The sequence below is a fragment of the Hypanus sabinus genome, chromosome 25 (genome assembly GCF_030144855.1).
Source record: "Hypanus sabinus isolate sHypSab1 chromosome 25, sHypSab1.hap1, whole genome shotgun sequence".
NCBI lineage: Eukaryota > Metazoa > Chordata > Chondrichthyes > Myliobatiformes > Dasyatidae > Hypanus > Hypanus sabinus.
Genome location: NC_082730.1, coordinates 30,285,185 through 30,429,363, shown reverse-complemented (window position 1 = coordinate 30,429,363; position 144,179 = coordinate 30,285,185).

Below are 144,179 nucleotides of genomic sequence, written 5' to 3'. Positions count from 1 at the left end.
ATAAGAAATAGAAGCATCGAGCCTGCTCTGCCATTCAATAAGATCGTGGGTGATCTGAACATTGGTTCATCTCCACCTATCTGCCTTTTCCACATAACCCTTAATTCTCCTACCATGCAGTAATCTATCTAACCTTGTCTTAAATATATTTACTGAAGTAGCTTCCACTGCTTCATTGGGCAGAGAATTCCACAGATTCACTACTCTTGGGGAAAAGCAGTTCCTCCTCATCTCCATCTTAAATTTATTCCCCCGAGTCTTGAGGCTACGTTTCTTAGTTCTAGTCTCATCCACCAGTGGAAACAACTTTCCTGCCTCTATCCTATCTATTCCTTTCATAATTTTATATGTTTCTATAAGATCTCCTCTCATTCTTTGAAGAGAGATTTAGTAAGGATGGCTTACAGTTTTTGGAATTTATAAGAATAAGAGGCCAACTTGTGCAAGGATGCAGGTACAATGCTCTCTGAAAGTATCAACAGGTAGACAGGATGGTGAAGAAGGCATACTTGCTTTCAACTGACAGAATTCTGAGTGCAGGAATTGGAAGGACATGTTACAGCTATACAAGTACCGTGTACAGTTCTACTCACCTTGCAATTGGAAAGATGTTGTTAAACTGAAGATGGTAATAAAGAAGATTGTTGAGAGATTGGTGTTTGGACCTAAGAGCTGGGGTTATAAGGAGAAGCTGGATAGACTGTGTCTTTATGCCCCGGAGTGTAAGACACTGAGTGGTGACCTTAAAGAGGTTGATAAAGTCATGAGGGGCAGAGATGATAGTGAATAGTCAAAGTCTTCTCTCCAGGGTAGAGGAGTCTGGACTTTGAGGACATGGGTTTAAAGTGAGAAAGAGAAAATTTAAAATGGATCTGAGGGGAAACAATTTCATAAGGAGTGGTGATTAAGTGGAAAAAGCTGGCAAAGGAAGTAGTAGAGACAGGTGTAATTATGACATTAAAGGACATTCAGACAGGTACATGGATAAGGAAGTTTTAAAGGCATATGAGCCAAGCTCAGTTAAACAGAACTAGATCAATTCAGCAAGTTTCAGCAAGTTGGTAAGCATGAATGAGTTGAGCCAGACAGCCTCTTTCCAAGCTGTATTATCTTTGGCCTATAGCTCTTTCTCACTGAGACATAGAAGATCCTGTAGTAACCTGGAATGAAAGAAAGCTGAAATGCTATTTCCATGAGCCACAATTCTGGCGATAGGGGCACGTTGTTACGGTCAGGTGTCAACAAATTAGAATTGAGAAGAAGAGAAATAACTTTACTTCAAGTTTAAGTTCATAGTCATCCAACTATATACAGTACATGAATGAAAATGAAACACCATTCCTCTGGGGCTAAGGTACTAAATACAGTATATACAGTCACACTCAGCTCACAGTCACCAATAGCACATACGGTCCCAGAAATATTATTAGCTCAAGTCTCTGATTGACGTGGCCTGAAGATCGATGGTGCGTGAGAAGCCATGTTTCTGCAAGAACAAATCTGCAGCAGTTCCTCATTTTGTATTGGGTCAGCTGCAGACAAAGAGAATCTGACCTGTTTTCCAGGGAGCAAGCACTGGAGAGCAGCACTCAGAGTAAAGCCAGCCTGCAGGGTCCATCCCACAACCCAGCACAGATGCCATATGTCTGATCTCTCCCATACTGTCCCTCACACCTCCTCCCCGGGGTGGCTGCAACAGGCGAAGTCACATCACGGGGGCCTGGTCTGCGCTACAACCACAATGCCATGCAACTCACCTGCTGTCAGTCATAAGGGAATTGAAAGATCTGGAATTCCCTATCTAAAGGAATCATGCATGTTCAATCATGAAGTGTATTCAAAGCTGAGACTGATAAATGTTTCAGAAATCAGAGAATCAGCTGGACTTGAAACATTGAGCCAACCGCAATTTTATTAAATGGTAGAGGAAGCTCAAGGATGTAGAACCCTGTTTGTTTTGTTCTGAAATGCATTTGTTGCTATCGAGTGTGGGAGAAGCTAAGATAAAGTATCTTTTCTGATCACCTACTCTAACCATAAACCCTCTGTCCTAATCATATATTTTAAAATTTCAATCTGCAGATTCCACCTGTACTGGGATGGGTTAGTGTCTTTACTGCCTCGGCTGCTGGTGCAGTGACATCAGCACCGGACTCTGGAGCGAAGGTTCCCTGAGTTTGAATCCAGTCGGGCCGCTCCCAGACACGCTTTCCACCCGTGCCAAGTTGAGGGTCGAGCTCGCAACTCAGCCTTCTGAAAAAACAAATACTGCGCTGTGAGAAGCACGCGGGGGACCACTCACAGAATCTTTCCTCCAAGGCAACCACTGGAAAAAATAATTGGTCGCCAAGGCTCTGGCAGAATATGGCACACACAAAAAAAGTTTTGGCTTCTGAACAGAGGAAAGGATGTATATAACATAAACACATACTCCTTACTATTCTACAATTAATTCATATAAATGCAGCATTAGTTGGAACTGTCTAGCACTCGTAATCTTCCACAAACAAACAGTACTGCCATCTGCTTTATTTACATTACCAACTAAGAAGAATGTGCTGAGAAAGATATGCAGACTTACTGAAAATTTACAAATTAAACCATTGCAAGGTGAAGAGGTATTTCCAAAGTTAATAGAGGAGATGAAAGCTTTTGTTTATGATTTGATCAGATAATACCTGCCTTCTATAAGTATGTAATATACAAAGTAGATCAGAGTTGATCTTAACTAAAGACCATTATATAGTTGTGGCATGATTGGGAATGGATATTGTGTCAGACCATATTGCCCAGTCCTTCCACTGGGTATCAATCATAATGGTTCCACATCTCTCCGTTTATCCAAGTTGCCTGCCTCGGTCTGCTCTCACCCTGGGGTGTAGCAGTATTATCCAGGCAGTGAAGTTTGGAGTGATTCACCCAGAACAGCTGAACCTCCCCCCCACAAAATTTGTCAATAGCCAGAAAAACAGGAGTCAAAACATTACCGGCTTCTGAATGCTCTCATTGATTTTTAAAATTGTTCAAGTATCTCTGAAGTCAGAGATAACAAAGTATTATTAAGACTACCATAAAAAGATATAAACTAATTAGAGCCTTAGAATACAGCACAGAAACAGGCCCTTCAGCCCACCTAGTCCATGGAGAACCATTTAAATGGCCTATTCCCATTGATTTGTACAGGGACTACAACCTTCCATACCCTCACCATCCAAGTACCTATCCAAACTTCTCTTAAAAGCTGAAATCGAGCTTGCAAGCACCACTTGCGTCGGCAGCTCATTGCGCACTCTCACAACTCTCCGAGTGAAGAGGTTTCTCCTCATGTTCTTCTTAAACCTTTCACTTTCTATTCAACCAGTGACCTCTAGTTGTGGTCCCTCCCAGCCTGAGTGGAAAGGCCTGCTTGCATTCAACCTATCTGTACCCCTCATAATCTTGTATACATCACTCAAATCTCCCTCACTCTTCCATGTTCCAAGGAACAAAGCCTTAACCTATTCAATCTTTCCTTACAACTCATTTACTTCAATCCTGGCACCATCCTTGTACATTTTCTCTATATCTAAAATATGTGTGAATAATTTGAAAGAGTTTTACTGGTGCAAGATCATTTTACTGGAATTGGAATTGGAGTTCCAAAAATTTACATTTATTAATTAGCAAAAAAAGTTATTTATAAAATTATCAAAAGGCTTTAAAATAACTTCTATGCATTTTAAGCAGGTGTACAATCTCCACTGCAATCATAACTGAGGATTCCCAGCAGTCTGAGCTGCCGCAATTGATTTCATATTGAGACCGCTAAAAATGAATTGACAGACTTCGCCCTCTAAGTTAAGCAGTAAGTGTTATAACTCATCTCCTTCTACCCTAGGCCATGAACTTATCAATCACCCCCGATGAGTTATCAACTTCAAACTTTCTCATAATCACTCAAAGAGTTGAACTGCATGTGCATGTAAAGAGAACTGTATAACTAATCTCCTTCTACCTTAGGCCACAAACTTATCAATCACCCCTGCTGTGGACACTTTCTGGAGGTCCAAGATCCATTTGCTCCACGACCACTGGACAAAGTGTGTAAATGTAGGTGGGAACTATATTGAAAAATAAATGTGCTAGGCTTTCTAAAATTGACTCCTCCTATCTTAGGCCATGAACATATCAATCACTCCTCATATATCCACATTACCTATCCAAGTAAGCTTAGGACTTGCTTCACTTACGTCCTGTCATTGTAGTGAATCAGTCCTTCATTGGAAAGCAAGATCGAAACTGGAACTGAGATGTAGAACTGACTGAGTGATGCACTGAAGTATCATCCTTTAGATGTCTTTGGACCAAAGTCCAGCGACTGCCCTTTCAGGTGTAATATTAATATGTGATTTGCAAAGTAAGTGATGTCTCCCTGGTGTCCGTCATTTGGCTTACAAAGGTCAGAGCAGGTTATCTGATCATTATGAGACTGCTACTTCCGTGACCCTACTATGTGCAAATTGGCTGCCAGGTTTTGTGTTTTACAGCAAAATTTTTCACAAGTAGAAAGTAGTTAATTGGCTGCAAATTGCTTTGGGGCCTCCAATGGTTGTGAAGGCGCTTTTTAAATGGAAGTTTTTTTTTGCTTTATAGTCTCAATCAGTCTATGAAATTTCTCCATGGGATGGCTTGCTCTTATACTTTTGATATCGTGCCAGTATCTCTAAAGAAACTTGAACTTGCATCATTCTGGGTTTTGTACATTGAACATTTATTTTTTGGTATCAACTTGATGATACATTGTAAGTGGAGAAAGAAATGCACAGTTGATTTTCAGAGTTATGGAGCATAGAAATGAACCCATTGTTCCATCACATCTATGCTGATCTTTAACCTCTTGAGACTAATCCCACTTTTCATCAATAGATTTATATTCTTCCATTCCTTGCCTTTTTAAGAACTTGTTTAAATTTTTGGTAAATATAGTGATTGTATCTAATTCCCCCATCTCCTCTGGCAAGAAGTTCCAAATATCAAATCTTGTGTAAATTAAAAATTCCCTCAAATCTCTTTTAAAACTCCTCCTGACTGAAGCCTATGTCTTATTGATATTGATACTCTTGTTTCTGACTATTCATTTATCTACGGTATCTCCCTTTTAATTTTGTAAATTTCTATCAGCTTTCTTCACTCCAAGGAAAGCAAGCCCAGCCGATCCAGTCTCTGTCTTTGCTAGCCCCTCCCCCACCCCTAAACCTTTCCAATCCAGCCAACATCCTGAGGAATATTCTCGACATTTTCCTTGTGCAATCACACCCATCCTCTAGTGAGGTGACCACAGCCATGCAAAATAAACATAAAATCCCAATTTTTATGTTTTTTTGCTCCAAGTTGTGAAGGCAAGCATGCTATATGCATTCGTTACCACTCATTTATCTGCATTGGCACTTACAGGAAATAATAGACTTGAACCACAGGTATCACTATTCAAAAACATTGCTTAGCATTCTACCATTTGCTATATATTGTATGTTCCACCTCTACCTGACTTGCCAAAACACGTCAACTCGCACATGTCAAGATTAAATTTTATCTGCTAACATTCTATCCAACTTTCCATCTAATCTATATTTTCCTCTAGCCTTAAACAAGCTTCTTTGTTATCCACATCACAACCAATTTTCATGCTATCTGCAAACTTACACCCTCTGTACATTCACATCCAAGTCAAAGTGTATAATGAACAATAGGAGTCTTGGTATCGATTCCTCAAGCACACCACTAGTAACAGAGTTCCAATCAGGAAAGTAACCTTCAACCACCTCCTTCTGGTTGCTGTCACAATATTCTTTTTGGATCCAATTAGCCAATTTGCCTCGATCCCATGAACCTTAATCTTCCATGTGGGATCTTACCAAATAGCTTTCTAAGCTCCATGAAGACCACATCCACTGCCCTGCCTTTGTCCATCTTTCAAGTTATCTACTCAAAAAAAATCTCAATCAAATTTGAAACTTAATAAAAATGTAAAGGCAGATATCTTTTTTTACTGTCATTTAACTTTCACCAGCATGAATTCATACACATAGAAATTGTACAGTGCCTTTTTCATTAACTGAAACCAATATAATACTCTTGTGAAAGTCACATAAAGAGCAAGAACTATGGATGTGTTGTTGGGTTTCTCTGTGTAATGCAGCATTTTTCACTTGTTTGCTGGTCTCCCCTGTTGATATACTGCTAATTCTCATACCCTACAGAGTCCACCAAGTGGAATTCTTTTCAGTCTGCAATTAAAGCGACATCCTTTCAACTGGCAGTGAATGTTGTCACTGAATGTATGGGCACTGAAATATGGAAAGAGGGAGTGAGACAATGTTCCTGCAGAAATATGTTTTAGGAAATCTGAACATTCTCACTAGTGAATCTAGACTGGTGAAGTCAAATATTTGATAGCAGCAGATCACTTTGTTGATCGCACTTGGAGAATATTGCACCAGGAATAAGAAGGTTCTTCTGAGAAATCAGGAGATCAATTTCCCAATGGACACTAAGTCAAGCATTTAACGTTATTGCTGCTATGGTCCACAGTGAAGAGCACACATCAGAAAGGTATTTCATTGTACAAAGCCTGGTCAGCAGAGTGATAACATTATGTGCCTAGTGTACCACTACATTTCTAAACAGTGATCCCACATTCAGAATCTGAATCAGGTTTAATATCATTGGCAAATGTAAAATTTGTTGTTTCGTTATTTTACAACAGCGGCGCTTTACAATACATAATAATTTCTAAATAAGCTATAAATTACAATAGAAAATAAAAATTAAAAAGTAAATTAGGTAAATAGTGCAAATAAAGAGAGAAAAATTGTGAATTAGTGTTGATGGGTTCATTGTCCATTCAGAAATCTGATAGCAGAGGGGAAGAAGCTGTTCTTGAAACATGGAGTGTATCTTCACATTCCTATACCTCCTCCTTGATGGCAGCAATGAGAAGAGGGCTCGTCCTGGGTGATGGAGGTCCTTCGTGGCAGATGCTGCCTTCTTGAGGCATTGCCATTTTAAAGTGTCCTTGATGCTGGCGAGGCTAATGACCTTGATGGATCTGGCTGAGTTAACAAATTTCTGCAGCTTTTTTCAATCCTGTGCAGTGGCCCTTGGATGCTAGATGGTGATGCAGCCAGATAGAATGCTCTCCACTGTGCATCTATAGAAGTTTGCACACAGAGGCCCAGGTTTTGGAGCTTGTTGAGCAGAACTGAAGGTATAATTGTGTTAAACACTGAGCTGTAATCTAAAAAACAGCAGTCTGACATTAGTATTACTATTGTCTAAGTGATCCAAGGCTGAGTGGAGAGCCAGTGAGATTGCATCAGGTCCTTTCTTTGGCAGGATTTGATTCTAGCCACGAGCAACTTCTCAAAGCACGTCATCACAGTAGATGTGAGTGCAACTGGGCACTTGTCATTGAATCAGCTTCTGCCGCTCTCCTTGGACACTGGTATGATTGTTGCCCTTTCGAACCTCCAACTGCAGCAGTGAGAGATCAAAGACATCCTTGAACAGTCCCACCGGTTGGTTGGCACAAATTTTCAGTGTCCTACCAGGGACATCATCAGGGCCTGATTCCTTGCGAGGGTTCACCCTCTTGAAAGATGTTCTGACGTCAGTTACTCCAAGACAGAAATCACAGGGTCACCAGACGCTGCAGGGATTCGCACTGGTCTAGTTTTATTCTCCCTTTCAAAGCATGCATAAAGGATGTTGAGTTCATCTGGGAGTAAAGAATCACAGCTATTCATGATGTTAGATTTCACTTTGTAGGAAGTAATAGCTTGTCAACCCTGCCAGAGCTAATGTGCATCTGATTCTGTCTCTTAATCAGAATTGTTTTCACTCTTAAAATAGCCTTCTATAGGTTGTACCTTGACTTTTCATATATATCTGAAACACTGGTCTTGAATGGCACAGATCTATCCCTCAATAAACTATGAATCCCCATGTTCATCCATTGCTTTTGGTTTGGGTACGTCTGGAACATTCTCGAAGGCACATGCCCACATAGGCTTTGAAGAAATCAGTGACAATTGTCGCGTATTCTTTCAGATTCAAAGATGAATCCCTGATTATTGTCCAGTCCACTGACCCAAAGCAGTCCTGTAAGTGCTCCTATGCCTCCCTTGACCATACCTCCTTAGTCCATACCACTGGTGCAGTCTGCTCATGCGTGGGAGTAGACATACAGCCAGGGATTGGACTTTCCGAAGTGTGGGCATGTGATAGCACAGTAAGCTTTCTTGATGGTCATGTAACAGAGGTCAAGTGCATTGTCCACTCTGGTTCCACAGGTGAGATGTTGGTTCATCTTATCAGCAGCTGTCATGGCATTGGATGATGTGATTATCTCTACAGTTCATCATTTGGATAGTGATATTATCAGCATTTACTAGTATGTGGACAAAGGAGTTACTATGTGGTCTTGTACATATCTATTTGACAAAACAGGTTATTATGGCAAGGCTAGACCTTATCCATTTTGTCAAGGGAAAGAGAGGCTAGACTTGACCTTCCCTGTTCCTTCCTTGCAGACCATGTCCCACCAAAGAGTAGAGACACTTTCCACCCCGGTCATTGAAGTTAGCCAGGAGGATCAGGAGGAGAATTTCTCAAACTTGCAGAAGTCCTCAACCAAAGTTTCAAGGTTAAGAGCATCAGTACTGATGATCACATTGCTTCTGTTTACGAGTGAGTCAGAATCAAAAGGCATTCATCAAATGCACAGGATGAAACACTGGACTAGCTCATTCCATGAAGACAGCATTCCTCGTTTGCTTTACCTCTCCAGAAGAGGGTATACCCATTGCCTTTTTTAGTCATTCCCCTGCCTATTGTATCACATTCTGAATGACGATGTACACATTAAAGCTTCTGAGTTCTGAGCTATGATATAAACTACAGCATCCACTTAATTTTGTGACATTTGCTTATTAAATACTGTTATTTTTAGACCCCATTGCATTTACAGCTGAGGCTTACTGTAAAATTCAGACTATAACCTCCTCCTGACCCATTAATGCAGGCAAGGGACACAAGATTTACAGTTCAAGATGAATTAAATCAGTCTGGCATTCTCAATTTACACTGAGTGCCTCTCAGCCAGACTGGAAACATTTAGAACAGTGCACTGTCTGCATTTTTAATGCGTATCCCAGCTGGTAAAGGCAGACTTGTAATGACAGTAAAAGATGTGCCATCGTTGCAAGCTCAATTTAAATTTAACAGCCCCATTTAATTGTAACAAAAAATGTAAAACCTCTTAAAGATGGAGCCACCGGTTTTACTTGTGATCAATAATTGAATTCACACACAATTAAGGCAAAATAAAACATCCATCAATAGAAAATGTTCTCTGCAATACCTGAGAAATCTCTGGTTTGTAATATAGCAGTAATATGTTGAGGTAATTTCAATCACATGCTCAACAGGAGGAGTCTAAAATTCTAAGTCTGGCTCACTCGAAAACCCCTATTACCAGTACCTGCAGAACCACGAGCACAATGAAATTAATTATAAGAGCATAAGGCATAGGAACAGAATTAGGCAATACGGACTATCGAGTCATTTCCACCATCCCATCTTGGCTGATTTATTACCCCTTTCAACTCCATTCTCCTGCCCTCTCCCTGTAACCTTTGATGCCCTCACTAATCAGGAATCTATCAACCTCCTCTGGAAATAAGTCTAACGACTTAACCCACACAGCCATCTGTGGCAATGAATTCCACAGATTCACCACCCTCAGTCTAAAGAAATTCCTCTTCATCTCCGTTCTAAAGGGACACACTGTTATCCTGAGATTGTACCTTTTGGTCCTAGGCTCCTCCTCTGTAGAAAACATCCCCTTCATGCCCACTCTACCTAAGCTTTTTAATGTTCGATAGGTTTCAATGAGATTGCCCATCATTCTTCTAAACTCCAGCGAGTATAGACTGAGACCCATCAAATACTCCTCATACATAAACCCTTTCATTCCCAGGATCATTTTTTATGAACCTCCTCCAGACTCTCTCTTATGTCAGCACATCCTTTCTTAGACAAGGAGTCTAAAACTGCTCACAATACTCCAAGTCCAGACTAACCAATGCCTTATAAAGCCTTAGATTCTGTTATATGAGCAATGGAACTGGTCAGTTTGACGAAGCTTTCAAATGAGTAAAATTTGATTGGGACCCTTCTGTATTTAGGATAAAAAAGAATACTAACATAATCTCTAATTTTCAAATTGGAGATGGAAGTTCAACACAGTGCGTATAGGGAGTATCCTAACACAGTTTGAATCTGTTCTATTTGATTGGGCATTCCACTAAATACCTCAAGGTGCACCTGGGAAGCATGTAAATAAAGTGTAATAAGGGCCCTTCACAGATTGATTCTCTGGTGAATTTGCAAAGTTCCACTGAGCCAATGGCTATCTGACCATAAGATCTACTAACTAATGACTTCACTCAGCTGCTATTATTGAAGGTCACCCCTTCATGCTAATTGGTTGCTGATCTCTCCTGTTAGGTTAACATCTAGGGGTTTTTTGTGCAAATTATGGTAATACACAACAGTAAAACATTTTTTAGTCTGTGTTGGTATGTTCATTGGCTGAGAGAGTCAGGGATGATCAAATACACAGAAGCTGGGAAAACTGAAAAGACCCACCAGGCAGATGGTTTCATTAATGTTTTCATAAAACACTTCCTTGTTTCCTCATCCTGACTGAGGATTAATATATCATGTATCAATGCTTCACAGAGGAGTGGGGCACAGACACTGACTATAGCCACTGACTGGAGATCTAGACCAGATCATTCCTGTCAAGGTCACTATGGTACACAGGATATATCCAATTCGGAATAAGTTACAACAATATTATTGTCTGATTCATCATATACTATTATTTCAATGAGCCTCACCCCAGGATGAATCATATGGAAGAGGCTTATAAAGCCATGAGACACCCTGACAGCTTGAAGAAGCTATTTCCTTCAGTGGGTGGTCTGTCTCTAAGGGTTATGAATTTAAGGTAATAAGTGAGTTCCAATTACCTCATTAAAGGACGGACATGGAGGTTTTGGAAAGGATTCACCAGGATGCTGCCTTATGGAGTATTAGCTACAAGGAGAGGTTGGACAATTGTGATTGTTTTCATTGGAGCATCAGAAGCTGAATGGAAACCTGATAAAAGCATATAAAATTATGAGAGGAAGAGCTAATACACATAGTCAGACTGTTTTTCACAGGATAGGAATGTCAACCACTATAGAGCAGTGGTTCCCAACCTTTTTTCATGTCATGAATGATTACCATTAAGCAAGGTGTGTGTGGAACCCAGTATGGGAACCCTTGCTGTAGTGCATAACTCAAAGGTAATACAAGGAACAGTTATAGGAGATGGGTTTGGTTAATTTTATACACAGAGAGTGATAGCTGCCTGCAAAATGCTGTCAGGATGGTGGTAGATGCAGATACGACAGTGGTATTTAACAGGCATTTAGATAAACACATAAATATGCAGTGATACGGATCATGTGCAGGCAGAAAAGTCTGATTTAATTTGGCACAATGGTTGGCATGGATATGATGGGCTGAATATTCATGTTCATGTGCTGTACTCTTCTGTGTTCTATTAGGGGGCAGTTGAAGGAAACTAGGCATGGGTTAGCAGATTATTTATGAGTTATGATCAAGTGTCATTTGATAGCCTTGTTAGCAACTTCTTCCAGGTCTTTGATGATGTTTGGGAGTCTGGGTGTGGGTTACTTTCCATGAGCAGAAAATATTCAACTTTGGCAGGTAGATATTAGTGTTGTGGCAGTACTGGAATAACTTGCATAGAAGCACAGACGTTCTGAAGCAGGCCATTCAGTTTTGCACTAGGATGCTGTCGTGGCCTTTGCTACATCTCTATTGAAATCAGGTGGTGTGAATTAAATCGGTTTCGTTTGCCATTCTGGAGGACATGGGAAGGCAGAGAAAGATCACAAACACAGCATTTGTGGCTCAAGAAGTTAACAGATGCTTTAGCTGTGTTCTGAGCTTCACATTTACTGATGATGCGAGTGTACCTATCATCTCCTATTCCCTTTGCTTAATTGTCCGTCACTACTCATCTCTAGATGTGGCAGAGGTTCAATCTGAAAAGTAGGCTGTGGAATGTTTGGATGTGTACATAGCACGTATCCTTCTCTTAAAAACTCCTAGACAATGTGTTAGATTATTATGGTCATATTTTGTTTATTTTGTTTTAAATTTCCCAGCTGCCTTAAGGAAACTTGAAATCCTGAGTTTTCAAATTCCTCAAAAACAGTTACTTTCCCCAAGCAATAAGTCTGATCAACACCAACCCACCTCACCATGTCCCACTACTTTATCATTTCCTGTCAGTCGCCTTCTGCAGACACTCCTGGACCTGGTTTTACTTTATGGAACTATCAATCCATGTATATAAGCTATCGAATGTTTATTGTGCTTTTTTAATTCTTGTGGTCTTATTCTGTTTTTGTTTTACAATTATTTTGTTCTTTTTTTACACTTCTGCATTGGAAATTACTTTAAATAATCTTGAATCTTGAATCTTCTATTTCCCTTTAAATATGATACTGCTATGAACTATGACAGGAAGGTTGGGAAAAAGTCTAATAATTCCCTTTAAGATTGTTCTGTTTACTGTGTTCAGCAAATCACATGTATCAAAAAAAGGGAAACATATTTGAGGATGGCTGTTTAAATTTCTCTTTGTTTAAAAAAAAATACAATCTTCATTACTGACTTGCATTTAACATTGCTTTTTGCCATTCAAGTGACCAAAAGCAAAATAATGATAAAGAAAATCTGAAATAATGACAGAAAATGCTGAATTACTCTCTGCAGTTAGCATCTTAAGAGTGAAATCTTGTTTATGTGTCATTTTGAATTAGTTTTAACTAGCAATGAAAATAGTTAAAGCTGAACTAATCAATTGAAACTTGGAAATATGTATCAGTGTCAAAAGGGAATCTGATGGACATATGAAAAGGAATAATTTCAGGGTTATAAAGAAAGGGAGAAGGAATAGATTTGACAGAATATTCCTCCAGGCGTGAGCATAGACTGATGAAGCAATTGGTCTGTTTTTCTGATTCAGCAATGCTTTTATTAGTTTTATTTGTTGCATGTACATCAAAACATACAGGGAAGTTGATGGAACATACACCAGTCCTCATCGAGGGAATCCGAAGTGGAAAGGGTAAGCACTTTCAAGTTCTTAGCTGTCAATGTCTTTGAATATCTATCCTGGGCCCAGTGACAAAGAAAGCAGAATAGGTGCCATATTTCATTTGGAGTTTGCGGGTAATTGGTATATCACCAAAGACACTTGCAAATTTCTTCTTTCCCTCTACCATCAGATATCTGAATCAACAATGAACCCATGAACACTACTTCTCTTTTTGCACAACTTATTTAATTTAATTCATTTTTAATACATACTTATAGTAATTTATAGTTTTTATTGTTATGTATTGCACTGCACTGCTGCTGCAAAACAACAAATTTCACAACATCTACCAATGTACTAAATCTGATTCTGAATCTGAAATGGGTTTTTGCATCAAACCAGTGAGGATTGTGTCTGCAAAAGTCACCACACTATTCTATGATTTTTATAAACTTTCATAATATTTTAATTGAACATTGGTTTTAAAAATGAAGCTGTTCTTAACATTTTTTTTCTTTGTAGAATTAATTATTTATATTGGTGATGTTGCATATTGCCTACCATTATTTATATTGGTAGTGTCCAATTTTGAGCAGTTATTTTTGCCAGAGTTTAATTGCTTAATCAGAACAGCCAGCAATCACATTAGATTTCTGACTGACCAGTTTAATACACTGGCAAACATACAAACCTTAAGATAATTTGAGAGGTCATTTAATGTAAGTAAGGCATGTCGCATTCGGAATTATTTCCAGGTAGCGGACGATTTCCTTCCACACCACTCTGATGTATTGGGAAATCACGTACTAGGCAAGTTGTAACAAGTTACAGCCATTATCTTCTGCCGGGTGAGCTTTTCTAAGAGATCTTAATGGGAGCCGGCTGGATTCGAACTTGGGACCTCTCGCCCCGAAGTCCAGTACTGAGGCCACTACAACACCAGCCAGCCTAATTTAATGTAACTTACACATAAATAACATTCCTTCACAAATAATGTTTAAAATGAAGCACAAGAACATGAAAATGAAAAGAGAGTTATATAGATTAAACGTATTACCACCATTTTAAATTCTATTCCATATATAAATTTTAAAGTTAATCTGTTAAGATTAATCTTATTCATAATTAGTATGACATATCGTATGGATTTTGAATTCAACGACCAGAAAACTAACTCTGTCTGAACTTTTCAGTATCATGGCCCCACTCAGAATACAAAAAGATTCAGTCTGATTTAAACTCAAATCAGGAAAAGTACATATAAGATTTAAAGTGAAAAACATACTGTCTAACCTTTTGAAGAATGAATTTCAGGAGACTTTCAGTTCCATCTATTAAATGGTAAAACTACTTTGAATGTAGTTCACTATTAACTAATTATTCAGTTAATGGGCAATTAGGAATGGACAAAATAATTGCGACAATGAAAAGGATGTTTTCCATCTGTCAGGACGTAAATGAAGTTATGTTGATATTTCAAGAACATCTCTTGATAAGATCTGATTTAGTAAATAGAGCTTTCCATATATAAGAAAATGAGCAAGATAACTACAGATTATGAGAAAAAACCTTGCTTTGAAAGAGTAAAACTTAAAATAATAAACCTAAACATTGAAGAGTTTTTCAATTTTTGGACCTATATCAAAAAGGTGGGCAAAGATATAAGTAAACAAGATATGGAACACAAGACCATAACAAAGTTAATATTACGTGATACAGCCAGGCTGCTAGATCGGATTCTAAAACAACACACAAAAAAGCTGGAGGAACTCAACAGGTCAGGAGGTCAGGCCGCATCTCTGGAAATGAACAAACAGTCGACATTTTGGACCAAGACCCTTCATCAGGACAGGACTGGATAGGAATGGAGAAGATTCCAGAAGAAAAAGGTGGTGGGGGGGGGGGGAAGGGAAGGAAGGCAATCTAGAAGGTGATAGATGAAGCCAGGTGAGTGGAAAAGATAAAGGACCCGAGAAGAAGGAATCTGATGGGCGAGGAGAGTGGACCATGGGAGAAAGGGAAGAAGGAGAGATACCAGGGGCTGGTGATAAACAGGTGAGGAAAAGAGGGAAGAGGCCAGAGTGGGGAATAAAAGAGAGAAGGGGGAGGGGAAAAGTTTTTAAAAAAAGAAGAAAAAAATTACCAGAAGGAGAAATTAATATTCATGCCATTAGGTTGGAGGCTATCCAAACAGAATACAAAGAGTTGCTCCTCCACCCCAAGAGTGGCCTCATTGTGGCAAAAGAGGAAGCTATGGACCAACTTGTCAGAATGGGAATAGGGATAGGAACATTTCTGTCCTTCTGAAGGGTTTTGGCTTGAAACATCGATTGTACTTTTTTCTATAGATGCTGCCTGGCCTGCTGAGTTCCTCCAGCACTTTGTGTGTGTTACTCAGATTTCCAGCATCTTCAGATTTTCTCTTGAATAGGAATTAAATAGTTGGCCAACAGGAAATCTGGATTTTGGAAGATGGAGCGGAGTTGTTCGACAAAGCAGTCCCTCAACTTACATTGGGTCTCATCAGTATGGAGGAGGTCATATCCGGAGCGCCGAATACCAGAGATGATCTCAACAGATTCATTGGTGAAGTGTTGCCTCACCTGGAAGGACTGTTTGGGGCCCTGAATGGAGTTGAGGGAGGAGCTGAATGGGTAGGTATAGCATGTGTCAGGAGGGAGATTAGAGGAGAGGAATGAATGGACAAGGGAATCAGGGAATCACAGAGGGAGTGATCCCTGTAGAGAGTGGAGAATGGGGGGAGTGAAGGTGTTTTTTGGAGGTAGGATCCCATTGAAGATAGCGGAAGCTGCAAAAAATGATGTAATGGATGGGGAGGCTCATGGGTTGGTCACTGGGGACAAGAGGAACTCTATCCCTGTATAGACAGCAGGAAAATGTGATGAGCATGGGTGTTAAGGAAATGGAAGAGGCACTGGTGAGGGCAGCATCAATGGTATTCGAAGGGAAGGCCTGTTCTTTGAAAAAGAAGGGCATCTCTGATAGAAACATAGAAACATAGAAAATAGGTGCAGGAGTAGGCCATTCGGCCCTTCGAGCCTGCACTACCATTCGGTATGATCATGGCTGATCATCCAACTCAGAACCCTGTACCTGCTTTCTCTCCATACCCCCCGATCCCTTTAGCCACAAGGGCCATATCTAACTTCCTCTTAAATATAGCCAATGAACCGGCCTCAACTGTTTCCTATGGCGGAGAATTCCACAGATTCACCACTCTCTGTGTGAAGTAGTTTTTCCTCATCTCGGTCCTAAAAGGCTTCCCCTTTATCCTTAAACTGTGTCCCCTCGTTCTGGACTTCCCCAGCATCGGAAACAATCTTCCTGCATCTAACCTGTCCAATCCCTTTAGAATTTTATATGTTTCAATAAGGTCCCCCCTCAATCTTCTAAATTCCAGTGAGTATAAGCCTAGTCCAGAGGTCGGCAACCTGTGGCTCCAGAGCCACATGCGGCTCTTTGATCTCTGTGATGCGGCTCCCCGTGGTTTGTTAGCTTTTGAAATGTAATTCGAAATTTGAAGATTATGGTGATCTTGTACTTTGCGGAGACACCGTTTCCTGGCACATCCGAACAATTAGCCACCGTTCCGACTAAGGGAGATAGCTTACGGGGGTTTGTGAGTACGTGTCTTTTGGAGCATCCGCGCCCATGGGGACGGGTTGAGGGAGGCTTTAAAGCAAGGCTGTTCGAATAAAGTTACCTTTGACTGCAGTCTTTATTTTAGCGCTGCGTGTAGCGCTACATCGCTACAACGTGTTTTTTATCGCTATTAATATACATCACAACTGCCAATGCCTGACACCCGCCAGTGCGCGCTTTCTTTTAATTCTTCGATCCAAGGTAGGCTACCTATGTAGTAACCTTCAACCCAACGTCTTTTTTTCGGAGTTCAAAATGTTTTTGTTGCATGCAGAAATGTAATTTCGTTTTCTCTGCAGGAGTTCATCAATTTCAAAAATGCAACACATTATAGTTTGTTTATACATAGCATAAAGGCAAAAAAAACCCGTTGTATGCAGTGTTATTTCGTTTTGTGGCTCCCAGTGTTTTCTTTTCTGTGGGAAATGGGTCCATATTGGCTCTTTTAGTGGTAAACGTTGCCGACCCCTGGCCTAGTCGATCCAGTCTTTCTTCATATGAAAGTCCTGCCATCCCAGGAATCAATCTAATGAACCTTCTCTGTATTCCCTCTATGGCAAGAATGTCTTTCCTCAGATTAGGAGACCAAAACTGCACACAATATTCTAGGTGTGGTCTCACAAAGGCCTTGTACAACTGCAGTAGAACCTCCCTGCTCCTGTACTCAAATCCTTTTGCTATGAATGCCAACATACCATTTGCCTTTTTCACCGCTTGCTGTACCTGCATGCCTACCTTCAATGACTGGTGTACAATGACACCCAGGTCTCATTGCATCTCCCCTTTTCCTAATCGGCCACCGTTCAGATAATCATCTGTTTTCCTGTTCTTGCAACCAAAGTGGATAACTTCACATTTATCCACATTAAATTGCATCTGTCATGAATTTGCCCACTCACCTAACCTAACCAAGTCACCCTGCATCCTCTTAGCATCCTCCTCACAGCTAATACTGCTGCTTAGCTTCGTGTCATCTGCAAACTTGGAGATGCTGCATTTAATTCCCTCATCTAAATCATTAATATATATTGTAAACAACTGGGGTCCTAGCACTGAGCCTTGTGGAACCCCACTAATCACTGCCTGCCATTCTGAAAAGGTCTTGTTTACTCCCAATCTTTGCTTCCTGTCTGCCAACCAATACTCTATCCACATCAATACCATACCCCCCAACACCGTGTGCTTTACGTTTGCACACTAATCTCCTGTGTGCGACCTTGTCAAAAGCCCTTTGAAAATCCTTTTCTTTCCTGTCTATCCCTCCTGAATATTGAATATCCCTGGATGTTGAGCTCCCATCCTTGGTCACCCTGGAGCCATGTCCCTGTGACCCCAACTATATCATATTCATTAATAACTATCTGTACATTCAATTCATCCACCTTGTTACAATTGCTCCTCGCATTGATTCACAAAGCCTTCAGGCCTGTTTTTACAACACTCTTAGCCCTTATACAATTATGTTGAAAAGTGGCTCTTTTTGCTTTTTGCACTGGATTTGCCTGCCTGTCACTTTTACTTTTCACCGTACTACTTATTAATTCTACCCTCATTTTACACCCCTCTGTCTCTCTGCACTTGTTCCCATCCCCCTGCCACATTAGTTTAAAGCCTCCTGAACAGCATTAGCAAACACTCCCCCTAGGACATTGGTTCCAGTCCAGCCCAGGTGCAGACCGTCCTGTTTATACCGGTCCCACCTCCCCCAGAACTGGTTCCAATGCCCCAGAAATTTGAATCCCTCCCTCTTGCACCATTTTTCAAGCCATGTATTCAACTGAAATATCCTCCTATTTCTACTCTGACTAGCATGTGGCACTGGTAGTAATCCAGAGATTATTACCTTTGTGGTCCTACTTTTTAGTTTATCTCCTAACTCCCTAAATTCACTTTGTAGGACCTCATCCAGTTTTTTTACCTATATCGTTGGTACCTATGTGCACCATGACCACTGGCTGTTCACCCTGCCATTCCAGAATGTCCTGCAACCGCTCAGAGATATCCTTGACCCTTGCACCAGGGAGGCAACATACCATCCTGGAGTATCGTTTGTGGCCACAGAAATGCCTATCTATTCCCCTTACAATTGAATCCCCTATCACTATAGCTCTCCCACTCCTTTTCCTTCCCTCCGCAGAGCCACCCATGGTGCAATGAACTTGGCTGTTGCTGCCTTCCCCTAATGAGACATCTCCCCCAACAGTATCCAAAACATTATATCTGCTTAGGAGTGAGATGACCTCAGGGGACTCCTGCACTACCTGTCTACTGCTATGCTGTCTAGTGGCCACCCCTTCCCTTTCTGCCTGTGTAGCCTTTACCTGCGGTGTGGCCAATTCATTGAACGTGCTATTCATGACTTTCTCAGCATCGCGGATGCTCCAGTATGAATCCAATCACAGCTCCAGACGCTCAATGCGGTCTGCCAGAAGCTGCAGTTGGACACACTTCCTGCACACATAGTCGTCAGGGACACTGGAAGTATCCCTGATTTCCCACATGCTGCAGGATGAACAAACCACAGGGCTGATCTCAGCTGCCATGACCTACCCAATACTTGCCTCAACTTTTGAAACTTTCTCCTTTGAAAGTTCCTTTCAAAGGAAACATCACTTGGAGTGATGTCCTGGAAAGGAAAGTTTCATTCTGGGACAGATGCGGTGAAGATAAAGGAACTGAGAAAAAAGAATAGCATTTTTATAGGAGACAGGTTGGGAGGAGGTATAGTCAAGATAGCCATGGGAATCAGCAGGTTTGTAAAAGATGTCGGTAGACAGGTTGCCTCCAGAAGTGTTGACAGAGAAACTGAGAAAGGGACGATAGGTGTCAGAAATGGAGCAAGTGAAGTTGGAGGCAAAGTTGATGGAACTGACGACCTTAGCATGGCTTCATGAAGCAACACCAAAGGAGTCATCAATGCAGTGCAGAAGAAGTTGGGAAGATTACCAGGGATGGCTTGGAACATGAACTGTTCCATGTCCTCGACTGTTCCACAGATTTGAAAACAGCCCCAAATTGCACAATGATTTAACATTTTGAATGTTTTATTTTTGTCAGACAAGGAGCATTATCAGGTAGGCAGCAAACAATTCAGAGGCAAATAATGGCAAAAAAACTATGTTAAATCTGTAAATAAAAGGTGATTTATTTTTCTGTGTCCTTTCTTTAATTTTAGGTATCTTGTAGAAAGGTTATTCTAGTACTGGACTTCCTCCCTTCCTTCCTTTTTGAATAGTTCATGCGTTTGTGTACCATTTAGAAAACAATTTATAATATGATGTACCTTATCATGTTTATAATATAATACAATTTTTGTCTCAATACATTGACTGGCTCACCAGCTGTTGCTCAAGGGACCGAGATTTGATCTAGATCTCTGGTGTTGTCTGTATGACGTCTGCACGAGCACCCTATCACCATGTAGGTTTTACACTTATTCCAATTTGCTCTCCTATTTGAAGGACGTACTGGTAGATGGATTGTCGATTGTAAGTTACTCCAGATATAATTGACAAAAACAATGAAAGGGAATGAGCAAGAGAATGAGATACAGGGTTACAAGAATATAAAGAATGTTGATTTAGGAACTGATGGGATTGCTCAGATGGGAGTTGGCATGGTTCTGTCAGGCCAAACAAACTCCTGTGCTATAATAAGTAACTTATTCACAGTTTAAACATTGGTACACAGTTTTGGAATGACGCAGTTGGTGGTGAACAGTGGGAGCATTTGGAATAACTAATTTCTGTTGTTATTCCACCATAGGCAGTCTCAAGCCCGGTTGCCAAAGGAGGTGGGTTGAGCATGGGGCCTGCAACCCCATCATGTTAAAAAACATCCAGTGTGCTGTTGTGCAAAATTACCCTGCTAATGAAGGGGTCAGAGGAGAATGACTAGTTCCAGCTGATAGGAAGGTGACAGTGACTTAAATAAGCAGGTGTTACAACAGCAGTGTGCAGAAGAATGTACAACACATCAAACCTTGAAGTGGGTGGGCTACAGCAGCAGATCACAAAATTACACTTAGCCACTTTATTAGATACAGGAGGTACTTAATAAAGTGGCGGCTGAGTGTACTTGTCTTGGTTGCCTCTCTATCATATATCTCAGTGGTCAATTTTAGAGATGAAGTGCTGAAAACATGGGTGTGGCTCATCACTTAGAGAATAAATTTAATTTAGTGCGGTGGGAGAAAATAACAATATTTCATAGAGGAACATTAATCAGAGTAACTGCAATAGATATTTGAGGTCATTTACTCAAGTGAGATGCTTCAGGTCATTATCTCATCAATGATCCTCCACACCCAGCATAAATTCATGAGATGCATGTTTATTCAAAGAGGTTCTGCATAGAATCCCAAAACCATTTAAAAATTTTCATCTCCAAGATTTTTCAAGACACTTTCATTCCAATGAATTACTTTTGAAGTGTAAGTATTTCTGTTCTCTCTCTTGCTGATCTGTCAGATTCTTATCAAGTTTGATAATTTGCCTTCAACTCCACACAATTTATTTAAGATATTAAAGTGAGGTGCTTAACCAAACACTTTCTGGGTCCATATGAAAAAAAAAATCAATGACATACGAAATAAGAATAGAACAAGCTGGAAAATCGCAGCAGGTTGGACAGCATCTGTGTAAAAAAAAAGAAACTGATATTGTTTCAGGTCGGAGATCTATAGATATTTCTCTGTCTACCACTTTGATCATCTTCTTCAAACAGAGTTAATCAGACCCAACAGGTATAATATCACATTTTTTATGAATTATGAGCCAAGATCCGAAAATCAACACAACAAATCTTTTTGACCTCCTCACTTCCAATGAACATGAAGCGCCAGTGAATTAAAGGACTTATGAGAAGCTGTAGATGCCGGAATCTGGAGCAGCAATCTGCTGAAAGAACTCGGCTGATCAAGCAGCGTCTGTGGGAGGAAAGGAGCTGTCAACATTTCAGGATGAAACCCTGCATCAGGAATCAACCGAGGCAGTGTGTTGATCCAAAATGTCAACTATTCCTTTTTTCCCAATGACTCGCTGAGTTCATTCAGCAGGTTACTTGTTCTCACCACAAATTAATACTTGAGTGTATTAAAAATATCTAAAATGCAAATGAAATTGAGGTAACATTTTATTTGTGGTCCATTTGTTCAGGTGCCTCATAATGGAAGTCCTCCTGTATTCTGGAGGATAATTATATATCATAAATCTCATGCCAGGTTGGAAAATTGCTGCCTTTTCCTGCTAGTTCTTTCAAAAACAATGTTCACAGCTATAGACGTTATCTTGTCGACAACCTGAAGTGGTAATCCTATATTTTGTGTACCAATCAGTAACAAAAATATCAGCAGATCAGAATGAAGACAGTTCCTGTTCCGGGAAAACTTAAATTAGGAAGATGAGATAAAGGCATGGAAATGTTGTCACACAGGTCAGAGGAAGAAGTCTAAGTTAAAAATAAAGCCAATAAGATGTGAATAAATAAAATCATTATCCCATTCCCTGTGACAACATCACACTGTCCAATTTTCATGAAAGGACTAGCTCAGGAAAATAATTTTACAACTTCCCTCTGGTAGCTCCTGCAAGCCCATAGCAGGCAGTGAGATGGAGATGGGAGTGGGTGTATCGATGGCTGCAGACGAGTTCATTCAGTACATTTTCCTATCTTACTGTTTCTATTTACTTTCCTCTTTCACCTGCAGTTAAATCTTTACGGAAGTGCACTAACATCCGCTTCCTGTTGACCAGTTGTTCTTCCTTCATCCTGACAGATGTTTTCTGGATGTTTTTTCCTCTCAGACTTTCCCTCTCACCAAACGGAGAGGCAAACAAAAATGTGTTAAAATAGAACATGACACAGCCTGGTTTCAGTGTTCGCTCAAGAGACGAGGACTCCTGCCCCACAGCTAATAGTGTTCAGCTGTGTAATTGAATCATATCAAAACCTTAAGTAAAATATATAACTTTAAGATCTGAATTTGTAATCCATGCAAGTGTTTAAGATTAGTTCCAGTTTCTGAAATCAAACATTCCTTGCCCACATGTATAATTCCCTGATCGTTTCAGCAATTGAAAATTGAAAGGATTTTCATGCTGAGAGTTACTTCAGTTTTCAAGCTGTAGTGTGACCCAGAGGAAACTCCTTACCAAAACTGCCACTGAGATTGTCCATGAGAATTACTATTAAAGATCTGAAATTGTAATTCTATGTTTTGTACTTTGGATCTCCAGGATTGATACTAAAAATGGATTGAGGATGGTTGCTTAACCTGGTTTCTATTAGTGATGTGTTAATATGTTTTATCAGAATGATTAAGTACCCATAGTCTGAAAAAATGGAAATAAAAATTGAAAATTTGTTAATAAAAAGCCACCGTGAGCATTTAAGATCAAAGATAAGTTGGCTAATTGGATCCAAAATAAACTTGGTAATAGGAGGGAAAGTGTGATATTTTGTGAGCAAAGCTGTTCTCCTTGCTGTTTGTTTCACACATAAACTACTTGGATGAGAACATATGAGGGTGTGCTTGCCAATAACATAAAAATTAGTGGTGCTGTTAATAGTGAGGAATGTGCTGTTAAGCTAGAGGATATTATTGTTGAGTCAGTAAAATGGCCAGAACATTGGCAAATTGAACTCAATTTCACTATCGTTATGTCTTATCATGTGATGTGAGCGATCATGGTCTATCCACGATCATGACCATGATTATTTTTGGCATGTTTTTCTCCAGAAGTGGTTTGCCATTACTGCTTAAAGACAGTGTCTTTACAGACGGGTGATCCCAGCCAGTATCAATACTCTTCAGAGATTGTCTGCCTGGTGTTGGTGGCTCCATAACCAGGACATGATGTTCACCAGCTGCTCATACGACCATCTATCACCCGCTTACATGGCCCCATGTGACCCTGAACAGGAAGGCTAAGCTGGTGCTGCACTTTGCCTAAGGATGACCTGCAGACTAGTGGAGGGAAGGAGAGGTTTACATTATTTGGTAGAGACATATCTCCACCCCACCACTGACGTATTTTAGGAATTCCAAAAGGCTAGGGTATATCCAATGAATGGTAGCAACCCTTGTAACATTGAAGAACACAGAGATCTTACTGTACACATTCAAGGATCCCTTGAACTAATGTGGTAAAGAAGGCACATGGGATCCTTGCCTTCATTATCCAGGGCTTACACTATGGTTGGTTAGGTGGCAGCACAAATTTAGAAAAGATTAGATGGACCCAGCTGAAGCTGGCAAAGTTAGGTGACATTGATAGTGTAGATAATAGAACAATTTTTTTTTCCTATAACCTGGATGTCTAAAACCAAAAGCCAATGGTTAAAGGTAAGGTGTAGGAGGCTTAAAAGTGATCAGCGTAAGTCTTTACCCAGAAGTTGTTTGGGTTCTGGAATTCATAGACCCAGATCTCGAGTTGGAGAGTAAAGGTTGGAGGCTGACACTGCAGCCCTGTCCAAACAAATGCTTGTATTTCCCACACATGGAAGACTATGGTCTGAATGTTGGTAAATGGGAAGAATATGGATGTATACTTCATGCTTGGCGTGATATGATGGGCCCAAAGTGCTTTTAATTGACTTCTTTACACTGTGCTGTTTTGCGTTAACTGATAAACTTTGAGATTATAATTTACAGCTACAACAAAAATGATATTTGAATCATTTGTAAATATAATGCAAATTCTTTCTTTTAGTTTCACGCTTTTATCATAGTGGGCATACACTACATGGAAGTTGAGGCATTGATTGATATTTTTATTACATGACACATGGTGAGTTAAGACAATGTTTAACAAAATAAATTTTAAAAGCTTGGGAATAATTGATTGCAAGACTAAGTGCTCCAGACATCATCTCTACACATTAGTCATGATGTAACTATTCATTCTCGGCGAGGTATGCTTCTATTATACTTTAGCATCACATTTATATAGTTGACACTGTAAATAGAGACCTGTGAATTTATGATGGTAATATTTGGCAATGTTACATCAGGTAATGTATTGAAGATAGGGTAATGTTTATGACTTGCACAAAGCAGACTATCACACATCAGAAGTTCAACAAGTACACTCAGTTAGGAAATAGAAACTGCAGCAGATTCTCTTAATAAATGCATGGTGAATTTCTCTGAGAGCAAAAGAAATATAAGTTATGTCATGAAATCAGTCTGAGGCATTTATATCAATATGTTTGCCACTTGTAAATCACTGAGGGACAATGTTCCCTCTTATTTGTAATGACCAGTGTGCACAAAAATCTTATGCTGTGTAATTTTTGCCCAGTTACAACAGGTTGTGTGCACTGAATTGTTAAGTAGAAGTAAACCCAAAGCTATTCTACGGATAATAAACTACCGAGTCCAGTTTCTTGTTTATTGAGCTTTCAGTGTAGCAGTTTCTGCTGTTTCATTAAGCCATTCAGCTTTAAATAAATTAGCAGTTCTTCTGCGCTTCACACGCTTTGCTTCTTCGGAATTGGACATAGTGAATCAATAACTTGCAATAAAAGCAGTACAAGTAAGCCAGTTCTAAAATCTGTAGACAAATCATTGCAAACTCCACCGTCCGCGTCAGGAACCGGAAGAGGAAATGTGATTGTGTACGATCATGAAATACACTTAACATGCCAACGAGGTAGAGGGTGACCACATTTGGCGCACAGTTTAAAATTCTTTGTGCGCTCACACATGCACATCTTAGAGAGAACATTGCTGAGGAATTACATTTTCTCCATCCAGGATGGATATAGCACTATTATTATATCTTAAAAATGATGTTTCATGATGAATTATAGATTGAATCTAAAATTGAGTATGTTGAAAGAATTATATGAATATCTGCAAGATGTTACATTTGATGATAAATTTGAAAAGCAATTGAGTAGGATCTTCTTAAGTGTTTTCAAATCAGGATTGAAGATTTAAGAAGTCAAGGAACATTAATGCAACTGTATAAAGAAATTCTTGAAACTATGTTCAGCAAATGGCTTTTCACAGAAGACATCAAATTTCAAGTTTGGTTGAAGGATGCTTGATATTATTCAACTTCATTGGTTCCATCAGTGCTCTGCAGAGTATTAACAATAAAGGACAATAGGATCAAAGCAATGGCCAAGTCAAACTCATTTCCTTCAAGCACAATAAAGAGAGGGCCGTTGATAAGCTTTGTATAGTTCTTTGAAGTGTACTGCGTAGGTTAATCAAAATGGCTTCTTTGTTAAAAGTAAAACTGCTTCTTTGTTATGCTAACTGGTGAGGGAGTGTTTTCTTGCAGATGCATTCTCGAAACTTCTTGCAGCTTGTTTAGGTTAAAGTTGCAGATAATAGGGATTGTATTCATTTGCTAACCGATTGGGTTGGATGTTATTTTCTCTTGTGGGTCTGGAAGCTGGGATTTTGCGGTCTTTTTGGGAAGTCAGGGAGAAGATGACGAAGAAGTTGAACGCTCGGTTGATCATGGAGGTAGGAGGAGAGTGAAGAGGAGTTCAATGGTTGAGCTCCAACCATGTGCACTAAATTGACTGAACTCTGATAAGTTTTGGCGTCTTTATTTTCTTTTCCTTCATATATACTGTATAACTGTTGTTTTTAATCATTTAGTTCCAGTAAGATTTATAAAGTGTATTCTGTAACCATACCTGGTGTGAGCTTGATACTGTGTGTGCAACATTGCATTAACGTGTATTCCACAGCATCTAAGCATACGAGAGGCGGGGTTTGGTGGGTGGCTGGAATTTTCCCCCAGACGCATACCAGCCCGTCACGTAAGCGTTACAGAAGTCTGTAGGATATAAGTCTGTAAGTTTCTCTGTCATTACCATTAGGATTCATTTTTATCAAGTAGTGGTAAATTATGGATGGCAGGTTTGAGCTATGTCCCCACCAAAGGAGGTGTAAGGCACTTCTTCCCTCCTCTAGCCTGCGGGTCACTGCTGGGCAAGGTATAGCACTTGCTTCGCTTCTCACCACCCCCGATCATGGTCACATGAAGCCATGGGAGTAGGTGGTGGGTGGTTGTATAAGCAGTTGGTGTATATCATAAGTCTTGGTAGTCCTGGTTGCATATCACAAACCATTGCTGCCAGCTAGACAATCTCTGAAGAGTATTGGTAATAGCTAGGGCCACCCATCGCATAAAGATACTACCCAGAAGAAGGCAATAGCAAACCATGTCTGCAGAAAAATTTACCAGGAATAATCATGGTCATGGATAGATCATGAACTCATATTTCATACAACAGAATACATAATAATGATGAGTGGTAAACTGTTATTCTTCAGGTGTAGACCTGAGTTCTCTGAAGGAAAGGATATCATTTTGTTTTACTTAATAGCAGTCAATTAGGTAGGCAACTTTTAATTTCTACCATTTCACAAAAGGGGGAATTTTTAAAAATCAATCTAGTAATGACTGATGTTTAAAGCAAATTTATAGTACCATTTAAAAAATAGATTAATCCACTTTTTCTTAGCAATTCCTGAGAACGAAGCAAGAGTAACAGAGATTATTTGTAAAAATCTGATGGATCTGTGTGAAGAGTTTTATATATTCTTCCTTAATTTTAATAGCACTACTATTTTGAGATATTTGCTAAATTCAAAACCAGATCGTCTACACAATGCAAAATATAATCTCTTTTTCAAAACACATACTATACAAGTATACTGAGGAAAAACACAAGATTCTGTAGATACTGGAAGTGTAAACTAATACACACACAAAATGCTGGAGGAACTCAACAGGTCAGTCCGCATCTATGGAGAGGAATAACCAATCATCATTTTGGGCCAAGACTATTCTTCGAGTATACAGAGGGTCAGATCTAAAATCAAATAATTATATTCAGGTTGGGAGGAAGTTGGGCACAGCTAGGAATATTCAATAAATAGCAGTTAAGGTAATTTAAGGAGAGATTCTGTATTAATATTCTGACATTCTTTTCAGTATCTTCCCTTACCCAACTAGATCAACAATCTTAAGTAGTTATCTTTCAGCTATGACATTTAATTAACAGTCTGAACGTGGAAGAACAGAAATTCATCCCCTATTTTATGTTCAGTTTGATTAACAAAATGCTGTTCATATTACCATTCTGATTGCCTGCAATAGTCAAGCAGGCTGAATTTTCACATCCTTCCAGGCCTTCTGTAGATATCCATGCAATGACAGGGCACCAATTAGGCAAACTCACGATGCATAAATATCTGACATGGTAACTTGTATGACCCTTTTATTTAATCATGATGTTGTGAGGTTATGATACCAAGTAGTACTGCATTTCCATTTCAGTGTCACTGGGAATACTTATTTCTCAGGACTCCAACCAATTCTAAAATATTGAGGTTTCCCATTTAAGGAAAGACACAATCCATCTGCTACTGAATTGTGTTTATTTAGGTGAATTATTTCTTTTGTCTTCTTGTCCTAATTCATTTCACTGAATATTAAATATAGTGAGTGGGGTGCTACAACTCATTTAACTATAATCTTGATACCTGAACATTAATTTCATAGACTAGTTCGAGTGGGTGGCTAGAGTGGAATCTAAGCATTCAGAATCTATTCAGAAACATAATATCAAAATGAAATTTAAGTAGTACCTAAGTTAACAAAACGCCACCCAATACATGTCTGATAGGTAATACAGATTGGGAATATATTAAGCAAACTGGTTGAGTACTCCAGTGAAGTCTTCACCACACCTCAACACCAGCTACAGCGGGTCTCTGCACTAAGATGTGGAGAGTCAGTAGAAATCCAATATAGATGCACATAATTGGCTTTTGTTCTTAAATGGATTTGCAAATCCTTAATCTGGGATAGAAGACAATGGGACTATAGCTGACATATTGTCTTAAAGCCAATTGTGGCAGAACAATTGTTAATATTGTGAAGAGAGCAGCACTGTCACACTCTACAATGTCAACGAAACACTTAAGGTAATTGATAGGAAAAGAAGTTTCTGAGATCAGTTACGAAGATCAGGTTTCTGTCCTAAGATTCAACAGATCTATGAAACAGATCAATCAATTACACTCTACATAACTGTTATCTGCACCCAGGATACTCTGGGAATATGTTAGTCTGTCCAGACAGAACCTAGGAGTTTTCTCAATGGAGAGCAATCTTGGGTGTATTGGAGAGGGTGCGGTAGAGATTCACCAGGATGTTGGGTGGGATCAAGCATTCCAGCAATGAGGAGAAGCTGGATAGGCTGGGTTTATGTTCCCTGGTCATCTGATTGAAGAAAGCAAAACTGAGAAGAAAATAATAACATTTCCCCTTGCAAGAAATGTCTAAGACTAAATAGTTTAATGTGAGGAGTAAAAGATTTAGAGGAGATCTGAGAGATGAATGTTCATACACAAACAGTGACTGGAATCTGGGACATTCCGTGTGAGTAGTTAGTTGAGGCAGATACTCTCATAAATTGAAGAATTATATCAAGAAGCATTTGAATTACCAAAGCATACATGGTCAAGGGCCAAGTGTTGAGAAATGGGATTCGTTTGGATAGATGCTTAAGGTCATCTGTCTTCATTGTGCTTGCACAGTCTCCCTGTAACTGCGTGGAATTCCTCTGAATGCTCTGGTTTCCTTCCATATCTCAGAGACTTGCAAGTTGATAGATTCACTGGCCACTGTGAATTAACCTTACAGTGTAGATTGAGAAAGGGGATCATGGGAGGGCGGAAGTTGATGGGAATGTAGGGAGAAAAAAATGGGTTTTTGTAGTATTAATGTAAGTTGAGTGATTGATAGCTGACATAGGTTCAGTGAGCTGAAAAAATCTGTTTCTGTCCTGTGTGAATCGATCACTCTCTCTGATTCTGAATCTATGAATGCCTGCCGCTCTGTGGCATAGTGTTAGGGTTAATTGCCTTGTCTATTACACCAATATTTAATCTTAATGCAATAAAATGATGTGATGTGAGCCCAAATCACCACAATCTTTCAACACTCCATAAGTGAAGTTAATGAATATCTTGGCACATCTGCTTAGAATATATAACAGAGAGCAAATTTTAACGCAAAATATATGCACACTGATCCTCTGCCATTTATTGAAAATGGCAGATCCAAAAGAAAAACAAGTTTCAGTTACCAAGTTAATAATGGAAATAGAATTATTGAAACTGTATTGGCTCATGTGACAGGAATTTCATAGATTTAGTCTGTGATATTATCACAGGAACAGTCACTGCTCTGTGCCTCCTGTTTTGGTTAGATCTGTGGGATCTCAACTTTGGGAACCAAAGAAGAAATCCCTAAATTCATAGGGAGTTTCAAATCAGCTGCATGACTCATGTGTAAGACCACAAAATAAAATTCAGAGTTGGAAAGGGTTGAATGGTTTTAAAATAAGTCGGGACGTGCAGATACATTTTATTGCTCTTTGCTATAAATTGATGATGTCACTGTGTAAAAGTAAGCAGAAGGAGATAAACACTCAGAGAGTTCTGACTGCTTGCAAATCCCTTCCTCAAATGGCAATGGAGGCAGACTGAATATTTTAACTATGAAGTAGATAATTTTCTGATGGGCAAGGAGGTAAAAAGTTACCAGGAAGAAGATAGGAATCCAGAAGTCAAGTCATAATCAGAAAAGCTTTTATCTTATTGGATTTCAGAACAGACTCAAGAGATCCCAGGCACTACTTATATGGAAATTGGTGTATAAACCAATCACATCTCTACCAATCATCAATGAATAATAATAATAATAATCCCTTTTATCCTCACCGTGTTCCTTAGCAACTCCCCTCAAGTTCTACCAGACATAATTTGGAGTCTCCAATTAACTTACTAATGTCTTTGCAATGTGGGAGGAAACAGGTGCATCTGGATGAAATCTGCAGGGAAATGTGCAGACTCCATACAGACAGCATCAGAGGTCAGGATCGAACCTGGGTCAGTGAGGCAGTCACTCTGACTGTCATTGTGCCAGCCTCCTGCTGCTAATTTATATTATCCTAAGCAAGACACTGCTAATGGGACTCAAAGGGAACAAGTTCAAATTCAAGTGTATTGTCATCTGATTACATATACAACAAACTGAAACAACATTCCTCTGGGCCACAGAGCACCCACAAAACATATAACAAACAAAGCACATAAACCAAAGTATTACCATAAGTAAGTCAATAAAATATAATTCAAAATGTGTGTAGTAAAGTGCAGCACATGTAAACAGCCCACTGGGCAGTAAACAGCTCACTGTCCTAACGACGAGATCTTGGTGGTGGCAGTTCATTCATTAGTCTCACAGCCTGAGGGAAGAAGCTGTTACCCAGACTGGCAGTCCTAGTCCAGATGCTCCTGAACCTCCTTCATGATGTCAGTGGGTCAAAGAGATTGGTGGATGAGTGGTAGGGATCCTCAACAATGCCCCTGGCCCTTTGGCTGCAATGTTTCTGGTACATGTCACAAATAGGGAGGAAAGAGAGACACCAGTGATGCTCTCAACAATTTTAACTATCCTCTGTAGGGCCTCCCATTCTGATACCTTACAGCTTCCGTACCACACAATGAATCAGCCAGACAGGACATTCTCAATGGTGCTCCTGTAGGAACGAGGGCAGAGAGCCTAGCACACCTTAATTTCTTCAGAAAGTGTAGATGCCTCTGTGCCTTTTTGACTAGCGACCAACAACATGCAGCTTCAGGTTAGATTGACCATAATGTGCACACCAAGGAACTTTGTGCCGTTTGCTCTCTCCACAGCAGAGCCGTTGATGTGCAATGGAGAGTGGTGACCTGTGCCTTCCTTGTCCACAATAATCTCTTTTGTCTTGTCCACAATGAGAGTCAGTTTAGTGTTCTCACCTCTTCAGCCTCACTCTGTATGTTGCTGATGAGACTACCCACTTAGTATCAAAATCACCAGCATTTGTCGTGAAGTTGGTTAACTTAGCAGCAGCAGAACAATGCAATACATTAATAATATAGAAAAAACAATGAATAAGTAAATCAACTATAATGTATATATATGTATATTAAATAGTTAAATTAAAAATAGCTCAAAAACAGAAAATAATAATAATAGTGTTCATGGGTTCAACGTCCATTTTGGAATCATATGGCAGAGAGGAAGAAGCTGTTCCTGAATCACTGAGTGTGTGCCTTCAGGCTTCTGTACCTCCTCCCTGACAGTGAGAATGAAAAAATGGAACGTCCTGGGTGATAGGGGACCTTAATAATGGACGCTGCCTTTCTGAGACATCACTCCTTGAAGATGTTTTGGATACTATGGAGGTTAGTACCCAAGATGGAGCTGACTAAATGTACAATTCTCTGCAGTTTATTTTGATTCTGTGCAGTGGCCTGGCACTACTCATAGCAGACAATGCTGCAACCTGTCAGAATACTCTCCATGGCACATCTGCAGAAGTTTTTGAGTGACTTATGTGGCAACCCAAATTTCCTAGTGAAGTATCGCAGCTGTGTGCCCTTCTTTGCAGTTACATCAAAATGTTTGGACCAGGTTAGATCCCCAGAGATCTTGACACCCAGGAATTTGAAATAGTTCACTCTCTCCACTCTGATTCCTCTTTAAGGGTTGGTTCATGTTCCTTCGTTCTATCCTTTCTAAAGTGCACAATCAGCTCTTTGGTTATACTGACATTGAGTGCAAGGTTGCTGCTGTGATACCATTCAACTGGTTGGTATATCTCACTCCTGTATGTCCTCTCTTTTCCATTTGAGATTCTGCCGACGATGGGTGTATCATCAGGAAATTTATAGATGGCATTTGAGCTATGCCTAGCCACACAGTCATAGCTATAGAGAATAATGCAGTGGGCTGAGCACAAATCCCAGAGGTGTGACAGTATTGATTGTCAGTGAGGAGATACTAATATCAATCTGCACAGATTGTGGTCTTCTGGTTAGGAGGCAGAGGATCCAGTTGCAGAGGGAGGTACAGAGGCCCAGGTTCTGCAGCATGTCAAACAGGACTGTGGGAATGATGGTGTTAAACCTGAACTATAGTCAATGAACAGCATGCTGACTGATGTTTGTACTAACTACATTCTGAAGACAGTTGGAAGAGCCATTGATATTGCATCTGCCGTAGACCTATTGTGACAATAGGCACTGTAGTATCATCAGCGAACTTGATGATGTGATTTGAGCTGAATCTGGCAGTGCAGTTGTGGGTCAGCAGCATGAACAGCAGTGGACTGAGCACTTAACCCTGTGGGACACCAGTGCTCAGACGATGGTGCTTGAGATGTTGCTGCCAACTTGGAATGACTGGGGTCTTTCTGTCAAGAAATCCAAGACCTAGTTAGAGACAGGGGTTTTGAGTCAGAACAAGAACGGTTTACCCACCAGCCTCTGAGGGATGATCATATTAAACACCAAACTGCAGTCCCTGAACAGAATGCTTGCCTATGAAGCATTGTTTTTAGACGGGACAGGTCTGAGTGCTGGGCCGAAGCTATGGCATCATCAGTGCTCCGGTTTGAGCAGTATGTGAACTGGAAAAGGACTAATGTAGCTGTAAAATGGTATTTTATATGATCCACAAATCTAGTAAGTTTATCTTTACTCTTTTATTGAGATACAGCGGAGGAGTACACCCTATCCTCGTTATATGCGGGGGATACGTTCCTTGCAGTCAACGCACAGTATGAAAACGCATAATGTGAATAATTATTTAAATGGAGAAAATAGGGATGCGTTCCAGAGGGCTTCCTAAATATGCTTTATCTGTAATTTATTCACATTTTCATACCAATACGACACAAAAGGCAACATTTGTATTATATTTCATCAATTTAAGGTAACATTCAATGTAATAAATCATAGAAAGTTAACATACTAGGGTGTACAGTACTCACCAACAGTGGCAGGTGTGTTCACTCCGGGAGATGAGTGGTTGTTGTGGTGTCGGGCAGCTTTACATTGATTAGGCTGATGATTGTGGTCATCAGGATCATCAAGCACAGCAAGGGGTGAAGGAAGACTCAGAGATCTCTCAGTACTCCCGGCAGCAGGAGATGACACCGGTTTGAAGAAAGTGGTGAGGGTTGTTTGCTTGGCAGCATTTTGTTTTTCAGCATAAATTTGCTTGTAGGGAAGAAGGGTTGATGGCAGGGAACAACAGAAATGCCGACTCCATTCTAAACTTGGGTCCATGTCCATCGCCATTTGCGCCAACTGTACCGACTTCCACCATTCCCTCACTGTTAGTAAACTCCCGGGATCTTCCAAATAGTCTGTTGCTTGCAGCATCTGAGAAATAGTTCACTTGAATGTAGATTACACCTTGGTCGAGTGGCTGAATCAGCGATGTTGGGTTAGGCAGCAGGAAACTCACTGTTAAGTTAAGACGAATGCTATCCAAATGTTTAGGATGGGCTTACTGTAGGTAAAAACTCAAAAGTTTAAGAGCGCAAGATCGCACATCCACACCTTGCCAAAACCGATGGGAGACTGGAGGGAGTGAGACAGTGAGGCGCGCGCACCTGACTTGAATTGGCAGGAAAGCAGTGCTCCTCGCATAACTGTGAGTTTTGGACGCATATAAGGAGACATAGGTAGAAATAGGTTCCTCGCCTAACTATGAATCCGCATTGGCTAAAGACGCATATAACGAGGACAGGGTATATGTCCTTCCAGGCCTTTGACCCGCATCACCCAGTATCCCCCAATTTAACCCTAGCCTAACAAGGGTCAATTTACCATGACCAATTACCCTACCAAACGGTACATCATTAGACAGTGAGAGAAAACTGGAGCACCCAAAGGAAACCCAGGTGGTCACGGGGAGAATGCACAACTCATTCCAGGCAATCATGGGAATTGAACCCCAGTTGTGCTAACTACTATAGAAACATAGAAAACCTACAGCACAATACAGGCCCTTCAGCCCACAAAGCTGTGCTTAACATGTCCTTACCTTAGAAATTACCTAGGGTTACCCATCGCCCTCTACTTTTCTGAGCTCCAAGTACCTGTCCAAGAGTCTCTTAAAAGACTCTATCGTATCCACCTCCACCACTGTCACCAGAAGCCGATGAGTGCTTTTTCTCCTCTACAGTAACTACATATATTTTGTTAAATTCATTTCCATGATCTGATTACATTATTAAATATATATTTGCTAAATTTACTTCCATTGAATTTGTGAATATGCTGGCTGACAGGCCAATATTATTTCCAAAACTTTTATTTTAGCAAGCTGAGCATTCAGGTTATATTAATCTTATTGCTGTGAATGAATTACAGAATGCAAAATCATTACTGTGGAATGCTAACTAATATTGATTTCTAAATTCCATGATTTGGATCATTGTCAGCAATTGTTCATTTATTGAAAGGAAGTAAATCATAAAACTAACAAAGAAAAAATAATAATAGTAAATTTCCATCAATAAGAAGCTGTTGTGACTCAGTTTGTGACTGCCTGTCTGTTCAAGGGACAAACATTGAAGGACAATATAAGGGTTTCCTTTTTGGAGGCTCCGTTTGTCATTATTTCAAATGAAACAAATAAATTGGTTTGTTAAGTTATACATACTTTAAATACCTTAAAGAAATCCTGTTACTCGGAGTTGATCTTGCTGTTTTCCTGGCGTGCAGGCCAACAATCATCCGAAAGTGGGTTACGAGTAAATTTTCTCAGTTGCTGCATGTGCCATTTAACTGACAGATTGACCCAAGGAGCCATATTAATGAATAGATCACATGTAAAATGCTTTCGGCAGGGTCTAGCAAAGAGTTCAGTCAGTATCTCATGATTTATGCTTCTGGAGACACGCTAAATGTTAAACACAATCTAAATGTTTCCGCTGCTTCAATGGAATTTCCAGCTCTTTTAAATGTTAGTCTTTTTCCTAGAAACTATATGATTCTGCTTGATTTTATTCCAAGGCCATGTAAGAATGTAATCTTACAGTACTTTGCACACAACCAATGTTCCCTCTAATGTTTTTTACAGCTGCATGGACTTTTCATTGCTTTGAGAAAGACATTTTTACACGGCCTGGAAATTGTGTGGCTCCCTAATAAAACACATAAAAGAAAATTCCAGCAGCGCACCAACAGAGGCTATGTGCATGGGAGCACTTCAGGTACTGCATGGGTGCATGACCGTACAGCATGATTGGATAGTGCACAAAATAAACCTTGGATCGAATGATTACACAATTTATTCTGAATTTTCTTTAAAGGAACTTTTTTCAGATTTTAAGTTTTCTCAAAATGCTCAAAAGGACAAGGGGTAATCTGAAATTGAATTTCAGATTATCAAGTGTCCAAGGCTTGGTAGACTAATTGGACTTTACTTGCCCACCAATTTCATATGTTTATAAATTAATGAAGGTTATTAATAAGGTAATAAATTTCTGCCAAGCCTATTTCCATACCAGCCAATTCCTTTCAACAGCTACAGGAAGGGAATGGAGCCAATGCACCTGGGACCCAGTCTGGTTTGCAATCAGATATAATAGCTTGTGATTCCTGGAAAACCTACGGGAAGCTTGGATATTGAGTCATATAAATGGACAATCTCATTTTAAAAGTTATCCTGCAAACACTGAATTTCATTTTCACCTTCTAGCGTGTTGCTTTTCTAATGGCTGAACTGAATGAGTATTTAAGAGTGAAAATTTAAAAGACGTACCATAACTAAATCAGTCACTCAGATTAACATGCAAAGAAATTACGATTTTAAAAGATTAACAATCTGTCTAAACACTTACCCAAAACATCTGCATGCTAATAAATCACCTTGCCAGTGAACTTCATTTTCACTATTTTATTACATTAGCCATGAATATTAAATGAGGTTTTAAAGTTCTTAGATCAAATGCCAAGGTCTGGCTGATGAGGGATTTGGTTTGTAAATTTTCAGTTTCATGCCTTTATGTTTCTTTTTGGCATATATTTTCTTCACCTTGCACCCTGGGTTCAATTCCCCCTCCTCCTTCTCTTTCTTCCTCCTCGTCAGTCCATTTTCTCTCTCTCTCTCCCTCTTTTTCTCTCTCTGTCTCTATCCTTCTTTCTAATCCCCTGTAAGTCATACAAGGTAGAATACCACAGTCTCGGAATTTCACCCTAAACAGGCCCCAGTATCCATGCATTCTTCCTTTGATGTAAGTTTTCATGCACCAGAATGTGTAGCTCACATGTGTGATAATTCAGAAATACTGTGTGAGTGGAATATTTTTCTATGCATTTTTCTTCCTTCTGCACAATTTAATGATATAAGATTTGTTGGTCATTGTCCAGGGTAGATGAACGTTTGTTTAACAGCTGGTGAGTTCTCAGTTTTGAGGCATGATACAATTATTCTGTTGTGTTGAAAGTTCAATTTGTAAATACAAAAAAAAATAGACTCACTCAAGTGAACTTCTATTCCATAATAAATATACATTCTCACTTGTGGAATGAAGTCTTATGCCCATGAACTTCCCTGTCTGAATTTTAATACCAATTGTAAGAGATGTAACATATTGTATTTTTTACAGTCAGCTTGTGCAGGCAAATCTGATGAGAGAAATAACAAGGAAGAGAGTTGGTGAAGCCTTAATCTTTTATAAAGCTGTCAATTCAAGGATTTCCTTGAGGCCATGAAACACTAACATGATAAAACTGTAAAAGGGGATTCAAAAGAATTAATCTCCCACAAAGAATGTAAGAGAAGAAATAATCCATTCAACTATCCATCTTAGAATGGATGAGAAGAGTCTTGAAATATACAGACAAGGATAAAGCATGGTACTTAAATTCTTACAGATGGAATATATTAATTTTGTGCTTTCTGATTAGTTCTCAGGCTAAAATGGTCTTCAACATTATTTGTTCTGATGTAAACCATTTTAATAAAGAGATACCTTCAAACATATTAAGGTAATGAAGATGAAATTGGCACTTTGTTCATACATAATGTACTGTATATTCAGTGGCCACATTATTAGGTACACCTGTAAATCTGCTCATTAATGTCAATCATGTGGGAGCAGCTCAATGCATAAAAGCATGTAGACATGGTCGAAAAGTCCAGATTGACCAAACCAAACATCAGAATTGTGAAGAAAAGTGATCTTAAGTGACGTTGACTGTGGGACGATTGTTAGTGCAAGGCGAGTGTTTGCGTGTCTCAGAAACTTCTGATCTGGGATTTTCTAGAGTTTACGGAGAATGGTGTGAGGAACAAAGTGAGTGCCAGTTTTGTGGGCAAACGTTCCTTGTTAATGAGAGAGGTCAGAGGAGAGTGGCCAGACTGGCTCAAGCTGACAGGAAAGTGACGAAACTCAAGTAACCACACATTCATCACAACAGTTCTGTGCAGAAGAGCATTTCTGAATGCACAACACATCAAAACTTAAAGTGGTTGGGCTACAACAGCAGAAAGCCATGAACATACACTCAGTAGCCAATTTATTAGGGAGAGGAGCTACCAAATAAAAGTAGTCTCTGAATGTATATTAACAGCTGCCTTGGAAAGGCTGTTTGATTATCAGAAGTACGTTGAAATCTAAATACTTTATTGACTACATCACAGAAGGACGCTATTTGGTCCATCATCAGGTCCATGCCAGATACTACCAAAATTATCTCATTTATTCTATTTCCCATCTTCTTATCTTCATCCAATATTGTCACATGTCCATCTACTCTCCTTTGATACTTTTCTCACTTGCTTATGTCAGGAACTAATTTACATTTGCCAATGAACCTATCAGCACATCTTTCAAATGTGGAAGAAAACGGAAGCATCGCACGGAAACCCACAGAGTCAGGGGAAGGATATGCAAATTTCATGTATTCAACACCCTAGGTACAAACCTGGGTAACTGGAGATGGAAGGCAAAACGCTAACCACGGGGCTATCAAGCCACTGATCAGTGGTAAAGCCCGTGTCTACTACAAAAGAAACTCTCCATCTGCAGCATGTCCTCTTCTCACACCACCATTAGGGAGAAGGTTCCATTACTCCAAAATCAAGGTTTTGAAATGTCTATGAACCCATGAACATTACTTATTTTTGAACAATTTATTTATTTTGATTTATAGTAGTTTTATGACTTGTACTGTATTAATGCGACAAAACAACTAATTTCACTTCATGTAAGTCATGATAATATACCTGCTTCCAACAAATGTGGCATACGAGATAAAGACCTAAATACCGAATTATTCTTACACCTAACATCCACAAAATAAAAATCATCAACCAATCTATCCCTGATGGACAACAATGTCCATCAACAAATGTCACAACAAAACCTGAGGAAATGTGAACAGTTTTAAATCTCTCTGAATGTAGATATTGATGGTGAAGTTCACGATCACCTTCAGTGCTCCAGCACAGACTGTGGTTGTCAAAAGAAGACAGGGCATGGGCGTTGAAGAGAAATATTTTGCACTCCGAAAGAAGCTCATGGTTCATCAGGCAGCTGTGATCCACACAAATCCACATACCTCTGAGACATGGATTACCTACAGCAGACACCTCAAGGCTCTGAAGAGACCCCACAATCATTGCCTCCATAACATCCTCCAAATCCACTGACAGGAGAAGCAAAGTAACACTGGTGATCTCTCCCAGACCAAAAGCCCCAGAGCTGAGACCATAGTTATGCTCAGTATTTACATCAGGTTTACCACACTGTCTGCATGTGTGACAACAGACTACTGAAGCAGACAATGAATTCAAGCCGAACAAGGGACAAGATTACCAGTACAAAAGAGGGAAGGATACAAAGATGATCTCGAAACCTCCCTGAAAATTTGAAACACCTCCATTAATTCTCGGCATTTCTGGTCCTCAATCCCATCCACTGAGAGTACACAGAACCCCAGCCGAATTAGTGGAAGGAGCGCAGAGACTTACAAACTGGAGTTGCCCAGTCAGGCACCAGCTATTACACCTGTGATAGATGCCTCATGTTCTTCTTTAACTGCACAACATCTAATTATCAGCTACATGGTAGGATTCAATTTCCTGCACCTGGATCAATGCTCTAAGCCTTGAGGTGTTCGTCTGTTAAATTAATCACTCTGTTATTATACCAAAATTAACTTCACTGCAACCAGATTTTAGAAGCAAAACTTGAGAACCTGTCTCCCCTTGTAAAATCAGAAGTAATTAGCCAGGGTATTATCTTTGATTTAGATTTGAAATTTAAATTCCACATAAAGGAAGTGACCAGAGCAGCATTTCTAAATTTAAGAAGTATCGCAAAGAAATGTTTGTTTCTGTCATGTAATGATTCTGAATAACTAATTTACAACTTCATATCAAATAGACTAGATTATTACAATGCATTTTTTACTGGCCTTCTACTGACAAACTTCAACTCATTCAGAATATAGCTGTTAGGCTTTTAACCAAAACCATATCACTCGAGTACCAGCTACTCTGCATTAGCTTCCTGTACAGTTTAGAATTGATAGTAACGTTCTCTTATGTGTTTTTAAAGCTCTTAATGTTCTGGGTCTGGAATTCCATCACAGGATTGTTTTTGTTTTATATCCTGCTCAAGCTCTCAGGTCTGTTACATTTTGTAACTTTAGAAACAAATCAAAAGAAAACACAGGGACCAGAAAATATAAACAGAAATATGCATAACTTATATATTGTGAAACTCCTTTTTACTGGATATCTCTGGAAATGCAGCTCATTCACCCCTCGCTAACACCTACTGGACTGCAGCAAGCAACCCACCTTCCTCATGCTCCATATCTCAAGGGCATATACGACCGTGATCCCACCAAACCCATGAGGTTGTAATGCCTCACTCACCCAAACCCTGGTTTGTGTGAATGCTCTGTGATTTACTGGCAAGAAATAACAGATCGTACACTGCATACAATTACAAAGAAAGTATATTTAAGAATGTTAACTTAATCAAATAGTAATGAAAGAAAAGAACAAATGGGTCCATCATAACTAAACAGTCAAATGTGCACACAAGTTGGAGAACATCTTGCAGTTTTCTTTAAAACACACACTGGACCCTCAGTCTATGTGAAGGCACACACCACCTTCTAATTGTTGGTCAAAATCCATCTTGGAAAAAGGGGCTCTCCCACGGGAGAGTTTGACCTTCCTTCTTGAAGCCGTTCATCTGCTCAGAGCACCTTGTGCAACAGAGGCAACATCCTCAGCCATTTTCCCTCCTGACTTCCCCCAGCTCCTGCCAAGAAGTCCTCGACCCCCACCAGTGTCCCTCACAAACACACCTCTCTGCCCTGCATTCCCTAGAACCTTCTCCCAGTTCCTTCATCCTGATTGACTGATGCGGCTAAGTTGAACAAGGTCTTTTATCTCAGCTCAAACCCAAAAAGGCTGAAATACTTTAATATTTTATTACTTTATTGTCACCAAACAATTGATGCTAAAGTGGATAATCACCACAGCAATATTTCATTCTGTGCTTCACGCTTCCTGGAGTACAAATTGATAATAAAATGATAAAAATTTAAATTATAAATCATAAATTGAAAATAGAAAAGGGAAAGTAAGGTAGTGCAAGTCAGGTCCAGATATTTGGAAGATCCGGGTCAGGATCCGTTCAGCAGTCTTATCACAGTTGGAAAGAAGCTGTTCCCAAATCTGGCCGAACGAGTCTTCAAGCTCCTGAACCTTCTCCCAGAGGGAAGAGGGACAAAAAGTGTGTTGGCTGGATGGGTCGTGTCCTTGATTATCCTGGCAGCACAGCTCTGACAGAGTGCGGTGTAAAGTGAGTCCAAGGATGGAAGATTGGTTTGTGTGCACATGCTAGGCGATGCTCACGATCTTCTGCAACTTCTTCTGGTCTTGGACAGGACAACTTCCATACCAGGTTGTGATGCGCCCATAGAAGAATGCTTTCTATGGTGCATCTATAAAAATTAGTGAGGGTTTTAGGGGACAGGCCAAATTTCTTCAGCTAAAGAACAGACTGCTCTTACAGAACTGCTAAAATGAAATACCTACAGCATAGCAGTAAAAATCTCAACTAGGGCATTACAGTTGTATATACTGTGTACTGACAAGGTGGTTAGTCACTCTGCTTGGCAGGAGAGACTTTTAGCTGTGAAACAACCTCAGGTTCTGGGGCTTCCTCTGTGCTATTTGTAAGAGTTAAATCCGGGACTGCAGTAAGTGGTTCTGACAGCTCTGGGCATTTTCCTCTCTAACAATTGACTCTGTTCTCCTCAACTGACCAACGTGTCATCTCCAGATGACATTAGACACAATTTCCACTGTGTAGGAAAGTGGTCCATTTCTTTCCTCAACTTACCAGGTATGCACTTTTGATCTCTTCTTCAGTCCAGGAGTGAAACATCAAACCTCCTTGTTTGAGGAGCTCTCAGTTTGTCCCAGCTGCTTGTCCTGCTTCTGAGATTGGATTTGAGGAGATGCAAACGTGAACACAAGGGATGACCCAGGCACAGCATAGTTGCTGAGTTGCTGGTTGTGGAGTGTGCTGTTTTGCAATATGCAAGGAGGAAATTGGCAAGCTTCTGTTTCACTGTCTGTGTAGTGTATTCTGCAGACATTGCTCTCAGTGCATTCTTTAGACTCTGGGCAAACCTTTCTGCCAAGCCATTTGTAACTGGGTAGTACGGTGCAGATGTAATATGTTTTATTCCATTCATTTTCAGGAACGACTGAAACTATTTTATAACAAACTGTGGTCCATTGACACTGACTAAGTGTACTGGAATACCACTCTTTAAGAAGAGGCTTCTAAACACATCAACAGCGTAGTGTGCAAAACTGTAGTAGTTGCTATTGGGAACACTTTTGACAACTCAGTAGCTGCATCCACTACTACCAAGGGGATCTGGCAAAATCCACATGAATCCTCTGCCAGGGCAATGTAGGCCATTCCCAGAGGTGGCGTGGTGCTGCTCTTGGCATCTTCTGAAGGTGTTGCCATCCAGAAAGGTGCATGGCAAGCTGCTCAATCTGCTAATCTATCCCAGGCCAGCCACACGAAGCTTCAAGCCAATGCATTCATTTTAATCCATGCCTGGATGACTGACATGTACAGTAGCTCTTCCAACACTTTATCTCTCAGCTTGGATGGTACAAAAACTATCAATCCCAGCATAAGGCATGCACCGTCAAAGGCAAGTTCATCCTGCCACTAGAAATAATGGGGAATAGGGATTTCTGCTGCACATTCCAGCAATTTTGGGTGGCCATGTACAGTGGTGCTAGAAAGTTTGTGAACCTTTTAGAATTGTCTATATTTTTGCATAAATTTTACCTAAAATGTGATCAAACCTTCACATAAGTCCTGAGACCTGATAAACAGAACATAATTAAATAAATAACACAAAAACATTACACTTGTTCATTTACATTTTGACAAAAATGATCCAATATTACATGTATTTGTTGGAAAAAGTATGTGAACCTCTGGGGTAGTGCCTTCTACAAAAGCTATTTAGCATTTGGTGTTCCAATCAATGAGATGAGATTGGAGATGCCCTGCCCTAAAAAAAAGACACACAAAGTCAGGTCACTGACAGAACCTGCTCCTCTCAAGAAAGATTTGTTTATGTGCACCATGCCTTGATCAAATCAACTTTCAGAGGACCTTAGAAGACCAATTGTAGCAATGCATGAAGCCGGAAAAGGCTACCGAAGTATCTATAAAGACGAGTGTTCATCAGTCCACAGTGTGAGAAATTGTCTACAAATGGAGGAAACTCAGTACTGTTGCTGCTCTCCCTTGAAGTGGGAAGCCTGCAAAGATCAAACCAAGTGCACAACATGCAATGTTGAAGGAGATAAAAAAGAATGCATGAGTAACAGCAAAAGACCTGCAGAAATCTCTAGAACTTGCTAAAGTCTCTGCTTATGTGTCCACTATAAGAAAAGAACACGGAACAAGGATGGTGTTCATGGAAGGACACCAGAGAAGAAACCACTGCTTTCAAAAAAAAAGCATTGCTGCATGTATCAAGTTTGCAAAAGACCACCTGGGATGTTCTACAATGCTCTTGGGACAATGTTCTGTGGACAAATGAGACAGAAGTTGAACTTTTTGCAGAAATGCACTTTGCTATATTTGGAAGGAAAATGGCACTGCACACCAGCTGTGAAGCATGGTGGAAGGAGCATCACGGTTTGGGGCTGCTTTGCTGCCTCAAAAACTGGACAGCTTGCAATTGTTGAGGGAACAATGAGTTCAAAATTGTGTCAATATATTTTACAGGAGAATGTCAGGGTAGCAGTCCATCACCTGACGCTTAGTAGAAGCTGGATAATGCAACAAGCAAATGATCGGAAAGATGAGTAAATCAACAATAGAATGGTTTAAAAAGAAGAAATATCGTGTTTTGACCGAGTCAAGGTCCTGAACTTAATCCTATAGAAATGTTGTGGAAGGACCTGAAGATAGCAACTAATGCAAGGAAACCCCCCAACATCCCAGAGTTGAAGCAGTTTTGAAAGGAGAAATGGCCTAAAATTCCTCCAAGCCAATATGCAGAACTGTAACAGTTACCATAAACATTTGGTTAAAGTTATTGTTGTTCCAGGGGGAAAGCAAAGGTTCACATACTTTTTCCAACAAATACATATAGTATTGGATCATTTTTCTCAAGAAAGAGATGAACAAGTGTCATTTTTTTGTGTTTTGGGTCTGCCTTATCTAGTTTTAGGACTTCCATGAAGATCTGATCAGATTTTAGGTCATATTTATGCAGAAATATGATTTCTAAAGTAAGTACATGTTCTGCACAACAAAGCTACCTGGACTATTCCTCTTCCCTCTTGCAAAAATGCTATCCCCTTCTCACAATTCCTCCGTCCCCGTCGCATTTGCTCACAGGATGAGGCTTTTCATTCCAGGATGAAGGAGATGTCTTCCTTTTTTAAACAAAGGGGCTTCCCTTCGTCCACCATCAACTCCACTCTCAAACACATCTCTCCCATTTCCCACATATCTGCCCTCACCCCATCCACCCGCCATCCCACTCGGGATAAGGTTCCCCTTGTCCTTACCTACCACCCCACCAGCCTCCAGGTCCAATGTATAACTCTCTATAACTTCCGCCACCTCCAATGGGATCCCACTACCAAGCACATCTTTCCCTCCCCCCCTTCTGCTTTTCGCAGGGATCGCTCCCAACACAACTCCCTTGTCTACTTGTCTGTCCCCCCCCCCCACCATCCCTTCCCACTGATCTCCCTCCTGGCACTTATCCTTGTAAACTGAACAAGTTCTATACCTGCCCTTCCACTTCCTCCCTCAACACCATTCAGGGCCCCAGACGGTCCTTCCAGGTGAGGCAACACTTCACCTGTGAGTCGGCTGGTGTGGTATACTGCGTCCGGTGCTCCCGGTGTGGCCTTTTATATATTGGTGAGACCCGACGCAGACTGGGAGACCGTTTCGCTGAACACCTACGCTCGGTCTGCTAGAAAAAGCAGGATCTCCCAGTGGCCACACATTTTAATTCCACATCCCATTCCCATTCTGATATGTCTATCCATGGCCTCCTCTACTGTCAAAATAAATCCAAACTCAGGTTGGAGGAACAACACCTTATATACCAGCTGGGTAGCCTGCAACCTGATGGCATGAACATTGACTTCTGTAACTTCCGTTAATGCCCCTCCTCCCCTTCTTACCCCATCCCTGACATACTTAGTTGTTTGCCTGTTCTCCATCACCCTCTGGTGCTCCCACCCCCCTTTCTTTCTCCCGACACCTCCCGTCCCATGATCCTTTCCCTTCTTCAGTCCTGTATCACTTTCGCCAATCACCTTTCCAGCTCTTAGCTTCATCCCACTCCCTCCAGTCTTCTCCTATCATTTTGCATTTCCCCCTCCCCCCACTACTTTCAAATCTCTTACTATCTTTCCTGTCAGTTAGTCCTGACGAAGGATCTCGGCCCAAAACGTCGACAGTGCTTCTCCTATAGATGCTGCCTGGCCTGCTGTGTTCCACCAGCACTTTGTGTGTGTTGTTGTGTCATGCTGTTGTTTTTCTATATTTCTACGTTTCTAAATAAAGAAAATTCTGCAGGTTCCCCAAGCTTTCTAGCACCATAGGCCTGAGACAGTGTGGGTTCTTTATTGGTTTCCCTTTGGATCACTTCTGCCATAATAAGGCAACTTATAATATTTTTTAGGGAGCACACATCAAGAGGTGTGTCCTCAATTGTAAATATTTCAGATATGCTTTTTTACCAATGGTAAATGAAACGGTCCATCAGCATCTCCATGATTAGTTGTTCTCTTGAATTTCATCTTGTAATTGTGTCCTCCACTAAACAGAGCCCACGTCTGCATTTGTGCTTCTGCTGTTAGTGGAACACCCTTCAGAGGATTGAAAATGGACACTGGTGGTTGTCAATCAATCATGAGGGTAAACCTTCTCCCATAGCTGTACTGGTTAAGTCATTTTACACACCAAAGCTCCTGCATAATTTTTCTCTGCAGTAGTAAGAGAACATCATGTAATGGCAATGGGGTGTTCACTTCCATCAGTCATAATAAGTAACATGGTTGCACCTGTACCATAAGTTGAGGTGTCACAGGCAAGCTTCACTGGATGATGTGGATCATAATGTGTGAGTACAGTGTCTAACGACACTATTTCCTTTATCTATTGGAAAGACAACTGACACTGCTTTGTCCATTGCGATTCTTCCCAATCTATAGTAATGAGTTTAAGGGGTGGAGCACTATAGCCAGGTTTAGCGGGGTCCTGTCATTAGTAATTAACACATCCTAAAAAAGGCGCATAACTGTGCCACATCCCTTGGCCTTGGGGTATCCACCTCTACTGGAATTTTCTCAGCAAACTTGTGTAAACCTTGTGCATCAATGGTGTAACCACAGAAAGTGATGGCTGGTTTAAAGGATTAACACTGTCTTAAGAAACTGGAAATGTTCCTTGTCAACTTCACTGGTAACAATGATGTCATCCAGGTAATGCTGAGTGCTTGGGCAGCCTAGCATCAACTGGTCAATAACTTTCTGCCAGAGATAAGCCTTTATAGCGATGTGGTGAGAAACACATTGGACTCTTCTTCCATCTCATTTATAGATAGGCCTCAGCTAAGTACACTTTGCTAAAGTGTTTCCATCCAGAAAGGTTTGCAAAGATATCCTTTATCCTGCAGAGAGGGTATTGATCCATTTCTGTAATGGGATTGATGGTGACCTTAAAATCACCACAGATTCTAACAGACTCATCTTTCTTGGCTACTGGCACCACTAGCATGGCTCTTGGGCTCTATTCATCCCTGGAATGAATTCCTTCTGCCTCCATACCATCTAACTCACTGGCTGCTGTATCACGGATGGTATAAGGAGCTACACAGGGTTTGTAAAACTTAGGTGAGGCATTTTCATTTGACACTATTTCACCTTTGATAAGTTTGATTTTCCCAATATCATCCTTGAACACTGCCGTGGCATCATCCAGTACCTTTCATAATTTGCTTTCTTTTGATTCTGTTGCAGGGGATGTGGCATGCAAATGGTCGATGGACCTCCAATCAAAGTGTAATTGTCTCCCATGATGCTGGCCCTCCTGTATTTACCACATGCAAGCCCAATGTGGCTTGTTGGTTGTTGTATTTCAGTGTTACACATGTCATTCCCACAGGAGTTATGTTTTTCCCCCGTATAAGTTCTTAGTTGGAAATCTGCAGGCTTCAGTTGAGTATCTTTGAAATGCCGTTCAAACTCATTTTGTGGAATGACTGAAGCAGTCCAGCCAGTGCCCAATTCCATTTAAATTCATTTGCAGTTCATTTCTGTTTTAACATGGTGAATCTCAAAGCTCTGTCACTTTCATCATTATCAGATTTGTCATCAACTGCATGCAGATTAGTGCGCTTTTTGAAAATGCAGCTTGACATTTTATCTTTTTCCCTTTATTTTTTTGTCTACTCAACATACTCTTTGTATATGTCCTACTTAGTTGCATTTTCTGCAAGTTTTGCCTTTAAACTCCTGTTCTAGGACTTCTTCTCTTTATGATTTTTATAAATGAATTGGATGAGGAAGTGAAGGGATGGATTAGTACATTTTCTGATGACACAAAGGTTGGTGCTGTTGTGGATAGTGCAGAGGGCTGCCAGAGGTTACAGTGGTACCTTTATAGGATGCAAAACTGGGCTGTGAAGTGGCAAGATGGATTTCAACCTAGATAAGTGTGACGTAGTTCATTTTTGTAGGTCAAATATGATGGCAGAATATAGCATTAATAGTAAGACTCTTTGCAGTGTAGAGGATCAGAGGGATCTTAGGGTAAGTGTCCCTAGGACACTCAAAGCTGCTGCACAGGCTGACTATGTGGTTAAGAAGATATACGGTGTATTGGCCTTCATCAATCATGGGATTGAGTTCAAGAGCTGAGAGGTAATGTTACAGCTATATAGGATCCTGGTCAGACTGCACTTGGAGTACTGTGCTCAGTTCTGGTCACTTCACTACAGGAAAGATGTGGAAATTATAGATAGGGCGCAGAGGAGATTTACAAGGATGTTGCCTAGATTGGGGAGCATGCCTTAAGAGAATAGGTTGAGTGAACTTTGCCTTTTCTCCTTAGAGTGATGGAGGATGAGAGGTGATCTGATAGAGGTGTATAAGATGATGAGAGAGATTGATTGTGTGGATAGTCAGAGGCTGAAATGGCCAACACATGAATGCACAATTTTAAGGTGCTAGGAAGTAGTTACAGAGAGGATGTCAGAGGTAAGCTTTTTACACTGAGTGGTGAGTGCGTGGAATGGGCTGCTGGTGACTGTGGTGGAGGTGGATACAAAATGGTCTTTTAAGAGGCTCCTGGATAGACAATCTCCTCAATTCAGTCACAAAAGCTGAAATGCAACACTGGCACTCACTTTTCATTGGCTATTTCATTTCCTTCAAAACACTGCTCAATTTGTTCAGTATGCACCACCCAGTTATCTGTTATGCAATCAAACTCATCTATCATTCTGATGTAGACAGCTATTTCTGCTATATTTTTAGTTATGATTATTTTTACCTGGTACATATCTTTTCCTGTCTTTGAACGTCAATGGTGCAACACACACAGAACTCTGGAGAAACTCAGCAGGGCAGGTAGCATCTATGAAAAAAAGTACAGTCAACATTTCCTGCCAAAGGTCTTGGCCCGAAACTTCGACTGTACTTTTTTTTTCCCATAAATGCTGCCTGGCCTGCTGAGCTCCCCCACCATTTTGTGTGTGTTGCTTGGATTTCGAGCATTTGCAGATTTTCTCTTGTTTCTCAAAGGGCAACACCCTTTTTTTTAACTTGAATGTCTTCCTGCACTTCAGCAGGTAGGTAGCTATCTCACGTTCATTTTAAAACTATCTTGTAATCACTGGTATATTTTGTAACTTTAGAAACTAATCAAAAGAAAAACTCTGGAGCCTAGAAGTGAGTCTACTTGCTTTTTACTTTCTTTTTCTTTAGTGAGGGACAAACATTTGATGTGGTCAATCATGTACTTTTACATATAACCCATAATAAATTATATATACAGCAAAGAATGCTTAATCAAATAATATATTTACAGTATGACTCAAATATTGCCAAAATACTAAGTACACAGCAAAGTCTTCTTTGCCCAGTTTCTTAAACAGTCTTCCTCAAAAGATAATTGGCAGGTCAGTTTTTTTGAACTATGCTGCTAAATTGTGGAATTCAATATCTAAAACTATAATAGATGCAGACTTTGTTGACAGTTCAAGCACCAGCTTAAAACATATTTATTTAACCTCGCTTTTAACTGGCATACTGTATTTTTGTCTTTTATTTTCATGTTTATTTTATTAACACGTTTGTCCTTTTACCTACATTATCTGTATGAAAAGTTCTCTAAGATAATGGTATTATTTAAAAAATTGCACGATGCTGCTGCTATTGTATTGTGATGACACATTTATTCACTTTTATTTATTTATTCAGTGATACAGCACGGTAACAGGCCCATACGTCCCAACAAGACTGTGCCACCTAATTGCATTCATGTGACCAGTTAAACTACTGATTTTGGAATGTGGGAAGAAAGCAAGGCACCTAGAGGAAGCCCACACAGACACGGGGAGAGTGCAGTGGACCTGAACGCAGGTCACTATCACTGTAATAGTGTTCCACTAATCACTTCCCTACCAGGCCGCCCTCTTTCTCTCTCCATACCAAGGCCTATCCAAGGTTGTCAAGCCGAGGAGTGGTGGTGGGGACAAGCTCCCACTACCTAAAAGTGCTCCTCACGGCGAGCGCCTCAAATAGCCTCTGACAACCAAGTCCAACTCCTGGCCTTCTCATGTGGCTTAGCCTCTAAGCCTGGCGGAACTGTTTCTACTGACAGGACAAGGGGCGAAGGCAGGTCCTGGTGCCTTAAAACCAGTGCTTCGGGTAGATGGAGCTTGTCAGCCTGGGAAGGCAATTCATCTAAGAGAGGGAAAACTCTGATTTCAAACCCCCTCTGCCTTGCGGCCATACCCACTTATGGGAAAGGCTTCAGGAGTAAACCCTAAGGACAAATCCGGAGCTGAAGTCCCTTAGGCAGTCCGACATTGCTTTCAACCTCGTTCTGGGACTCCTGTAATGTCAGGTGCCAAGCTGTATCGGCCCTTGCCCTTCCCTTGGACATCGGTGGCGTGGAGAGGGGAGACTTGCAGCTTGGTCAACTGCCGGTCTTCCATACAACCATACCCAGGTCTGCGCCGTTTCCAGGCGCAGATCCATAGTCTCACGAGACTAACGGATGCCATCAGCTATTTTCCTCACAACTTCTGATAGCTTGCTCTTCTTCAGGTTTGTAATTAGCTTGCAAGTTTACCAGAGTATAAGAGCTAGTGTATCCATTCATTCCTGCAAGGTAGTTCCTTTGTGATTGCATTCCCTTGCCTTTCCTCTGATCCTCTTGATCAAATGAGGCTGTAGTTTACATCAAGCAAGCACACACACAAAAAATATATATCAATGATTGCATTTCCAGGATACATTCATGGTGTAAGTATCTCTCTACAACCAACTGGCTGGGTGTGGTAATGGATCTTGCAGCATTCCAATTAAGAAGTCTCTTCGCTAATTCAATCCCCTCTGTGCTGGGTCCCAGAGACATCAGTGGTTTATTTGTTTTTCTTATAAACATGCTCTATATCTGTTTACAAATGCTATTAATTCTAAAGAGACCTGTTGGCCTTGGAATTCAATCATATAGCACATAATGTTATGCATATAATACTGAATTATTCCTGGAGTCGATGGTAATAGTGATGATTTCCTGGTTGAAAAGTGCCCTTCCAGGAACTTTCATCATTGCCAGGAAAATAAATTGTTCTTAAAGCAACCAGCAATGGTCAGTCCCGGAATAACTTTGTCTCTGAAACACAATTACTGAAAGGAAGCTTCATAGAGCAAGTCCCAGCCCAGCTCTTAGCTATTCATAGCAAACACCCCACAACGCACAATCTACTGGTGATATCTCTGCCTCACACTGTGCTTAATTCCTGATCCCAAGACTCAATCTCTGAACAAAGACCTCAAGCTGTGACCACGCGCTAGGGTCTACTGAACAACAGCACCAGGCCAAGCCCATGAAAGGGTGGTCAGTATGCTACAGCCCAATCACCTATTATCCCCCTTCTAACAGTGTTGCAGTATTTCTTGGCTATTGCCTTCTTCTTTTATCCTCATGATAATACCTAGAGCCTGGTTTTCATAGACGAGTAAAGCTACAACATTCAGAGTTTGTTTTTATGAAGACGCCTTTGAGAAGAGGAAATCCTGTCTGTTTTATGAGCTGACTATAGCAGCTTGTGTGTGTGTGTGTGTGTGTGTGTGTGTGTGTGTTGAACTGTGTATTGTTTCAGCTGTAATGGCTCCAAGTTTAAGAGAGGCATGAGGTCCATATGCATTTGCAAGCAAAGTGAAACTGCTTAGACAGTTTAATATTATCCCTTTGATCTTACTCGTCCTGTTTATGTACTGGTTGAGCAAACTGAAGCAATATTTTTTTCTCATTTGACTTTGGATGCAAATATGGGTTTTGATATGGCTTTTAAAGTGTACACAGTAATTTAGCTCTCATTCAGTTGATGTCCAGGTAGATATCATTTGGCAGTAATCAGAACTTCTATTTATGTAACACATTTTTCGGGTTTAGTGGTCAGCAACAAAACCACATTTAGCACAGTTCATCCCTGATTTGTTTACTTCAGCAAAACCAAATCACACTTATCCCAGAGTCACTCCTAAAATGAATAGAGATCCTTCCATAGTTACTATCATGCACTTGTAAAATCCTTTGATTTAAATGATTAGAAAGTGCCTTTTTCATGATGGGAAGACCTTTTGTAAGTACCTGCTGATTATTAGTTTTGTATCCCTATGAGAGAACAGCTGAAACTAACACAAACTGGGCATCGAGATTAAATTTGATCAGGTGAGCCAGAGGCACATTTTGTTCTCTTAAGAGCTGAGTCAGTGAGTTTGCTGGGAAGAAGGATTTCAGTTTCAGGCTACAACCCCTTAGACCTCTGTAGTGGGAATTGGTCAGGATGGTAATAATCAAGTTTGAAGGAAAGATAATGAAGAAAAGACTAAACAGGGCATACAAAGTCTTCTGCACAACAGTAATATTGGGAGATGCAGTCCTGAAGCTCACTATCATTTTGTGAAGATGGGGTGTGCAGATCATATTCTTCGAAAAGCAATGACCATGAGCCATTTTCAGTAGGTATTCATCAATTACTGTAAGGACAATTAAAATGTTTATAATAAGTAATTAGAATATTTTAATGCAAAAATTGTCATATTTTTCTAACGAAAGCATATTCAAAAATATTTAGTACCAGTAGAAACAAATAGGATACATTTCAGATTTAGATTAATTTATTTACCACATGTACATGGAAGCAATAGTAAAATATGTTGTTTGTGTTGATGGCCAACCTAAGGTTGTACTGGGAGCAGCTCACAGGTGTCACCATGCTTTCCAGTACAACCATCGCATGCCCACAATGTTCAGCAGAACAACACAAGCAACAAAACACGACAACAGCAAAGCAAGTCCTATCCTCCCCTCCACCACACACCACCCCCCCCCCCACCCATCCGCCAGATAACACAAATGGATAGGGCTCCATTCACAAGGCAGTTTCCAGTGGACTTTCGGACTGGCAGAGACGGGGCCTCTGGCTTCCAGCCACACTGACACAGGGCCTCAACAACTGTGTTTCCACTTCTGGGCTTTCTGACTTTTGTCTCGAACCCTCGGGGTTCAGTCTTCACTATCGATCCCAGGGCTTGATGATTACAGGAACCTAAACTCCAGGCCTTGAATGCTGGACTCACAAAGACCTACGACCTTGGTACATGCTGACCTGGGGATTGTTTTTTTTTTGTGGAGGGAAATGGATAATCAACATTTTGGGTTGAGATTCTTCTTCTGGATACAGTTAAAATATTAACTGTGCACTTCTCTCCAAAGATGCTGCCTGTCTCACCTAGTTCCTCCAACATCCTGATATTGTTCCAGTTTCAGCATCTGCAATCTCTAATAAACTGTGGTACAAAATCAAAATAAAGTGGCATACAACAGTGAGATACACAGTATAATGCATTGGTTGGATTAAAAAAAATTGAAGTTATTCTAGAGCCAAAAAGAAATCATGAAATTATTTTCCAGTTGATTCTTGATACAGACAACCTGGAGATGTGCCAATTAACTTCCCTTAAGGTGTCTTAGTTAGCAGAAGAATTTATTAAAATAGTATGTGCCTACTTGTGTAATGTTCGAATAAGCCCAATTAACTAATAAACAGTTTTGGGTGGTGCATTTTAAGTTCACATCCTCCTGGTATTGTGCTGTTGTTCCAGGAATTTACATTCAAGAAATCTTCCAATGAAATCAAAAGACCAAGCTGAAGTGGGCAGTGTATAAAATTGGTTAGGAACATTGGGAAATAATATGGTGCATCATTTAAGAGCCAGCAATTTTTCTGGAGATTGGGTTGATGGAGTCCTCTCATCATCTGGGGAAAGAGTGATTTAATGAGTCAAATGAACCATCACTTTCGGTCTGGATTTCCATGACAGACTCTTTATGTTAATTCTCTCCCAAGTAACTTAATGTGTATTTGATAATCACATAACCTGATCTCAAATTTTTGCCAATTTAAATCTTGGTTAATGCCAGTTAGTGTTTAGGCCTTTTTACACCTCAAATTTAATTATGATTGTCATTTTTTGACATTTGATTAGAAAAGGAAAACCGATGAAGTAAATTTTGGCTCTGCCTGAAATTTACATTGGGCACAGGAGCTAAACTGAATGGTTGAGTTGGCCGCACAGAGTAAAGTTTTGCAGCCAACCTTCGGTCTGGAGTGGAATCACTGAACAGGCTTGTGCTGCATTCAAATCTGTGTGCCCAATTGAACAGACAGCAGAGGTTATGAGTGACACTAAAAATTCAGACTCAGTTGGCGGGACAGAGCCAAAAGTTGGAAAAGTTGCACCACTTCAATATAAAAGACAACTTTTATATATAACTTTTGTAATCAACAAATTCATTAATGCATTTAGCGATAGAATTTAATTTAATCGATTGCATCTTATTTTGTACAAACGTACTTGAATTCGGAGCTTAATGTAATACCTTTATGAATTCAGCTGTTCGTTAATAAAGCCCAGATTAAATGGTAGGTAGAACATATAATATTGGTGAAAGTAATCTTGTCCCACAATAGTGTCACATATAATCACAAAGGAACAAAGAAGAAAAGTAAGCACTTTGGAATGCAAAGCCTGAAATGACAATGGAAGCAGGTCCAACGGTAGATTTAGGTGTAAAATTAATAAGAAAAAAGGCAGTGCTGCAGAGAAAGAGTGCAAGATTAAAGCTGATTAGACAGATTCTTTAAAGAATTGACATATACTTTAAAGGCCAAAAGCCTTCCTTTTGTACTTCATGATTCTGAGAAAATGAAAAGTAGAATTAAATATGGTATGTTCATATCATGAGGATTATTTGCTAGTGTAATGGAACATGACATCTTAAATGATATATTGTTGATCCAACAAATGAATATTGAAGGGTTTAATTGACCTATTCAACACCACAAATGTCAAAGTGAAGGAGGGAGGAGGAACAAGCGCAAGGTCAAAGTTTACTCAGTTGATGGAAAATTATAGAAGTAGCATGTAATATTATTCATGGTTCCTCATATAATGAAAAGGAATGAAGACAGATTTGTTAGATATGAAGTATCAAATTAAGAAAAAGTTGATCCAGACAATGAAGACAGAAAAGAATAGAATTATATTCTGTGCAATAAAACTCCCTCTGCTATGAATTATTATAATCTGTGATTTAAGGCAAACCAATTTAAGACTGAGTTTGAAGTAACCATTATACAGACTGGGCAATCTAGATAAAAGCCTCAATCAATTTAGTGACCCATATTAGCACACAGACCAGGTATTCTTCTGCATTGCTGATTGACAATTGTTGTGCCCATCGAATAGGTGCAAACGTGCAGACTTTAAACCATGCTCTCATAAATTACTTTATCATAATTAGCACTGGAACAAAGTAATTTAACATCCAGTAATTTAATCTTGTTGAATTCTCTGTCCTCAAATGACAATTTTAAAAATAACATCATAATCCTTGTTTTTTGTTTTGTTTGGTGTGCAACAGGTGGTGTGGGAGCTGCATAGCCTCAGTTGTAGCAAGGACCAGGCCACAAGCCGTGGGCTTGCCTGCTGCTACAGTCCAGGAGAGGAGACTCTGGGTTTGGGTCTGGTACTACCTGTCTGTGCTGCCCTCCAGTGTTCAATTGGAGGAATGACAGACTGGTTTGCAGTGGCTGCTTACTGTCGGGAATCTGCACAACCTGTTTGCGAAATTTGTTTTTTTTTTGCGTGACTATGTTTTTTTTGTTCACTGTTTTAAACGTGCTGTGTATGGTTTGCTCCTTGGCCATAGAGGAATGCTGTTCCATTCAGCTGTATTCATGTATGGTTGAATGATAATTAAACTGGAATTTGATTTAAATTTAAATTTTTTTAAATTACAGGGGTAATAGTGTCACGTTCTCACCGCGCCAAAGGACCAGGTTCAATCCTAATCTCAGTTGCTGCCTGTGTGAAACTTGCACATTCTCCCTGTGACCATGTGGGTTTCATCTAATGTAGGTGCTGAACTTCCCTCCCACAAACCCATGTCATGAGGGTTTGTAGGTAAGTTGGCAGTTGCAAATTGCCCCTCATGTGCAGATGAGTTGTAGCATTTCGGCAGAATACATAGAAAGTGTGGAGAATAAAAAATAAAGTGGGATTAGTATCAAAGGATGGTTGGTGGCGAAGAGCCTAATTCCAAACTCTGACACATTGCTATTATACTCATTTTCTGAAGTTGCTCTGAATTGATGTGGACCACAGGGACATGAGAGTACTAGTGAACAGTTTGCAGAAAGTGGCTGCGAAGGTACACATTGTGATGAAGAATATTGGCTTTCATGGCTTTTATTATTCATAGCATCAAGTTTAGGAGTAGGGACATCATGTTGCAGTTATATAAGACCATAAGATATAGGAGCAGAATTAGACCATTTGGCCCATGTCATCATGGCTGATCCAATCTTCCTCTTAGCCCCAATTTCTTTCTTTATCACCATATCTTTTCATGCCCTGACCAATCAAGAATCTATTAAACTCTGCCTTAAATATACATAAAAACTTGGCCTCCACAGCTGCCTGTGGCAAAGAATTCCACAGATTAACCACTCTCTGGCTAAGGAATTTCTCCTCATCTCCCTTCTAAAGGGATGCCCCTCTATCCTGTCCTATAAGTCATTTTGAGGCTGCACTTAGAATATTGCATAGAGTTTTGGTCACCCTGTTATTAGGAAAGATATGGTCTAACTAGAGGGGTTGCAGATGAGATTTATGAGGATGTTGCCTGGAATAGAGGACCTGAGTAACAAGAAGATGTTGCTCATGCTGGATCTTTACTTTCTGAATGGTTGGATAGTGAGGAGTGACCTCATTGAAGTTTATAAAAACATGATGGATAAGATGGACCATCACAGTCCTTTCCTTAGAGCTTGTGAGTCCAGAACTAGAGGGCACAGATATAAGTTAAAATGGGAAAGGTTTAACAGAGACCTGAGGGAGAACTCTTTATACAGAGGGCAATGAGTACTTGGAATGAGCTGCCAGAGGAAGTGGAGAAGGTGGCGGGGGGGGGGGGGGGTCTAACAACAATATTTCAGGGCATTTGGATAGGTGCAAAGAGGGAAGGGACTTGGCGGTTGATGGGTTGAAAGAGGGCATCTGGGACTAACAGGGAAAATACTGGGGGTGTTGTTGACATGGATCAGTTGGGCCAAAGGGTATTGAATCTCTGTACAATCTATGACTCTAAGCAGGAATTGGACTATATTAGCAGTTATCCACACTCCTACACACGCTTGCACTTCCTGTTGGAACTAAGCTTCTTGGTTGCATGAATAGATGAATTGAGAAAGAATGACAAGCTATTAGAGGGTTCCTTATGGGGAATGTATGAGGTTTAAAAATGTCCATCCATGTTCTCAACTCTGTCTTGCTTTTTCTCATACAATGTATTTGGGATCAAACCAATTTTTTAATGTGAAAACTAGAAATCATTTTTTAATCAGAAGGTCTCAGCATCTGCCTTTTATTGAGATTAGGATACTGATCTTTCTTTGCACCTGATATAAAAATATAATGAATAGGGCCTTAATGTGTCATTACATAAATCTCCTTCACACACCAATGTAATTTTTAAAAATGTTTTTTAGTGAATATGTTGTTACATTCTGTTAGGTCTTTGGCGGACTTAAAAAATCTGTCTTGTGTCATTTGCAGACTAAATTGTTGAAGTAAAATATAGATTGGTGAAATTTAAAATCTGCTTCCATTAACATTTTCTTTTGAATTGATCCTCTGAGCGCTCCATGACATTGTTCTTTAATCTCCATTTGCAATGTTCTAACTTTAATGAGTACAACATTTCCTTAAGTTGCAGAATTGACCATTTGTCTGCATTATTGCTTTTCAGAGTTCAATATAATGGCCAGGAAAGTAGCATTGATTAATTGCCATAAACTATCTACTTCTGGCCTGGAAGATAAAGGCAGCTGAAAATGGCAATCTTTTAATATTAAGTTTAGGTATGGCAGGTATAATTAGTTCCGAAATTACTATGAAGAAAATTATTATGAAGTGACACAGCTGAATTCAGTGGAGCTTAAGAGTAGTTGGTCTAAAATGTATTGAAGAGTACTTGGACATGTATTGCAATGAGCTGCAGGTAGTAACTCCCTAGCAACCAAATCATTGTACCTCTCTGTAATTGGTTTAAAGCTCTGGATTCAAACATGGTCTATACGAAGCTAAGCCCTGAGTTTCCTGGGTTCAGGCCCAAGCTGTACTGTGACTACTGGTCAGAGACAAGAAAGTAACTGTCCACCTTAGTGCCACTAGGAAACTTTTGCTTATTCATAAGAGTTTATGGTAATCCTTATGAATCAGCCAGAGTTTGCGGAAACCTTCATGGAGTCCAGTTGTGAGAAAGTGTCATCTTTTTCTTCTTGATTGCATTTTCCTTTTAAGCATCTTATCTGAGGGATTTTTAAAAAAATTCTTTTTGGTAAAATGATTTTCTAGATGGCAAATGCACTTTGGAAGAATAGTTTGCAGAATACACCCGAAGAGTCTGTACAGATAACCTTGAGCTTTGAAGCTCCTGTCATTTTAATTCTCCATCCCAACCCAACTCTGATCTCTCTGTATCTGGTCTCCAAAACTTTTCCACCGTAAGTTGAGGAATAACAACTCATTTATCATCTGGCCATACCTCTGCCTTCAGGGCTTAATATTCATTTACGCAATTTTGGAAAAACATACCTTTCCCTTTGTGTTAGAATTGACCAGTTTTGATAAAGTCTGTAATTTTGATGTAATTCATCTGAAACTTTAACATTGTTTTCCTTTGTCCAAAATGCTGCCTCCTTAGATAACCTCCCTTCTCTTGGATTTACCTCCCTTGGATTTAAACTTTACCTCTTTACCTCACACATACACAAAAGGTTGTGTGGATGCTGGAAATCTGAAGCAACACAGACAAAATGCTGGAGGAACTCAGCAAGTCAGGCAGGATCTATGGAGAGGAAATAAATAGTTGACATTTTGCACTGACACTGCTCATTGCAACTGGAAAGGATGCAAGGCAGAAACCAGAATAATAAGGTGGGAAGAGGGTAAGGAGTACAACCTTGCTGGTGATAGGTGAAACCAGGTGAGGGGAAAAGTAGGTGGGTAGGTAGGGGTGGGGATTAAGTGAGAAGCATGCAGGAGATAGATGGAAGAGGTAAAGGGTCAAAGAAGAAGGAATCAGGAGAAGATAGAAGACCATGGAAGAAAAGGAAGGAGGAGGGGCTCCAGAGGGAGGTGATGGGAAGGGGAGGAGAAGGGGTTAAAAAGTAACCAGAATGGGGAATGGAAAAGGGAGAGAAGGAAGGAGGGGGATAGAAGTTAGAGAAATCAATGTTTATGCTATCAGGTTGAAAGCTACGCAGCACATCATACTCTGTAACTTCTGCCATCTCCATCGGGATCTTACCACAAACCATATCATTCTCTCTCACGCATCCCCACAGTTTGCTCCCTATGTGACTCCCTTGACCACTCCCCACAATCTCCGTCATGGCATTTATCCCTGCAGGTGGAACAAATGCTACACCTCTTCTCACACCACTGTTCAGGGACACAGACAGTCCCTCCAGCTGAGGTGTCACTTCACCTCCTCACCTATGCCATCCAGTGCTCTTGGTATGGACTTTTCTAATTTGGTCAGACCTGACACAGACTGGGGCAGAGTTTCCTGAGCACCTTTGCTCCATCCAATGCAAAAGGCAGGATCTCTTGATAGATCTCCATTTCAAATCAAACCTCATTCTTATTCCAATATGCCTGTCCATGTTCTTATCTACTGTCATGACGAGGCCAAACTCAGGTTGAAGTTTTCATATTTCATCTGGGTAGGCTCCGACCTGATAGTATCGACAACAATTGCTTTAACTTCAGGCACTTTTTCTTCTCTCCCTCCTCCTTTCTTTTCCCATTCCTACCCACACACCTCTGCTCTTCTCCTCACATGTCCATCATCTCCATTTGGTTCCCCTTGTCCTTCGCTTTCTTCTAAAGTCCACTGTCTTCTCCTTTTTGATTTCTTCTCCCTCAGCCTTTAACTCTTCCACCTATCCACCTTCAAACTTCTAACTTCAATCCCCTCTTGGCTTCTACCCCTTTTCTTTCCAGAACTGGTGAAGGGCATTACCCCAAAACATTATCTACTTATTCCCCTCTGTAGATGCTGCTTGACCTGTTGAGTTCCTCCAGCATTTTGATTGTGTATTACCTCACATTTACTTGATTTAAACTTCAATTTCTCAGCCCAAGTCTGGGGAAAACCTTGTAGGCAATGCCTGGGATAAAGGGTCAAGTTTGTCTAGCAGTCAGAAAGACCCACAAGGGAACCTCCTGTCTCTCAAGGCCATTCGGAGTAGATCTTTCCCACACATTAATTTAGAACTGATCTCTCCTAAGGAAATTGCAGCTGGGGACATTCTGGAAGAAGCAATATGTTCCCAGTGGCCCATAAAGCCAATTCCCAAATGTTCTCCAATCTTCAGAATTCATTTCCCCTTCATAAAATAATATGTGATTCCCCAAAGAGAGTTTTTACCTACTCAGTCACCATCGGCAAATGCTGCTACTTTGATGCTGATCCATCTTTTCCTGTGTAAACCTGAATGTGCCAGCTGGTATCTGATTCTGACTTCCATATGGACTGCACTCCGGCCTAGTGCAATGCCAGCTGGTGAGCTCTCCAGCACCACTGATGAGCAATCCGCTGCTGAACCCAGAATCCAATAGACCTGTCCAAGGAAGGGTGAGCACACTTGTTTGACTGGAGAACAGCAATTGGTCCTTTTCGCCCATCTTGTCCATGAGAAGAGTGATGCCTATCTACACTAAACCCATTTGCTGATATTAATTCTGGATCATTCTATGCTGTTCTTGTCTGACTACGTGTCCAAATTCCTTTTTATTATTGTCTATTCAGAGTCTGATTCATTTATTTACGAGAAGCATAGCGAAAATTGCTGTTTGCTTTAACAACTAATACAATCTAAGTATGTTCTGGAGGCCAACATAACATTCCCACAATGCTCGACAGAACAACACTGACACAACAGGCAATGAAACAACTACAGCCACACAGACCTTCCATCTATCCACACACAGGGATAGGCCTCCAACCTAGGACAGGCCTCCTGACCTCCTGCTTCCGGACTTCAGCCATCGGGCTTTAATTTCTCGACTTCAGATTGACATTTCGGCTTCGATCTTCTGTAATGACTTCAGGGCTACCCAGTGACGGAAATCCCAGACTCCACTCCTCAAACTGTGGCTCATCAATTTGCTGGCCCTCATGACTCCTGATGACATGGTCATCCAGTCCCAGGACCCGGCAACCTGGGACGGCACGCCACCCATTGATGTCTTTCATCACCCATCCATGTCACTGGCCTTTGAGTACTTCCTATAGATGCTGCCTGGCCTGCTGCGTTCCTTTTTAAAGCACACCAATGATATTCTTGAAATCTATGTAATGGGTTTAATTAATTAAATTAGAAGGCAACTTCAAGAGAAAATGTCTGTTACAGGAACAGCCATAGAAATTTGACTATTAAAAACCAGCATGTATATATACATTAAGATTATTTTAAATAATTGCTGCTCAACCTGTTGCTTATCAAAATTGAATATAAGAAGCTGCCCCATCCATTTTTTTCAAAATCACTATCACTGTAGTAGAATCCATTTTTGGGAAAGGAGTGTTATGTATATCTATGCATTTACGGTATGTATACAAACACATTTCTGTCTTTAAGCTCTTTTATTGAGGTTTATTTGTAAAGGTAAATGGTGCGCAGACAGGAGCTACTCGACTTTAGATGAGTTATCCACCATAGTTTGAACTTTTTAAAGTTTGTACTTATTTTCATTTCTTTTTTAAAATCTAATTCTTTTCTTGAAACCCAGACCAACTCTAAGGCCAGAGTTTTGCTCTTCTACCCTGTTATATATTTAAAGCATTAATCCCCAATTAATTCTCAGCAGTTTATGTTTAATAGCAAATGTTTTAAAGCGTTTAAGAGGAGCATAGCTAAAAATTGTCAACATAAAGAAGAATTATGAAGTAGAGGAGTTTAGGATGGGAATTCCAGATTAGAGGTCTATTGGCTGTTATAGAACATTGAATAACTTGGAAATGATAGATCAATGGAACCAAAGGGGGCTTAAGCCTTCCCTGCTCTTCTAAATATTGCTCTTGATTGAAGAGTCAGTGCAAGGAAAGTACATCTGTGTGGCTGTGGATGGCCGATAGACTGACACTTTGGATATACCAACTTCAACTTCTATCTGCCAGCCTGTCCAGGAATCAGTTAGCACACCTGAAATGATTTTCCTCATTATTCCTCCCCTTTTTTAAAACTGCTGTTGCTGTAATGCTATTCATCATTGCTGTTCTCACCGGCCACATGTTCAATTTATAACAATGAGCAGCAAGCACACACTTTGTGTTGACCTGCACTTGCCTGCAGTGGAGCAAGTTAACCTCAACACAATCCTGGCACAAGTCTTTCCAGCAGTATTTGATGTGGCTTTTTAAATGTCCTGATGGGTATTGTTGGTGTGTCTGGAAATAAGAAATGGGAAACTGGTACTCAGGGAATTTGTCCATTACGCTTTTCCTTGCTTTTTTAAAAATTGTTCTTGTCTCTTAAATTGGCTGCCTCACAATAAATACTTTTGGTCCTACCCCGGCAATTCTTTGCAATAGTTTAATTTTTCTTTAAGAAGATGGTGTCTATCAAAATCAGAGTCAGAATCTAAATCAGGTTTATTATCACCAGCATGTGTCGTGAAATTCGTTAATTTAGCAGCAGCAGTTCCATGCAATACAGAATACAGAAGAAGAAGAAAAATAAATCAATCAATCAATCAATTCTAGTATATCTATATTGAATAGATTAAAAATCATGCAAAAATAGAAATAATATATATTAAAAAGTGAAGTAGTGTTCACGGGTTCAATGTCCATTTAGGAACGGAAGGCAGAGGGTAAGAAGCCGTTCCTGAATTGCTGAGTGTGTGCCTTCAGGCTTTTGTACCTCCTACCTGATGGTAACAGTGAGCAAAGGGCATGCCCTGGTTCCTGGAGGTCCTTAATAATTTTTGAGACACCACTCCTTGTAGATGTCCTGGGTACTTTGTAGGCTAGTACCCAAGATGGAGCCGACTAAATTTACAATCCTCTGCAGCTTCTTTAGGTCCTGTGCAGTAGCCAACACCACCCCCCCCCCCCACCCCCACTACCCCAGACAGTGATACAGCCTGTCAGAATGCTCTTCACGGTACATCTATAGAAATTTTTGAATGTATTTGTTCACAGACAAATTGTTTTAAACTCCTAATGAAGTAGGATCGTTGTCTTGCCTTCTTTATAACTGCATCAATATGTTGGGTCCAGGTTAGATCCTCAGAGATCTTGACACCCAGGAACTTAAAATTGCTCACTCTCTCCACTTCTGATCCCTCTATGAGGATCGGTATGCGTTCCTTTGTCTTAGTATTAAGGATCCCCAACAGCCAGGACATTCCCTCTTCACATTGCTACCATTAGGCATGAGATACAGGAGCCTGAAGGCACACTCTCAGCAATTCAGGAATAGCTCCTTCCCCTCTTCCATCCAGTTTCTAAATTGACATTGAACCTATGAACACTACCTCACTACTTTTTTTATTTCTGTAATTTTGCACTATTTATTTTAACCTAACTATTTGATATATACCTAGTATTGGCATGTGGCCAAGTGGTTAAGGCGTTGGTCTAGTGATCTGAAGATTGCTAGTTCGAGCCTCAGCTAAGGCTGCGTGTGTGTCCTTGAGCAAGGCACTTAACCACATATTTCTCTGAAAACACCGGTGCCAAGCTGAATCCAAGCTGAATTGGCCCTTGCCCTTCCCTTGGAAACATCAGTGGCATGGAGAGGGGAGACCTGCAGCATGGGCAACTGCCGGTCTCCCACACAACCCTTCCCAAGGTGCCCAAAACGTTCCAAGGCTCAAATCCACGGTCTCTTGAGACTCGCGGATGCCTATTTTTATATATACTTAATGTAACTCATTTTTCTCTATATTTATTTATCATGTATTTCATTGTACTGCTGTTGTAAAGTTAACAAATTCCATTGCATATGCCGTTGATATTAAATCTGATTCTGATTCTGCGTTTTTGTCTCACTGCATAGTCCAATGTCCATGTCCGGTATAATGATAAAAATTAAAACAGCGGTGTTTCACATTTTCAGCATGTAGAAATGTAGATGAAAAAAAATTACCTCACAGCTTCTCAGCTTATCTGTTGTTAGCACGATAGATAGATAAGGATTTCTGTCCATTTTTAATTGGGATGTAGTCATTTACTCTACACATTTGGCAGAGCATTTTGGACACAAATTAATTTTCATTATTTGAACTTTTAATTAAGTGAAGACTTTGTGGTATCCAGATACTTCCAAAAATAAAATTATAAAACAAATTAATTGAAGCGACTGAGTGATTCTGTGACGAGCTGCAGTCAGCAGTTGAAAACCTCATTGCTACTGACACCAAGTGCAATAAAATCATTGATGTGATTTTTCTACCTCAATATGGCTGTCTGGCCTTGCTGCATAAATTCAAATCTGGAAATGAAGCTCTGTACTGTAATCATTTTTCTACTCCAATTAGTATAGTGTGCCATTACTGTTGCTAGATTAATGTGTTGTAATATGGATCTCTTGGATCATGATTGCATTCATCTCTTGTAATGCTATGTGGACCCATTAATCAATTAGCATTTTATTAACATTAAGAATCTCACATATAAATCATAGCCAGTTAGATGCCCTAAATTGTTTCACCTCCGTTCTCAGTCATCTATTCTACTTTTTTCAATAATTTGGGGATTTCATTAAAGAATAACTCATTTCAATTGTAACTCAGGATGTAGGTTAATATACATTGGCTTAAAGTTTTGTCTAGCCTAGTGAGGTAGTTATCATTCATTTTAAATTAGTCAGCAACACGTATTAAGCGGTCACCTATTCTTTAATGAATAGTTCGAGCTTCACGAGGATCGTGCATTTCCAGACATCTTGAGGGAATTCAAACAAACTCGAATTATGAAGTTAAATCCCAAGTGGAAAGTCAGAATGACTGCCTGTAACAGCAAGACATTTGACATCAAGAAATTCGAATGAAGTCCTTGTAACTTTGACAGGGTTGTGGTTGTGGAGGAGTTGAATATAGGAATGAATGCCTTGAATTTCTTAGTATCTCAGAAGCCTGATTTGGAAATAGTGTTGTTTGTGGTCAGAGTCAAATAGCTGGGAGCAAGAGGTTGATGGGAATGTAGCTGGAAAATGTTATTTTAATAAAAGTCTAATTTAATTTTCAAAAGCAGTGAATATGTTAAAATCAATGCTGGGACGTTGCTTTGATCCTGGTCTAAACTGCTATTGATTCTCAGTACTGAAGATTTCAAGCTAATACACTTCACAATAAACTGCATTTTAAATAAGAAAACATTCGTATCTTGCTGTTATATGGTTGCAATCTGAACTGAAATCAGGTTATTAACAAGTTATTACATATTTTTTCCTTCAAAAACATTGCTAAATACATTAGTATCCGGTTAAGTAAGCTTGTTTAATATGACTGACCGTCATGTAGATTTATTTGGATAGTCAGCAATGCCCAAGAAGATTGCGCATCACTGTTCTAAAGAACAATCTGACAATCAATATATATTAGACTATTTTTCTTTTAGAACTGAAATGAAGTAGTCTATCAGGAAAACTTCATGGGAATAACATCTTTTTTATGATAGTTGTGGGTGCTTGCGTGATCTAATCTATCATATTTCATGACATTATTTTATCAACAAGGAACTTTATTGTTCCTGTAGGATTTTTATAATGCTCCAGATCAAGGATCTAATTGTCTTTCAGAAGCATCTTGGATTTTATTTTCAGTTTGTGATTTCCTCCTGTTGCAAGTATTTCCCTAAGAAGGTTACATAATATTTGTAGAGGCAAGAACCAGGCTGTTTACTATCTGCTATCAGATTTAATTTTATCACATACCCTAAGTGAGATTGTCTTTAGTCAACCTCAAAAGGAAATCTAGGTTAGGCTGCAGTGGAAACTGCAACAGAGTTGACTTCATGCTCCACTCTTGGACTCGCCATTGTCTTAATGGTCACTTTACAATAATCTGATATGAGGGAGCAAATATGCTTCCTATCTGGTACCTCAGCTTTGTATCAAATGCTTCTGATGTAGCCCCAGCTATTTGAAGGGGCTGTCAACTTTAATCTAACAGGCACAGTAAAAGTTTCAGGCACATATATACAGTTATGGTGTTAAAGGATTTTACAGAGTATTGTAGTATTTTTATGTATTGCACTGTACTGCTGCCAAAAGAAAAAACAAATTTCATGACATATGTGAGTGATGATAAACCTGATTCTGATATGGGTCTCATTTGTGGACTGAGAGTGGGAAGGGGATAGGGCGAGGGGAAGCATGGTTGGGCAAAGGGGAAAGCAAAGGGGAGGGAGTGCAAAGCCCCGGAGAGACATTCTGTAATGATCAGTAAACTAATTGTTTGGAATTAAATGACCTTTCATGGTGCCTCAGGGCTAGGTGTGTCTGCACCCACACCAAGTCAAGTCAAGTCACTTTTATTGTTATTTCAACCATAACTGCTGGTACAGTACATAGTAAAAATGAGACAACGTTTTTCGGGACCATGGTGTTACATGACACAGTACAAAAACTCAACTGAACTACGTAAAAAAAAACACAGAGAAAGCTACACTAGACTACAGACCTACACAGGACTACATAAAGTGCACAAAAACAGTGCAGGCATTACAATAAATAATGAACAGGACAATAGGGCAAGGTGTCAGTCCAGGCTTCGGGTATTGTGGAAACTGATAGCTTGGCAGAAGAAACTGTTACATAGTCTGGCCGTGAGAGCCCGAATGCTTCGGAGCCTTTTCCCAGATGGTGGGGGGAGAAGAGATCGGGAGCCTTCGCTCCCGACACTCCTTCTCTGCCACCTAGCCCACATCCCTCTCACGATGTTCCCCCCTCCCCATTTCCATCATCCTTTGCTCCCATCAGATTTACAGACTCACTCTCCGATCCATGTTGACAATACAGTACTGTGCAAAAGTTGGTCAGGATGGGAGTCGATCCCACTTATTCTCAACGACACTGAGGCTATGAAGACTGCCCCAGCTGCTATGCTTCTTGCCAGCAAATATGATAATCTGATAGGTGAGGCTTTGGGCCTACTCCAGACTGCTCCAGGGTTCCAATCAGAGGACTCATTTTTGGTTCACAATGCTGTTGTTTGTTTCAATTGTTTGCATGAATTGTTTTTTCTCTCTTGCGCATCAAGTGATGGTCTTTTATTTTTACTTTTATTCTTTTTTCCTTTAAATTAGGTTCTTTCAGGTTTCTTCCTTTATGACTAACCATGACCAAGCATTTCTCAAAGTTGTATAATTTAACATTCTTTGATAATAAACGTGCTTGAACTTGAAAAAGTCTTAGGCATGCTAGTTATATTATGTGTGCTTAAGACTTTCGCAAAGTAATGTAGATTTTTAAGGTTTGTTCATTTCATTGTGCATTTATTTTATAAATTATTAATAGGAGATTCCACTATTTAAGCATTTACCTTGTTTTTAAAAATAATTTAGATCAACTTCAACTGTGTTTAAATTCTTCTGAATATTAGAGTTTTATAAACTGTAATATAGCAGGTCAATGGCAACATGACCTGTCAAAGTCAGTGAGGGCAGTTTGAGGATAGAACCCGTTTTGGATGACACTGCAGAGCTAGTTCAGTGCTGTAGGCTATGGTTAACACAGCGGCCGAATGCAATCCGAACTGAGATTTGCCACAACTTTCCGATGATGCTCACCAAACCTATACTTTTGTTTTTCTTTCCCTATGACTGCGAGGCTAAGTACAGTTCCAATGGTATACCTGATGGCACCATTGTTGTTGGCTGAATCAACATGGTGACAAATCAGCAGATCAGCATACAGGAGGGAAACTGAAAATCTGGGTGAGTGCAGCTGCAACAATGTCAGCAGAACCAAGGAGCTGATTGTTGACTGCAGGAGGGGGAAACTGGAGGTCCTTGAGCTCATCCTCATCAGGAGATCAGAGCTGGAGAGGGTCAGCAACTTTAAATCCCTCAACATTTTCATTTCTGCGGATCTGTCCTGGGTTCAGCAAATAAGCGTCACTAAAAAGAAGGTACAGCAACACCTGTTCTGCCTCAGAGGTTTGCAAAGATTTGGCATGTCATCTAAAACTTTGATAAACTTCTATGGATGCACAGTGGAGAACATAATGACTGGTTGCCTCATAGACTGGTGTGGAAACACCAGTGTCCTTGAACAAAAAAAGCCTGCAAAAAGCAGTGTAAACAGCCTAGTCCTTCATGGTATAGCCCTCCCCGACATTGGGTACATCGACAAGGAGTGAGTTTCAGGCAAACAGTGAACATGCGGCAGTTCATCTGTGAAATAGTTTAAAACAGTTTAAATTCGTCTCCTTAATGACCCTTCTTTCCTTTTCAAGTTGTCTGCTGTCATGTCAAAGTCCATGATCTACAGCTGCAGTTCTTCACAGCGGGCGGGGTGGTGGGAGGGTGGGGTCCCGCTCTTGGTGCTTTCCAAGCGGCCTAGAATTTCAGTATCTCCAGGAGCAGCCTGGAAGACATTCTCCCTTAGAGTGCAGCCTTGCGTGGCCTTCTTCGCCGGTGTCACTGACCGGAGTGAGATCGGGACATCGAGACAGCGGGTACAGCTGTCAGAGACCTCTGTACACTAGTGATCGCTCCCTTTCTCTCTCTCTCTCTCGATGGTGAGAGAGAGCTTGCTGCCAATTCTCGAGTCAGGGAGCTCAAAGTAAAGCAATGCTGCAAATTGGAACATTGAATCAGCAACTTGTTGGCCTCCCCTCTCACCGTGGCAGGAGTAGTACCTCTCTGTCCCTCGTTAGTGAGAGAGAGAATGTGTGGGATGTCGAAGTGCTGAGGGGAACAGTGTTTTATTTTGATAGGCTCCAGATCATGGTCTCTCTTTGGAGGCTTAGCTGTTGCTTGCATTGCGGGTAGTGGGGAGCTCATGCCTTCTGCTGGACCAAGTTGGGGGTGGATGATGAGAGAGGAAGTTTGATGCTTTGCTGCTGCTTGTGCATGGGAGCGGGTATTTGGGGTTCTAACGTTTTTCTGTCATTCATTCCTTGGGGTTTCTCTTCTGTTTTGTGGACATTTGAGAAAACTAAGAATTTCAGGTTGGATATTGTAAACGTTCTGTGATATTAAATGGAACCATTGAGCCATTGAATATCATCAAGAACCACCCTCACCACCACCAACATCTAGGTCATGCTCTCTTCTCGCTACTGCCATCAGGAAGGAGGTAGAGGAAACTCAAGCCCCACACCACAAGTATCAGGAAGTTTGATTTCTCCTCAACCATTAGGCTCTTGAACCAGAGGGGATAATTCACTCAACTTCATTCACACCAAACCTGAGCTGGTTCAACAACCTATGGAGACATTTGAAAGTCTCTTTAAGTCATGCTCTTAATATTTATTGCTTATCTTATTTTATTTTATTTATTATTATTTTGGTTTTTGTTCTCTCTCTGCATTTGCACAGTTTGTTATCTTTTGCTTGTTGGCGTTTGTCCATTGTCCAGTATGTTGTTTTTCATCGATTCTATTGTTTTGCTTTATACATACTGTGAATGCCCAAAGAAAACGAATCTCAGGGTACTATCTGGTGACATATATGTACTTTGATAATAAATTTACTTTGAACTTTGAATATTCAAGGTATCAACGGTATTTGAAACACAGTCTCGTTCCACAATATGGATTCTCTTTCTGCACGGTGTCAGGCTGCATTCTGCTATCTTTTACCAATGGTTTCAATCAGCCAACGTTGAGACTGCCCAGGTTGCTAAAATTCAAAGAGAGCAATTTGTCTGAAGAATGACGAGAAAGGAAGGAAGAGTTTACACAGTATATTGAGTTGTCTATAGCACATAAACTGGAGCAGATAAAAGTAAAGCTGTTATTGGTCACCAGGGGAGAGAATTGTAACAGGCCATAAAACCTTCAAATGTGATCCAGGAGAATACATTAGATGCATTACAAGCACATTGCAACCTACCTGGAAATGAAGCAGTTTACTGTTACTGACATTTTACATGCAACTAGGAGTAGAACTAATCTTTAGATGCCTACATAACAGAGCTAAGATTGTAATTGCAGTTTTGCTGACTTAAAGGTTTTATTCATTAGAGATTAGGTTATTTATGAAATGTGGGAATCCAATCTCAAGGAACAGCTACAAAGGAAAACAGTTAATTGACAAAAGGTGAATGTAGATATCTAACACTATAGAGCAGTCCAAAGTTAGACTAGAAATGTTGAATGGCCGGCAGAAGAAGGTACATAGGACCTGTGCGACATGACCGAGTGTCCAAGATACTGTTTACAAATCATTTTTTTGAACACAATGAAAAGAACATAAAAAGTATAAATAAACAGATAAGATGAGTATTCAAGGAGAGAGATGAGGTCAGATTCAAAATACTAGCTGAAAACAGTGTACTTGGTGCCAAACAAGGTCAATTATTTGGAAAGAACACCCACATAATGAGTCTATGCCCACAGTTTTTGGATTTTTTTTTTGCAGTGTTATGTATTTAGTCACCAAACTTCTGCAGAATTCATTCCTTGAAGTGCCATGTTTACAAGATTTTGATAGTAATGATTCAAGTAGTAATTCCAGTGCAAAAATAATGTCAACAGGGAATCATTTCAACGCAACAAAAATATTTTGGAAGCAGCACACCAAGGCTCATTTATTTCTCACTTAGGTTATATTTTCAGATCCAGGCTTGACGGAGAAAAGGAAAATTACTACAGAAGTGTTCTATTGTTTATTCAAAACACATATTAAAAAAAATCACAAATCACAATTACTTATTAAAAGTGGATAATTATTAGATTTTGATATAAGAATAGATATTCAAGGTTTGAAGCTAATTTATCATTTACTAATTAATCATTTATGAAATAATATCTCTAAATAATTATTACCAACAAATTGCTTGTAGTACCAGAGGAACCAACACACTGGACATAAAGAGTGCTTACTGTGCTATCCATTGGCCACTCTTTGAAAAGTCTAATCCCCTGGCTGTACTTCTACTCCCTGAGTATCCGCAGAGACTGAAGACTGCAGCACCAGTAGTGAGGATCAAGAAGGTGTGAACAAGGAGTGCTTACAGGACTGCTTTGAATCAGTGGACAGGACTGTATTCAGGGATTCATCTTCGACTGAATGAGTATGCCACAGGTGTCACTGGCTTCAATAAAACATGTGTGGATTAGTGTGTGCCTGCAAGAACTTGCTGTACATACCCAAATCAAAAGCTATGGATGAACCAGGAGGTTTGTTGTCTGCTGAGGGCTAGATCTGTGGCATTCAAGTCTGGCGACCCAGATCTGTACAAAAAAACCAGGTATGACTTGCAGCGGGCTATTTCAAGAACTAGGAAATGACTCTGAACAAGGTTCGAGGCGACATCGTATGTGCAGCAGTGTTTGCAGACTTCCTACAAAGCAAAACCCAACATCAAGAATGGCAGTGATGCTTCACTCCCAGAGGAGCTCAATGCCTTTTGTGCTCACTTTGAAAGGGAGAATAAAACTCCAGCTATGAGGATCCCTGCAGCACCTGATGACTCTGTGATCTCAGTCTCTCAGGCTCTCTTTCATGAGGGTGAACCCTCGCAGGGCAGCAGGCCCCGATGGAGAAGCAGGTAAGGCACTGAAAAGCTGTGCCCGCTAACTGGCTCATTGCTACTGTCGCAAGTTCCATCTGCTTCAAAATTGCGGCAATTATACAAGTGCCCAAGAAGAGCACCTTGAGTTGCTGTAATGCCTATCGTCCAGGAGAACTCACTCTGAGAGGCTGGTCATGGCTAGAATCCACTCCTGCCTCAGTAAGAACCCGGACCTATAGACAATAGGTCTCCAGCATAAGCAATCTCAATGGCTCTCCACACCTGGACAATATAAATACCAATGGCAGTATGCTCTTTATTGACTACAGCTCAGTGTTTAGCACCATCACTACTACAGTTCTTATCAAAAAGCTCCAGAACGGGGGCATCTGAACCTCCCTCTGCAACTGAATTCTCTACTTCCTGTGGGAAACCACAATCTGTGTGGATTGGAAATAGCATCTCCACCTCGCTGACAATCAACACTGATGCACCTCAGGGATGTGTGCCTAGCCTACTGATCTACTCTCTCTACACCCATGACTGTATGGCTAGGCATAGCTCAAACACCATCTATAAATGTGCTGATGGTAAACTGTTGGTGACGAGAGGGCGTACAGGAGTGAGATATAGCAGAAGTGGTGTTGCAGCAACAACCTGGCACTCAGCCTCAGTAAGACCAAAGAACTGATTGTGGACTTCAAAAAGTGTAGGGTGAGGGAACACACACCGGTTCTCATAGAGGGATCAGAAGTGGAGAGAGTGAGCAATATCAAGTTCCTGGGTGTCAATATCTCTGAGGACCTAACATATTGATGCAGATATAAAGAAGGCAAAGCAGTGGCTATATTCCATTAGGAATTTGAGGAGATTTGGTATGACACTTGCAAATTTCTACAGATGTACTGTGGAGAGAATTCTAACTGGCTGCTTCGCCCTCTGGCATGGGAGGGGGTGGCTACTGCTTAAGATCAAAATAAGATGCAGAGAGCTATTAACTTATTCAGCTCCAGCATGGGCACTAGTCTCTGTAGTACCCAGGACCCAAGGAGTGATGCTCCAAAAAGGTGGCATCTATCATTAAGGACCCCACCATCCAGGTCATGCTTTGTTCTCATTGTTACCATCAGGAATGAGGTACAGAAGCCTGAAGGCACACACTCAACAATTCAGGAACGACTTCTTCCCCTCTGCTATCTGTTTTCTGAATGGACATTGAACCCACGAATACTACCTCACTACATTTTTTTATTTAAATTAACTTATTTTATATATATATATATATATATATATATATATACTTACAATAATTCACACTTTTTTTCTTCTCTATTATTATGTATCGCATTTGTACTGCTGTCCCAAAGTCAACAAATTTCACAAGATACTGTGAGCTGATGATATTAAATCTGATTCTCATTCTGATCCATTACACACAAGCAAAGACTGACAAACAGCCATTGTATAAAGGAAGACAAGCTGCGCAACTATGAACAAATAATAAGAAATAATAAATAATATTGAAAACATGAATTGTAGAGTCCTTGAAAATATATACATAGATTGTGGAATCAGTTCAGTGTTGAGGTGAGTGAAGTTACTCACACTGGTTCAGAAACCTAATAGTTGAAGGATAATAACTGTTCTTGAACCTGATGGTGTGAACCTGGTAAATATTCTATTTCAAAGAAATACGATATTAATTTAAAAACAAAAGCTTGTCATACTATATTATTGTCTGATAAAGTTTGATTTGATTTGTTCGGCTTTGGAAGACAGTTGCTCAATGAGAATCTATTCTGTCTCCAACAAAAAAAGACATTTATCAACAACAATGGCTTCCACATGATTAAAGGTCCTAAATAGTTTCTCAGAAAGGATATCAAACAATATTTACAACAAATATTGTAAATATACCTACAGTATATTCTGCAATCACCAGAAATGAAGATAATAAACTCAGCAAGTAGGAGAAGAGCACTACTTGTTCCTCGATACATGACAAATCTTGTAGTTCAACTCATCTTTTTTGTACTGAGCTGGTATTCCTCAATTCCCTTAATACAGAACATAGAACCTAGAAATCTGATTAACCCTTATTTTGAAGTGATATTCTTAGGGTTTAGCCAAGGGAAACATTATCTTTGTCAGCTTCCTTAAGAATTTTGCTTTTTATTAAGTTTGCTTCTCATTCTTCCAAATCCTAGAATGCAGAGATTCAGCTTGCACAGGACATTTCCTTTCATCCCCCTCAGCACCATAATATATCCACTGTCACCAGCTTCCCTTTCGCTGGAAAGAACTGGATGAATGCACAAGTATTATCAAAGTATGCATGTTACCATATATTGCAATGAGATTCATTTTCTTGAAGACATTTACAGGAAACTTAAGAAATACAATAGAATTTATGAAAAACCATACATAAACAAACATAAAATGTGCAAACAAAGACAAATTGTGCAAATAAAGAAACAATGCTGAGGTTAAAAAAAACATGAAATTCTGCCATTGCTGGAAATCCAGAGCAACACGCATAAAATGCTGTAGTTACTCAGCAGGACAGGCAGCATCTATGGAGAGGAATAAAGAGTTGATGTTTCGGACTGCGATCCTTCATCAGGACTGAAGACTGACGACATACTGAAGTAGCAAGCCGAGAGCTTGGCCTGCATAGTAGAGGTCTGTGATGATGAATGTTGTTTACTTGTAAGAGGAGTCCATGTAAGTATGCTTAATGATGGGGAGGGCTTGGCTTGTGATGAACTGGGCTGTATCCATCACTTTCTGTAGAGTTTTTTGTTTTCCAGCTAAAGGCCAGAAATACAGGAGGGCATACTGCTTCTAATATACCGAGCTGGAGGATATTTATTTTGTTAGAATAAATAAATCAGAGAATGCTGGAAATGCTTAGCAGGTCAGGCAGACCCAGCAGAGTTGGAAGCATTTAAATTTTCAGGTGATCTCTCCTCAAAGCCAGTTGAGTGATTATCAGTCTGAAATGTTAACACTTTCTCTTCCCACAGTATTTTTCTTCTTTGCTGAGTATTGCCAGCATTTATATATCTTTTTTGTTCAGCCAGAATTCTGGTGTGATTTTAATGATTCTTTTTAAGTTGAGATACAATGTGGAACAGGCCCTTTGATATGTGCCACTCATCAATCCCTCAATTTACTCCTAGCCTGTTCACAGGACAATTCACAATGACCAATTACTCTACCAACCTGTATGTCTTTGGACTGTGGGAGGAAACTGGAACACCCAGAGAAAACCCACATGGACACAGGGAGAATGTACAAACTCCTTACAGGCAGCGGCAGGAATTGAACCAGGTTCGCTGGTACTTTAACGTGTGTGCTAACCACTACGGTACTGTGACAACTAATGGATCTGGATTAGGTCTTGGCTTAATCAACACTGAGTGGTGGGTGATATATTCTAAATTGTAAAACTGGAGTGATCAAATTCTTTTTGGTTCATAGACAATGCAACACAATTACAAGCACTTTGGCTCAACAACTCCATGGGAACCAAGGTGCCCACTCAATTAGTCCTAATTTCCTGTATTTAGCCAATATTTTCTGAGATTATCCTTCCCAACCCCCCCCCCCCCCCCCCCATGTATCTTTATCATCTTTATCAGTGCTTCTTAAATGCTATGGTTGTTACTAACTCCTCTGAATGTTCCTTCCATATACTTGCCTGAAAAAATTGCCCCATTCCCTTTTAAATCTTGCCCCTTTCACTCTGTATCTATGTCCTCTAGTTTTGGATTCCCTACTCTACAGCAAAGACAGTTACCACTCAACTTATCTAGGCCTCACATAATTGTACACATTCAATAAGGTTGCCCCCAATTCTCATGTGTTTCAACACATAAAGACCTGGCCTGGCCAACCTCTCCCTATAACTCAGGCCCTTTATCCCTGGTAATACCCTCGTAAATCTTTTCTGCAATCTTTAAGCATATTTTCCTGTAACAGGGTAGCTAAAAATGCAGAGGCTATTCCACATATGGCCTCACCAATGACCATCTGAAAAATGAATTGGATAGTAGGTTCATTAACTGCTATAAATTAACTGAGGTGTGGGTGGACAGCTGGAGAATCGGAGGGGTAGGGTTAGTGTGGAAAGAGATGCAAAAGGGGGAATGAGATTAGTATGAACAGGTACTTAATGAGAATATAGATAGCATAGGCCAGCATGTCTGATTTCATGCTGCACAATTCCGCTACATTCATCATCCAGCTATCTCTTGAAAAGGGATCAAAATTGGTATTGAAACACATGCAATAAAGCATTAAATGTTCATATATATTGTACTTGGCCTCCAATGCTCAGTCCCACTGAGGTGAATAGAAGTGAATTTTGGACAGAGTGCACGTGCTAAAGTAAATTGTAAATTTACAGAGGTATTGGATTGCCAGCATAGTAATGATGGGTCGAAGTACCTGTTTCCATACTATGTGGCTCTGTATCAGGCTTTGAACTCATTGCTACTGGATTTGTGGACAATTGAGGAAAATCAGAATTGAAAATCAGTGAATTGAAATAGTGCTTTTGATTTATTAGTTTGTGGAGTGAATGTAGGAAATTGCTTCTTTTTGGAGATCTTCAGCACAATTGGCCTCTCCTTGAGGAAATAGTAATTTGGATAAAATATATGATGAGGAATGATCCATACTGCCAGTAATGGAATTTTCTGGGTCAAATGGTCTTCCTCCATATGGCAAACTCTCTTGAAAGCACCAGGTTGAATTGCAATTTGCAAAATACAGTTGGATTGGAATTTATTACAGGGAGCAACATAATCTCCAGGTTGAAGTAACACTATAAACCACAAGGGTGAAACTGTAGATGCTTTTGATCATCATCTGATCCTTGTGATCTCCTGCAGCTGGTAGCTAATTCCAATTTGATTTTGTATTTGGCTATTTGCTGTAATAAAATTTATTAGTCCTGTAGTCCAACATTGACCACATATATGTATAACATTATACAGAAAGCTACGGCAGCTGTCACTTTATATTGCAGAGTGGGATTGCAGCGCCAACTGTGACAAGAGATCAACTGTATCGTATTGCGTAATGGAAACAGTAATGAAGGAGCATGCATATTGTGGCATTGCAGGATTGTAAGCCATCAAGCCTGATTAGGTATATTCATCATCCATATATATATACTCTATTGTTGTAAGTGTTTGGCTGTGAGTGAATCTCTGTCAGCAACTAGACATGCGTTGCTAGGATGCCCATGGATACTCAGCATCACTGAAGAGACACATTGAGTGATTGCAATAGATAGCACCTGACCTGCTTTTCAGTTTTATTAAACAGGAGCAAGCTATGGTTAATTTTCCATCTCAAAGCTTTCCTGCCCAAAGCACACATCCTGTAACTCCTGCCCAAATATCTGTAGACCTCCCCTAAAATACGCTCAATGAGTGAGTCTCCATATTAACATAAAACAGAGAGGTTCAATGTTTTGTAATCTCCTTTTTTTGTGTTCTAATGAAAAAAGTCATTAACCTGAAATGTTAACTCTGTTTCTCACTCCCCAGAGATGCTGTTTATTCTGGTGGGTATTTTCTGACCTTTCTGTTTCTGTTTCAGATGTTCTGCAATGGGTGTCCCTTGCTTTTTGACTCCCCATCTCCATATAGGACATCTTATCCCGAGACAGTAGAATTATAGTGTACTTATGCCACAGGGGTGGGCCATTCGGTTTATTGTGTCTGTGCTGGCTCTCTATCAGAGCAACACCCTAGTTTCATCCCCCAGCCTTTTCTCCAATGTCCTTCATTTATTTTTCTTCGCCATATAGTTATCCTATTTACTCTTGAAGGCACAAATAGAAATTACGTTCACCACAGCCACAAGTGGCACATTTTAGATTCCATGCATGTGTGTTTTAAAAAAAAATTGTTTCCCTTATGTTACTCTTCATTTCTTTTTCTATCATGTTATACCTGTTTTCCCTAGTCTTGACCTGCCCTCCAAATGGAGAACACTTTTACGATCCACGCTGTTCAGATCCCTTATCATTTTATACACTTCTAAATCCAAATCTGCCATTGTAATTATGGTTTCTTATCCCAGGAAACTTTTTTTTTTGCAAATCTTTCCTGGAATCTCTAATACCGTCACATTTTAGAATGCATCCTTTATTTGATATTGCCTTTCCCCATTCTCCCTACCATGATGAAACACCTTGCATTTATCCATATTAGCATTCATCTTCCAAGCATCCACCTATTCCACCAGCTTGTTTATGTTTTGTCATGACCCATCAATACCTTCACAGTTTGCAATGTTGCTAAGCTTTGTATCATATGCAGATTTAAAGCTGTTGCTTACACCTCCAATCTGGGCTACTCATAGAAAGTACAGCACAGAAAAAGAACCTTCAGCTGAGCTACTTCATGCTCAGCCATTTAAACTACCTAGTCCCATGGACCTGATATAGATCAAAAAGCCCCAGCATAAATCCCTGGGAAACATTGCTAGTTGCTTATCTCCTGTACAGGAAACAATCCTAGATCTGTCCTAGTTTTAGTAATTTCATACAACATCTCCTATATCATTCACTGATAATTTCCCTGCTGAAGTACTAGGTCACAACTGCAGACATGTACCTGCACCTTACAGTTCCTGTTGGTTGCTCTTCCCTTTAACTTTTGGAAAAGACTTCTACTAAGTTGAGTTGTCCTCCTGAGTTGTCAAAAAATAATCATCTAATACTGTTTCACTAATTATCTCGAACGGTCCCCATCCCATTAACTTTTACTTGTTATTCCAGCAATCGAGCAGACCTTGATTCATTGAATGGAAACAGCAAGTTTTGACTTCAGTGTCTGATATTGACAACTTTTACTTCCCCTTAGCATGTACACATCACTGGCAGGCTGGCACATGTTGCCCAGCCTTAATTGCCCCGTGAGGCAGTGATCATAATATGAGGGTTTTCACCCTACAATTTGAGAAGGAGAAGCTAAAGCCAGATGTATCAGTACTACAATGGAGAAAAGAGAATCAGAATCAGGTTTATTATCATTGGCATGTGTTGTGAAATCTGTTAACTTAGACATTACAGAGACATGAGACAGCAGTTGGCCAAAGTTGAATGGAAGGGGACACCAGCAGGGATGATGGTAAAACTGTAATGGCTGGAGATTCGGTGAGTAATTCGAAAGTCCCAGGATAGATACATTCCAAAGAAAAGGAAACATTCTAAAGGCAGGATAATACAACCATGGCTGACAAGGGATGTCAAAGCCAACATAAAAGCAAAACCATATAACAGAGCAAAAATTAGTAAGAAGTTAGAGGACTGGAAGACTTTTAAAAAGCAACAGGAGGCAACTACAAAAGTCATAAAGAAGGCAAAGATTGAGTTCAGCTAGCTAACAATATCAAAGAGGATACCAGAAGTTTTTATTCATATATATATATAAAGAGTAAAGGAGAGGCAAGAATAGATATTTCACTGCTGGAAAATGACACTGGAGAGGTAGAACTGGAGGATAAGGAAATAGTGGATGAACTCAATAAGTATTTAACATCCATCTTCACCATGGAAGACACTAGTATGCCAGAAATTTGACAGTGTTAGGGGGCAGAAGTGAGTGCAGTTGCTATTACTAAGGAGAAGTTTCTTGAGAAGCTGAAATACCAAAAGAGTAGCTGAAGAGATCGTGGAGGTATTAGTAATGATTTTTCATGAATTACTATATCCTGAACTAGTTCCGGAGGACTGGATATTATAAATGTCATTCCACTCTCCAAGAATGGAGGGAGACAGTAGAAAGGAAATTATAGGCTGGTTATCCTGACCTCAATGGTTTGGAAAATGTTGGAGTCGATTGTTAAGGATGAGGATTTGGGGTCCTTGGAGGCACATGATAAAATAGGCCAAAATCTGCATGGGTTTCCTTAAGGGAAAATCTTGTCTGACAAATCTGTTAGAATTCTTTAAGGGAATAACAAGCAGGACCGACAAAGGAGTATTGGTGGATGTTTTGTACTTGGATTTTCAGAAGGCCTTTGACAAGGTGTCACACATGAGGCTGCTAAGCAAGGTTGAGTCAATGATGCAGAAGGCAAATGCAATGTTAGCATTCATTTCAAGAAGGTTAGAATACAAAAGCAAGGATGTAGTGTTTATGATCTATAAGGCTTTGATAGACCTCACTTGGAATATTGTGAGTAGTTTTGGGCCCCTTATTTAAGACATGATCTATTGACATTAGAGAGAGCTCAGAGGAGTTTCACAGAAATGATTTCTGGAATGATAAATTTATCATATGAGGAGTGATTGATGGCTCTGGGCCTTTACTCATTGCGCCAACAGTACTCTTCTAACATTTTATTTTATTTATTGATTTATTGAGGAAGAGCGCAGAACAGGCCCCTCCAGCCCTTCGAGCCATGCTGGCCAGCAATCCCCTGAATTAATCCTGGCTTGATCATGGTACAATTCACAATCACCAATTAAGCTAACAACTAGTACACCTCTTGGCCTATGAAGGAACTGAAGCACCCAGAGGAAACCCACACAGTCATGGGGAAAACATATAAATCATTTATAGGCAGCAGCAGGAATTATGCTGTAGTCTAGGTTCCTTAAATTCATGATTAGCTGCTGTATCTTTCTTCATCTTTGGAATAGAAAGAGTTAAGCCACTGCAGTATTTCTTAAGTTATTCTATTTGAATTGATTTTTACTTATCCTATTGAATATGTCAGCAGGTTTCATCAGTATAAACCGTTTTTTTTCTATGGGTAGTCCCTGACTGCATTATCTAAGCAAATCTGTACTGTGGGCTTGCTGGGTGAAACCAGTTCTTGTATCTGCAATTTAAAAACTCCCTGTATGTAGTTAGTCCTTGAATTGCTAATGAACTGATTGAAAAACCTGCAAGCATGGGAAGGAGCAAATCAATCATAGCAATAGTGATGTTTAATGGGCCTATTGTTGGTGCTATCAGCTGAGAGTGATGACAGCGAGGGTTTCTGCAGCATTATATAAGGGTAAGTGTGCAATGCTGACATATGAATGCTATCGTGTTGCCACTGGATGCAATGTCTGCTTCTATTTTTGCAGGAAAAATTTCTAACTCGGTCAACTTCGTCACAGCGTATCTCCCATAAATCCTGTGCATCTACTGGACAAATGCAGGGGCATGACTGATAACCAGTGACTCAAGAATTCCTCCTGTGACGCATGAGTTGCATTCCTCTTCTATTCACGCAGTTGTACATAGCTTCTCTGGCATTTATCTGCATCACCACTCCCCCATTTATAGACATTGCATGAATACTATTGATTTAAAAGGTGATTTAAGTAAAACCATATCTAATCACACATTTGTACAGATGGTTCTGCCTTGAAAATCATATTTAATTTAAAATCTGAATAATATATCCATAATTTACCATAAAGGCAAAAAGGTGCTGGAAACACTCAGCCAGTCAGGCAACATCAGAATTAATATTTCCAGTTCACAGCCTTTTCAACCTGGAGTGTTACTTCTCTTTCTTTTTTTCTGTTTTTATGCAAGACTTGCAACATCAGCAGTTTTTTTTCAGATATTCATTATTATTTAATACAGTAATATAATAAATTGATGTGACATGACACATGGTGCTTGCATGTGATGGAGGAATAGTTATTTTTGAATATCACATGCTTTGGAGTAATTCTACCCAGTGAAGGTTTCCCTCAGCAGGTTTACAGCTGAAGACCCTCAAAGTCATATGCTTGACATTCACCCCCACCCTCCTGACTTCGATGCTGCCTGGTTACATCAGCCTCACTTCCACCGGTATACTGATAATGTCCAGCTCTCGATCCCACATGGCTTTTTATTCAGATTAGTGAGCCAATCTCCATTTCTCTTCAGTTAAACAATAGGAAGAACAGTGGAATGAAAACCTTGTTGGCCTTCTGTGTTTGGTACAAACAACTCTTAGCTTGCAAGATATTCCAGGTAATTTGGTGAGTGATCTTTAGTGATTTCCTTAAATCATAGGATGTCGGGGGTAGGGAGGGCTATTTTTGTGCTACACTTCCCTATGATTCTATTTGGTTAGGATGCTCTTCAACTAGTGCAAATAAGTAGAATGTGTTCTGTCTATTTGCAACTGGTAATTATAAATAGATGCAAGAGAAGAATTCAGTGTCGGATTGAAAGAGTGCAAGAGGTTCAGTCATGACTAGCTCAAGTTTTTCCACCCCACATCACTGAGAGCTAAGAATGGAGGTGAACTTATCACGGGTAGCAGGGCAGCCTATTTAAATACATCTAACTACAAGAAGTCCAGAAGGCCATATTCCAACTCAAAAATAACAAAGCCTCAGGGAAATCAGGTTCCCTGCTAAAATTGTGCCAATATAATACATTGCAATAATGTAGATGGTGTCTCTTATTGTCTTTGTAGCCATCTCTCATCGGATGCAGGTATTAGTGAAATTTCCCTCCATTTTAAGTGCACCTGTACTAACTCTGGCTGATTAAAGGAAAGGATGTAGGAAGGTAATGACCTCAAAGCTGGAACAAAATCCAGGGCATCAGTGATACCAAACTTCTTTTGTGCTGTTAAGCCTAAGTCTACCTACAATGCGTAACTCTGCCACTTCAATACGCTTTTGGACCCGAGTCCCGCTAGCTTGATTCGGCCCACACCTCTCCTTTCCAATGCAGAATATTCCAAACCCATTGCAGCACTAAGTTCAAAAAGTTCAGTGTTCAAAATTCAATTTATTACCAGAGTGCACGCATGTCACCACATACAACCCTGAGATTCTTTCTTTTCGGGGTCAGACCTGTCCTTGCTACAGCAACACTAACTCTCAGAGCTTACTAACACTCACACTCAATAGCACTATTAAGCTGGACATATTATTTGCATAGCTGATGCGTAATGTTTGAAAGAGATGCTCAAAGTATATTTACTATCAAAGTATGTATACTATATGTAACCTTGAAATTTGTTTCCTTGCAGGCAGCCACAAAACAATGAAACCCATTAAAAAAAGACTGTCAAAACCCAATGTGCCCAAAAAAATAGCAAATTATGAAAACAATAGAAGTCAGCAAATAACATTCAGAACTGATGTTCATGAAAGTAAGTCTACAGCCAATGAAGCTAGTCAAAGTCAATCCAGGAGCCCATTAGTTACAGGCCACGGCCTTAGTTTGACACAGAGATGAGTAAACCTTGCAGGGCAGCAAGCTGAACACCAGCCCATCCCTCTCCTCAACCTTTTCAATCTGGCCCAGAGTTCAAATCAGCCATAAGCCCAGTCATTCCTCACTCTTGGACCTGGGTCCTGCCATTTCAACATGCTCTTGGACCTGGGACCCACTAGCTTGATTAAGCCCGTACCTGTCCTTTCCAATTTGGCTCGGCACCTAAATTGACCAAACCCCAGGTTGTTACACCTTAAATTCAGTCAACAAGAGAGATTTGCAGGTGGAGAGAGGAAAAAAAATACAGATATGTGTTGGAAGCTTCATTGAAAATTTCAGCATTCCCAGTGATTCCTGGAAATATTTAGACCAATGTGAAGAAGGAGCATTTTGAATGGTTTTGAGAATGTCAAATCCATGCAATGAAAGTCCATAAAGATCCCAGCATTAACCCATAGGAGTGCTCCATCACCCTAATGACCCAAAATCCTGCCCTGTGTGTGGCCCCTTTAATCAACCCTAAACCCATACTACCAAAGTAACACTTAATCCTAAAGAACTGCTTGAGAAAATTATTAACACTGCTAGCTTTTTAATGTTAGTGTTTTGTTAATTACTTAAAATGTCACTGCTCACATAGAACCAAATTCAGTAACTAAACCAAACTACCTCAGCACAGTTCAATCCAGTCCAAACATTGTCCTATACATATATAATATACTATTTATTGACAATGCCCTGGGCAAATGGGTAATATTTTGTGTGTGATATTTCTTGGCCTGGTTTTTTAATGTCTGCATCAAAATAGCAGGCAAAGGAATTTTGTATGAAATTGTTCAGTAATTGCCTGCTAATATTGCCAAAAACAATTACTGGTCTTAAATTACTAGAGTCTCTGAGATGTCACAGCTTTCATTTTCTGAGTTCCCCGACAATGAAACAATCATTTGCACTGAAGAGATGTCTGTGGTTGGACGTCAGCAAGAAAGGAGTTGGAAACAAATGAAGTGCTAACCACAAGGCTAAATCTAGGGATCCCACGCCCAATGAGACGCATAAACAGTATATCTTATTGAAAATTTTAAGGTGTGGAAAATCATTGCCAAACTCTGTTTTTTTACTATGGACTATCAATAGGAGGCTTCTTTCTGCAAAGACAAGTTAATTAAATTTTTAAGAAGGTGATTCAGTCAGTCCCTGAGCTAATTTTAAATTTTAATTTGACAAAGTAACTTAGCTTGCTGTCAACTTGTTGATGATAGTTCCTCAGTAAACCTAATATTTGTATGTTTATGAGACTCCTCTACTTAGTGATGTTGGTTGGAGACATTATAACCACATGTATCAACACATACCACTGAAAGATGCACCTGTTTAACACTGCTCTATCCAATAGTTTAACCAACTTGTTGGAATTAAAATGCCTGTTGGCCTGATTTTCAGTTTGATATGCGATCACTTTGAGGCCTGAGGCATGAAGCTATTAGTCATGGTTACTTTAATTAAGCAAGCAATGTTCTTCAGCAAAGATGTGAAGGACTCAGAGAGAGTGCAGAAGGAATGGAGGACTTTATTAATGTAAAGAAGCTGGAGTTGTTCTCAGAAGATTAATAATGAGATTTAATAAAGGTAATCAAAATCTAAGTCTAAACACTATGGACAGAACAATGCAACACACAAAAACACCATAGGAACTCAACAGGTCAGGTAACATCTATGGAGAGGAATAGAGAACAGATGTTTTAGACTGAGAATCTCATTGGATGGGTCTCAGCAGAAATGTCAACTCTGTTCCTCTCCATAGACATTGCCTGACCTGCTGAGTTTCTCCAGCATTTCATCTGTATTACTCTGGATTTCTAGAATCTGTAGAATTTCTTGTGTCTACGTAAACACAAAGGATCTACCTCCAGTGGTGGAAGAAATGGACAACAAGGAATTAAGGTGATCAACAAGAACCTTTTTAATACAAGAGCTTTTAAAATACTAAGAATGCTTAGGATCTGCAATGCAATTGCAAAGTTAAACATTGCAACAAAGTTTCAACATTCAAAAGGAAATTGGATAATTATCTTCATAGTCGGTTTCAATATTACTGGCATATATCGTGAAAAATGTTAACTCTGCGACAGCAGTACAATGCAATACATAATAATTAGAGAAAATACTGTGAATTACACTATATATATATAAAATAGTTAAATAAATAGTATGAAAAATGTAGTGAGGGAAAATGCAAAGTCCAGGTGAAAAAGCAGATTTCGAGATTTCCTTTGCATTGCTTTGGCATGGGCTTGATAGCCCAAATGGCCTCCTTCCTATTATTATGATTCTATGAAAAGATTGTACACCCACCTGAGAAAAATGAGTATTGGACCATTTGCCTCACTATCATAATCTGGTAGAAGTCCCAGATTCAGAGCCTGTAATCTAGCAACAAAGGATGGAGAAAATTAATTGGGATTTTATGCAGCTGAGGAAGCTTTCCTGGTCCTCACATATCTGTTGTACCTTTGGTTGGTGGCCACGAGAAAATTTACCCTGATAACTGCAGACACATGAAAGCAGATATAAATAAATCTTCTGAAGTGAACAATATATGTCACTGAACATATCAGTGAACACCATGTATACATCTTAGAATTTGGCCAAACCAGCCACCTCCTTGCTGCAGCCTAGACTTGTCCACTTTCTTTGGAGGCTGCCTGACTACGGCCACATTCCCATCAACTCTGCTGCAGTTCGACCAATCACCTTTACGCTGGGGCTAAATGAAGTGGCCAATGATGCAATGCTCCTGTAGATCTCTGGGTTCTGGGAAGAATCTAAAGAACTCTGCCAGAAACCCATGTGGTCATATTGATGACATGCAACCTTCACACAGATAGCTCCTGAGCTCAAAACTGAACACACGTAGGTGGAATTCAGAGGCAGCAGCTCTATTAGCTATACCACTGCATGACCTAACTGTAGGATCTTTATGGAAGAGCTAGCTAATAAAAAACTGAATCTTATTAAAGACCTATACTTGTTGGTGTTCTTGGTTAAGTGTTTTATTTTACCCACGGTCCAGACTTTGAAGCCCCTTTCGCTTCTAAATTTAGTTATTATGTCATAAGGGTCCATTCAGCCCATCAGATGCATGCTATTTCCAAACAGGCACTACGTCAGTGTAAATCCCCTTTTATTTTACTGTACCCTGCAATGTATTCTCTTACTGTCACAACCACAGACTCTGCTGCAGGACCTGCAAGGAGGCAGCACAGCAGATTCGGCAATTGCACTCGCGAATATGCACAAGTCAGCTAATTATTGCTTTGTTACAAGAGTATTTGACTTCCTTCTTTTCGTTGTAGCTCTGGTCGAGACTTGAGCAAAGCACAACAACATTAAGCTGCCTACTTGCATTCAGCCTTACCTGAGGAAGTGGGCTATCAAGTTGACTGACACCGGAGACTAGCGGTATTCATTTTATGTTTAGATATTCCTTTCAGCCATTGTGTTGGCATCTAGATTTCCATTTGAGAGTTTTAAAATGCTGTTAGGCCTAGTATTTATTGTTTTCTGTTCCCTTAAAATCCAGTCCTCATTAAAATCTGCGAACTATTGACCCGTTTCAGTGCCTTGCTCTCAACACTTGGGGCATATCTGAACCTCCTGGTACTTACATGTCCATAAATGCTCCATTCATTCAGGAAATCACAGTCAGTGCTGATCGGTAATAACATCTCCTCCTTGTTGACAATCACCATTGGCACACATCAAGGATGTACATAGCCTACTGTTCTACTCTCTCAACAGTCATGAATGTGTGGCTAAACACAGCTCAAAGGCCTTCTATAAACATGCCAATGATATCTCTGGCAAAATCTCAGATGACAACGAGGAGGAGTGCAGGAATAAGATAGACCTGATAGTTCAATGGTGTTGCAACATCAATATCAAGGAACCGATTGTGGATTTCAGGAAAGGAAAGTTGATAGAGAACACACCAGTCTTCATTAAGGGGTCAGTAGTGGAAAAATTGAGCAGCTTTATATTTCAGGGCTTTAATATCTTGTAGGATCGATCCTGGTCCAACACATTGATGCAACCATGAAGAAGGCACACCAACAACAATACTTCACAAGGATTTTGAAGAGGCAGTATGTCACTAGGTACTCTTACAAATTTCTACAGATGTATGGTGGAGAGCATTTTGACTGGTTGCATCATAGCCAGGTATACACAGGCTCACAAGAGGCTGCAGAATGTTGAAAACTCGGCCAGATCCTTCATTGAGGACATCTTCCGAGAGTTGATGCCTCAAGAAGTGATATCTGTCATTAAGAGTCCTCACTATCCAGAGCATGCCCTCTTCTCATTATTCTCATTAGAAATAGATTCTTCCCTTCTGCTTACTTATTTACTTATTTTTGTAGTCTGCACTGTACTGCTGCTACAAAGCAACTTGATTTCACATCACTTAAGTCGGTGATATTAAATCTGATTCTGATTCGACTGCCCAAACCACTGGGTAATTTACAATGGTCAGCCAGGACATCTTTGGGATCATGGAGGAGATTATGCAAAACTCAATGTGATCTCAGGGGTAACAAGCAAATTCCACACGGACAGCACCGGCGGTTGGCATTGAACTCTTGACAATGGAGTTGAGAGGAAGAAGCATTAAAAGCTGTCCAACTGTGGCAAAGTCAATGTCAGTAAGTCAGCATCTGGTTCCACGTGAACTCACAGAGGCTCAAAGATCCAGATTTTGCTTTTGGTAAGCTTGTCAGTCCTGGTCAGCAGTGAAACTGTTATGACAGGACCTTGGTCACAAGTGGAGAAAAATGACCTAGTTTTCAACTCCTGGCCTCTGTTCCCTGGTCACCACTGTAAAAACTGGATATATTGGATTGGGTTCTGTTTTATAAATCCCCCTCTCCTCCCCAAAACCTCCCCCAGATTCCAACATAGCCTTGAGTTTGGGTGGAAAGGATTAGAAAAATAAATTACTTAGTGCAATCTTTCCTGCCACCAACACCATTTGCAGTTGATGCCAACATTCACAATTCAAGATGAAGCAATATACTAGCTAATTCTTCCCTTCATACAAATGTCCTTTTCAAGCTGGTTGGGTGGGACTAGTTGTCTTAATTTATAAAAACTCCCTTCATATTTGAGTAATTGAGATATCAAGTCACATAACTAACAATGCAAGGCCGCATGCTCAATATTTCTAAACCAGTATCAAGTGAAAACAGCACATATTGGGAACAATAAGCAAGTCAGGCAGAAACTGCAGAAGGCAAAACAGAGTTCATGCTTCAGATCAAAGATCTTTTATAATTTCTTACAAAGGATGATAGAAATGTCACCATAATCATTTGTCTTTTACTGCATGATTAGTTGAGAATTGGAGCATTTTCTGGTTCTTCAGAGTTCCAGCATCTGGATTTTCATTTTTGATTTTCAAACAGTGTTTGTACTACTTGGCTTCAGAATCTACTGGCTGGGGTATTTTTACATAGGACAACGTTCTTATTAATTATCTATATATGGGATGTGGGCATTGCTGCCAAAGCTAGCATTTATTGTCCTTCACTAATATCCCTTGTAAAGTGTTCAGACTTGAAGCACGTCCACACATTCCAAGACAAGCAAATTGTTTTTTAAAAAAGTATATTTTTCTGAAAAATTACATATTATGTCATTACTGTTGGGAATAATAAAAATGCTTCAATCTGCCTTGACCTTTAAAGAATATGCTGCCAGTAATAACGGGTCATGTTATTCATCAGAGACTGCATAGATAAAATAATTAAGAACTTGAAATTCTCAGTGTTACTGAGCATATTCTCCCCCAAAAATCCTTGATAGTCTTCCCAGAAAACCTTTTATTTTAACTCAGTGTCAGCCAAATATGGAAACCGTGCAGAATTCCCATTCACTTTACTTTTGTCAGGCTCACATATACTGCTGCCCAAACTCAGTTGTTTGTGGCAAGTGATGATCAATGATATGATGGTGGTGAAAAAGCCATAAGACTAAAATGGAGCACAGAAGCAGGCCATTCAGCCCAATGAGTATGGACCTGTTGTGACTGGGAACAAAGTTACCGGGAGACACTGAAGCTGGTGATGTAGAAGTCTTTATTCAGCACATGAGCAGACATCACACTGGAGACACTCTTAGAAGGGTCTCCCTGATCCTATATATCATGACATTTTTATATGCTAAAGTTCAAAAGAAATGGCAGGACAATTCTATAGTTACAACGTATCCACTATACTTCCTTTGAATTGCATATAATTTTCAAACACCTCGATCTTCACGTCAACACTCCAGACATACAAAATGAATGTTAATCTCCACTGGCTCTGGGTTGCTTTCATGCATATGCAGGTATCTCAGGTCAAACAGAGTGTTTCTTTGTTTGCAATTGAACCCACACTGTAACCCTAAGGACACCATTGTTCCGAGCTGCATTTTAAACAATCTACAATCCATTTTCAGATTTGAAAACTGGTTACTGTTGAAATTAATATTTGCTATATACCATAATTCCTGAATACAAAATTATGAGAATCCCATTTTTAACACTTCTCTTCATGCTTCTATCAACTCCCCTCAGATATAATCATCCAGCAAACCACTGGGGCCAATTCACAGTGCCCAATAAACCTAACAGCCATGGGATGAAACCGGAGCTCCTGATGAAACCCATGGGTCACAGGGAAAACATGATAGTTCCGCACAGACAGCACCCAAGTTCAGGACTGAGTCTGGGTTTCTAAAGATATGAGGCAACAGTTCTATCAGCTCTGCCACTGTCCACTGCCCCTATGGGTGATAAACAAAGAAAAAAACCTCAAATGAACTGGACAGAAAATGTACAAAATTAAAATATTTTGATATAGCTTTTGATATAGAATAATGTAATAAATTAGAAATGTATTCTGATGGAACTAATACATCCAAACAGAAGGTTCCAGAAATAAGACATTTTGTCAAATCAATGAAAGAAGACTAAATACTTTGTTTGCGTGAACTGTAGTAACTTTTACGAGGGGCCTATTGAATTGCATCAGCCTGCAGCATGGGGGCAGTTTGAGAGTGGGAAAGAAGAGCTAATTTCCTAAATTTAAATTCGATGTGATACAAATTGATAATTTTGTATAAAACTGATGAAGCTACTTGGAAAAGAGGCAAGAATAAGTGGGATAAAGGCTGCTTACAGAATTATTCTCCCAGGTATCTGCAGCTTTATCTATAATATTGCCAGCTCAATCTAATTTTGTCCTTGCAAGCATTTCTTGGTTTTGGAGAGTTTATTTAAGTAATAAGGACACATTTCAATGGTGATGAAAAATGCCTCTATTTTATTGTGTGTTCTCCATTTTATATCTCTTATTCCTGAATCATACAGTAATCATTATCATAACTTCACATGCCTTCTCATCTGAAGCAGATGAAGTGAGATGAATACACAGACCTTTATAGAAAGGCTTTTGGTTTGATTCCTTAATGAGCATCAAATCATAATTTGGAATCATGCTGTTTCTGAATTTGAAATAAACCTAGAAATTCCTGAAGGCAGCATTGGAGGATCACATAACAAAAATATTTCTATTTCTGCTGTACTAAATGTGTTGTACATAGGCCTATCATGCACTTCAATCTTCCCAAATAACTGGGCAAAAAATATTGAAGGCTGTTTTATAGCTCTTAACACGAAGGTTAATGTGACAAAGCAGGACTTGTGCAGTTCCTCTCTGCAGTGCTCTTTGCTGCCCTATCATTGCCACATTAACCCATGGGAAGCAAATTCATGGTTAACGAACTCTCTTCAAGGGAGGATATACTTACTGGCTTTGGAGACGGTGCACAGGAGGTTCACCAAATTGATTCCAGAGATGAAGAGGTCAGACTCTGAGGACAGATTGAGTCACCTGGGATTATACTCGCTGGAATTCCGAAGAATGAGAGGAGATCTTATAGAAACATATAAGTTATGAAAGGGATAGATAAGATAGAGTCAAGAAAGTTGTTTGTATTGGTAGATGTGACTAAAACTAGTGGACATAGCCTTAAGACTTGGGGAAGTGGAGTCACAACCACAGATTCAGCAGTGCAACAGATATGGCAATTGCACTCGTGAATATGCACGTGTCAGCTAATTATCATTTCATTGTGATGGTACTTAACTCCATTCTTTTCATCATAGTGCTTGTCAAGGCTTGAGCAAATCACCACAACGTTTCACTGCCTGCTTGCTTTCAGCCTTGCCTGAGAAATTGGACTATCGAGTCAACTGACTCTGAGGACTAGTGGTATTCATCTTATATTTAGTTATTCCTTTAGCCGCAGTGTTGGCTTCGTTTTTCACTTAAGTGTTTTAGTTAATGGGCTTGTCTGGCCTGGCATTTATTGTTTTCTTTCCCTCTAACTCTGTTCGCATTAAAACCTGAGAGCTATCGACCCGCTTCAGTGTCTCTCCCTCTGCACTTGGGCCATATCCGAACATAGTGACAAGTAGATTTAGGATGGAGATGAGGAACTGTTTTTCCCAGGGCATGGTGAACCTGTGGAATTCTCTGCCCAATTAAGCAGTGGAGGCTACCTCAGTAAATATATTTAAGACACGGTTAGATAGATTTTTGCATAGTAGGGGAATTAAGGGTTATAGGGAAAATGTAGGTAGGTGGAGATGAGTCCATGGCCAGATCAGCCATGATCCCATTGAATGGCAGAGCAGGCTCAATGGGCTAGATGGCCCACTCCTGCTCCTATTTACTTTACTTTAAAAAATACTTTACTTTATTGTCACCAAACAATTGATACTAGAGTGTACAATCATCACAGTGATATTTGTTTCTGCGCTTCGCGCTCCCTTAAGTACAAATTAAAATAAATATAATAAAATTTTAAATTATTAATCATAATTAGAAAATAGAAAAGGGAAAGTAAGGTAGTGCAAGTCAGGTCCAGATATTTGGAAGGTACGGCCCAGATCCGGGTCAGGATCCGTTCAGCAGTCTTATCACAGTTGGAAAGAAGCTGTTCCCAAATCTGGCCGTACGTATCTTCATGCTCCTGAACCTTCTCTCGCAGGGAAGTGGGACAAAAAGTGTCAAAAACACAAAACATATTTCTTATGTTCTTATGTGTTTCGTGTCAGTAAAAGTACAGTGGCAGAGAATTGGCAATGGAGTGAGAGGGAATGTGAAGGAGTGGACGCACAATATTCCTCTGCGTGGTTGATAATCCCCATACCATGTATTGCCTGCTCAACTTCTATGCATCATAACCCCCAAATTAATGGCAGATGGAGATGATCGTGGAGCATCTAGCTCCTAAAGCATTTATATATAAAAGAGCTGCAATGGCTTAATACTGAGCATTGAAAAGTAAAACTGAGAGAAATACATAGATGTGATATGCAGAATCTCTAACCATGACTCATTGTACAAGAGAGTCAAATGCTGTTTTGGAGAGAGCATGAAAAAGTGGTGATAAGTCTTAACTTAGATCAAATTTTAAAAATTACATCAAAACATACAGTGAAATGCATCACTTGCACCAAATAAAATCAGCGAGGATTGTGCTGGGTGGCCCGCACAGTTCAGTCACACCTCTGGCGCCAACATAGCCTGCCTGCGACTCACTAACCCTAACTGTGGGTCTTTGGACTGTGGGAGGTAACCAGAGCACCTGGAGGAAATCCATGCAGTCACAGGGACAGCAGGCAAAGTCTTTACAGGCAGTGGTGGGGAATGAAACCCGATCACTGATTACTGGATAGCGCTGTTAAGCGTTTGCACTAACCTCTATGCTACCGTAGGTGATATGTTTCCTCTAAAGGTATACTTTCTCTGCTTCACAACCTAAAAGGTTACCAGCTGTCCACTTAATGCTGTGCAAACATGAGCATGTGATGGAGAATCACACCCAAGCGTCCCTTATCAAATTTCATGATGATCCTTTAGTGACCTAGAAATGATTGCTGCAGCAATCTTTCATGCACAATTTGTGTGTGCATAAGCATGCTGGCAAGGTTAAAGTGACTCACTCGCTCCCTCACACTGGGAATTCTTCATGGCATTATTGAATGAACACGCAGCAAAACTATTCATTATTAATAACTTGGGAAACACTTTGGGTACATCATGGGGTCAGGTCGTAGCGTTTTCAAGCTTTGCTCTCCTAGTTCTCTGGTATGCTCTAGGTATAGTACATAGTACATATTACAAAAGATTTATGCTCACTGTTACTTGGAAATACAAAATGTTTCCACACTCCATTTGCCAGGTTAGATACTGTATAGTTTTGGGGACATCAGGATAGCACCATTATGAAGTCACCAGTAAACAAAATACTTTAAAACATCATCAGTGGCACATATAATTGTGTTATAAGTCAGGCCAGACACAGCACTGGGAAGGTGTTAATGTATGGCATTGCTAAATGAATACAGAACAAATGGACTGTATTGTCATGGGGCACACACCACAGGTGACTGGATGAATGACAGTTAGTGCTGGAGCAAAGGGGACAGGGAGAAAGAAAAGATCTAACTGAGAGGACTGGAAGATGCTAGATCATTAGGCTGAATTAGGGGTCAGATTAGGTACAGGGATGTGGGAGAGTTAGAGGTCAGGCTGGAGTCTAGTACTTGGCTCCACTCTCCGTGTTACAAGCCTGCAGGCCAGTGACCCTGATGTGGATGAAGGACATCTGCAATCATATGTTGGGCTGGCGGACCAATGAGGATGGGGAGTGGCTGGTGAACCCCCAGCGAGGTCCAGTGAGCTGTCAACAAGTTGTGGAATTGGAGTTCCACGTAGGTAGGAGGTATGAATGATGGTGATCCCAAGGTACGTGAGTCAGCAAGACCAGAGTTGAAGTCTGAGCATCTGGGATTCCATCATTGGAGAGTCTGGCATTGAAGGCCTAGTGCTGTAGGCCCATCAACAGAGGTTCCAGTGTTTAAGGCCTAGTGTTCGGCCTCCCGGTCATTAGAGAGTCTGCCATTCAAGGTCTAGTGTTTGAGGTCTCAGACATCAGGGGTCCGGAGTTGAGGTGTAGAGTTTGCGGTCTTCATTCAGGGTTCCCTTTCATTGTCATCAGCAATTCCTCAGGACGGTACTGAAGTTGACTTAAAGTGCAGAATTTCAGGCCTTCTGAGTCCGTTGGAAAGTCGAAGCCCCAATGTCTGTGAATTGATGGGTGTGCTGGTACCCAGAGACAGCCTATCCTGGGGTTGGAGGAGTGAGTGTGTGTGTGTGTGTGTGTGTGTGTGTGTGTGTGTGTGTGTGTGTGTGTGTGTGTGTGTGTGTGTGTGTGTGTGTGTGTGTGTGTTGTTGTCTTTTGTGTTGTTTTCCGTGCATAATGGCGCTGGAATATTGGGCGGTCCTTGTGGCCTACCCATAGATATCCTTAGATTGTGTTGTTTGTCAACACCAATAAAACTTTTCACTGTATTTTTCAATGAAATAAATATTTTAAAAAAACAAATGAATCTGAATGTGGATACATCATAACTTTGGGAAGTACAGCAAATGATCCTGGAAACTAGAAGCATTCAGGTACATGTGCCGGACCTGTTCACCTGCTCCTCAGTGAGCTTAAAATGTGGAAGCAGAAACAGTGAAGGGAAGCTAGTGTTGAAATGAAGGTCAAGACATCCACAAGCATCACATAGTGGTTGTTCAGTTTAATCTCCTTGCATTGGGAACACAAGAAAATAGGAGCCAGGAGAAAACAGGATTTAGTTTCTCAAATTAACTCTACTGTTCATCATGATATTAGCTGATAAACATTGGCCTCAGCTCTCTTCTTCTGTACCAGTTCTTTCCGAGCCCTCAATTCCCCAATCTTTCAATAATTTACCTACCTGTGTTTTAAATATTCCTATTGACGAAGTTTCCACACTTTCACAAAAGGGGCTAATCATTTAAAACTGAGGTACGTAGAAATTCCATCTGTCAGAGGGTAGTAAATCTCTGAAATTCTTGACTACAGAAGATCATAGAAGCTAGCTCGCTGAAAGTACTTAAGATGGAGATATACTGAAGATAAATTTGAAAGACTGAGAAGTTCTGGGAAAATGGCACAGAAAGACAGTATAGATTGGCCTTGAACATGTTAAATAGCAGGGTTTGGTGGCATACTCCTCTCCTATTTTCTTGTGCTCTTGTATTCTTGTGAACCCTCTAGGGCAGAGAATTCCAGCAATTCACCATGGTTTGCAAAAGAAAAATCATATCACTGCTTCCATATACAGAGGTACACGAGGATTCTGCTTCTAGCAGCCTCTGTGGCGTCATCCTCCAGTATAACAGCTTCCAGCATCCCACAATATTTCTAAAGATAATGTCAAGCCTCCCATTAGCTGGGAAGTCCTGCAGGCAGAAAGTTTGAAGGAGAATAATACTGCCTGAGCACTGCAGTCAGACCACATTTGCTCCCTAAAATTACAATTCAATTCCCCGCTGAGAGACCTGACGATCTGTTTCTGTCTTCATTCCATACCATGCACGACAGCTTTTATTCGATGGCAATTATTTTCAGTACTGCTGCAGTTTCCAGTCGGTGCATCACCACAAACATGGGTAAAAGCAGGCGGCATGAAGTCGAAATGCTTCTTTCATTCTGTTTAATAGTCACCTTCTGCACAGTGCATTCAGCATTGTGGAAACATGCCCATTGGGATCCTCACACTTATTTTTAGGGCAAATCAAATTTAGCAATCTATTTTTAAATACCAATGCAATATACCCTCTGTGGTCCCTTTATTAGATACCTCCTGGATATAATAAAGCAGCCACTGAATGTATGCTTGTGGTCTTCTGCTGTTGCAGCCCATCCACTTCAAGGTTCAATGTCTTGTGCATTCAGAGATGCTCTTTGAGTTACTGTAACCTTCCTGTCAGCTTGAACCAGTCTGGCCTTTTTCCTCCAACTTCTCTCATTAACAAGACATTTTCGCCCACAGAACTGCTGCTCACTGGATTGCTTTATGTTCATTGCACATTTCTTTGTAAACCCTAGAGACTGTTGTGAACAAAAATCCCAGGAGATCAGCAGTGTTTGGCTCCATCTGGCTCAAACCCCAATTCTGATGTTTGGTCTGAACCTCTTGGGCAGTTCTGATGAAGGGTCTCGGCCCGAAACGTCAACTGTTTACTCTTTTCCACAGATGCTCCCTGGTCTGCTGAGTTCCTCCAGCATTTTGTGCAGACTTTCTCTTGGTGATGACCAGGTCTTGTATGCTTTGCCACATTGAGTTGCTGCCACATGATTGACTGATCAGATATTTGCATTAACGAGCAGGTGTACCTATGAAAGTGTGTGTATAAGGCCATTTAGCTGACTTCCTGAAATAATAATTTCTGTCAGAACCCATACCATGTTGAACACTTCCATGGCTGCTTTGAAATAAAATGTACTGAATCCACAACTCAGCACTTTTATCTGGATTGAGATTTGTGAACATGCCAAATTCAAATAGGCTGCACTAACGCACTGAACAAAGCTTTCAGGGAATTCCATGCTGCTTCAAACAACTAGAGAACAATGAATATTTAAGCCTGAACACACATATTTGGAATTCCTTACATTGTAGATGTGTGAGCTAACCTAGCCACATTTAAAAGCTTACACACAAGCAATATTAAAAAAAATCCCTATTTCTTTCTAAATGGAATCTTTCAAACAATTTTAGAATTGAACATGTTATTTATAACAGCTTTATTTTTAGTCCTACCCTCACTCTCCCGTTTGGAGGAAAGCACCGATTCCTTTTCTTCATAGGCAGCCCTTCGAGACTGAGGAAGGTAGTTCCTCCCCAGATTTGTTGTTTCTAAGCTAGCCAATCATTACTCTGTGTGATCCACTGGCACTAAAAGTGGTGAGGCAGGTGCCATTTGATGCAGTGTTTAATTACCCGGTAAGGCCTGACTGCAAATGCCAGTTCCACAAGGACAGGAGTGTAGTTGTTAGCTCGGAGCCACTACAGCTCGGGGTGGCAGAGTTCAGAGTTCAATTCTGGTGTCCTCTGTAAGTGAGTTTGCACATTCCTTCCTGTGTGCGCGAGGGTTCCCCCCCCCCCCCCGGATGCTCCGGTTTCCTCCCACAGTCCAAAGACGTATCAGTTAGTAGGTTAATTGGTCATTATAAATTGTCCGCTGGCTGGGGTTAAGCTGGTGGCTGAGTGGCTTGGCTCAAAGGGCCAGTCGGGCCTATTTCATGCTTAGTCTCAAAATAAAGCATGGTGTTTATTGGTTTTAACAAGGTGGTTGGGTTTGGATTGAGCTGGGTCACACATCACCTACCCAATTCTGCATTTAATCCCACTGTGTGAAGCAACACTGAGATTGGTACACTTAAGACAATAGTCAGGTTGCCTCAGACACTTGATTGACTCAGTACTGGACAGCACAGGACCATCTCAGTGGACCATGCCCTTTAAGCAGGACTGACTTAGATTATTGTATATACCTTTACAACCACCTACTTGGTCGGGTGGGTGGCGGGGCAGTTTAGTGTATTGAACGTTTCTTCCACAGCTTGTGCTTGGTCCCATGATGTCATGGAGATGCAAGATGTGTCATGCTTTCCTGGATGCTCCCTCTCCACTTTGAGTGGTCATAAGCCGGGGGTTCTAAACAGTTGATCAGAACATTGCATCATTTCAAGGACACTTTGGAAATGTTCTTGACATCCTATCACTGTCTACCTGGAATCAGAATTAGAATCAAGTTTATTATTGTTGACCTATGCCTTGAAATTTGTTGTTTTGTGGCAGCAATACAATGCAAGTCGTAAAATTACTATAAGTTACAAAAATAGATAAATAGTGTGATAAACGAATAATGAGGTATTGTTCATAGGTTTATGTACTGTTCAGTAAACTCCTGCTGTGTTGGAATTTGGAATAGTTTGACTTCGCGAATGCAAGAGATTTTCTTTACGCTCTTTGAAATACTTTGACTTGCCTATAAAGGAAAGTCAAGTAGATGTTGTGTCAAGTTAGCTGTAATTTGCATATGAAGACATATTAAGATGGATTAATCATTGAAGTGAATGACTAATAGAGCAATTGCAAAATTTTACAGAAAATCTACCCTACATCTGAGTGATTTTAAGTTTATTAAAATATTTTACGGCTTGTAGAAAACATGTATTGGGCAAATAGAAATTAAGGAACTGTAATTGAGGAAGATCATGTAAATGGTTAAGATGAAAACATTGTAATCATGACCTTGAGAGATGCTGACTGCATTTTCAACTCAATTCCTCATAAAAAGCTACTTGGATAGATTACTGCTGGATCCTACGTAAATGGTAGCCAGATGTTTGAATTATTGTTCGCTTACTGCGACAATCTTGAGGTCTACTTTCTGTCCTAGCATGCATTTGCTCTGAAGAAGTGGTTGCATTAATTCCATGGAAAATTCTGAATTGATCTGCAGGGAACATTTCCAAATCCAGAGTTTTTGGAGCTAGTATATCACTATCATAATGTGTAAAATTAACTAATCACCATTATACAATACAATCATGAGAGTGTATTGAAAAAAAAGTAATTACTTTAAGGGAATGTGTTACACTGGGTGCAAGCCGGCAAAGGACTATTTGTAGGCATTAATCATAAGGCCAATCTTCTCATACTCCCTTAATGACTTGGGATACTTTAAATAAATGACACTGAGGTCTTTGGCAGCATCAATACAGGAAAATTCTGGAGCTCTTGACACAAATTTGGCAGCAGAGAGAAATTGAATTCCAACTTCCATTGCTTCATGATTGTCTGCAAGCTGCGATCCTAACCTACAGGTTCATAACAGGCCCATGCTCAGTGCCATCCCCCAAACACCTACTTGAATATTTTCTGTCCGCAATCATGTTCAGCTGATGTGATGCTAACCTAACAGGAAATTGCTCAAAACTAAGTTGCCTCCTTTCCTGAAGCACAATTGCCCCTACCTCAGTCACCAAGCAGTAGAACTCAGTCAATGCGTGAGTATGCACATCATTTGGAGGCTCTGCCCAAGTCATCATTGATTGTTCCAAGAATCCTGCAGCAGTGGTTTATGCTCTTCAATGCATATGTTTTCCCTTTGTTTTAATAAACTTGAATCTATTGTCAGCAGTGACTATAAGGTATAGGAGCAGAATTAGGCCAGTCAGCCCATTAACTCAGCTTCACCATTCCATCATGTCTGATTTATTATCTCCTCATCCCCATTCTCCAGCCTTCTCTCTATAATCTTTGACACATTTTCAAATCAAGAACCTGTCAACCTCCACTTTAAGTATACCCAAAGACTTGGCCCCTACAATGAATTCCAAGGTTCACCACAGATTCTGGCTAAAGAAATTCCTCATCTTCTCTGTTCTAAAGGGACACCCTTATATTCTGAGGGCGATCCCTCTGGTCCTAGACTCCCCCGCTGAAGGAAACATCATCTCCACAACCATTCTATCTAGGCCTTCCAATATTTCGTAGGGTTCAATGAGTCCCTCCTCATTTTTCTAAGCACCGGTGAATACATTCTATAGCCATCAAATGATCCTCATAAATTATTCTCCCGAAACTTCTCTGGACCCTCTCCAATACCAACAAATCCTTTCTTAGATAGAAAAACTGCTATCTAAGTTTTGGGGCCCAAAACTGCTCACCAAAATGCACGTGTTCATCAGATCAATTCCTTTGTTTTAATATACTGGAAACTATTGTCAGCAATAAGGTGAGATAAGAAATTCATCCTAGGTTGTGCACACACAATATAGTGGTGGTACATGACTTCAGAGAGCACAGGTTTTGGAAACGGATTATAATAAATAATTACAGCACTATTCCAAAGCTAACATTTATAACTAGACAAAACCATATCCTCCTTTCCTTTCTCCTGTGGTCCACTCTCCTCCCCTATCAGATTCCTTCTTCTCCAGCCCTTGACCTTTCCCACTTTCCTCGCTACACCCTATCAGCTTCCAGCCAGTCTCTTTCCCCTTCCCTCAGTTTTTTATTCTGACATCTTCCCCCTTTCTCCTCATTCCTGAAGAAGTGCCTCGGCCCAAAACATAAACTATCTATTCATTTCCATAGATGCTGAATGACCTGCTGAGTTCCTCCAGAATTTTGTGTGTGTTGCTGTTGAATTTGGTCCCAAAGTGCAGGACTGAGTGCTGTTGAATGACTGATACATTACATTGAAATTATGATTAATATGGACAAATAATTCATTTTCCAAGAAAAATACAGATGCTGATTAGTTCATGCAGCACTTTCGAGAACTGGTTCTCAACTGTATTAATGAAAGAATTTAAGATCACTTAAAAATTTACGAATATTAAATTACTCAGATTGCATTTTGACAGCTGTAATGTGGCAAAGTCTCAAACTGACTAAATAGATTAGTCACAGATCAGTATCTGAGAAACTGATTTATTGCTCAAACTTAAAATAGTGAATTGGTCCATATAGTTAATCATTGGAATAAACCTTAATCCTATTGCATTTTTTTCATTTATGAACATACCATACAAAAATAAAGATTGAAGCCCAGAATTTATGAAATTGCATAACATGTTTTGGCCCATTTACTCTTAAAATTCCTTGTGCATTCGCCTCAAAGAAGTAGAAGATCGTTTGAATACTACAATTAAGTTTGCAGTTTAAGTTTTGCATTCCAGTGCTGACAGGAAGTTTGAGCCCACAACTACTTGACTAAATGTGAAAGTGCGATCGGATAAATCAACAGCAGAAAAGCTGTAAGTTTCCTGCACTAAACAACAATAAAGAAACTGTGGGGAGAGGAATAAATCAGCTTAACTGATGGCATGCTGACATTGTGCATTGCAATTTCTAGGATTCATGTTTTCTTAAAATGAAAACTAATTTCCCAATTCTTATATTCAGTAAAGATGGAACAGTGCTTACTATTGACTTTAAGAAATTTCCCCACAAAATGATGCCGATCTTGTGGATTTCCTCGCTCTACGTGTGGTGTGCTATCATGATGCATCTGTAGGAGAACCTATGGTATCCTGTAACATTGTTGTCACCAAGTGGCTATTTCAAAGCATTAAAAAAAAACATTTTATTTTGTCATTTTAAGCATTTTGCTAAATAAAGATTAATCTGTACGCTTGAGATTTAAGTAGATGATCAAACACTTAAAAGCATTATTTTGCATTACCTTAAAAATCTGCAGAAGAATAGAACTGGCAATGCACATTTATGAGATTTAATTCTGTGAAACTACTATGTTGCTCAGATACAGTAAATGCAGCTCCGTTTATGATTTAAAGGTTATTAAATAAAGCTTTCTATTTTGGAGTTGATAGAAGTCATATCACCAGACACATCTTCGCTTTTTGATGCGACCACCCCCCCCCACCCCTTTCTGATTTTCACAGCAACCGTTAGCCTGCTGGCTCCAAGGTCTTTTCAGCCCTCGCCACCAATTCTTTCTCCCATATATCATCCAGGGACTCAATCAGCATTTCCAGGTAAGGCAGAGATTCACATGCACCTCCTCCAACCTGATCCATTGCATTCAGTGCTTGTTAAGTGACCTCCTCTACAATGGCAAGAACGCGTATGGTGAACGTTTTGAAGAACACCTGTGCACTGCCTAAAGTGGCCCTCATGAGCTTTCAGGGAAACGTCATTCCAACTCTCTTTCCTATTCCTAGATTAATCTGTCTATCTGCAGCCTTCTCTACTACCATTGTGAGGCAAAAGCAAACATAAGGAGCTCTTCTATTCAATTTGAGGAGCCTACAGCCTAGTGCTATTGACATTGACATTTCCACTTTCAGGTAACCCACTCCTCCCTTTGTTCCTTTCCCCCTCCTCCTTGACCACCCCATTTCTCTCTCAGTTTGCTCACCTTTCTTCATTTCCCCCCCATCCCATCCCCTCACCACTCACTTAGTCTCCTCACACCACCTCCCCCCCCTCCCCCCCCCCAAGCCTGGTACCATTTTCCCATCACTCACACACTTCTCCCCTGGTTCACCTTGCCAACCCCCTTCCCATCATCCATCCCTTATCGGCTTCAACCGTTCATCGGGCAGCCTCTGTCTCTGCCTTTACCCCTTCCCTCCCCCCACCTAGCCTCACCTGTCTCATCTTTCCCATCTTATATTTCAAATCGCATTCTAACAATCTTTGTCAAACGCTCCCCCACATGTTTCTATCTGCCTATCATACACCACAACCCCAGCCCACCCTGCTTTTTTCCCATCTATCACCGACTAGTTTCTGTGTCATCCAGCCTCTTACTTTTTTTAATGGCTTCAGTTCCTCTGTGCTGTCAGTCCTAATGCAGTCTCAACTCAAAATACCCATCGTTCCTTTGCATCTGCACATGCTGCTTAACCCATTGAGTTCCTCCAGCAGTTTGTTCTTTTTCCAATCCAGATGATGAAAGAGCTTCAGACCAAAAGCTAGCAAATATGAATTACCTGAAGGCCAGTTTAGCTAGCACAGGTATAATGGTCAGGATGTACTCTTTCTATAAATACCTCGGATTTTGTGTTCAAATTTTTTCAAAACTTTGTGGGCACACTTCATAACCACTCAAAAGAGGTAAGGTATTTACATTCCAGAAAACCTGGCAATTTATTGCTCTTCTCAAACTTACTCATATGATCATAAAAAAGTACAACACATAAACCAGCTCTTCGGCCTATCTAATCCATGCGAACCCATTTAAACTGCCTAGTCCCATTGACCTACACCCAGACCATAGCCATCCATACCCCTACCATCCATGTACCTAACCAGACATCTCTTAAATGTTGAAATTGAGCTCACATGCACTACTTATGCTGGCAGCTCGTTCCACACTCTCACAACCCTTTGAGTGAAGAGTTTTCCCCATCGTCTTCCCCTTAAACCAGGGGTGTCAAACTCATTTTAGGTCACGGGCCGGATTGAGCAAAATGCAGCTTCATGCGGACCGGATCAGTCAGACGCGTGCAAACGCAACTTTCGTTGCCTCCGTTTTTTCAGCCTGCTCTCATGTGTCTCAGTCTCTGCTATAACTACAAAGTGTTTCACTTTACAAATTCAGTTTCTTATGAAGAAGACTGCCGAGCAAGACTGCCGAATAAGCACTAAAAACCCTGAAAACCTGGTACCTGAATAAACTCAGCATTAGCCATATCATACGCCATAGGCGCTTCGATTACTGGGGCCAGCTTTAATAGTAATTAGATATTATCTCGCGGGCCAAAGATAATTCCACCGCAGGCCGGATTTGGCTCGCGGCCCTTGAGTTTGACATATATGCCTTAAACTTTTCAATTTTCACCTTTAACCTTACTCCCCTAGTTGTAGTCTCATTCAACCTCAATTTATCAAATCATTTCCTGTTATTGGGAAGGACAGAGGCTGGATCCTCCTGCCCCAGAAGAATGCAGACAGTAGAAGTTTTTGCTGGCTAATGAACATAGGTGCAGTATGAGTTGCTTTCATTGCTATTACTAATTTCTCCTCATTGTCCCAATAAATTTCAGTATCAGTGCTGGACTTGCTTAGTTGACTCAAACTTGGTGTTCCTAGGTTATGAATTAAGCCAATCTTTGGTCAATATTTTCATTATATGTCAATAATTTATTAGTTGGTCATATATCCTTTCATCCAGAAAAAGTAGCCCACAGAAGTGAAGGCAAAGTTTATAGAACTTTAAAGATCCTGCTGCATTTCAGACCAGACAGTTACTTGTAAATTGTTTTTTATAGGATTGCTTTTATATTTATATTTATTGTGTATTCTTTTCCTTATTGAATTCTTTATGTTTAAAGTGGTTTTTATGCTGTATTGGATACGGAATAACAATCATTGTGTTCTCCTTTACACTTGCTTACTGAAAAATGACAATAAAGTATTTTGTACCTTGAACTCTGAAGAACTGCAAGCAGAGAATAAACTGAGCTAAACAAATAAAAACACAGACAGGACAGAAGTAGTAATTTTAAACACAAATAAATAAAATTAGGTTTAAATACCACAGCATTCAATGGGTGGAATAAATTATGAGAATTAGAGGCAATTATGTTACAACAAGATGTGGATTTTATAACACTAACAAAAACTTGCTTTTCAATTGGGCAGGCAAGCAGGTAATAATCAAATTGTAGTACCTTGGAGTGAACTAGGATGCATAACAATATCGGTTAAAAAGAAATCAAATGAATCTTAAAATATTGAATAATAAGTGTACTACAGAGTACCTAATTGCGGGACGGATATTGAACCAGAACCCTGGACCCAGATCAGGAAGGTAAGTGGAAACAAAATAATTATTTTTGAAGAAACATTTAATTAACCATCCATTGATTGGGTTAAGATGGAAGTAAATAGAGAAGGTAGAATACATTTCCAGAATTGTGTGTTCAGCTCCTTCCTTGAATACGTTGTTTATATGTTCACAGGGACAGAAGTGATTCTTCAACTGGTTACAAATGGCTAAATGGCATATTAAATAAAAGTGAGAATTTTGAAAGGCACTGGTACCCATCTCAATATTTTCCCAGTCGCTTTTAGCATTATTGGTTATCGGAAAAACTATGCTTAGATCATAAGCCATAAGAGCAGAATTAAACCATTCAGCCCATCAAGTCTGCTCCACCATTCCATAATCTCTGATTTATTATCCCTCTCAACTCCTTCCTCCTGCCTTTTCCTGTACCCTTCGATGCCCTTACCAATCAAGAACCTAATAATCCCATCTCTAAATATACCCAGCGACTTGGCCTCCACAGCTGTTGGTGGCAATGAATTCCACAGATTCATCACTTTCTGGTGAAAGAAAGTTCTCCTCATCTTGGTTCTAAAAGGATGTCCTATTCTGAGGCTGTGCCCTCTGATCCTAGACCCCCCCCCCCCATTATTGGAAACAAAAAAAAAACATCAAAAGCCAAAAGAAACCATTAAAACTTGCAAGTTTATCAAACGTACTGGATATGGACAAGCTAATTATCGTGACCATGTTGTTCAAATTTACATGAGTAATGTTTCCCTCCTGCTAACTGAACCCATTAGCTAGATATCCCCTACAACCTAACCCCACCAGTAGCCTTGACCTCATTCTATCAGAGTATTCTCTTTGTTGTATCCATCTTGTCCTCACCTTCACTAAAACAGACCAAGAAAATAACATAAAACTAACTTCCCTCTTTCTCAGCTCTGACACAGAGCTGAGGTATTAATGAAATATAAACTCTTTCTTCTTTCGTGTTTGCTGCTGACCTTATGTGTATCTTCAGCATTTTCTGATTTTATTTCTTTCTTTTTCAATCTTTTTATTAAATTTCATATATAAAAAAAACAACACATGATAATGAATAGATTACAAGTTCAATAAACTTGAAATTACATTAGTAATAGGATAATAATATCCTATTAAATATCAATCAACAAAAGGTACATAAATCAATCAAGTCTATATAAATATATATGAAAAAAAACAAAAATAATCATCAAAAAAGAAAAAAAAATTTGAAAATATATAGAAGAAAATATATATTGAAAAAAAATACTAAACTAAACTAACATGGGCAATAATAACAGTTTATAAATATCTGATTTTATTTCAGTGGAAGCGACTAGGAGCTTGTATATTTTGGTAGAATAAAAGTTATAAATGAGGGAAACATAATCAAAAAATGACTGTAGTATAGAACAACAATATGGAGATGTTTATAAAATAGAAATTAAAAAAAAAACATTTCAAGCAGATAAGGCCTTTATGAAAGACAGAAGAATATTGCGCTTGACAAAGGTGGATATAGAAATTTGTCTAACATTATAAGTACAGTACTAAGTCTATGATATAGTGGCATATGTATTGTACTCCACTTCTGAAATAGGCCCTGTTGAAATCAATAGGTTCAAGTTTCAGAAGCAGAATTCAAAATATGTATAGCACAAATTGTATAGTACATAAGCAAATGAGGAAAATTAATCCTCAACACCTGTGTGTCTGTGTTGCTCTGGATTTCCAGCATCTGCAGAATCTCATGTCTTCATGATTTGCCTTGACCCAAAGGAGATAACTTCACTCAACTTCACCTGCTCATCACTGAAATGTTCCCACAATCAATGGACTCCCTTTCAAGGTCTCTTCATCTCAATATTTATTGCTTATTTATTTAGTACTGTTCCCATTTATTACTAATCTTTCTTTCTTTTTGTATTTGTAGTTGGTTATCTTCTTCACTCTGGTTGAATGCCCAAATTGGTCAGTCTTTCATTGATTCTGTTATGGTTATGGTTATTAAATTAAAATATTTATAAGTATGCCCAGAAGAAAAATGAATCTCGGGGTTGCATATCGTGACATACAGTATATGTACCTTGATAATAAATTTACTATAAACTTTGAATTTAAAACACAAGTTTTCCTGATTGGCTGAGCTCCTGCTACCTTTTGTCTATGTTGCTGTTAGAAGTAAAAGCTGGAAAAATAATTATGTCTATAAGTTGATTTTGTCCAAAGCTGTACAAAAATCACTCAATATGATAACCACTTCTCCAGAGTATTGTAAGGAAAGGTATGTAAAACACATGCATAGAACAAGTGGATAAAGGAGGAAATCAAATTCTACTTTTCCTAACATATGTAGATATTCTGGACACTTGGTTTGAATAATATTTTGGGACTATGTTGAAAGCCTACCAAATATTGAAAGGCATTGATAGAGTGAATGTGGGAGAGTCCAGGACCAAAGGGCACAGCCTCAGAGTAGATGTTGTCCCTTCAGAACAGAAATGGGGATGAATTTCTTCAGCCAGAGGGTGGAGAATCATTACACTGATGGCTGTAGAGGCCAATCTACCGGGTTTACTTAAAGTGGAGTCTGATTTGTTAGGGTATCAAAGGTAATGGGAGGAAGTAGGATAATGGGATTGAGAGGGAAAATAAATCAGCCATGATTGAATGGTGGAGCAGACTCGATGGACTGAAAGGCTTCATTCTGTTCCTATGTTTTATGGTTTTAGTGTCCTATTTATCATCGCGATCTTGTGATAGATTAACGCTCAGTGGCCACTTTATTTAGATACTGTTGTACACCTACTCATTATTGCAAATATCTAATCACCCAATCATTGGACAGAAACTCAGTGCATAAAAGCATGCAGACATTGTCATGAGGTTCAGTTGCTGTTTAGACCAAATATCAGAATGGTGTACAGATGTAATATTAGTGAATTAGACTGTGGGATGATTGTTGGTGCCTTACAGGGTAGTTCGAGAATCTCAGAAACGGCTGATCTCCTGTTATTTTTATCCTCAACAGTCTCTAGAGTTTACAGATAATGGTGCAAAAATAAGGGGAAAAAAAAACATCCAGTGAATGGCAGATCTGTGGGCAAAAACACCATTTTAATGAAAGAGGCTAGAGGAGAATGGTTAAACTAGTACTAGCTGACAGGAAGGCAACAGTGGTGTGCAGAAGAGCATCTCTGAACACACAGCACATTAAGTCTTGAAGTGGATAGGCCACAGCAACAGAAGACCAGGTTCCATTCCTGTACCTACAAAGGTGACTACTGAGTATATATAAAGCCACGCACAATAACATTTGGCGGACTCTGTTCAGCTTTGAAGACCAGACAATAGGAAGAGTGCCCAGAAGTCAGACAATGGTTAGCATATGGTCCATTGATAACTGTCACATAACAAGGAAAAACAAATACCAAACAAAAGGACTTGGAATAACTGGATTGTCTGATTACAAAAATAGGCTAAAGGATGATTTAATCAAGTGTGTAGAGTTGTGAGAACTGAGTTGCTATCAAATGGACCATTTCTTCTGATAGTGGCTCATCATGTTAAAAGAAAAAGCCATACCTCAAAGATGAAACATCAGAACAAAGAAAAAAGATCTTCTTAGCAGAAGGTAGTTGTGGAGCTGCAGAATTCAGTCCCAGAGTTAGTGATGAAAAGCGACTCAATCAAGTTAATGCTAAATTAAATGTTTGAAAGAAAGGGAAATGAAAGGACTTAGGAATATTAGAGCAAGGGATGAGGATCACTGGTCACATGAGTTGAAGGTGAGTACTGATAAATTGTGCCGAGGAATATGTTTCCATTTTGCAGATTTTGTTCTCTTTGAAAATGCAGAAATCCATCAATAAAATTGAGAGGGATTGAATAAATTTTAGCTTTGTTTATTATGGGTTTGGACTAAAGTTTGATCACTTTAAGTATTTTTTTAAAAAATTAATTTCCCTTCGGATATTTTCACACAAGAAAATAACAATGTCAAATGTTGAGCAAAGCCTTACTTAAAGAGTGCCATTTCAAGCTATTACAACATAATAATTGCAAAAACATTGTCCTAATTCCTGCTGTGTTTTCAGACTCTGTAAAGTGATTATTTCAGATTTTTGTAGGGAATTTAAGGAATAAAATGGAATGAAGAATTTAATTAAAATTACTTCATACAAGAATTCATACAAGAAAACATTCTACTAATATATCTTTATAATTATGTGAACTAATGGAATCTGACACATTAATCCATTACTTGCAATGACAGGTGAACCTGGTTATTATCAAGCTGACAGTTATGGGACTTGGGGATTATGCATCTTCTCAGCAGGACGAAGCAGGACTGTAACCCAGAAAATAATTTATGAAGTCTTCAATCCAAACTATCATCTACTTTGTCACTTAGTGCTTTCAAATGAATCCATTCACCGGATCTTCTTTAGAGAATGGAGTTGCTTTACTTATTGTTTTTAATAGCTTGATGCCTTTCCTTCCACTGACAGGCCATTTCTGAATTAACTGGCATTGGTTTTCTTCAAGTTAGGAAGAAGATTAATATTTTCAGCAGGTAAGCTTTCGTATTTCTGTTTCATCTTTGTATGCTTCAATTTCAAATTGTTTCTTTTGATAGTGCCCTTCACTTTTGTGAGTGTTTTTGTTGCGGATAGTATTATTATTAGAAGTGAAAAGAAATAGTCTTCCCAAGGGTGAGTCTTCTGAAGGAAGAGTCTTCCTCAGAGTGAACATGAGGAAAATACATCATGATCTTAATTCTCCATCACAACTAATAATGTAGTATAAACTTGAGCAATATAAAAACATTAGAGAAAATAATTTATTCCATTATCCATAAATGGCTAACATTATCTGGGTTTAAATTTTGCATTATTTCAAACTTTTTCTAATTTATGAAACTGGAACACAAAGCTTTAAGAGACCAAAGACTATATTATCAGTGGAACCTTTGCTTTTGGAAACATATTCAGAAGGCGAGGGATATTTGATATGTGCAAATAATTTCCTTTTGCTACCCATTTAAATCAAATCTAAAAGATATAAATTTGTTTGATTTTCCAAAGGAAATATTCATTAGCATATATATATATATATATCTATGTATATTCAGGGGATCCCACACTTCATTTACTTTTTGTCCTGAATTTGGAAATTGATAAGAGCAAGTAAATTGCAAAACATACAATTGTGTCTCAATGGAAGATGTGAGCAATCTGTCTGTAAATATTTGTGCAGTTCTCTACATTGATCCATTAAAAAATTGTAAAGTGTGCACTTCATATCTTCACTGTCTTGACCTTCCACTGAACAGTTTCTTTGTTACACTATAAATTGCGATGTCTAGATTTGTAAGGGAGCTGCCTTTGAACTTGCTTCAAATAGCAGTGTAAGCTTGTGACCTGGAATTATATTTCAAGCCATTTCTCAGGTAGAAGACTGAATTAGTTTTGATTTGCTGGCAGGTAGACTGGTTTTAAAGCTTTAAATTTAAACTGTTCAACCACGACTGTGTTTATAAATTTTAAATATTCACAATATTTTAAACATGACTACAACTTAATTGCAAATTATTCATCTTATCTCACTTGTTATAGTTAATGGACATCAGTTAGTCAACCGTGAGAAATATATTATCTAACAGTGGCTTGATACTGGCATCATTATCATTTCTGATCACAAGTGGTTGTATGGCTTGTGTTTTGTCGTAGGTCCTGCAGGTCCCAGTGTAGTAAAAGTGTGTTTAGGAGTCTACTTGGGGGGACATTTCACAGAGGACACTGTAGACAAGTCAGGTCCACAAATCCCACAGGGCTGGTCCATCATTTTCCAGAAATTAAAAGATCCTGACAGAGTCATATCCTGAAACAATCAGAATCCCAATCAAATAAGATTTATCTCACTGTGTGAAATTGTTGAAAATGCAGCAAAAGAAAGGAACAAACAGAGACAATAAAGAAGATAATGGCTTGATTTTTCAATTGGAAAGATACAGTACATTTAGATTTTACTGATATTAGTGAGTAGTCTAGACAGCAGCTTCTGCTATTCAAGTGTGTTTGGGTAAATATAGTAAACCAAGAAACATTGTTCAGTTTGCTCTGCTAACTCACAAAATTGGCTATAGTAATACTTCATCACAAACCCATACAGAAACTAAGCTTGTCAATATACCCAGTAAGATTTAAGCTTTGACTTTGAAAGATGTCTTTAATGATGTAATAACTGATATTCTCCCAAATTGTTTATTTTCCATTGAACATTTACTTTTTAAGGTGTATGGGATGTCAGGGAGGGGTTGCACCTCTGGTGGGGGAGCATGTCGCGTCCTTTTCAGGCAGTGTGTCCACCTTTGGTCCCCACCTGGCACTCAGCTCTCACCTGTGGCTCCCCGTAGCTGTTTGCATGTGACAGCAGCCACACCCCGGGCAATGGCTTCGACAGGTCGGCTAAACCAGGTGAGGGTAGCCGACGCGTCTCATACCCTCGGTGAGATGGGGAGTTGTCTATCCCAGCATGTGAAGACAGACTCCGGTGGATTGAGCGGAAGAGACCAATGGAAGATCCAACGGTCAAGAAGGCAGTCTCTGCAAGCGTCGTGGAATGCGTAGAGCACGACAAGACGCAGAAGATTTCCTGGTCATCTACTGCACCTGGTCCCATTCCTGGCCATCTCGACTCTTGTCTTGCCACTGGATCCAGATGGGAATTGGGAAGAGAGAGTGAGGCTGACACTGCACAACTCTCCCTCACTTAAACCCAAATCATGCGCTGGTCTCAACACCATCATATCATCATAATGGTATCGAGGTCTTCATCGACGGCAATGGATGAACAATTTTTTCTCAAAAGTGTGAATTGTCAATCTTTCACAAATTCATTTGTGCCAGACTATTCTAATATAGGAAAATAAGAGCAGGAGTAGGCCATCAGGCTGCTCAAACGTACCCTTTCACTCAATATGATTTTGATTGACCTATGCTGGTATCAAATTCGCTTCTGTTCCATTTCCATATTTCCAATTCTTCTATCTTTTAAATATTTAACAAATTTCACAACGCGTGCCAGTGATAATAAACCTGATTCCGATGCCGATTCTGATTTATCTCCACCTTAAGCATATCTAATGCTCTATCCCTACACTCTAATCAGATGGTCGTCAGGCATAAGAAATCTCTACAAGCCTCAGTTTTAAATAACTGGATCCTAATCTTGCTACCATAACCCCATCTTCATGATTTTCACACTACTGAAACCATCTCAACATCTATCATGTCAAATCACAAACAAGAGAAAATCTGCAGATGCTGAAAATCCAAGCAACATGCACAAAATGCAGGAGGAACTCAGCAGGCCAGGCAGCATCTATGGAAGAAAGTACAGTCAATATTTCGGGCTGAGACCCTTCATCAGGAGTAGAGAAAAAAAGATGAGTACGTTAATACCCATAAAACACAGCTTCACTTTATCTTTTTGTCCTTTTTATCTCTTTCCACAATTCCATTTTTCTTTCCATTTTAATTATATTTTCAGTTCAAGAATTTATATTAAATAACATCCTCCAATGCATGCTTCCTGCTTTAGGCTCTGTAAGTTTCATTAAGGATCCCTCTATGCTGTTCCTTGTCCAGTTCCCACAGGTCACAGATCCGCTGTGGTGAAGGCCTCATTATTTTGATAGTCTGATAAGTGCAAGTTACAGTTCAAAAGCCCACAGAAATTCTGTGGGAAAGTTTGAGAATAACAAACAGGAATTTTTGCTTATTCACCACACATTGCAAATTTCAGCCTTCTGTAGAACTTCCTCAAGCTCTTTGAACATATAAAAATATCAAGGATTAGAAATTATTGAATTGACTGTGGTCAGAGGTCATATGCTGAAAATTCCAGGGTTAAGGATCTGAGTCGGCAACCTAAGCCTTATTGCACTGTGCCTTAATCTCTCATTGTGTCAAATTTGAACTAAAGCTGTTGCCCTCTAATGATGATACATGATTGTTTCATTTAAATCGCATTAGTTTCTAGTGATGACAGCCAGTCACTGCTTCACTGCAATAGCATGCCAATTCATGGAATGGCTTTTCAGATGCAGTGCTGTAGAGAATCCACAGGGTTAGCCAAACTGTAGCCTTACAATAATCACACTGACATCAACTTGACATTAGGGAAAATTGTCTCGATATGTATGGTCCAGAAAAATTCATTATTTCCAATTGTTAGCTAAGTGACGGAAGTCATCATCAGTAGCATTTACTATTGCTGTGGCACATCAGTAACTGTTCATAGACGCTCACTTCACACAATTGGGATTTTCCAGGTTATCATGTTCCAGATCTCATTAATGTCATGGTCTAAATGTGGAAGACAGCACAGAATTCCAGAGATATAATCAAAGAAGCAATCCTTGGTTTCAAAGTAGCATTTTATGTAGTGTGAAGATAATGGATGTTCAGGGGTAAATGTGCTTGGAATAATGGTTGGTATTTTTGGAGGTAAATCTTCTCTGCCCAGGATGCCACAATGTTGTTACCAGAGCAGTGTCTTAGGCATAGTCATCTTTGTCAATGTCTTTCACAATGCAGTCAGAAGTGCAGTTATTAGTTAATGATTACACAATATGGAAATCTATTCAAAATTTTCTAATAGATCAAGTATTTTATGCCCCCCAATTCAGCAAGACTTGGGCAACATTCTGACATGAGCTTATGTATTAAGCAACATGTTTTTTCTGTTGCTGTTTATTTGCTGTTGTGTTGTTGTTGCTGTTTAATTTGTCTGGGAACATAGGGGGCATGCTACATTGGAGCTGAAATGTGTGGCAACATTTGTGGGCTGCCCCCAGCACATCTTACTACGATTGGTTGTTGATGCAAATGGTACATTTCACAGTATGTTTCAATCTACATGTGAAAAATACATTAATCTGAACGTGAGTACCAGACAGAAGTCAGTCAAATCACCTAACTTTGATACTCAGTGACATGGCTATCACAGAATACATGCCATCAACATTCCAGGAGTCTTCATTTACCAGAAACCCATTGGAACAGCTTCAACTGCAGCTCAGGTTTTGCATATCTGTGCCAAATGTCTCATCTACTGAACTCTGGCACCTTTTCATCGACAGAGCACAGATCCGGAGCATAATGGAATATTCTCTATTTGACACTATCCAAGGTAAAGCAAATCTCCTCAGTCTTCAGTTGTTTCACTACTGACCCATTTTGGCATTGTATTCATCATTTACAAAATTCACTCTAATTACTCATCCAAGATTGTCTGATAGCATGCCCCAAACTGTGACTCATACCACTGTTATGTTTTGTAACTCCAGAAAATATTTGAAAGAGAAACACAAGAGCCAGGATATATTTTATCCATGTAGTTTTTCTTCCGTTTTTTTATTGAGTTGTTCACATGAGTGGTGATGTATGTAATGATGTATGCCATTCACATAATTTTACATAGAACCCATAATGAACTATGTAAACAAAGAATGCTTAATCAAACAATATATTTACAGTAGTATTCAAATATTATTGAAATATTAAATACGCTACACCTCTCCTTGCCTAGCTATAAACTCCAACTCAATATAGATTGTATCTCAGCTCAAATAGGTAACATATTGCTCTTTAGTCATTATATATAATGAGAGTATACTACATAGACTTCTTCAGCATAGTAAATCTTAAGTTGCCCCATTCAGGCCTAAAGATGTATTCACTGTCGAGGATTTCTTACTCTTGTGGGACAACATCTTTCCTGCTGATCAGGTGACACTTGAGGCAGTGAAACAATCTCAGGTTCTGGGGGATGTAGAAGTTGACTCTGGGACTGCAGGAAGTGGTTCTGACAGCTCTGGACTCTGCTCTCCTCAATTGTTTATAGTGTTGTCTCCAGATGACATTAGACGCAATCTCCACTTTTGTAGGAGAGTGTTCCAGTTCTGTCCTTAATCTTTCCAGGTTGATCATCTCCGTAGTCACTCACCAGGTCTGTTCATCCAGGAGTGAAACATCAAATCTCCCCGTTTGAGGACACCTCAGTTTATCTCAGCTGTGTGTCCTGCAAACTCCTTCTGAGATTGGATTTGAGGGGATACAAGTGTGAGTGCAATAGATGAACAAAGAACAGCACAGCTGATGAGCTTCTGGTTGTGGAGTGTGCTGTACCGCAATGAGCAAAGTGGAAATCGGTAATCATCTGAGTGTGTTCTGTTGACAATGTCTGGACAAATCTTTCTGCCAAACCATCTGCATAGTACAGTGCAGACATAATATTTCTTATTCCATTTATTTTCAGGAATGACCGAAACTGTTCTGCAACAAACTGTTTTCCATTGTCACTGACTAAATAGACAGTAGACAGTAGGTGCAGGAGTAGGCCATTTGGCCCTTCTAGCCAGCACCGCCATTCACTGTGATCATGGCTGATCATACACAATCAGTACCCCGTTCCTGCCCTCTCCCCATATCCCTTGACCCCGCTATCTATAAGAACTCTGTCTAACTCTCTCTTGAGTGCATCCAGAGACTTGGCCTCCACTGCCTTCTGGGGCAGAGCATTCCACGTATCCACCACCCTCTGGGTGAAAAAGTTTTTCTGCATCTCTGTTCTAAATGGCCTTCCCCTTATTCTTAAACTGTGGCCTCTAGTTCTGGACTCACCCGTCAGCAGAAACATGCTTCCTGCCTCCAGCATGTCCAATCCCTTAATAATCTTATGTGTTTCAATCAGATCCGCTCTCATCCTTCTAAATTCCAGTGTATACAAGCCCAGTCACTCCAATCTTTCAACATATGACAGTCCCGCCATTCCGGGAATTAACCTTGTGAACCTACACTGCGCTCCCTCAATAGCAAGAATGTCCTTCCTCCAATTTGGAGACCTAAACTGCACACAATACTCCAGGTGTGGTCTCACCAGGGCCCTGTATAGCTGCAGAAGGACCTCTTTACTCCTATACTCAATTCCTCTTGTTATAAAGGCCAGCATGCCATTAGCTTTCTTCACTACCTACTGTACCCGCATGCTTGCTTTCATTGACTGATGTACAAGAACACCTAGATCTCGTTGTACTTCCCTTTTTCCTAACTTGACTCCATTTAGATAGTAATCTGCCTTCCTGTTCATGCCACCAAAGTGGACAACCTTACATTTATCCACATTAAACTGCATCTGCCATACACTTGCCCACTCACCCAACCTGTCCAAATGTTTTGGAACACAAGTCCTTGAGAAGAGGCTTCTCAACCCATCAGGCTGTAGTGATGGTTATTGGAAACACCTGTGGCCACTTTGTAGCTGTATCCACTACTACAAAAAAATCTGTGCCTTGATCAGCAAAATCTACATGAATCCTTTGCCATTCCCAAGTGGAGAGGGGGTGTTCCTGGCATCTTCAAGATGTGTTGGCATCCAGAACAGTGCATGGTAAGCTTCTTGATCTACTGATCTATTCCAGGCCCCCCAGACAGAGCTTCAAGTCAACACTTACATTTTGATCATGCCTAGATGACCGGCAGATAGCTCCTCCAACACTTTAGCTCTCAGCTTAGATAGTACATAATCTCTGAATCCCCATTAAGGGGATCCCGGCACTGGTAACAATGGGGGAAATGGAAATTCTGCTGCTCATTCCTAACACTTTGGGTTGTTATGTAGACCTGAGACAGTGTGGGGTCTTTTCCGGTTTCCCTTTGGATCATCTCTACCGTAAATAGGGAGACTTCAATTTGCATTAGGGAGAATGCATGAAGAGGAGTGTTCTCATCTGTAAATTTTTCAGCTGTTTTCTTTTCCAATGGTAAAAGGGACAGTCCTTCAACATTTTTATTGTTAGTTGTTCTCTTGAATTCAGTCTTGTAATTGTGACCACCAGGAAACAGACCCCATCTCTGCAGTTGCACTGCTGCTGTTAGTGGAACACCCTTCTGTGGATTGAAAATCAACACTAGTGGTTGATGATCAGTAATGAGGGTAAATTCTTTCCCGTACAGGCATTGGTTGAAACATTTTAATCCCCAAACTAGACTCAAAGCCTCTCTGTCAATCCGTGCATGGTTTTTCTCTTCAGCGTTGAGAGAAAGTGATGCAAAGGCAATGGGGCATTCAATTCCATCACTCATAACGTGTGACATGACCGCACCTGTACCACTAGATGAGGCATCACAGGCGAGCTTCACTGGACGATGTGGATTAAAACGTGTGAGTGCAGTGCCTGACTGCCTGTTGCCATTTCTTTCCGATCTGCAGTAATGGGTTCAAGTGGTGGAACACACAAGCCACTTTCGGTAGGAACCTGTTGAAGCAATTAATAAGTCATAAAAAAATGACCACATCTGCGACACATCCTTTGGCCTTGGGGCATCCACTACTGCTTGAATTTTCTCAGCATACTTGTATAATGCTTGGGCATCAATAGTGAGACCACAATAAGTGATGCTTGGTTTAAAGAATTCATAATTGTTGCAGTATGCTCTGAGCCAATAATCTTCTAATCTTTTTAAAGACAGTCTTGAGATTTTGAAAGTGTTTCTTGTCATCCTCACTGGCAATAGTAATGTCATCCTGGTAACACTGAGTGCCTGGGCAGCCTTGCAGCACCAGGTCCATAGCTTTCCGTGAGAATGCAGGTGCAGATGCTACTACAAACATAGCCCTGTAATAGCAATGAAGCCTTTTGTGAGTATTTATGGTGAGAAAGTCTGGAATCATCCTCTATCTCCATCTGTCGGTAGGCCTCCGATAAGTCTACCTTCCTTGTAGTGTTTCTGTCCAGAAAGGTTTCTATCCTGGGAAAAGAGTTTTAATTTACATTCAGTGCTGGGTTGAAGGTGACTTGAAACCCACCACAGCTCATCCTTCTTGGCTACTGGGACTACCAACATTGCCCATGGGGCTCCACTCAACCTTGGAAAGTGTTTCTTCAGCCTTCATGTGAACTGGCCCACTGGCTACTTTACTTTGGATAGTATAAGGAACCGGACAGGCTTTGTAAAAACTTGGGTGTGACATTTTCAGATAACACTATTTGACCCTTGATATGTTAGGGTTTTCCAATGCCATCCTTGAATATTGCTGTGGCGTCATCCAGTAGCTTTTTTATGATTTTCTCTTAGTTAACTCTATTGCAGGGCATATGGCGTGCAAATGGCAGATGGATCTCCAATCAAGCCAGTCACAGCCCCACAATGCCAGCCATCCTGTTTTTAGTGCATAGAAGCCCAATGTGACTTGCTTGTTGTATTTCACTGTTACAAATGTCATTCCACGGTAAGTTCTTAGTTGGATATTTGCCGGCTTCAGTTCAGCATCTTTGCACTTTGTGTAAAGACTGGAAGAGCTGAGCCAGTGTCCAATTCCATTTTTATTAATTTGTTGTTCACTTCTTGTGTAAGCCATATTGCTTGACTCATATTAGAATTCGCAGGGCTAGTCGTTCCAAGGTCACTCACATCATTATCAGATTTTTCATCAACAGCATACAGATTATGGCTCTTTTTCAAACTGCAACTTGACTTGTTATCTTCTACTCTTCCCTGTGCAATCTATTTGTTTTTGACTCAATATACTTTTTATATGTGTCCTACTCTGTTGCATTTTCTCCAGGTTTTGCCTTTAAACCTGCATTGGTCTGGTGTATGGGGGGCACCTGCCTCAATAGTGACACAATTTGTGCAGCCAGGCAGGTTCCTGTTTAGACATTACAATTCTGTTCACACTCACTTTCATTCCTGAGTTCAACTCAATTGTGTCTCCGTCAGCTGTTTCCATTGATACAGCAATTTCAACTGCTCTTTAAAATGTGAGTTGTGCTTCAGTTAGAAGCTGTTCCTGAATACTTTCTTGTGAGATTACACTAATTAATCAATCTCTAGTGCAACATTAAGCCCATACTGACAATGCTTGGACAATTTCTTCAATTTAGCCATGTAAGGTGAAATAGACACCCCTTCCTTTTGATTCTGCTTATGAAACCTAAAGCATTCTGCAATCAGCAATGGTTTTTATTCTAAATATTCCTGCATTTCATTCATAAAATCAGCAAAACACATTTCATCTGGTTTGGTTGAAACAGTTAATCTTCAAAGCAAGCTGTATATTTTTTCCACCCATTGCATTCCACAACACCGGCATTCATTTTTCCTCAGCAATTTTATTTGCTTCAAAATACTGCTTAACTCATTCAGTATATATTATCCAGTTACTTGTTGTGCAATCAAACACATCTACCTTTCTGAGGTAGCAAGCCATTTCTGCCTGTTTAAATTTATTATTATCACCCAATATTCACTGATCATGAACCTGTGAACACATTTGACACCTACCAATTTCATCCATTGTTTTTGCCTTTTTTTTTAACATGAGCATCTCTCGCCCCTTCCAAAGAAAAATATAGAAACATAGAAAACTTACAGCACAATACAGGCCTTTCAGCTCACAAAACTGTGCTGAACATGTCCTTACAATAGAAATTACCTCGGCTTACCCATAGCCCTCTATTTTTCTAAACTCCACGTACCTGTCCAGGAGTCTCTTAAAAGACCCTATTGAATCTGCCTTGCTGGCAGCCCATTCCACGCACTCACCACTCTGTGCGTAAAAAACTTAACCCTGACATCTCCTCTGTACCTACTTCCAAGCATCTTAAAACCGTGCCCTCTCGTGCTATCCATTTCAGCCTAGAGGAAAAGCCTCTGTCTATCCACACGATCAATGACTCTCATTATCTTATACACCTCCATCAGGTCACCTCTCATCCTCCATTGCTCCAAGGAGAAAAGGAAAATATGCTGCACTCCAACAGGAGGTAATCAGCATGGATTCTTTTTTAAAACTTTCTTGTTATCACTGGGATGGTTTTTAACTCCAGAAAGGAATCAAGACAAAAACAGAGGAGCCGGGATATGTTTTGTCTACTTCATTTTTCTTCCTTTTTGTTGTGAGGCCCTCACATATGACGTGATGGCATAATAATGCATGCCATTTGCCTGCTTCTTGTACATAATCCATAATGAATTGTGTACATAAAGAATACTTAATATAACAATATATTCACAATATTACTCAAATATTACTGAAATATTAAATACACTACAACCACCGCAATGCGCAAGAATAACAGATGCATGAAAGCTCCATGATCTGCAAGTATCCCTTCAAGTTGCATATCATCCTTACTGAAAATATATTACTGTTCTTCCCTCAATGTGAGATCTATAATCTAGAGCTCTCTATCTCAGTCGCTGCAATAATTCCTTCTCCAGAAGATCATAACAGCTCAAAAGATGGCTTATCGTTGTCTTCCTAAGGGCTGTTAAGGATGAGCATTATGTGTTGATCTTGTCAGCAAAACTCACATCCTGTGGATGAGCAAAAAAAAATTCAGCTATAATAGATAAGGAGGGTTTTCCAGTGATACCAGTATTAAGGAAGTGATATAGGGAGTTGTTTCTTTTGTTGATTACAAGATTCATGACAGTGTTATTTCAATAGATAACATTGAAAGAATGTTTCTCCTTAGTTAAAGATCGTACGTGAGATTCCTGTTTTGATTATTCTTGACTAATTTCTTTGCATGTAGCAATCAACGTATTAGATTCTAACTGTAATAAACTTGTCCTTGGATTTATTTTTCTTTTCAATAAGTTTCGATAACATTCAGCACAGAGATCTGTGCTTTTCACTTCTCGAATGTATAGGTTTATTTGCAGCCGTGTTCTTTCCCGAATTGGCTTTGTTTTTTGGACGTGTGCACAATTGGCACTTGTTATTTATTCCTGCTGTTGGCTCACTTGGTTTTTGGTCTCTGTGATCAACAAACCTCACATATTAGTGTTGTCGTTGACCTTGACCACGGAATGATTCTTAGTGCCAGATGGGGTGGTTTGAGTTTCTCATAAACTACTGGGGTTTTCACTCACAACAGTCTCTGCAATTTACAGAGAATGGTGCAAAAAAAAAACATCCAGTGAGTGGAGCTCTGCGGGCGAAAGCAATTTGTTGATGAGGAAGATCAGAGGAGAACGGTCAGACTGGTTCAAGCTGACAGGATGGTGACAGTAACTCAAATAACCTTGAAATACAATAGTGGTGTGCTGAAGAACATCTCTGAATGGACAACACATCAAAACTTGAAATGGATGGGTCACAGCAGCAGGAGGCCAAAAAATACACACAGTAGCCATTTTATTAGGTACAGGAACTAATGTGGCGACCCACTTCCTAGCGCACTCGAACCAGCTCAAAAATAGCCAGCGCGCTGGCATAAAGGCCAGTCCCAAAAGGGCGCCAGGTCTGCTTCACCAACAAAGGGAAAAGCAAGCGCGGGACTGTGAATACATGCCCCCTACAGCATCCGCGTCCGGGGAGGGCGGGATCAGGGAGACTTTAAAGCGAGGCCGCGAAGTTCGAATAAAATCTTTTTTAACTGCAGTTTACCGACTCCGTGTTGTTATTTCAGTGCTGTGTGTAGCACACCACTACAATTGGTGACCCCAACGGCCCAAACGATATTTTGGCCAAAGATGACTGACGCCGCATCTGTTCATGTGGTTTCATTGAAACTGCCAAGCTTCTGGACGCTGCAACCTCACGCTGCAAGCAGAAGCCCAATTCCACGTTTGGCAGATAACCTCAGAGGACACATGTTACTACTACGTGGTGAGCTCCCTCGACCAGGAAACAGCAGCCCAGGTTGAGGAGTTTATACAGTCTCCCCCAGCGGACAGCAAATACATGGAATTCAAAGCCCTGCTCATAAGGACCTTCAGACTCTCATGGCCCATTTACTGCACCTGGATGGTTTGGGAGACAGACCTCCATTGGCTTTAATGAATGAGATGTTGTCTCTGGCCAGAGGACACAAGCCCTGCCTCATGTTTGAGCAGGCATTCCTGGAGCAGCTGACTGAGGACATACGCCTGCTGCTGTCCGACGTGGATTTCAGCGGCCCCCGGAAGGTGGCAGCCCAGGCGGACTTGCTGTGGAACGCCAAAAAGGTGAGTGGGGTGTCCATCGCACAGATCACCAGGCCACGCTCCCAGCAGCAAACCAGACCAGGCCCGGCCACAGAGCCCGCTAACCCCAGAGGCAGGGGTGAGGAGACAAACGAACAATGGTGCTTCTACCACCAGCGGTGGGGCGCAGAAGCCCGCCGCTGTCGCCTGCCCTGAAAGTTCCCGGGAAACACCAGGGCCAGCCACCGCTGATGGCTACGGTGGCTGGCCATCAGGATAGCCTCTTGTATGTGTGGAACAAAAGGTCGGGACGCTGTTTTTTGGTCGACACCGGTGCCGAGATCAGTGTGTTACCTCCGACGAGTTACGACACCTGCAACAGGGCACCGGGTCCCCCCCAGAGGGCCGTGAACGGCAGCACAGTAAGGACCTATGGCACCCGTACGGTGCAGCTACAGTTCAGATCCAGCCGGTTCACGTGGGGCTTCACACTGGCCTCCGTAGCCCAACCGCTTCTGGGTGCGGATTTTTTGCGGTCTCACAGCCTGCTGGTCGACCTGCCGAGGCAGAGACTGGTCCACGCCGAGACTTTTCAGACATTCTCCCTGGGTGCAGCCCAGTTGCCAGCCCCACACTTGGACTCCATCACGCTGTCCGACAACGACTTCACCAGAGTCCTGGCGGATTTCCCATCAGTTCTGGCACCGCAGTTCACGGCAGCCATGCCCAAACACGGCGTACAGCAGCACATCCCGACCCAGGGACCACCCCTCCACGCCCGTGCTCGAAGGCTTCCCCCAGACAAGCTCCGACTGATGAAAGAGGAGTTCAAGAGGATGGAGGAATTGGGGATCATACAGCGGTCCGACAGCCCATGGGCCTCCCCCCTGCACATGGTGCCCAAAGCGACAGGGGGCTGGAGACAATGCGGCGACTACCGCAGGCTGAACGAAGCCACAACACTGGACCGCTACCCTGTGCCGCACATTCAGGACTTTGCAGCAAACCAGCACAGCGCACGGATCTTCTCCAAGGTAGACCTCATCCGGGGACACCATCAAATCCCGATGCATCCGGACAACGTCCCCAAAACGGCACTCATCACCCCGTTCAGCATTTTCGAGTTCCTCCACATGCCGTTCGGCCTGAAGAATGCCGCACGGACATTCCAGTGGTTAATGGACGCGGTGGGACGCGACCTGGACTTCGCTTCCATCTATTTGGACAACATCCTCATAGCCAGCAGCAGTCGTCAGGAGCATCTGTCCCACCTCCGTCAACTCTACGCCTGACTGAGTGAATACGGTCTAACAATCAACTCGGCCAAATGCCAGTTTTGGCTCGACACCATCGACTTCCTGGGCCACAGGATTACTAAAGATGGGGCAACCCCTCTGCCCGCTAATGTAGACGCAGTCTGCCATTTTCCCCGACCCATCACAATCAAAGGCCTTCAGGAATTCGTGGGTATGGTAAATTTCTACCACCGCTTCCTCCCTTCAGCTGCCCGAATCATGCGCCCCCTGTTCACCCAGATGTCGAGTCCGGGCAAGGACATTACCTGGGACGAAGAGTCCGCTGCCACTTTCATTAAAACCAAAGAAGCCTTGGCAAACGCCGCGATGCTAGTGCACCCCAGAATGGATGTCCCTACCGCCCTCACAGTGGACACATCTAACACGGCAGTCGGTGGGGTACTGGAGCATCCCCTGGCGTTTTTCAGCAAACACCTGCAGCCACCCGAGCTCAAGTACAGTGCTTTCGACCGGGAACTGTTGGCGCTATACCTGGCAATCCGGCATTTCAGGTACTTCTTAGAAGGTAGGCCCTTCACCACGTTCACGGACCACAAGCCACTTACCTTTACGTTCACGAAGGTGTCCGATCCCTAGTTGTCCCGCCAGCAACGCCACCTGTCCTACATCTCTGAATACATGACGGATGTCTGGCATGTCTCGGTTAAGGACAATGTCGTGGCTGACGCGGTCTCTCGCCCTACCGTTCATGCCCTTTCCCAAGGGGTAGACTTTGCCACACTGGCAGAGGCGCAGCAGGCAGACGAGGAGATCCCTAGTTACAGAACTGCAGTCTCCAGTTTGCAGCTCCAGGACCTCCCCGTAGGCCCAGGTGAGAGGACCCTACTCTGTGACGTCACCACTGGCCAACCCTGCCCCGCCATCCCGGCAGCCTGGCGGCGACGCATTTTCAACTCCATTCACAACTTAGCGCAACCCCCCATCAGGACAACCGTCCGGATGGTCTCCAGCAGGTTCGTTTGGCACAGACTCCGCAAGCAGGTCAGTGAATGGGCCAGAACGTGCAAACACTGCCAGACGGCCAAGGTGCAGCGGCACACCAAATCTCTGCCACAGCAGTTCCACCTGACCCACCGGCATTTCGACCCCATTCATGTGGATATCGTGGGCCCCCTGCCAGTGTCGCACGGAGCGCAGCACCTCCTGACTATCGTGGACCGGTTCACAAGATGGCCAGAGGCAATCCCACTCACCGACACCATCTCCAAATCTTGCGCCCGGGCACTGATCGCCACCTGGATGTCCCGCTTTGGTGTACCGGCCCACATTACCTCCGACAGAGGCGCCCAGTTCACCTCCAGCCTGTGGTCAGCTAAGGCCAGCCTTTTGGGGACTCAGCTGCACTACACCACTGCCTACCACCCACAGTCGAACGGGCTAGTGGAGCGTTTCCACCGTCACCTAAAGTTGGCTCTCATGGCCCGCCTGCGAGGAGCTAACTGGGTGGACGAGCTTCCCTGGGTCCTACTCGGCATCCGCACGGTGCCCAAAGACGATGTGCACACCTCGTCGGCCGAGTTGGTGTACGGCGCACCCCTGGTCATCCCTGGGGAGTTCATGCCAGCCCCAAGGGGGCATGACGAAGAACCCAGACTGGGTAGACTACGCGAGAGGCTCGGTGACCTGGCCCCCATACCCACTTTGCTGCATTGGCGGAACCCGACCTGCGTACCCAAAGACCTGCAGAACTGTAAGTTTGTGTTTGTACAAAAGGGTGGGCATCGGCCATCGCTGCAACGGCCCTACGAGGGGCCGTTTATGGTGATCAGGAACAATGGGTCCCCATTCATGCAGGATGTTGGGGGGAGAGAGGAGGTTTTCACGGTGGACTCAAACCGGCCCATGTGGACGTGGCGCCACCGGTCGAGTTTCCGGCACCGTGGCGCAGAGGCCGACCTCCCAGACAGGGTCCGGCCCAGACTGTGGGGGGTGTATCGCCGGTTCTGGGGGGGGCGGTTTATGTGGCGACCCACTTCCTAGCGCACTCGAACCGGCTCACAAATTGCCAGTGCGCCAGCATAAAGGCCAGTCCCAAAAGGGCACTAGGTCTGCTTCACCAACAAAGGGAAAAGCCTGCGCGGGACTGTGAATACATGCCCCCTACAGCATTCACGCCCGGGGAGGGCGGGATCAGGGAGGCTTTAAAGCGAGGCCGCGAAGTTCGAATAAAATCTTTTTTAACTGCAGTTTACCGACTCTGTGTCGTTATTTCAGCGCTATGTATAGCACACTGCTACACTAATGTATTAGTGCATTAGCATAGTGCATTACTGAGTATATTGGCATAGTAGTTAAGGTGCCTGATGTCACTCTGTACCTTCTCTCTTGATGAATCTCTTACCATCTGGAAAAAAAACATTCAATTAAGCAGCCCCAACCTGATAACTTTATCACAACAGATAGCAAAGGGACATAGAAATTTAATCAAATTATGCATTTATAAACCTATAACTAGACCACAGTTACCATGATCTCTTGACCCACAAATGATGCACCATCAATAACTCTCTCTGAGACGTAAAGGCAAGATATCGGCTTTTATTGACTGGAAGAAGGAACAAGCAGTGGTTGACCACCATACTACATCCTGGAGACTGAGAGGCCGGGCTCAGACCTCAATTGCCTTTATACAGGGGTCTGTGGGAGGAGCCACAGGAGCAGTCAGCAGGGGGTGTGTCCAGACAGGTATATGTAGTTCACCACAAGTTGGCATGATTAAATACATTTGATCTCACTTCCCAACAGCACAGAGATCACAGAAGGAGTGAATTGCTTCTTGCCTTAGTACCCCCGGACCTTTGGGATGAATCCTGCTCTCAAGTGAGCTATCTGCTAACCCTAGTCAGAGGTTAACTTGTTCTTGACTCCTGCAACTGCACATTACAGTAGCTGCTGGACTCAGTACAGAATCAAAGGTCAGAACACAGATGTGTGCCCGATGCTGGTCACATGTGGCTCATCAGTGCTGGCAGGCTCACTCCCCTTGTCTTGCAAAGGCAAATGGAGAAAGGGGTGAGTTAAATTATCTTTTAATGTCCACAGTTTACAAGTTACATTAAGTTTATTTAATTATTTAAACCTTAACAAAATTTTTTAATGTTTCTGTTAATCAAAATTGTTTAAAAGCAGTTTTAAGATTTGAGTTCTCAATAGGCCTGGGGATGGAGACCTGAGGATTTGTAACTTGAAGCCTAATTGACACTTGCAGATCACTCAAATTCATGATATAAGATCATAAGACATAGGACCAGAATTCGGCCATTTGGTCCATCAGATTGGCTCCACCATTTCATTATGGCAGATCCAATTTTCCTCTCAGCCCCTGTCTCCTGCCTTCTCCTTGTATCCATTCCAATCAAGAATCTATCAACCTCTGCCTTAAATATACATTAAGATTTGGCCTCCACAGCTGCATGCAACAATGATCCACCAAAGAAATTCCTCCTCATCCCTGTTCTAAAAGGATGCTCCTCTATTCTGAGGTTGTGTACTCTGGTTTCCCACCAGAGGAAACGTTCTCTCCAAATCCACTCTGCCAAGGCCTTTCACCATTTGTTAAGTTTCTTTCAAGTCACCGCTCATTCTTCTGAACTTCAGTGAATACAGGCCCAGAGCAATCAAACATTCTTCATACGACAAGCTGTTCAAACGTAGAATCATTTTCATGAACGTCCTTTAAACCATCTCCAGTTTCAGCACATCTTTTCAAAGGTAAGGGGCCCAAAACTGCTCACAATACTCCAAGTGAGGCCTCATCAGTGTTTTATAAAGTCTCAACATTACATCCTTGTTTTATATTCTAGACCTTTTGAAATTAATGCTAATATTGCATTTGCCTTTCTCAACACAGACTCAAACTGCAAATTAACATTTAAGAAATCCTGCACAAGAGTTCTCAAGTCACTTTGTTCCTCATATTTTTTGTATTTTCTCTCCATTTTGTAAATAGTCAGCCCTTTCATTTCTTCTATCAAAATGCATGACCATACACTTCCCAACACTATATTCCATCTGCCACTTCTTTGCCCATTCTCCTAATTGTATAAGTCCTTCTGCTTCTGCTTCTGCAAAACTACCTGCCCCTCCACCTATATTTGTATCATCCGCAAACAAAGGAATTAATTCCATCATCCAAATCATTGACATATAATTTAAAAAGAATCAGTCCCAACACAGACTCCCATGGAACACCACTAGTAACTGGCAGCCAACCAGAAAAAGTTCCCTTTGTTCCTGCTATTTGCTCCTACCAGTCAGCCTCTGCTTTATACATGCTAGAATATTTCCTGTAATACTATGGGATCATATCTTATTAAGCAGCCTTGTATGTGGCACTTTGTCAAAGGCCTTCTTAATATCCAAATACACATCAACCAATTCTCCTTTGTCTATGACAAGAAGATGTTTGGACCCACAGGGTCAAAAGAGTATGTGCATCCATATAGGCAATATAGACAAGAGTTCAGCTGTGTTGAGCATAACCGAGCAAACATGAGGAAATCTGCAGATGCTGGAAATTCAAACAACACACACAAAGTGCTGGTGGAACACTTTGTTACTTAGATTCAGTGTTATTTTCACAAAAAATGCATGAGGTATTTGAAGAGTTTAAACTGGAAGCAATGAAACATTCATTGCTCTAACTTGAGAAAAGAAAACTAGAATGAGTCATGAAGGTTAATCTTCTAGTGATGATGTGGCCTGGAAGTATTTTCGGCCTCCATTCAGTATTCCAAATTCCAGTAGAGGGAAGCAAAGCAATGAGAGTCCTATTAGCAGAACTATAAAGGTTCAAGGGTTCATTTTATTATCAAAGTATGTATTCAGAATGCAACTCTAAGATTCGTCTTCTCCAGATAGCCATAAAACAGAAAAACAATGGTGGTTGTTGAAAGAAAAGACATCAACCACTTCCCCACACACAAAAAAAGAATAAGAAACAAAACCTCTCAAATCCCAAGCTCCCAACCCCTTCATTCGTACAAAAACTAACAGATTTCCCATGTGGAAAACAACAGCTAGAACATCAAACCCCAGTTTCCACCCCTGCAAAAAAAACAATTAGCATATCATCCACATGGTTAAAAAAGAATTTTATTTGTGAGGAAATGAAAGGTATTAAATGGAATATACCCAACAGAACTGGGATATGTTTTAGTCATATATTTGGAGTTTTATATGAATTTTATACAGAGATAACACATAGCAATGATAAAAAGGTTAATGGATAGAAGGTCCAGATGGACCAATTAGACCTGCTCAAAGTATATTACAATATAAGTGAAATTAAGAAAGACTTTTTCTGCAGGGACTTTCAAAGCCTCAGGTCAGTTCAAGGTGCTTTATAGCTGATGAAACGTAGTCAATGTTGACATGTAAAAATTGCAGCAGACAATTTATGCACAGCAAGATTCCATAGAGACCAATATAATAATGACCAGTGTGGTTAATTGAAGGATAAATAAATAACAAGGCAGTGGTGGTGACTCTCCTGTGCTTTTTCGAATTAATTCTGTGGAACTTACTTCCTTTCACTTGAAAGACTAGATGAATCTTCAATTTAATGTCTTATTTGAAAAGCTCCAATGGTGAAACATTCCTTCAGCAAAGCCATAAAATGTCAGATTTGATTTTTGTATTCAATTTTCCATAGTGGGATTTGAATCCACAGCTTTATGACTTGGGATTGATTGGTGCTAACTGAGCCAAAAGTAATGTTACAAAGTGAGTTACAAATGAGTTAAGGAACAATGACAACAGAAGAATCTAACAAGAGAAAAAAAATCACACATTTCCTTTGTTCACCAATTGGTCAGTTGGATGTAATCAGCTTAACAAACACAGAAATAGAGTCTCATACTGCCAGGTTTTCATGGGTTTGGCAATTAAATTTCAATGTGAAATAAAATATAAAGGAAAACTGAGGCTTACTGCAAGCCTGTGGTTTATGTTTCTTTTCTGCCCATCTGATATTTTAATGTACAGCCCGGACCAATCCATGAAGTGACTGATGCATAGTACTCCCTGTATTTTCTTCCCTGCATTCTTTACCTAGCCTGGACAAATGCTACATACACAAAGCAAGCTTTAATGGCACCTCTGATACCTGCGAGAACTGGCCCTTGTAAGATACAACTGCAATCTTATCTTTAACCCCAAACATCTATTGATCCACCATCCCTAGCAGATAACACCCTAACATTTTGACCTGGCCTAACAGTTACAGTCCAACCTTCATATAGCCATAAAACGCTACAGCACCCAATACTCTAAATTAGTATTCATCAACTTTTTATAGAACTTCAGCATAATGTACCACCTCCTGTAATCAATACACTGATTAATGAAGGTCTATGTGCTGAGATCTTTCATTATGACCCTATCTACCTGTGGAGACAGTTTCAAGGAATTATGAACTGTATTCCCAGATCCCTCTGTTCTACTCCAATATCAGTGCCTTACCACACACCATGTGTTACCTATCCTGTTGGGTTCTCTCAAAGTATAACACCTCATACTTGTCTATATTAAATTTGATATGCCATTTTCAGCCCACTTTCCAACTGGTCCAGATCCTGTTGCAAGCATTGATAGACTTCCGTCCTGGCCACTACATCCCCAAACTTGGCGTCACCTGCAAATTTCCTGATCTAGTTTACACATTGTCATCCAAATCATTGATATAGATGGCAAGCAACAATGGACTCGGCACCGATTCCTGCAGCACACCACAAGTCACAAGCCTCCAGTCAGAGAGGGAACCATCTACAACCACTCTCAAGCTTCTTCCGGAAAGACACCCTGACACCCTGACAAAAGTTTCACTGCCAACATAATGATCTTTCTGTAGAAGCAGTGTTTGGGTTATGGTTAGAGATAACAGGGGCTTTGGAATGTGAGTGTCCAATGAAGGGAGTGTGTTTTTCCTGTTGTGTGCCCGACACCAGTGTGAGCTGGGTGCTTTTTTGGTTCGGTGGAGATGAAGGGAGAAGATGCCGGAGAGTAGAGGTCATAGGACTTGACCCGAAGCGGGACCAGGATTCGATGAAGCCTGGGGAGATCGAAGGAGAATCGGCAAAGGGGAAACCATAAGCTCCAGATCGTGCACATTAGACTGCTTCATTAAAATGGGCCCTTTTCTTTTTTTGTTCTTTCTTTACTAACCCTTTAGTCAAATTTCAAGTTATAAACCTAAATGGTTTAATTGTATGTGGTGTACTGACCATTATTTCATGGTACTTATTTGTAACAGGGTAACGAATCACGCAGCATCCATACAAACAGGAGGATTTTGTGGGCTTGTGCTTCAATCTCTTAAGTTTGGCAGGGTCGGAGATTGACTTCCCTAGGCTTACGCAGCCGACGGAACTGGAGTGTTTCACCAAAGTTACATCATGTTGATTGCCAAGCAACTGAACATTCTTAACCAGCTTCCCATGCGGGACCTAGTCAAAGGCCCTTCCCTTCTAAGTCTCAGAGCCTGGCTCAGCGCTATGGTTTGAATGCTGTGGCTTTCCTTTGCTAGGTCATCCACCCCCCAACAGCATCGAAAGCTGTTGTTGGGGAGAACAGCCACAGGAGTACTCTGCACTGGCTGTCTATCCTCTATCCCCCACCTGACAGTCACCCAGTTACGTTCTTTTCTCCCTATTTAACCCCAGCCCTTGGGCTGTGACCATCCCAGAGCAGCCCAGATATGGACCTCACTGATCAACTTCATGGGCACCTCAACTACGAACTGCACAGTGAATAGACCCTTCTGACTGAAAAGCTTATTCAATTAATACAACCCTTTGCTGCTGTGTGCTATTGAATTTTTGGTTGTAAGGTTTGTTGGTCTGCCATAAATACACTGATGGATTTACCGAGCTGGCATTCATTTACGGAGTACCTATGTATTCAATCTCACCTTTGTTATCTGTTATATTAGCCATAATGTATGAAGTATTTGGTATTTTGTCAAGAAAGGTTAATTCAAGTTAGGCATTTATCAATAATAATAAAAAAATTGAAATCTGTGCCGTTCATTTGGAAATCACTGATGTGGAATCTAACTACTGTTAATCATCCGATCAAATGATCTACAACTTCAAGCATCAAGTGTTTGGCAATTGAATATTCTCGCAGCTGGTTCAAAGAAATGCCCCCCACAGTGAGCTCTCATTTTATTTGAAAAATGCATCACTTTGAATCCCAAAATGGAGGCTGTCAGTAGTAAAGCTTTCTGCATTCAGATAAAAACAGGTTAACTCTTCCTTCAGACTAAATTCCTCTTTTCATAGTACATCAGCACATATTTTACTTCCATTGAATATTTTAAATTCATCTGTAATTGTGGTATTATACCATGTCAAGTGAAATGGTCTTAATGTTGAGGACAATAGATATTATGCTATTATCTGCAAAAAAATGGTAAAACTCATTCATGCTTTTGTTAACTTGATGTAAATTTAAATTGGAATAAATTAATCAACCTGAAAATGAAGGGATTGCTTTGTACTGTATGGTCCCGTTCACGATCAAATTTCTCTTTTAAAATATTTATAGCTTTCTCTGTAATCTGTAGTCTGCTTTTAAACAAGTGCAAATATCAAAAGATCAAAGAGTGGTTGGCTTTGAATTGACAGAGTGAAATCCGATTTATTTGGAAAGAATTATTCTACCTTAAAGCTATCATTGAAGGTGTAAATTTGATGCATGGATAGAAATATTGCTCTTTATACTCCATTTCGAGTATGCAAACTCTCTTCTGTAGATTAGATATCTCATTAATATATACAACAGAGCAGATGCAACCTCTTTACAACACAACATGACAGGCTTCTAAAGTAAATCATCGCATAATGAATTATGGATGTGTCCATGTAAATATCCTACTGTGCATGCATCACTAACCCTTGCCGATCAAGACTACATCAGTATAGAGGAGTCTAATTGACATAAAACTTTCAGACAGAAAATATGACATTGGTATTTGTTTACAGCCATGCAGGACAGTTCATTTTCCATTCAAATAGCCTTGGGCTGCTGTGAGAAATGGCTAAAATATTGTTTGTAAAGAAAGAGTGTTTCATATTTTTCAGCATGTACTGTGTCTGAAAATATATCTCCTGATAAATGTATACTAGATTATGGAAATCTTATTTTTCATTCTCTGTAGGAAATTTTACATTTCGATACTTGTTGCTTAATAGAGCACGATGCAAACATTGCCCTGTAGGAATTTGGTTCAAATATGGCTTAACTAGTGTTAGGTGATTCTAATTATTCCAAGTCCAATTAATTTTAGTTAGGCTGAAGTCTATTCTTTAATGTTGTGAGCCCACTGTGTAAAATTATCGATAGTTCAATGACAAGTACAAGATTAAATACCTCAATTACATACCAAAGCTGGACTGTACATTTGTCTTTGGCTGTGCACACAATCAAAAAGTATATAATTTCATGCCAAACTGAGGAACCATGGCAAATATAGATGTATATATAGTTATGTTTTAGGAACCTCCTCAAATAGAAACACCCTTTTCTCAATTTGTGATGTAATGGAATGAATAAAGTTCACATAAATTTGGAAATGTGATTAAGGTGTAATCACTTTTCAATATCACATCTGAATCAGGCAAAGACAAATCACCATACAGAAATTCGACCCTTAACTTCAGCAGTAGGCTGCACACATACAGAGTGCAAATAGCACTGAACAACAAATTTGTTTGAAATTGTGGCTTCCTCAGAAACTTCTTGTGGTCCTGATAGATTGCTTCGATCCAAACACAAATACAATTTCATACTTCTTGTATCACGCAGGTTTGGAGAAACAAAAATGAACTGTTATTGACTATAATCTGTTTAATTGCATAGCAGTGCTGATGATTAGAAATAGTTCAACCAAGCCAAAAGTGGTTTCTTGATAATTATCATTTGTACTTAGTGTCTGAGGCCTCTCACTTAAATGTCCAACAATAATTAGCCAGCACTAATGGATTCCAGTTCTCCATGACTGCAATGGCCTGGTGAAATCTTTCAAGATGCTCGTCATGAACAGCACCAAGGTTTCCAAGATTTACAGGAAAGAAGTCTAAATGGAAATGCAACAAATGTGAAGAGCACAGGCTTTGGCTTGGTTACTAATTTTGTACCCAAAGTGGAGCTCATAGGCTTTCTTAATAAGGGCAGTCATGATCTGTCCTTGAAATTTAAGCATCTATTTGCCACAAATATAACAGAAAGTATCACGGCTCTTACAACATTGGCGAGACATTTTGCTATCACAAATACTTCTAAAAATACAATCAGTGTATTATAAAGAGTACACACAATATGTTATGTACATCAACATGATCACAAAACGAGATACATGTAAACACAATGCTTAGAACAGTGTGTGTGTGATGGTTTTATAGACTTTGTAAAACTTGTCCTGCCATGCAGCAGGGTCCCCTGTCTAAACATGCACTGGCATGGCTGGACAAGATAGAACACTTTCCAGCTTACATTGTCGGCAACATTTTAATTGACTTGAACTTTGAATAAAAAAACAAATATAGGCACTTACAAAAAACTGTGTGCGGTAGGAAAATTTCATAGGGAATTTCATGATCAGCAGCCCAAAATCCATAAGGTACACTCAAAAGTATGCAGGAGTCATAATCTTTGTTGTCCAGTGTTATATGTGGGCTGCATTGCTATGAAAAGTGTTACCATTACCTTTTTGTTTTACCTGTCGAAATAAAAAAGCAATGAACATCCATACCTACCATACAAATCATTACCTAGTGTTGGTCATGATATCCATTCGTAGGAATTATGCCAACATCCACAAAAAAAAGTGCAGGTTAGCATCAGAGAGCATTGGGTTTGAATGAGGAAAAGATATTATCAGCTAGTCAGCTCCAACCCATCAACAATCATTAAATTCAAGTTTGTTTGACTGCTTAAGTGCAATGTCATCCGATGGAAAATTCCAAATATGTCCCATTCACAAGTAGAGGGATTAATAGAGGGACAAATCCCAATCATCACTAAGGTGATGGAGATTTGTATTCTACATGGCTAGTTATCCCCCAGTAAACTGAGCAGGACAATTCAAGTCTATAATTCTTCCCTATCCCCACCAAACAGCTGAGTTCCATAGCTTAAAGAAAAGTGACATCCTTTGACATTAAGGTAATGCTTGACTGAATGGAACAATAAGGAGATCATGGAAAGCATCGGGCCCAGATGGTGTCTGTGGCAGTGTTCTTAGTTACTGTGCTGATCAGCTGGCAGAGCTATTTTCAGACATTTTAACCTCTCCTGCTTCAATTTAAAGTTCCAAGCAGAAGTCTATAATCATCCTGGTACCTAAGAAACACAAAATAATCTACTGCCCAGTGCTGTCATTAATCATTAAGAAATGTTTTGAGCAGCTGGTCATGGCACACATTAATTCCAGTAACCCCACTGCAATTTGCTTACCACCAAAGCCAGTCTTGGGCTTTCTCTCTGCCATAAAGTGATCTCTGGGTCGTAGAGACACCTGTTTTTGATGATTTTTCTTTTGACTGCAGCTCCACCTTCAGTACTATAATTCCAAGCAAGCTCATTTCCAATCACCTAGACCTGGGACTCAACACCTTCTTTTTGCAAATGACAGAGCATTCTGACAGGCTGAACCCTTCTCTGGTATGGGGGTGGGGGCTACCGCACAGGACTGAAAGAACTAGCAGAGGGTTGTAAATTTAGATGGCTCCATCTTGGATACCGACCTACAAAGTACCCAGGATACCTTCAAGGAGTGGTGTCTCAGAAAAGCAGTGTCCATTATTAGGGACCTCCAGCACCCAGGGCATGCCCTTTTCTCATTGGTACCGTCAGGTAGGAAGTACAGAAGCCCGAAGGCACACACTCAACGATCCAGGAACAGCTTCTTTCCCTCTGCCATTCAATTCCGAAATGAATATTGAACCCATGAACACTACCTCACTTTTTTAATATATATTATTTCTGGGGGGTTTTTTGCACAATTTTTAATCGATCCTATACACGTATACTATAATGGATTTATTTATTTATTTATTCTTCTACATTATGTATTGCATTGAACTGCTGCTGCTAGATTAACAAATTTCACGACACATGCCAATGATAATAAACCTGATTCGGATTCTGAACTTTTAACTTTCTGACTAGTAGGCCACAATCAGTAAAAATAGGGAACAATGCGTCCACCACAAATATTCTCAATGCTCATTCCCCACAAGACTGCACTAAAACCGTACTCTACTTCTTGGGCATCTATGCCTGTGTGGTAGATTCTGCTCTAACTCTACTTACAAGTTTGCAGCTGATGTGGCCCTAGTGGGCCAGATCTGAAATAGCTGCCTGTCAGAGTGCAGGAAAGAGACAGAGAGCCTAGTGACATGGTGTAATGGAAACAAGTTTTCCCTCAATATCACAAAACAAATAATTCAACTTCAGCAAGGAGATGGAGGTGGTGCACATCAACAGTGCTGAGGTCAACAGAACTGAGAACCTCAAATTCCTAGGAGCATGTTACAATACGCGGGTCAGGACCAAATTAAAAATGGCTGGAGTTGCTTAGCACTATAATGCAAGGCAGTTTATTAAGTGCACCAAAAATCAAACAGATAAAAATTAGCAAAAATAATAAGAAGAAAACAGCCAATATTTACAAAAAAAAGAGCAAACACGAGGAAATCTGCAGATGCTGGAAATTCAAACAACACACACAAAATGCTGGTGGAACACAGCAGGCCAGGCAGCATCTATAAGGAGAAGCGCAGTCGACGTTTCAGGCCGAGACCCTTCGTCAGAACTAACTGAAGAGGCAGATACTAAGAGATTTGAAAGTAGCGGGGGGAGTGGGAAATGAGAAATGATAGGAGAAGACCGGAGGGGGAGGGATGAAGCTAAGAGCTGGAAAGGTGATTGGTGAAAGTGATACAGAGCTGGAGAAGGGAAAGGATCATGGGACGGGAGGCCTCGGGAGAAAGAAAGGGGGAGGGGGGAGCACCAGAAGGAGATGGAGAACAGGCAGAGTGATGGGCAGAGACAGAGAAAAAAACAAACAACTAAATATGTCAGGGATAGTGTAAGAAGGGGAGGAGGGGCATTAACAAAGTCAATGTTCATGCCCTTCGGTCTTCTCCTATCATTTCACATTCCCCAGATCTACCAGAAAACACAATCAATAGTTCCATGCTATTTTATCCAGTGCGACCTTCTGGCAGCTCAATCTCTCTCTCTCCCACTGAGAGCAATCGACCCTGTCTTTATCGGCATCAGGGCATACCATTTTTAACTACCCTCAAAATTAGCTTAAAACTACACATGAATTAGAATATGATGCACCCCACAATGTAGTTACAATCATATTACAAAATAAATAGTAGTATCTACTGTAAGTACAGTACACAAGCAATATATACACATCTACATTTGCCCATTATCAAAGAATTGTAATATTCCACCATGTATGGCAGAAAAGGCACCACAAAGCCTTTAGGATCCATTATTAAAATGTACTGGAGGGTAGACTTTGATGCGCACACACTCAGCACAGAAACAGCAGAACAACAAGTGTGTGTGTGTGTGTGTGTGTGTGTGAGTGCACATGGATAAGGAATGTGATTACCAAATGCTCTTTATCACAGAGCAAACTTCACCAAGAAACTGTCCTGGTCTAGCCATATAGATGCCATGATCCAAAAAGCTCAACTTCCTCAAGAGGCTAAAGGAACTTGACATGTCCCTTTTGGTTATTACCAATTTTTATTAATGCACCACAGAGAGCGTCTTATCTGGATGTACCATGGCTTGGTATGGAAACTCCTCTGCCACGACTGCAAGAAACTGCAGAGAGTTTTGTACACTGCTCAGTATAATGTGGAAACCAGTTTCCTCTCTATAGGCGACACACATAGAATACCAAAGGATTGCAACACGTTAAGCAACATGAATGGAGGGGGATAAAGTTTTGGACTGCAACCCTTCATCTGGACTGGAATGGAAGGAGGCCGAATTTCCCCTCCATGGATTCTCTACACTCCAAATTAAATAAGTGCGTAATAGCAGACAGGATTGCCATTCCTGATAGATGGAAGGGTCTCGGCCCGAAATGTTGGCTACTCATTTCTCACGGATGCTGCCTGACCTGCTGAGTTCTTCCAGCGTCGTGTACGTATTCATTGCCCACATTGTCTGCTGTGAGATGTGAGCAGCAAAGATTAAGCTGAACTATGCCCCTTATATATCATCTTCAGAATCAGAATTAGATTTAATATAGGACCATAAGACATAGGAGCATAATCAGGCCATTTAGCCCATCGAGTCTGCTCCACCATTTCATCATGGCTAATCCTAGATTTCATTCAACCCCATACACCTGCCCTCTCACTATATCCCTTGATGCCCCAACTAATCAGGAATCTATCAACTTCCACTTTGAACATACCCACGGACTTGGCCTCCACCACGTTCTGTGGCAGAGCATTCCACAGATTCGCCACTCTTTGGCTAAATTCCAGTGAGTACAAGCCCAAAGTTGCCAGACACTCATCATATGTTAACCCCTTCATTCCTGGAATCATCCTCATGAATCTCCTCTGGACCCTTTCCAACAAAAATACATCCTTTCTGAGATAAGGGGCTCAAAACTATTGACAATACTCCAAGTGCAGCCAGCAAATATCGTGAAATATCTCCAGCATATGTCATGAAATTTGCTGTTATGCGGCAGCAGTACATTGCAATACATGATAATAAAAACCGAATTACACTAAATATATATACACTTACTGTAATTATATAAGTATACTATATATATAAAAAATGGTTAAATTAAATAAGTAGTGCAAAAAAGTAGTGAGGTCATGTTCATGGGTTCAATGATCATTCAGAAGTCTGATGGCAGAGGGGAAGAAGCTGTTCCTGAATCATTGAGTGTGTGTCTTCAGCCTCCTCTACCTTCATCCTGATGTCGCAATGAGAAGAGGCCGTGCCCTGGTTGATCCTTAATGATGGATGCAGCTTTTTTCAGACATCGCTGTCTGAAGATGTCCGGGAAGCTAAGGAGGCTAATGCTCATGATGGAGCTGACTGAGTTTGCAACTTTCTGCAGCTTCTTTCAATCCTGTGCAGTAGCACTCCTCCCACCCCTCCCCATCCACATACCAGATGATATGTGCAACCTTATGAGCTAGTTGGAATACTTTCCACAGTACATTTGTAGAAATTTCCAAATGACTTTGGTGACATACCAAATCTCCTCAAATTCCTAATGAAATATAACCACTGCTATGCCTTCTTTGTAACTGCATCGATATATTGGGCCTGAGATAGATCCTCAGAGACGTTGACACCCAGGAGCTTAACATTTCTCACTCTTTCTACCTCTGATCCCTTTATGAGGACTGGTGTGTGCTCCCTCATCTTACCCTTTCTGAAGTCCACAATCTTTAACCTTACTGACACTGAATGCAAAGATGTTACTGCAACACCACTCAACTAGCTGATATATCTCGGTCCTGTATGCCTTCTTGTCACCATCTGAACTTCTGCCAACAATAGTTGTGTTGTCAGCATACCTTTAAGGATTGTTTGGAACATTACTCTATGATGTTTATTCTGTTAATCCAAAAAAAAGTGGAAAAAGCTGTACCTCTATGAACCTACCCTGTAGTAACCTTGTTTACTTGATTGTTAATTCTAATTTCCTTACATAGATTCCACAAATTGAGCATAATGGTTTACAAATTGCAGTTGCCATACAACCTATTGGCGTTATTTTCATAGCTTATAACATTTAGTGTTTTTGGCATAGGTGTATGTAAATCAGTAAATGTGCTGCATGTGTAATGTAACATGTAAATAAGCTACACACTATATAATCATATAATTATAATGTTCTGAAGCAACTTATCTAATCTTGTTTTATATTTACTGCAACACAGAAGGAGAACATTTGTCCCACTGGGTCAATAGCTTTTCCTACAGAATAATCCCATTCATCCCATTCCCTTTCAATTTTCATTGTATCATTGCAATTTATTCTCTCTTGCATTTGCCCATCTATTCCCTTTTAATTCTCTGCAATTAACCAACACTAAGGGGTAATTTACAGTGTCCTACCAGATGTAGGAGGCAATTAGAGCACTCATAGGAAGCCTATATTGGTCATGAGAACATGCGAACATCTGGTGTCAACTAGAGATTATTTCTTAAAGTTTCTGCATCAACTGCCTCCACAGTGCAACAGCCTTTCTCCAGCGTATGTTGTAGCATTGTTCAAGGGGTGATGTTAAACTTCAATTAACAAACTAAGGCAATCACTCTCAAAAACATTACTAATAATAAAGATAATAGCCCAGGCTAGTTGCAAGTCATAACATTTAATCCTGATTAATAGTAAAGAATCATATATTTTGTTCTCCTCAGACTATATATGCTTAAGAAATCAGTATTTTCCTTTACAGACACAGAATGATCAGTACCTGGAAAAGATAGCTTAGGTCCTGGATATTTGCATATGTTGTTTAAAATCCATTCTGTGCATTGTAGAACATGGTCCATGTTTTTGCTGTCATAACAATCAGGTTTTGGTCTCTGAATGCCACCAAAGCTAAAAGTAGATTATCACAAAGGGGCAAACACTTCAATTAGAAAGGAAAGATTGCCACAGATCAGTGTCAAGTAATGAGTGGCATTTTCAAGTATAGTTAGTTTTTATAGTAAGGCTAATATGAATTTTAACAATAACTGGGTATCTCAAAATGAACATTCCAGTGCTTTAGAGATCACTTAAGCAGACAATTTCATTTTGCTTCCCTCATAAATTGATAAAACTAGTAATGTATTTGGTGACAGAGTTAAATGTCAAAGAGTCTCTCTTCCAGATGAATAATCAGAGTGAAGGAGCATTTCTGTTACGATGGATATGGACCACCTCTGATTAATTTAAGTAATGAAAACATAATTGATCTTATTTTCTTTAACTTTCTCATTTTGTCTTATTTTCCTCTCCCAAGTCAGCATTTAACATTTTCGAACTATCTATAGACATATTTGGTTTAAGATGACACTGATGAGACATAGTGATGCTTTACTGGCAGCAAACAAATCTATTAACTATTCTATTAATCACACTTCCACTGGACAATATTCAATGTGATCAAGAGCCTGTCACTTCCCTTTTGGAGCTGTGCTTTTGAACCGCCTGTACGACCTGGCATTTTAGCTTTGTTCTGGAGACTCGGGGAACTAAAGTCCCGAAGGTGCAGTGTTGTGGTGCAGCAAGTGTAGGCCGAATCAAGGCGTTGGGGCCTGAGAACGAGGGACAAGCCGCTGTTTGGGCATTGCTGGAGCGCAATTGGGCCGATTTGAAGCAGCAGGGCCCAAGGCTGAGAGTGGGGTACAGACAGACAGACATACTTTATTGATCCCGAGGGAAATTGGGTTTCATTACAGCCGCATCAAGAATAGTGAAGAAATATAGCAATATAAAACCATAAGTAATTAAATATTAATAAGTTAATCATGCCAAGTGGAAATCAGTCCAGGACCAGCCTATTGGCTCAGGGTGTCTGACACTCCGAGGGAGGAGTTGTAAAGTTTGATGACCACAAGTAGGAATGACTTCCTATGATGCTCAAAGTGTTACATCTTAGTGGAATGAGTCTCTGGCTGAATGAACTCCTGTGCCTACCCAGTACATTATGGAGTGGGTGGGAGTCATTGTCCAAGATGGCATGCAACTTGGACAGCATCCTCTTTTCAGACACCACCGTCCGAGAGTCCAGTTCCACCCCCACAACATCACCGGCCTTAAGAATGAGTTTGTTGATTCTGTTGGTGTCTGCTACCCTGAGCCTGCTGCCCCAGCGCACAACAGCAAACATGATAGCACTGGCCACCACAGACCAGCAGCCAGGCTGCTTCAAGTCGGTCCAATTGCACTCCAGCAATGCCCAAACAGCGGCTTGTCCCTCATTCTCAGGCCCCAACGCCTCGATTCAGCCTGCACTTGCTGCGCCACAACACTGCACCTTCGGGACTTTAGTTCCCTGAGTCTCCAGACTACGAGCCAAAGTTTGGCTGATTTAAGCACAGGGCAAGATTGAAAAAGTTGGGATGTCAAGGCTGGAGGCAAGAGATGGGCCAGTGTTCAACCATGAGGTTTACTCATCTCTGTACTGAACATAAGCTGTGATCTGCGACTTACTGGCTCCTGGACCAGCTGCAACAATGAACTGGCTTCGTGGCTGTAGACTCACTTTTGTGAACTTCAGTTTTCATTGTTTGAATTATTTGTTCTTTTTTCACACATTGAGTCTTTTTAATGGGTTCTGTTAGGTTTCTTTGATTCTGTGGCTGCCTGTAGGAAGACATATTTCAAAGTTGTACTTAGTATACATAATTTGATAATAAATGTCCTTAGAAATTTTGAACTTTGAGGCATATATGTGACCACGACCACATGTGCTCATTAACAATTAATTGCAGCTTACTTTTAGAACATATTATTGATGTTTCTACTTTTATCATTCTCACTGAGACTACGAATTTTCTGCATTTCTATAAAACTAACAAAGTGGATGCAGAAAAAGTTAACTAAAGCACGGACTAAATCAAATCTAATTTGGTTCAGTTGGAGTCTCCTTGAAGTCAGAAATTTGAGGATTTAGCAACAATTGCCCATTCAGGTGGAACATTTGGTTCAGTTTCAAAAGAGTCTGGAAAGTTCTTCTGGAGTGCTTGCCAACATTTGTCCAAGGAAAGCAGAATTGATAATGTGTTTCCGAGAATAAAAGTCAGCATGTTTCTTAATAATTCATTAAATATGAAATGCTTTGAAGCAGCATAAAGCGCTGTACAAATGCAAGCTTTTCTTAAACTTATTCCATCAATAGCCAGGTTTTGTGGTTTTGTGAACTAAAAGGATTAGCAGTGAATTATTTTCAATATATAGTTGAATACCAAAGATGTTTCATTAATTGTTACTTATGATGCACTAGCATATGTCTTCTTCATCCACTAAATATTAGATCTTTCACATGAGGGGTATGCTTCATTAAAAGCTTATTACAATTCCTCCTGGTCTTCCAATTGGAAGACAGTGTACAATACCTTTTGCATTAAAAATCTTACTGCACAGGACATACAAAATGTGCGGCTTCCCACTAGGAATATATTATCATATAACTATAGAATCTGGACTATAACAGTTGGAACCTAGTATATAGTCTTCAATGTCCAATTTATTGAAGTTTATCTGACATATGAAAGTATTAGCATAAAAATAACTAGACAATCCTCTTAAAATAGGGATTTAATTTGAATTATGAATGCATGGGTCTACCCATATCAAAAATAATTGTTGCACTGTTATTCTTAAGAGAACCAGAAAATAAAAGTAATGGTGGAGCTATAATGTATTCAGGCTTCCCAACAGATTAAATTAGCACATGAAGGAATTTCTTGCAGATGTGTTTAGAACAGTGATATTACATGATGCTGCATGAGTATTGTTGTGTATTTAAAATTTCAGTAATAATAGAGGAATATTATAAATATATTGTTTGATAAAACATTCTTTGTTGTTTATATAATGATGTACTTCATTAAATTACTTTTACATAATGACAATTATGTAAACAAAAAGAATGCTTAATCAAACAATATATTTACAATATTACTGTATTATTACTGAAATTTTAAATGCACAACTATGAACTTATCTGCATTTGTGTATTAATTTTATGACAGTTTATGTTTTAAATATATTACTGAGAAGCAACTCATCCAGTAGCAGGATAGGACAACAGCAGTCTATCTTGAGAGACAAAAACGCAAGAGATTCTCTAGGTGCTGGAAACCAGATGTGTCTATTTTAATGCAAGGAGTATTGTGAACAAAGCGGATGAGCTTAGAGCGTGGGTCAGTACTTGGTGTTGTGATGTTGTGGCCATTACAGAGACTTGGATGGCTCAGGGACAGGAATGGATACTTCATGTGCCGGGTTTTAGATGTTTCAGAAAGGACAGGGAGAGAGGCAAAAGAGGTGGGGTGTGGCAGTGTTGATCAGAAATAGTGTCAGGGCTGCAGAAAAGGTGGACTCCATGGAAGGATTGTCTACGGAGTCTCTGTGGGTGGAGGTTAGGACAAGAGGGGGTCAATAACTTTACTAGGTGTTTTTTATAGGCCGCCCAATAGTTACAGGGATATCGAGGAGCAGATAGGGAAACAGATCCTGGAAAGGTGTAATAATAGCAGAGTTGTCGTGATGGGAGATTTTAATTTCCCAAATATCGACTGACATCTCCCTAGAGTAAAGGGGTTAGATGAGGTGGAGTTTGTTAGGTGTGTTCAGGAAGGTTTCTTGTCTCAATATGTAAATAAGCCTATAAGAGGAGAGGCTGTACTTGATTAGGTAGTGGGAAATGAACCTAGTCAGGTGTCAGATCTCTCAGTGGGAGAGCATTTTGGAGATAGTGATCATAATTCTATCTCCTTTACAATAGCATTGGAGAGAGATAGGAACAGACAAGTTAGAAAAGCTTTCAATTGGAGTAAGGGGAATTATGAGGCTATCAAGCAGGAAAATGGAAGCTTAAATTGGGAACAGATGTTCTCAGGGAAAAGTACAGAAATGTGGCAAATGTTCAGAGGATATTTGTGTGGAGTTCTGCATGGGTACGTTCCAATGAGACAGGAAAGTTATGGTAAGGTATAGGAACCATGGTGTACAAAGGCTGTAATAAATCTAGTCAAGAAGAAAAGAAAAGCTTACAAAAGGTTCATAGACCTAGGTAATGTTAGAATTCTAGATTATAAGGCTAACAGGAAGGAGCATAAGAAGGAAATTAGGAGAGCCAGAAGGGGCCATGAGAAGGCCTTGGCAGGGAGGATTAGGAAAAACCTCAAGTCATTCTACAAATATGTGAAGAGCAAGAGGTAAGACGTGAAAGAATAGGACCTATCAAGTGTGACAGTGGGAAAGTGTGCATGGAACTGGAGGAAATAGCAGAGGTACTTAATTAATACTTTACTTCAGTATTCACTATGGAAGAGGATCTTGGTGATTGTAGTGATGACATGCAGTGGACTGAAAAGCTTGAGCATGTAGATATTAAGAAAAAGGATGCACTGGAGCCTTTGGAAAGCATCAAGTTGGATAAGTCGCTGGGACCGGACGAGATGTACCCCAGGCTACTGTGGGAGGCGAGGGAGGAGATTGCTGAGCCTCTGGCGATGACCTTTGCATCATCAATAGGGAACAGCGAGGTTCTGGAGGATTGGAGGGTTGCAGATGTTGTTCCTTTATTCAAGAAAGGGAGTAGAGATAGCCCAGGAAATCCAGTGAGTCTTACTTCAGTGGTTGGTAAATTGATGGAGAAGATCCTGAGAGGCAGGATTTATGAACATTTGGCTAGGTACAATATGATTAGGAATAGTCAGTACGGCTTTCTCAAAGGCAGGTTGTGCCTTACGAGCCTGATTGAATTTTTTGAGGATATGACTAAAC